The sequence below is a fragment of the Heloderma suspectum genome, chromosome 6, assembly GCF_057233095.1.
Source record: "Heloderma suspectum isolate Gila_16-S chromosome 6, 16-S_ref, whole genome shotgun sequence".
Lineage (NCBI taxonomy): Eukaryota > Metazoa > Chordata > Lepidosauria > Squamata > Helodermatidae > Heloderma > Heloderma suspectum.
Genome location: NC_139463.1, coordinates 92,118,762 through 92,262,940, shown reverse-complemented (window position 1 = coordinate 92,262,940; position 144,179 = coordinate 92,118,762). Strand labels below are relative to the sequence as shown.

Genomic DNA, 144,179 nt, shown 5'->3' with positions numbered 1-144,179 from the left:
GCGGCGGCGCGCGTTGAGCGCGGCTCCCGCGTTTGCCAGCTCCGGCTGTCCAGGCAGCTGAGTGCCTGCCTCCCCCCCCCAGCTCGACAGTTTAGGCTGCCTGGTGGGGAGGGGAGTCTGACGGCAGGGCCGGGGACTAGGTGTTTCCCCCCCCAGTGCCTTGCTATTCTCCTGTTGGCATCTCCCGCCAAAAAAATAAATAAATAAATAAATTTAATTACTTAAACTATTCAAGCAGCCGTGGCTGCCTCTTTGGCACCTCCTGAGCTAGGGCGCCCTCAGCTGCGGGTGCCCAGGCTCAAGCGCGTTTCCTTCCCCCCAAAAAAAGACCCCACTTTGCGGGACCTCTTAAGCTTTAATCTCTCAGTCTGGAACGCGTATCCACTGATTGTGAGGATTGTGTGATAGCTGCCTGTTGCCCAGCGTGCCCACTTGCTTACTTCAGTCGGTAGCAGCTAAGCTTAACTTACCTTTTGCATCATGCCTCCCAAGAAGGGCCAAGGTGGTAAGAAAGGTAAAGGAAGGGCCCCTCCCCCCTCCCGAAAAGACCGCTGCCAAGGCCTGATTCTGAGTCTGATGAGGACTCAGACCCGGTATTGTCATCAATTCTTTCTCGTATGGAAGCTGCTGAGCGTTCCTCGGGGATACCTCTCCCTCTCCCAGCCAGGCCCCAAAAACTCTCAGCGGTCCAACCTAAGCGAAAGCGGCAGCAGACCCAACGCTCGTTGCTTCTTTCTATTTCAGCTTGTCTAGACGCTATTGAGGCATCCACCTCCTCTTCCTCGGCTCTTCCAGAAGGCGCACCGCCTTCAGTGGAGCTCCTCCCTTCTGTGGCCTCATCTTCCCTGGGTGCACAAGCAGCAACGTCGGTTTTTCCAGCTAGGGATCAGAACACACCTACGATTGATACAGGTGAGACTGCTTTGGCACCTCAATTCACATGGCCGGGCATGGGACAAATCACCCCATGGGGTTGGTTGCGGTGGTTTACTCTTCAGGGTGGCCCAGTTCCCCCTCTCTCACTTCCTTCAGTTAATTCAGCCTCCCCAGTTAGTACTCCCCAGCCCGTTGCCTCGGCTTCAACTCTCAGCTCTACTGCTCCGGGGGCTAGCCCACCTAATTCAGTGGGGCCTGACGCTTCATTCCCCTTAGAAGGAGATGCCACCACATCGGCTCCGCCACTGCTCCAGCCTCATCCAATTAACGTCGCCTCCGCCAGTGTTTGGCAGGGGACTGCCGCTTCTTTTCAGAACCCCCTGGCTTCCCTATCTCCTCCTCTCCTAGCCCCACAGTTGTCCGCGATTGACACATGTGCCAACCTGAGTAGAGGATCTATGCCCACTGGTGCTACTTTCTCCCCTATTGGTTTTCACTTAACCATTGCCACCAGAGAAAAAATTCTGCGGGGTGAATTTACTGATGTCTTTGCCCTGCTCTTTCATGAGCCCGAACTCAGTGATAAAGATAGGTCCCGAGACCGAGATCCTGAGCGGAGCAAAGCCCGCAAAGTGCCTCGCACATGGGCGAACTGGTTGCCAGGTTTTTTAATTTATGCTGGCATCCTCCAACAGAGATTCCCTGAGAGGGCTTGGGTTCTCACCAAATACCTTGACATAATATACAGGGCTTACACCGAATATGAAGGGAGTGCATGGGCTGGCCTACGATGAAGCCTTTCGTAGGAGGGCCGCCATTGATCCCTCCATGCGCTGGGATCTGAAGGACCAGGACCTTTGGCTCCAATTCATGACCCCTTCTAGGCCAGGCTTCGGCGACAGGTCCAACAGCGGCCACATCCTGGCCAAGCTGTCACCCGCAATAGCCGTTAGGCCTATTGCGGGTCCAGGGGTTCAACACCGCTGGCTGTGCTGGGAGTTCAGCTCCAAAGGTTCCTGTTCCCGAAACCCATGCCGCTTCCGGCATGAGTGCTCTCTTTGTGGCGGTCAACACTCCTGCTCCTCCTGCCCGAGAGCCAGAGGTTGGAGAGGTTCCCCAAGGGATGGCCGTGGTGGCAGAAAACATGGCGGTGGGCACCCTCCCCCTCACAAAGGGCCCCAGCCCAGTTGAGATTCTTCCGCTCCTTCAGCTTCTAAGGCATTACCCAAATCGTCGGGCAGCGATCTACTTGGAACGCAACTTTACACTGGGTTTCAGGATCCCCTTTTTGGGTCTGCGAAAGCCGTATTTGACCGGTAACCACCGGTCTGTTCTTAGCATGCGGCGCTTAGTGCAAGACAAAATTAACAAAGAAGTTCAGTCAGGTCGGGTTATCGGCCCCTTTCCCTCGCCCCCGCTACCCAATCTGTGGATTTCCCCTTTGGGAATTATCCCCAAGAAATCGCCTGGTGAGTTCAGGTTAATTCATGACCTCTCTTTCCCCAAAGGTCAGTCTGTTAACGATGAAATCCCAGATTTCCTATGCTCCGTGTGTTACACTTCCTTCGACACTGCGGTAGCCATGATAAGAGCCCTGGGCATTGATGGGCAAATGTGATATCAAATCCACTTTTCGCATTTTGCCTATCAATCCTCTGGACTTTGATTTGCTGGGATTTTCCTTCCAGGACAAATTTTACATCGACCGCGCCCTCCCTATGGGATGCTCCATTTCTTGCGCCATGTTTGAAACATTTAGTACCTTTCTGGAATGGGCCATACGGGATAAGACGGGCTGCGGCGATGTGGTTCATTATCTGGATGACTTCTTGTTTGCTGGACCCGGGGACGGCAGTCAATGCTCTGACCTGATTAAGGCATTCATATCCCTGTCCTCAGATTTAGGTGTCCCTTTGGCACACGAGAAGACAGAGGGCCCAGCTGTTACTTTGATGTTCTTAGGGATCGAGCTCGATACCCTCGCACAGTGTTCTCGTCCCCCTCTTGATAAATTGCTAGTACTTAGGAATAAGATCCAATCCATCTTGCACCTTCGTAAAGTCTCCCTTAGAGCACTCCAAGAGATCGTTGGCCATTTGAACTTCGCTTGTAGGGTAGTGGCCCCCGGCCGCGCATTCCTGCGACGGCTCAGCTGGGCAATGTGGGGGCTTCGACTACCGCATCATCACACCAGAGTCACCTCCGCTATGCACATGGACCTGCGAGTATGGCTTACATTTTTGAGAGACTTTAACGGCATCTCCTTTTGGAGGTGTGAGTTACTTCTACGATCCGACATGCAGATCCATTCGGATGCGGCTGGCACCTTTGGCTTTGGGCTAATTTGGCGAAACCGGTGGTGCCAGGGCCAGTGGCCAGAGAGCTGGGCTGCCGGCAGTATCTGTCATGACCTCACCTTCCTGGAATTCTTCCCCATTTACGTGGCTGTACATATTTGGGCAGAATTGATGGCCAACTCTGTTGCTCTCTTTTGGTGTGACAATTTGGCGGTAGTGCATGTCATTAATACTTTATCCTCCAGAAACCAAAGGGTTATGGAGTTAGTTAGAGCATTTACCCTCCAATGCCTATGCCACAACATATGGTTCCGTGCCCGCCACATGCTGGGTCTGAGGAACCCTGTAGCCGATGCTTTGTCACGAAACCAGATCGACCGGTTCCGTGCGTTGGCTCCGTGGGCACGTCTGCTGCCTGACCCCATGCCAGACGAACTGTGGGAGATTGGCGCTCTCAAGTCGAACACGCTATCCTGAATACTATAGCCCCCAGCACTAGAGCTACCTACGAGAAAGCAGGTAGGGAATTTAGTGCCTTCAGGTGTGGACTGCAGTTGCAGGATGTGTGGCCCTTACCTGTGGACCACTTGTTACAATTCTGTGTACATCTGCATAATAAGGGAGTATCTGCTAGGACCATTTTGGGGAAGCTCGCCTCTTTGGCCTTCTGGGCCAAAGTGCGAGGGATGGAGGACTCCACCTCAGATTTCCGAATCAGGAAGGCTGTGCAAGGCTGGGCACGGATGTCTCCCGCCCCGCCAGACTCCAGACGTCCTTTGTCGCCAGTTATTCTTATAGGGCTTCAGGCATTGTGGCCCTCCATTTGCTCTTCTCCATACGAAGCCTCCCTCTTTCACGCTGCAGCCTTAACAGCCTTTTTTGGGGCCCTCAGGATTTCAGAACTGGTCTGGGCATCCAAATCCGACACCACCGGGAGGGCCTTGAGATATTCCAATATCCTGATCCATTCTAACCTGATTCACCTCCATATTCGACGTTCAAAAACCGATCAGTCAGGCAAGGGAACATTGGTGACCCTTAACCAGGCCCAGGCTGACGAGTTATGCCCTGTCAGGGCCTTGCAGGCTTTCTTTGAGCATCGCGGGGCAAAGGAGGGTCCCCTATTTTGCCATGCTGACGGTTCACCATTGACAAAGTTCCAATTTTGGGCAGTCACCAAGTTAGCCTTGACCACATTAGGTCTGGGGCATTATTGTTTTGGGACTCACTCATTCCGTATTGGGGCGGCCTCTATGGCAGCTGCCATAGGCTTTTCTTCCAAGCAAGTGAAGGCGGTAGGGAGATGGCGCTCCAGGGCCTTCCACTCTTACATTCACAAGTTGCCTGATGCTTCATGATGATACTCTTCACCTTCCCCAATGTTTTATTTAGATGGGATTCGACCGACGCCAGTACAGGTGCTCATTTGTGGGCACAGTATGGTTTTTTGGGCAGCCCGCAGAGCTTCTACATCAGCCTTCGGATCCCGGCTGCAGTTTCCCCAACAGGTGGCAATACAATGGCTCGGCCAATGGGGTATGCGTTGGGACAGTCTTCTTCCCACACTCTTTCAATGAGGTTTGGTCAGTTTCCCTCCACAGGTCCTGGTGCTGCACCTAGGAGGGAACGACCTGGGTTACAAGCCTGGAAGGGTCTTGATTGAGCAGGCATTGGCTGATCTGCGGACGATCCAACATCGTTGGCCGGGGGTGACCATATTATGGTCCTCAATGCTCCCGAGAATCATGTGGAGGGCGCAGAGCAATGCGGCCATGGAACGGGCCCGGCTCAAGGTGAACAGAGAATTGGCACGTGCGTTGTCAGAGCATGGTGACGGTTATATCAACCACCAAGGAATCCATTGGACTAGGAGGGAGCTTTACAGGCAGGACGGAGTCCACCTGTCAGACATAGGCAACGACTTATTTTTGGCCGATCTGCAAAGGGGCCTGCGGGAAGTTCTTCTGCGCAGGTGGGGGGAGTTTCACAAGCAATAGGCTTGTGACTCCTGTGTCGGCTAGGACGGGCAAAACAGGAAAGGGAGTAGGGATGGTGTGCACGCAGAGGCACCTTATGGTGACAGGTGACATCTGAGGCCCACCGAACGGGTTGTGCGGCTCGGCGGGGGGATAAGGGTTGCCTGGGAGACCAACCTTACTCACTCACTCAGGTGTTTTGCGGCACCGGGTTGGGGGTGACACCGGAAGGTCTACCTCCCCCAGAAGGGGCAGTCCGGAGGGATGGCGAGATCACCGCCACCCCTCAGGCTGGGTGTGTTTTCGCCCTAGAAGTGTCAGCTAGACGCTGACACAGTTAGATGCCCGTCCTAGTTACCCCTTTGCAAATATTTCAATAAATGTGGCCCAATTTTCAATCCAAGCTTGTTGTCTCCGTCTTCTTTGACCCATCTCCGCTCACAAATGCCCTACCCGGCGCCAGCTTGTCTGGCTGAAGGGGGGGGGGCATTGCGGGCGGGTGGGGTGATAAGACGTATGGGCCTCTGATTGGTGCACCCCAGTTGCACCACCAGTCAGGGAGGAGAGGGCCAAGTTGTCTTAAACTCGACCCCCCTCCCTATCTCAGCTCTTTGGCGCGACACAGCTCCCTCCCTCCCTCCCCTTAGCAGTGTGGGTTTTGCCGGTTGCCCCTTTGGGAGCCATGTAGGAATTTTTTGGTTCACAGCCAGATTGGCCTAGGACTGTGAGTCTTTTTGCCTACGTCACACTGTTATGCGGGTTGTGTGTGTCCTGTAAGGGAATACAATCTATATCATCGGTCACATTCCACTTGGCAGCTAGGACGGGCAAAACAGGAAAGGGAGTAGGGATGGTGTGCACGCAGAGGCACCTTATGGTGACAGGTGACATCTGAGGCCCACCGAACGGGTTGTGCGGCTCGGCGGGGGGATAAGGGTTGCCTGGGAGACCAACCCTACTCACTCACCCAGGTGTTTTGCGGCACCGGGTTGGGGGTGACACCAGAAGGTCTACCTCCCCCAGAAGGGGCAGTCCGGAGGGATGGCGAGATCACCGCCACCCCTCAGGCTGGGTGTGTTTTCGCCCTAGAAGTGTCAGCTAGACGCTGACACAGTTAGATGCCCGTCCTAGTTACCCCTTTGCAAATATTTCAATAAATGTGGCCCAATTTTCAATCCAAGCTTGTTGTCTGCGTCTTCTTTGACCCATCTCCGCTCGCAATTGAAAACCTATTTTTCTGCCTGTGGCAGAAAATGTGTTCATTTTTGTGGATGAAGGAATAGGTGATGTTGGAAAATAGAAGACTTTTAGAACTAGAAGGACATGAATTAGGATATGGGTGGGAAGGTTATTTGTGGTACGATAAAACAAAAGTGAATGTAGATTTTAATAATCATTATATAAGAAAGGCTGTATTAAGAATTTGGAATAAATATAAATTAAGGTTCTTTCAAAAAAATTCCATGTTGGATATCTTCACAAGAAGCAATGCATAGAAAATAATTAGGTAGCATGCATAAATTGATAAGATATAATGATTTACTGGAACTGTCACAAGGGGAATATAAGTTTAAATCAAGGGAAGGCTTATTGGAAGGTGATGTCTGTCAGTGGTTTTCATATTTGCAAATTAAAGAAAGGTTTAAAATACATGAGCAACATGGTGGATTTGAACAAACAGAATCTGAGTCTGAAACAGCACTGTGTACAAATGATGAACATGTTATTGTTAAGCTGTATAAATTACTGTAAAGGTATGAGACAGAGGATGAGCAAGTAAAAGTGTATGATAAAATGGACAAAAAATGTTGGTCATAATATATCACTGGAAGAATGGGAAGTATGTGGGGAAAAGATTTAAAATTTACTTTATGTTCAAGTCTTAAAGAGCATTTTTATAAGATGATGTACAGATGGTATATGTCACCATTTAAATTGTCTAAAATGTATAAAGGTGTTTCTGGAAAAAGTTGGAAATGTGAAGATCAAGAGGGAATGTTTTATCATTTATGGTGGACTTGTAATAAAGCTAAAACATTTTGGAAACAAATACAGTCTTTAGAGCAAAGAATATTAAAGATTAATACAGAATTAAAGCCAGAAACATTTTTATTGGGACGAACAGATTAACATGTACAAGAGAAGGGGGGAATCTACATGACAATGGCTGCAAGGTTATTGTATGCACAATAGTGGAAGAATGAAACAATACCAAGTGTGAGCGAGTGAATCATGACAATGATGGAGCTGGCAGAGATGGCAAAACTTACTTGTATAATTAAAGAAGGGTCAACAAGTACATTTATGCTAGCTTGGAAACCTTGTGTAGAATTTGTACAAGAAACAGAGAAAAATGATATCTCTGTATGTGGATTTTGAACTTTGAGTTGGTTAATTCTCTTTTTGTTGTTGTTGTTAACATTAGGAGAGAAATGAGATAATGTCTGTGAACTCATTGTATGGTATACAACTAAAATAAGAACTAGAGAATAATAATAAGCATTTGTTCTGTAAGGGGAGCCAAAGGTAGATATTGTACAATCTTTTTTTCTTTCCTTTTTTTAATACTTTTTATTCTATTTTTTGTCTTTATAAATGAAACAAACAATACCAGCAACCTAACTGGTAGCTACAGTTTCCCAACAGTACGATATTCTTAAGAGGACACAACAATATCAGAAAGGAGCAAAAAAAAAAAAAAAAAAGAGAAGAAAAGAAAGAAAATTATTTAAAAGGATTTAAAACTCCAGTACACACAGGCTTCAGATTCCAGTCACTAAAATATTATACCTATAACATTGATAACATTGCAATTCAATACAGCACTATTACTCTTATCATGTCATCAGCCTTATAACATGAAAGCAGCCCTACAATTCATTTCCAGTGACCATATAGCCAGTCTCATAATAATAATGATGATGATGAAAGTGATGATGATGATGATGAGAGAAATTAAAAAGGAATAAATAATAACAAATCTCTAATAAGTTTTATAATGTTATATGATAATAAAGGCTAAAAACAACCTTAGAACAATCAGTAATATATTTTATACTAGATATATAAATAAGTGTGCACATTTCTATGCACCCTCAAACAGTATATTTAGGTTCAGTATGGCATATCCATTTTAAAGAAGAAGGATTTTTTTTTTAAGGAGAAAGAAAAATAAAAGAAAGCAGACATATATATATATATATATATATATATATATATATATATATATATATAAAAGCAATTAACTCTTGCCTAATCTGAATCACTCAGACTAGACATAACCAGTTAACAAAAGCTGTTTATTGATTCCAGTTCATGGGGCTGTCACAGAGATCTCACTCATTTTTGTGTTAAGCCATGCCTCCGCCATTTCATGATTCAGGAACATCCTCATCTGACCTTCAGAAACAATGCACAATGTAGCAGGATATTTTAAGTAATATTGTAAGTTCATTTGTTTTGCCAGATTTTTCGCCTTGATGAATTGTCTTCTTTTCTCAGCAATTTCTTTAATGTAATCTGGGAATAACATAACTTTATCTTGTTCCCCCTTGCCTACAAAGATTTGTATAATCAAAGCTATGGTGAGAGCTGGACTATAAGGAAGTCTGAGCCCCGAAGAAGTGATGCTTTCGAACTGTGGTGCTGGAGAAGACCCTTATGAGTCCCCTGGACTGCAAGGAGATCAAATCAGTCCATCCTAAAGGAAATCAACCCTGACTGCGCATTGGAAGGACAGATACTGAAGCTGAAGCTCAAATATTTTGGCCACCTAATGCGAAGAGAAAACTCCCTGGAAAAGACCCTGATGCTGGGAAAGATTGAAGGCAAAAGGAGAAGGGGATGGCAGAGGATGAGATGGCTAGATAGCATCACCGATGCAATGAAGATGAACTTGAGCGCACTCCGGGAGAGAGCGGAGGACAGGAAGGCCTGGCGTGCTCTGGTCCATGGGGTCCCGAAGAGTCAGACACGACTTAATGACTGAACAACAACAACAAATCTCGTTTCCAAAAAAAGATTTCCACCCACTCTTGCCTAACACAGGATATAATTTTTGTGGAGATTCTTGCAAATTGGACTATAATCATATAGGCAGTCCCTTTGGCATTTGACACACGGAATGCCTGCTCAATATCAAGTAAATAATCAGATGGCACAGGGAGTATCTCATGCAAAAGCTTATATACAAAAGTAGACAAATTTACATCACTATCCTTAATGCCAATTATACATTCATTGGCTCTGTGAGTAAAAGCCTCCAGTTGAGAAATTCTGACGAGCGAGTCATTAAAAACTTGTGACGCAGTTTCATTGGCAGCCACCCTATCATCCAGCTCATTAACCTTCACCTCCATTTTTTGCCAAGAATTGTTAATTAAATCCACAGCCCCCTGCAGGGCGGTGATGGAATTTTGAATTACATCCAACCTTTTAGCCTGTTCAGCTAATTTCGAAGACAAAGTTTTTATCAGAGTAAATAACTCCCCTATATTTTCAGTTCTTGGTGGCTTTGAGAAAGGAGGTACAGGGGGAATAGACAGAGATACATTTCCTTTTTTTCTCCTTGCTGTAGCCATGTTTCTCTTCAAACAGATCTTGCAGGTCCTCAGATATCCTCAACTATTGTTAATATTTTTAAACCATTCCTCAGATGTTGTTGGTATTTCTTAATCTATAAATTAATTGGAGCATGTCAGACCTAATTTCTCCTATTTAAATAGGAGTTACAAAACAACTTTTGGTGATGATTAAGCTATTGGAGGGTAGTCTAGAGACTCTACAGGGTGCTGCAAGGGCGACATTGGCTCCGACCGGAAGTCTAGATATCTTACAAGCTTAAGAGATATTTTAGTGTATGTGTATTGTGTGCTTATGTTGTTCTTGTGTTTAATTTTTCTTTTTCAAAAAAATATATATTTTTTTAAAAAATACTGCTATGTTCAGATTAGGGATGTACGAAAATCGCTTACTTTTTTGCAGCTCTGATTTGTGGTGGGGGGGAGGTGCTCTGTCCCTCCCCCCGGAATCCTCCCTTGCCAGCTCTGCTCCATGGCAGCTGAAGTTGAACCAGCTGAAGTTTCCAAGTACTCTTCAGAGGCAGCCCCACATAGAGAGTGTCACAGTATTTGAAACAGGATGTAACTAAGCCATGAAATCAGCCAGGGATTTGACAGAATTGCCTTCCGAGGCAACAGGAAGGTCCCCAAGAGCCATCAGAAAACCATTCGGATCCACCAGCCTCCTGGGATGGACGATCTTAATCGGCCTTCCACCCCTGCAAAGGTTCTGATAGGGGTGTCAGAGAATTCTGCCATGGATCTCAGTGAGGCCGAATGCCAGTGCATTCGGCCCCCCGAACTCTGTGGCAGAACGGCCTGCCCCCTCGCCGCCCCGCGGATCCCCCCCAGGACAAGATTCACCTGGGGCGGATCTTCCTGGCGACGTTGGCTCCGGTGGCGGCTCCGGTGGCGGCTCCGGCGGCAGCCAGTTTTCCGACCAGCTGTTGCCGCCACCATTTCCAAGCTTGTGTGTAAAAAAAAAAAAAAAGGCATGATAGGTACGTAAAGAGTTATGTAGCCTATCATGGCTAGGTTTAAAAAAAAAGAAAAAGAAGATGTGATAGGCTACGTAAATCTTTACGTAGCCTATCATGGTTGGGTGGGTTTAAAAAAAAACAAACTGTGTACGCAAATGGCGGTGGCTACGGCCGCTGCCATTTGCATTCCTTCTTAATCTACATAAATATTTACGTAGACTATGACAGCGAAAATAAAGGGGAATGCAAATAGCATAGCAGGCGCTATTTGCGTCCCCTTTTGATTTGCCGGTTTAGCCTATGTAAAGATTTATAGCAGCCATAGCTGCCATTTGCGTATGCGTTTTTGTTTTGTTTGTTTTTTACCCTATCAGGTCTAAGGGGGAAAAAAGAAAAAAAAACACAGACTGCAAATGGTGGTGGCAGCAGCCGGTCAGAAGACCAGCAGCCACCGTCGCCAATGCTGAAGCCACAGCTGGAGCCGCTGCCATCCAGAACATCCACCCCAGCTCAGTCTCGTCCCGAGGGGATCCGCGGGGGGTGGGGGGTGGCAGGCCGTTCCGTGATGGATTTCAGCGGGCCGAATGCACTGGCATTCGGCCTCTCCGAGATCCGTGGTGGAATTCTCTGACATCCCTAATTCTCTAACATCCCTAGGTGTAAGGCAGAAAGGTTTAAGTGAGTGAGTTTCTGCTGAGACGAAGACAAACAGCCTAACTTGTAGAGGCGACAAGTAAAGGGCTATGGCTGGTGCATGGCACAGAGAGTTCTATGTAGAAAGCTTGAAATGCGATCTGCGATACTGGCAGATCAGAGAGAAAGAGCGCTCTCTCTTGCCAAGCAGGGGGAGGAAGTAATAGCCCACCTCTGGGCTGTATCACAGCGTCAGACCTCTGTATGTGCAAAGTGAGCAAAAACAGCACCTATGAGGGCGAAAAGGAGAAACCTGGGAACTACAGACCAGTCAATCTGACCTCAATCCCTGGGGAAATTCTGGAGCAGATGATAAAGCAACCCATATGTAAGCACCTTGAAAACAATGCAGTGATTACTCAAAGCCAACATGCATTTGTCAGGAACAAATCCTGCCAGACAAATCTGATCTCATTTTTTGATTTAGTAACCTCCCTTGTGGACTGTGGGTGTGCTGTGGACATCATATGCCTCGACTTCAGCAAAGCTTTCGACAAAGTGCTACTGATGAGCAAACTAGCTCAAAGTGGGCTTGATGAAACAACTCTCAGGTGGATCCACAGTTGGCTCCAGAATCGGACGGAAAGAGTGCTTATCAATGGGATCTTCTCAAACTGCAGAGAGGTAATGAGCGGGGTGCCGCAGGGCTTGGGCAGAAAACAACAGAATGAAATTTAATAGGCTGCATTAATAGAAGTATAGCTTCCAAATCCTGTGAAGTACCAATTCTCCTCTACTTAGCATTGGTTAAGACTGGAGTACTGTGTCTAGTTCTGGGAACCACAGAAGAAAGATGCTGACAAACTGGAGAGGGTTCAGAGGAGGCAACGAAGATGGTCATGGGACTGGGAACAAAGCCCTGTGAGGAGAGACTGAAAGAATTGGGCATGTTTATCCTTGAGAAGGGAAGACTGAGGGCAAATATGATAGTGATCTTCAACTACTCGCAAGGTTGCCACAGGGCGGAAGGCCAGGATCTATTCTCGATCATCCCAGAATGGAGGACACGGAATAATGGGGCCAGGTTACAGGAAGCCAGATGCCGGCTGAATGTCAGGAAAAACTTCCTGACTGTTAGAGCAATACGACAATGGAACCAATGACCTAGGGAGGTGGTGGGCTCTCCCACAATGGAGTTATTCAAGACAAGGCTGGACAGCCATCTGTCAGGGGATGCTCTGTCTGACTTGGATTCCTGCATTGAGCAGGGGGTTGGACTTGATGGTCTTGTAGGCCCCTACCAAACTTTCTATCCTATGAGTCAATGATTCTAAACCTTTCCTTAATCCAAGCCAAGAGGATCCCTACCTAAAATTATCTCCATTCCACACTAACCCTTTTTAAAAATCCTTTTTTTAAAAAAACTCCAATCTTTTGCATCCTACTTCAGTTTAATTTCATCTTGTTATTATTTGTTATTATTTGTGTCTCTTCAGCCTGAAGTGTTAGTTATTATTCAGTGATCAAACTGCATGTTGGGTTAAGATTGAAGTTAAAACTCTCTCAGATTGGATCAAGCGCCACATAGTCAGGAAGTCAGAAGTTAAGCCTCATGCCTTGACTGATGTGCCCTGTGAAATCATGCAATGTCACAAATTGTGCTGGCTTATCACTTACCCTACATAACTCCTCACTTTCCCTTTGTCGTTCTGGTCCAAATCCAGATGGGGGGATGGGACCATTTTGCTGCACAGTGTCATGGTACTCTATTGTCTTATGAAGCATCTGAGCCTTACTGTATCACCAGAGGAATCCTCCCCTGAATTGATCCAAGCCTGTTGGTTGCTCACATCAGTAGTGGCAAGATGGGTTAAACAGTGGGAAACGGGGGGGTCCTCCGATGCAGCAGGGGTGAGAGTGATATGATGCTTGGGGGGTGGTGCTTGTAGCTGTATTTCCTAGCATCACGGTGACTGATGATGTTGCCAATAATGAGAAGTATCAAAGCAAGATTTGAAAATATGTTTGTTTCATAGATTTTTAAGAGCTGCGAAGAAAAGGGGCCTCTTGGCAGTGTTGGGGTGGGGAACATGTTGATTCTGAGCAATCATTTTTATAACAGTGCATTCGAAGGACCGTGCCTTTTCCCCCCGAAAAGGTGTTCAGGGGAGCTTGCATAGAATATTAAGGTAGACAATGGAGCTCACAAACCTTAGCCCACACATCTTTTCTGCTGCAAAGTGATGTTGGGAGTGTGCAATTTCACGCAAAGAAGTGGTGTTCTGGAAGAGGATGCTCAGGGATGGATGGACTCACCCCCGTTCTGTCCTTCGGGGTGATTGCTGAGCTGCTGTCACTGTCTGCCCATGAGAACTGCACTGTGGGAGCTAAAGGACAGCTCAGCAACTGCCCAGGAAATGCTGTGAGGCCTTCACACCTCTAAACATAAGTCATTGCCCCTTTAGGTCAGCCACAGACACAAGTTTAAATATGCAGAAGTAACTGAGCTGTGAATGTGTGCACAAGTCTACTTCTGGCAATTGGGTTCAAGGAAATAGATTGTCTCCAGAACAAAAATGTTACCATACTGACCATAAGGACAATATTGCCAAACAATTACACATGGCAGGAGGAGCAAAGCTCTTGCCACCACCATACTCCCCTCTGGAAGGACACAAGAGTGTGAAGGCCTTCGTGAAGGGAGGACGGAGGCAGCAGTGGCCATAGTTTAATGTCTGGTTTTTCACTTCCAGAGCCTGTGGCAAAGCTGGCAAGATATTAAAAAGTATTTAAAGTATTTAAAACATGTTCTTCAGCAATACAAGTGGGAATATAGAACTTTGAGTTCAGTCGCCTACAATTATGAAAAGCACTGTGATTATGTCTGCTGCTTATCCAATCCCCTGTGGAGTTCCCGTGGCCAACAACCAAAGAAATAAATGAGACTGGGAGAGATTATTAAATATTCCATCATTGGGTACAAAGGCTGGGGATGAGAGATGGACAAGTCTCCATCAAACTGATTACTGATACTTTTTGTTTGGAGTCTGCACTTCACACCGATCAGCATATGAAACAACCACTCAAATCAGTTCATTTTGATCATTGGTAACCGTGAACATAAGGTGGATTGGCAGTTAGGATGGTGGTTTTAATGGTATTTCAGCTGATGATCCTCCCACACGTTGTGTGCAAACCTCACGTTGTTAACTGTGCAATATGGGATCCCCTGCCTATTCCTCACAAGTATTTTCAACTGGGAGATTTCATCATCAGTGGCCTTCTTTATCAGAGCAAGGTTTACTCTTCTCCAAATGCCTTCAACAAAACACCTCCTAGGACAATATCTGAAAATGTTATGTAAGTTATCACCATGTATACTTCTATATACCAGCAGCCAGTTCATACTGCACTGAAGGAGATGAGAGGCGAAAGCAGGGTTATTAAACCAGCCTTGCTGAAATAATTTTTGTTTTGGGGTTTCGCCCCACCCTCTTCAGTCTGCATTGCTTTTCCTTTGTAGGTCATGTCTTTTCAGATTGCAAACCAGTGGACAGGGAATGTCTGGCATAATTGGTTATGTCTAAGCTGCTCTGGGAGCCTCTTTGGCTGAGGAGCAGCATGAAAATGCTTCCAATAAATCATAGTAATTCAACGGTTAATAAACCTGCCATTCTAGGACTAGAGTTAAGATTATCACATGTTGGCTTAAGATACACAAAGCCAGGAAATTGGAAGCTAAGCATGATGTCGTAAGTGACATGCCTGATGAATGTGATGATCAGGGATGATGTTGTGCAATGTCACAAGTTGTGCTTGCTTAAAATGCAATAGAATTCCTCTGAAGTTGTCAGCATTTTAACTTCAGAGTGGAAATGAGCACGCCTGACAAAGCTTTGCCAGCAGTTGCTACCATAGGTTTTAATGGCGCAAGCAAAAAACCCTTTACTAATGGTTGACCCACTGCTCATAATTTCACCAAACCAATGAAAAACACACCTCATCAACAAGCTGGACTAATGCACATTGGTTATTTTTACCAGAAGTTGAAAGAAATATATTCTATGATGAGCCAGAACTTGGAGTCGGAAATACAAATGTGTCCAGTTTCAGAACAGTTTAACTTGCTGTGCCTCTCAAACTGGTTTGACATTTTGCATAAGTATGAACCTCTGCAGGTAGATGGAAGATGTGCTCTTTTCAGGTAGTTAATTCTACAGATGTCATTGTTATAATCAGTAGCATTCTGAGGCTTATAACAGTGGAAGATTTTTGTGTGTGACTCAACTTAAGTAAAGGGGCACTCCTGTGCCCTTTAGATGAATAAACGACACAACAGGGAACTATTCAAGTACAGATTAATAGACACTAGTGAAAGGATACGCCTTGCCGAACCCTTTTAGCCATTGCGATAAGGTTGGATAATAGACCCCTTGGACCATGGCAGTGTTTGAAATAGAGCTGTGTGCAAATAGCCACTTCAAATTCTCCACCCTACAAAGAACTCAATGACCCTGGGCTGGAGTCAGGATGGGTCAAAACAAACAAACAAAACATGCCCCAATACTGAGACATCCCCACCTCCAAAACTGGTCAGACATGCCAACCAGCACCTGAGCATCCCTGCTTTCTGGGACTGAAAAGAAAGTTCACAGAGGTTCCTCGCCCTTTGATTAATTTATCTCTAGCTGGTTATTCAGGGTATTATCTGTACTGCACAGAGGAGTCAATTAAACAAATGTGTCAGCAGGGTGCTCAAGACATGCTTGACCTGCTGTTTGGGACATGGAGAGTTTCAGGACCAGGGTATATTACCCACAAAGACAACGGACTGGCCAATTCAAAACATAACCCTCGTGACTCCTGGGTGGTGATTTGTATTCTGGATGGCATTGTGATTATTTCTGTAGTTACCTGGGAGCGACTTCTATTGATCAAATCAGCAGAGGAAGGATGCACACATTTACTAGGCTTTGTAACCTTTGCCAGAGTATTCTTCTGGTCCCACCAGAGACCAATGCAGCAGCTTCTGTAACCATCACAGATGGTAAGCCAAGGTGTGGGGTAATGGAAATTCAGATAGCAGGCATGCGATATATGTGTTGAGAGTCATCATGTCTGAAGCTTCTCTGCGAGAGAATGAACTCATAGAATCATAGAATAGTAGGGCTGGAAGGAGCTTATAAGACCATTGAGTCCAACCCCTCATAATATACAGTATTTTAAAATTATAACTACAAATGGTCATAAGAAGATGCACAACACAGTGAAAAAAAATTACTAAGTACATTACATGTTTGTGAAACAAAATGAAAATCTCCTTCTAGTGTAATGACTGATAACTACCAACACATCTTGGCCTTGGCATTTGCGGTGAAGGAGATCAATGACAACCCCCAGCTCTTACCCAATATCTCTGTGGGATTTGAGATTTATGACACCTATTCAAATCATAGGCTGGCCTATCGTGCCATGATGCAGTTTATTTCCCCGAGGAATATTCTTCTCCCCAACTATAACTGTGGCATCCATGGAGTCCCAAGAGCCATCATTGAGGGACTTTATGCTAGTATCTCCCACCAGATCACCACTGTTTTGGGCATCTACAAAATTCCACAGGTAAGAGGCTGGTGAGGATTGTAACCTTAACAGTTGAGCTTGCAATGCTCAGTGTAGGGCATCAATTGCACCCATTCCTGGAGATGTCTGATCAGGCCATGGCCACACGCATGCCTTAGTTATATCCTATGTCTACTTCGGTAACAGGGTCTATGCGGTGCTGCCTTTGAAAGTGTTCAGAAATGTCAGTTGATCCAGGATGCTGCAGCCAGAAGCATCACTGGGGCTGGTTGCAGGGAGGGAGCACGTGACTCCTTTGTTACAGCAACTTCACTGACTACCGGTCTGTTTCACTGGCTACCGCTCTGTTTCCAGTAGGGATGGCGGAGAATTTCTCCCCGAAACTTCGGGGGGCCGAGCGCCAAGTTTCGGGGAGAAATTCTCCGTGCCCCCCCGCCCCCCCCGGGATGGGACTTACCTTTCCCGAATGTCCCTCCCGGCAGCGGGTCCCGACAGCGGTTCATCGGGTCTTCGTCAGGGGCGGGGGGGCAGCCGGTCTTTCGACCGGCTGCCGCTGCCGCCATTCCAATATAAGTAAAAAAAAAAAAAAAAGAAGCACGTACGGCTAATGGCAGCCCCCATAGGGACCCGCCATTCACGTTCCTTATTTGGTCGCTGTAGTCTACGTAAAGATTTCGTAGACTACAGCGACAAAATAAGGAACGCGAATGGCGGCTCCCTATGGGGGCCGCCATTTGCGTACGCGCTTTTTTTTTTTAAAGTCACCCGTGATAGGCTACGTGACGATTTACGTAGCCTATCACGGCTGACTTTGCAGATCTAGCCGTGATAGGCTACGTTAATCGTCACGTAGCCTATCACGGGGGCGGTTTTTTTTTAACTTTTTATTTCACGGCTGGGCGAGGCGAGGCGCCTCCTCCCTGGCCTGAATTTCGGCCGGGCAAGGCGGGAAGCCTCCCCCCTGGCCTGAATTTCGGCCGGGCAAGGCGGGAAGCCTCCCCCCCCGGCCTGAACTTCACGGGGAGAGCAGCGAAGCGCCTCCCCTCCACCGTGAAAAGCTGCGAGACCAGGTAAGTGGCTTTCGTGCACCCCTAGTTTCCAGACATGATTCAAAGTGCTGATTAAATCCTAACTGAAAGGAGATGACCTATGAAGTCCTATACAACTTAGGAGCAGGCTACATGACATAATGCAGTTTCCCTTAGAAGTCGCCCCAGGTTTTATGATCTTCTGGAGATTCCCTTCTCTCAGTTCCACTGCTCTCAGAGGCATGTTTCGTGGGGGACACAGAAGAGGGTCTTCTCATTGGCTGCTCCCAGGCTGTGGAATTCCCTGCAGATGGAGGCTAGGTTGTCTCCCTCCAATCTCTGCTGTCTTTCCAGTGACAGGAAAAGATATTTTCATTCAACTAGTTCCTTGGCATATAAACCGGTTTATTGGTGAAGTGGGTTTTATTGGGTTGGTGCTGCATTTACTTCTTTTCTTGTTGTATTATTTAATTCTGTTTTAAATCTGTTTGGTTTTATGATTGTTTTAACTCAGTTCACTTAAAACTTGGTTTTATCACTGTCAACTGCCTTGAGTGCCATCTTTAATGGAAAGTGGGTTATAAATCAGTTATTTCTCAACTAAATAACTGATAAATATATACACTGATTCACCCATTCCTTTTCTTTGCACATGTACATTTGTCAATTGCTGGCGATGGGGATGGTTAGCACCAGCCTCAGCAAAAGACTACAATACTTTGGGACTGAGTTGTCCCTATCAGACGAACTCTCTCTTGGAACCATCTCAGTATGGACCCTCTGTACCAATCCATTTATCTCTGGTTCCCAGTCACCATGTATGCAGGGCATTTCCCCTACTGCACCTTTGAAAAAATTTTATCCACTTGCTGATGCTACCATCCTTCATATCACCTTTGTCTCATGTTTCATCTGCTTTTACTCAAGTTGTGCTGTGCTTTCCTGTCTTCCAACTCTATTTTCAACCACTCAAGCACATTTTGGCACTTGAGTGATCATGGAAAGCCCTTAACACAGCCTGTGAATCCAAATATTTTGTTTGTTTATTGAATGTAGAGATAGATGGTGATGAGAGAGAGAGAGAGAGAGAGAGAGAGAGAGAGAGAGGAGAGAGAGAGAGAGAGAGATCTGATGCCAGTTGGTTAAATTATACAGTTTACATTGTTTAAGAAATGAATTCTTCCACTGATCATGTAATTGTCATATTCCTTCCATGAATCAAGTGCAATACTTACATTCTTAGGTATTTTTAATGTTTTTATAAGTCATATCAATGAAGACAGAAATCAGTTCACAAAAGCAATGTAAGAAAGTGAAGAATCCACATGGTATTTTGCAGGAATTGTTGTTGTTGTTCAGTCGTTCAGTCGTGTCCGACTCTTCGTGACCCCATGGACCATAGCACGCCAGGCCTTCCTGTCCTGCGCACTCTCCCGGAGCGTGCTCAAGTTCATATTCATTGCATCCGTGATGCTATCTAGCCATCTCATCCTCTGCCGTCCCCTTCTCCTTTTGCCTTCAGTCTTTCCCAGCATCAGGGTCTTTTCCAGGGAGTTTTCTCTTTGCATTAGGTGGCCAAAATATTGGAGCTTCAGCTTCAGTATCTGTCCTTCCAATGAGCACTCAGGGTTGATTTCCTTTAGGATGGACTGATTGGACCTCCTTGCAGTCCAGGGGACTCGTAAGAGTCTTCTCCAGCACCACAGTTCGAAAGCATCAATTCTTCGGCGCTCAGCCTTCCTTATAGTCCAGCTCTCACAGCCATACATTACTACTGGGAAAACCATAGCTTTGATTAGACGGACCTTTGTCGGCAAGGTGATGTCTCTGCTTCTTACTATGCTGTCTAGGTTGGCCATAGCTTTCCTCCCAAGGAGCAAGCGTCTTTTAATTTCATGGCTACAGTCACCGTCTGCGGTGATCTTGGAGCCCAAGAAAGTAAAATCTGTCACTGCTTCCATTTCTTCCCCTACTATATGGCAGGAAGTGATAGGGCCAGATGCCATGATCTTCGTTTTTTTAATGTTGAGTTTCAAACCAGCTTTTGCACTCTCCTCTTTCACCCTCAACAAGAGGCTCTTTAGATCCTCTTCGCTTTCTGCCATTAGGGTGGTATCGTCTGCATATCGGAGGTTGTTGATAATTCTCCCAGCAATCTTAATTCCGACCTCTGATTCACCCAACCCGGCGTTTCTCATGATGTACTCTGCATATAAGTTAAATAAGCAGGGTGACAATATGCAGCCTTGTCGTACTCCTTTCCCAATTTGGAACCAATCGGTTGTTCCATGTCTGGTTCTGACTGTTGCTTCTTGACCCTCGTACAGGTTTCTCAGGAGACAGGTAAGGTGGTCTGGTACTCCCATCACTTTAAGAATTTGCCACAGTTTGTTGTGATCCACACAATCAAAGGCTTTAGCGTAGTCATATCAGCCCTAAAACCGCACAATACAATCTTTCAAAAAAAGTTCATTTAACTTTAGGGATTAAGAAGTCCCATTTAAAAATGCACTACCGTATGAAAGTGTGCTCCTCACATGCTCCTATTTCATTTGATTCTAAAAAAATAAAATAAAATGCATATCCCACAATACCCTTTCCTCGAACTGTCTATAGCTCTTGTATACATTTGACCCAGTGAGGATGGAGAGGAACCAAGTCCGTTCCTTGTACCGGATGGTCCCCGATGATACACATCAGCACAGGGGAGTTCTTCAATTACTGTGCCACTTCAAATGGACATGGATTGGGTTGTTTGCCATGGATAGTGTAAATTTAGAATGGTTCATGCAGAACATGTTTCCAGTATTTTCCCAGAATGGCATTTGTTTCGCTTTCATGGAATCGTTCACCAATTTAGGTTACCTTGCTGAGAAGGGAGAGTTCATGAATTGGGCACTGGGCCTTTATGGGAAAGTCATGAAGAGCAAAGCCACAGTATTGGTCTTTGATGGAGATGCTCCTTCTATGCTGAACTTAAGATGGCTGCTGAATCTATCACAAATGGTCGATACAATACAAAAGCCAAAAGGCAAAGTGTGGATTCTGACAGCCCAGCCAGAGTTAAAATCTTATGGCAAGGAGGAACGCAGTTGGAATATACAGACCTTCCATGGGGCGATATCAGTTGGAATTCACTCAAATGAACTTAAAGGTTTCCCAGAATTTCTACAGAGTAGAACCCCTACCAGCAATAAAGATGATGGATTTATCAGAGACTTCTGGTCACATGCCTTTGACTGTGTACTCCCAGATTCCATCCTGGGAAACACAGGAGGGGAGAACTGCACTGGAGAAGAGATGATTGAGAGGCTTCCTAGGAATATCCTTCCAATTAGTGTAACTGGTCACAGCTATAGCATCTACAATGCTGTCTATTCTGTGGCTCATGCTCTACATGTGATGTATTCATCCAAACGAAAACACATCGAAGGAGAGAATGAGAAAATGCAGTCATGGCAGGTAATGGCCTCAACCATCTAATGTGGTTCTCAGTTTTATATAAGGGCACAGTCCTGTAGAGATCGTGGGCGACTCCTGAACCTGAAGGATTCTGACTATCCTATGCAGGGTAGATAGCGCATGGAGGGGATCATCTCCTCCTTACTCCAGTTGCCCTGTATTTGTGGTTACATACACACTTCCTCCCTCCTAGATCTAGCTTCAGGGAGCAGGAGGGAAGGAGCCCAGAGATGCAATAGGAAGCTGTCTAAAGAGGATTTGCAGTCTTCTCCCCTCCCTGTCCACATGACCACCCCTTTGTATGCTCTCCACCCTCCATTACGAGCATGAGAATTCATGACATGGAAAGAACCATACTGGCTTTGAGGGGGAGGGGGTGGGAGTGCAGCCTCTGGAAATGGAGGTCAGACATCCTCATTCTCCAGAAACCAAAAAATCCTATGGCTGTCTAGACAGTGTTGACCTTTGTAAAGTCAACTTCTCAAGTTTGTCAACAGTAAATGGCATTGCCATTTGCTGCTTTCTCTTTGTGGCCTGTGAACTATTTATAGATGCGCCATTCCTTGTTGCAATTCTACTTCTTAAATTTTGCTTCTCATACAATTTTAGCATTCCTGAGGGTGATATCTTCTTCCATCGCTTGTCCCCATTTTCACGATCAAAACCTGGCCACAAACGTTTAGGCTGAGGATTCTGATGTCATCAGTAACACAAATTTGGGACACTGCATGGAGAAACGCTGCTTTCTGTCCACGTCTCACCATGATCACAGATCTCACAGTGCCATGTCTAATTGTTTCCCAGTGAGAACAAGCTGTGCATTTTTGTGGCTAAGGGAATGCAATCATCATTAGAAAAAATAAGAAGCCAATACTGCATGGACACCATGTGATATGTAGCACTGATCATCCAGTTTTGATGTGGCCAAGGGAAATTACCATTAATCAAACATTGACAATTCATAGAATCATAGAATCATAGAATAGTAGAGTTGGAAGGGGCCTACAAGGCCATCGAGTCCAACCCCCTGCTCAGTGCAGGAATCCAAGTCAAAGCATCCCTGACAGATGGCTGTCCAGCCTCGTATTGAACGCCTCCAGTGTGGGAGAGCCCACCACCACCCTAGGTAATTGGTTCCATTGTCGTATTGCTCTAACAGTCAGGAAGTTTTTCCTGATGTTCAGCAGGAATCTGGCTTCCTGTAACTTGAGCCCATTATTCCATGTCCTGCACTCTGGGATGATCGAGAAGAGATCCTGGCCTTCCTCTCTGTGACAACCTTTCAAGTACTTGAAGAGCGCTATCATATCTCCCCTCAGTCTTGTCTTCTCAAGGCTAAACATGTCCAGTTCTTTCATTCTCTCTTCATAGGGCTTTCTTTCCAGTCCCCTGACCATCTTCGTTGCCTTTCTCTGAACCCTCACCAGTTTGTCTGCATCCTTCTTAAAGTGCGGTGCTCAGAACTGGACACAGTACTCTAGATGAGGCCTACCAGTGCTGAGTAGAGGGGAACTAGTACTTCCCAGGATTTGGAAGCTATGCTTCTATTAACGCAGCCCAAAATAGCATATGACTTTTTTGCAGCCACATCACACTGTTGGCTCATATTCAGCTTGTGATCGACAACAATTCCAAGATCCTTCTCGCTTGTAGTGTGGTTGAGCCACATATCCCCCATCTTGAAACTGTGCATTTGGTTTCTTTTTCCTAGGTGCAGAACTTGGCATTTATCCCTGTTAAATGTCATTCTGTTGTTTTCTGCCCAGTGCTCCAGTCTATCCAGATCACTTCAAATTGTGTTTCTGTCATCCAAAGCATTAGCTATCCCGCCCAATTTTGTGTCATCTGCAAATCTGATCAGCATTCCCTGCACCTCATCCTCCAAGTCATTAATCAAAATGTTGAAAGGCACTGGGCCCAGCACTGAGCCCTGCGGTACCCCACTCATTACCACGCCCCAGATTGAGAAGGTCCCATTGATAAGCACTCTTTGAGTCCGATTCTGTAGCCAACTGTGGATCCACTGGCTGGTTGTTTCATCAAGCCCACTTGGAGCTAGTTTACTCATCAGGATATCATGGGGCCCTTTGTCGAAAGCTTTGCTGAAGTCGAGGTATATGATGTCTACAGCATTCCCATGGTCCACAACGGAGGTTACAAATTATCCAGCTCTTATGCTAGTGAAACACAGTGAGGGATGGGAGGCAGATTGAGGACCACCACAATGCAGACCAATAGTCATCACTGCTAACCTGGGTGGGAGGTGGACATGCAAGCCCACAATCTAGGGTAGTCCTTGAAGTGACACCCCGAGCAGAGGCACCACTAGAGTCAGAAAAGGGGTCCCAGACCTGGGACCCTATGTTCCAGGAGGTCCCAAACAACAACCCCCAGCTGACAATCCATGCTGTGGGTGGGTTGGCATCAGCAGCGGTGGGGATGAAGGTGGCTCCTCCTCCTGTCAAGCTGCTGCTGAAGAATCTGGTTGAGTCTGAAGCACTCAAGATGCAACATCTTAAAGTCCCCAGCATTACTAAATTTGAGCATCACATCAGTCGCTGCCTTTGGGAGGACACAGACAATGAAGGTGCTGGAGAAGCAAAAAGCCCACCCGTTCAATGCTCACTGGCTGCATAGACACAAGCACAGTCTCTGATTGGTTCAGCTCCAGCAAAGGAGAACAATACAACTCAATTTGAAGACAGATGCCATGGGGATGCAGTCTTGGCTGGCCAGCCAGCACCACAGCACCTTCCCTTGGCACCAGGCTGGGAGGAGGGGGAGCTGGTGCTACTGCCTCTGGGTGGAGAGGAAGCACCTTGCTTGGAGCCCTCAGACCTGGTGGAGCCCCCAAGGGAATCTCACAGTCAGAAGCAGGGCACCGACCTTGGTTACCATTGCTGTGGATTTCAAATGCCTTGTGTATCTTCCAAAGAGTTGTGTCAAGGATGTAGGATGCTGTAAAGGAGCAACCCCATACAGAATATGTCTACAACAAGGACAACCCCCTCACCTCCATTTTTCTATGCCTATCAAGAGTATGGGCAAGAATCCTTCCCAGTGCTTCAACTAGGGATGTGAGAACCCAACCCAGCTCAGGTTCTCTGGGTGTATGCAGAAACAGGCCCCCCACTCACCCTGCAGACCCATGCTCAGGCCGCCCATGAGCCCGGAGAGTTGCCCAGGCTCACCGTGATCCTGTCCTGTGAGCGCCCGTCTTTTCCCCAACTTTGTTGGGTGCACAAAGAGGAGATAAAAAAGTGCTTATTTAAATATGTGCAGTTTGAGGGCCAGGAAAGCTCAATATGCAAAATACTTCAGGCATTATAATGCCTCTAATATTGCACACGTTAAGCTTTCCTGGCCCCAAATGGCGCATATTTAAATATGCACATTCTGTTTCCATCCTTTTTGCGCACACAACAAAGGCAAGAAGTCCAGCCCTGGAGAAGCCAGCTGGCAAACTTGATTAGTTCTCCAGAGTGCAGGACCTGAGGGACCCACAATGGCACCCATGGCATGTGTACGTTTGTGTATATCAGTGCAAAATAGTCCTTTCCTTCTTTTCGGCTTCCCTCTTTCTTTCTTTGAAATGTGCATGTTTTCCTTTTCTATCTAGCTCCACCACTTTCTGAAACATGTCTCATTTAACAACAGTGCTGGGGATACGGTTTCATTTAAGGAAAATGGGGAAGTAGTTGGAGAATTCGATATTATCAACTGGGTCACATTCCCCAATCAATCTTTCATTAGAGTGAAAGTTGGGAGGATGGATCCCCAGGCTCCAACAGATCAAGCATTGAAGATTCATGAAAATGACATTGTTTGGCACAGCTCATTTAACCAGGTAGGACTTCAATGCAGATGTCTTGGGAATCATACCAAGGTCAGTATTATTTATTATTATTTTTCTATGTATTCCATTGATATCCCAACTTCTTTCCTCCTTAAGGAACCCGAGACAGCATACATAATCCTCCTCTCCATTTTAGCGTCCCATCAGAAACACTGGGAGGTAGGTTTAGCTGAGAATCAGGGACTGGCCCAAAATCACCCAGTGAGTTCCAGAGCCGAATAGGGACTAGAACCCATTTCTCCCAACTCCCAGTCCAGCACCCTAGCCACAGCACCACACTGGCTCTCCGTAAGTGGTGATGACTTTGAGAGATGTTGTGTCTTGTGAAATGATACATGGAAAACTTTTGTACTGAAAACCACAGTGAATGACATCTCCCCCCGCCCATCTGTGTGTTTCTCTCTCTCTCTGTGTGTGTGTATCTATGGATTCCATCCATTATCTAAAGTGACACACTGAATATCAAGTTTAGCTTATTTGTACAACTCTGGCATTAGAGACCTCAAAATAATTGCTCTGTCCCTGTGAGGGAAATGATGTGGAGTTCAATGAAATATTTGCAAGTGTACACATGATGAATCTTTCTTTCTTTCACTTTAAATCTCCTGGAGTCCGTGGTCTTCACAGGAGCCATAACGCCTCATATCATTAGTGTGTTTGGCATACAAAACTGGATCCCTGATATCATGCAATGCTAGGCTTCACATAAACATAGGGATGTCAGAGAATTCCACCACAGATCTCACCGAATGCACTGGAATTCAGCCTCACCCCCGAAATCTGTGGCGGAACGAAGCCCCCCGCCCCCCCACCCCACAAAATGTGCACAAAATGGAGCACTTACCTGCTGCCATCCGTGCTGACTTGCGAATGGCATCTGCATCTGCGGCTGCCATTCGCTTCTTTATTATAGCCGTGATAGGCTACGTAAATAATTGCGTATCCTATCACGGCTAATGCAGAGATCCCATTTGCATCCCTGCGGAGGCCGTGATAGGCTACGTAAGTATTTACGTAGCCTATCACGGCAAAAACAAAAAAACAGTGAATGCAAATGGCGGCCACCGCAGCTGCCGCAATTTGCATTCACTGGTTTTGTTTTGTTTTTGCCATGATAGGCTACATAAATATTTACATAGCCTATCACAGCAAAATACAGGGACACAAATGGCTGCAGCTATGGCCGCTGCCATTTGCGTCCCTGCAGGCTGCCCAATGGCCCGATGTCTGGCTGTGGGCGGCCCCAGCTGGTGCCACTCCTGAATCTCCTCGGAGCGGAGCCAGCCAGAGAGAATTTCAGGTTGAGGGATGGAGCTCTGCCCCCCCACCGGGAATGACACCCTTCAAAAAGGTAAAAGACTTTCGTACATCTCTACATAAACACAAAGGATGCCATTGATTTTGCTTCATTTGCCAGAGTTAGAAGAAGACTGCTCACCATGCTCAGAAAACAAGCAATCATTTCAGTATGCCATAGTACAGGGCAACTTGTAGTATGTTTCGGTAATTGGGAAGAATTTGTTTTTTTTTATATAAAGGAATAAATACATACATACATTTTCCTGGACTCTTCAAAATCCAGTCCCATGCTTCTGAAGACTAACATTCTTCTCTTTCAATTGATGCAATAGGCCCAACCCCTTTCGATATGCAATGACAAGTGTCGTCCTGGTTATCAGAAGAAAAAGAAGGAGGGGGAGCCATTCTGCTGCTACGACTGCATTCCATGTCAGGAAGGGAAGATATCAGATAAGAATGGTGAGAGCTGTAGCATGCAGAGACGTGAACCACATTATGAATTGGAGAACCAGGGATGCTCGAGCTCACTCAGAGATTCTGAACTTAATTTCCAAACGTGGTTTGGCATCTCCCCATTTTTGTTTGTGGCCTGTGTAGGGATGTACGAAACTCACTTACCTTTACATGGATGTGTTTCACGGTGGGGGGAGGGAGGCTCTCTGTCCCTCTCCCCGGAATCCTCAGTGGGGGGGAGGCGATCCGTTCCTCCCCCCTGGAATCCTGCCCAGCCGGCTCTGCTCCGTGGTAGCTCCGCGGAGCAGCGGGCCACAGCTGTCCGCAAACGGACTTCCGGCCACGGACGGGCTGCTGCGGATGCACATTTTGGCTGCCATAGTGGCCAACATTTGTGTCCAGCCAGGCTGACGTGATAGGCTACGTAAGTATTTACATAGCCTATCACGGCAAGCAAAAAACCCCACAACCATGTATGCAAATGGCGGCGGCTACAGTGGCCGCCATTTGCGTTCCCTATTTTTCGCCATTTTATTCTATGTAAATATTTACGTAGGCTATTACGGCAAAAAATAAAGAGGGGAACACAAATTGCGTAGTGAGCGCCACTTGCATTCCCTCCCCCCCCCCCCGCCGTTTTAGCCTACATTAATATTTCCGTAAGCTATTACGGCAAAGAAAAAGAAACACAAATAGCGCCCACTATGCTATTTGCGTTCCTTGTTTTTTGCCATAATTACTTACGGAAATATTTCCATAGGCTAAAACAGTGAAAATAAGGGAACGCAAATGTCGGCCGCCATAGCCGCCACCATTTGCGTATGCGGTTTTTTTTTTGGGGGGGTGCTTGCCATGATAGGCTACGTAAATACTTACATAGCCTATGATAGCAAACAGGAGATGCAAATGGCAGCCACGGTAGCCAGTTGAAAGACCAGCCACCACCACTGGAGCCGCCACCGGAGCAGCCGCCACCGGAACATCCGCCCCAGGTAAGCTTCGTTCCGGGCGGAATACATGGGGCAGGGGGGGTGGGAGGCCGTTCTGTCATGGGTTTCAGGGGGCCGAATGTCAGTGCATTCGTCCTCACTGAAATCTGTGGCAGAATTCTCTGCCATCCCTACCTGTGTTTTAGTTTGTTGGAATGGGGGAAGTGCACTCTTGTCTAATGTTGGGAATTTTTAAAGCTGTGTATTGTTAACAAAGAAAATGTTCAAAATGTGAGTAGAACTGTGTGAATTTGAGAATATTTGGGGGGAACATGCCGTCCCATTCATGTTTGTTGTTGTGAACATGGCACTTCGGAGTGATTTGTGAACTGAATTGAAATTCCAATAATCCCTCAAAGATATTGCTTTTACTTCAGAGAAAGATCCATGCACTTGTCGAGTTCAGTGGGGCATTATTTTTGCACTGAAATCTGATTTATAATCCCCTAGGGTTTGTGTGTGTTTGTGTGTAGATGACATCTGTCTGTCTTAAGGCAATTGTATGACAGAAGTAGGGCACCACAATTCTTTGCCCAGTGAGAGACTGCCTGCTGTTCCATGTTGATAAAGACTATGAAGCCTTATGATTGGCATAAGTTTGGTCAAAATCCCCTGATATCAAAACACATCATGGTTTTAACCCTAACAAACGTAAAGAATGCAGAAGTGAGTAAAGGGAATAAGCATGTATAATTAAGGATGTCAGAGAATTCCGCCACAAATCTCGGGGAGGCCAAATGCCAGAGCATTTGGCCCCCTGAAATCGGTGGTGGAATGGTCTGCCCCCCCGCCCCCCCGGGATGGGACCTACCTTGGGTGGATCTTCCTAGCAGCGGCGACTCTGGCGGAGGTTCAGTAGCGGCAGCTGCGGCAGCCTGTCTTCCGAATGGCCGCTGCTGCCGCCATTTCCAGTTAAAAAACCAAAAAAAAACAAAAAAAAGTGATAGGCTACGTAAAGATTTACATAGCCTATCACGGCTAGATTTTTAAAAAACACCATGATAGGCTACGTAAATGTTTATGTAGCCTATCACGGCTGATTTAAAAGAAAAAAAAATGCACATAGCAAATGGCGGCGCCCATGGGCGCCGCCATTTGTGTTCCTTATTTTGGCACGTCTTAGTCTACGTAAACATTATGTAGACTAAGACGGTGAAAATAAGGGGAATGCAAATAGCGTAGCGTCTTGTTTACATAGCGTAGCGTCTTGTTTACTAAATGTTTACATCGACTAAGATGTGCCAAAATAAGGAATGCAAATGGCGGCGCCCATGGGCGCCGCCATTTGTGTATGCGTGTTTTTTTTTTCTTTTAAGTCAGCCGTGATAGGCTACATAAACATTTACATAGCCTATCACGGGTGACTGCAGGGATGCAAACGGCGGCAGCTATGGCCGCCACCATTTGTGTCCCTGCTAGCCAGCGGCCGGGTGTTTGGCTGCTGGCGGAGTTAGCCAGCGGCTCCGCAGAATCCCTGCGGAGCACAGCCGGCCGGCCAGGATTCCGGGGGAGGGGAGTAATGGAGCGCCTCCCCCCCCACCATCAACATAATCGGCGAAAGGTAAGTGCCTTTTGTACATCCCTAATCGTGGAACGGCCTGCCGCCCCACCGCGGATCCCACCTTACCTGGGGCAGATGTTCCGGACAGCGGCAGCTTTGGCGGCGGCGGCGGCAGCGGCGGCTAGTCTTCTGAACAGCTGCTGCCGCTGTCATTTGCAATCTGTGTCTTCCCCCCCCCCCATGGACGTGATAGGCTATGTAAAGTCTTACGCCAATATTTACATAGACTAAGACGAAGAAAAGAAAGGGGAACGCAATATTGACGTAGACTAAGACGGCAAAAAATAAGGAACGCAAAATGTGGTGGCCGTAGCCACCATTTGCATATGTGTTCATTTAAAAAACCTAGATGTGATAGGCTATGTAAAGACTTATGTAGCCTATCACGTCTGGGTTTTTTTAAAAAAAACGTACGTAATTGGCGGCGGCTACAGCCATCCGCCATTTGCATTCCTTTTTTTCCGCCGTCTTAGTCTACATCAATATTGCATTCCCCTTTCTTTTCTTCATCTTAGTCTATGTAAATATTGGCATAGACTAAGATGGTGAAAAATAAGGAATGCAAATGGCGGCGGCCATAGTCACTGCCATTTGCATACACTTTTTGTTGTTTTTGTTGTTACCCAGAGCCCTCTGAGGCTGGAAATCCAGCTGCGGACAGCTCTGGCCTGGGCCTGTCCGGCTGCTCCGTGGAGCCGCCATGGAGCACAGCCGGCCATCGAGGATTCCGGGGGGAAGGACCAGATTGCCTCCCCCCCCGTCGAGGATTCTAGGGGGAGGGATGGAACGCCTCCCCCGCCCATGAACAGAATCCGCGAAAAGGTATTTCACTTTCATACATCCCTAAACCCAACACACAATAACCACGGCCCAAGAAAGCATAGGAGAGAGAGAGATGTGTGATATAAATAGATGACAGACAGACAGACAGACAGACAGACAGACAGATGATAGATGATTCAGGGAAGCTGCAATGTTCAAGCAAGACACATAGGGCTCCTAGGTGAAGTTCATGCCAAAATGCTTAATTTATCACCCTTGAGAACACATATACCCTATGGAATCAATATTGGAAAACAGATCTGTGCTCTCATCATGTGTCATTGTTAGGGCCAACTATTCCCAAACATAAACACAAAACATAATACCTGTTAAAGAGGAGGTAATAAGATCTTTTTCAATTTATTACTTATTAGAATTGCTTTGTTAAATATGAAAAAACCCTTAAGCAGCTTTACAATATGGCAACTTCTTTGATTGATACACATTCTCCTCCCCTCCTTTTTTTAGACCTAGATGACTGTTTTCCATGTCCAGCTGACCAGTATCCAAATAAAGAGAAAAACGTATGCATTCCGAAGATCATAACCTTCTTGACTTATGAAGAACCTTTGGGGACCAGTTTAGCCATTGGTGCTCTTTTCTTTTCTTTGATCACCCTTCTGGTGCTAGGGACATTTATGAAGCACCACAACACTGCTATTGTCAAGGCCAACAACAGGAACATCACCTACATTCTCCTTCTCTCCCTCCTGCTTTGCTTCCTTTGCGCAATGCTATTCATTGGCCAACCACAGAAGTTGACGTGTCTTCTTCGCCAAACTATTTTTGGCATCATCTTCTCAGTGGCGCTTTCTTCTGTGTTGGCAAAAACCATCACCGTGGTTCTGGCTTTCCTAGCCACCAAACCAGGATTGAGAATGAGGAAGTGGGTGGGGAAAGGCCTGGCCAACTCCATTGTTCTTTCCTGCTCCCTTATTCAAGTAGGCCTCTGTACTGGGTGGTTGTCAACTTCACCTCCATTCCCAGATGTCGACATGCACTCAGGAACAGATGAAATTGTGCTAGAATGCAATGAGGGCTCTGTGACCATGTTTTACTGTGTCCTGGGCTACATGGGCTTCTTGGGCCTTGCCAGCTTCTCTGTGGCTTTCCTCTCCAGGAAGTTACCCGATACTTTCAATGAAGCCAAGTTTATTACTTTCAGCATGTTGGTCTTTTGCAGTGTTTGGTTATCCTTTGTCCCAGCCTACCTGAGTACCAAGGGAAAATACATGGTAGCTGTGGAAATCTTCTCAATCTTCGCTTCCAGCGCTGGGTTGCTGAGCTGCATCTTTTTCCCCAAGTGGTACATTATTGTCCTGAAATCTGAGTTGAACAGTAGGGAACAGCTGATGAGGAGAAATGATTTGAGAAAGTAGGGGTACAATCCTAATCATGTTTAGACAGGAAAAAAACCTACAACTCCCAGCTCATGAGAATAAATGTTTTAGGAAAGTAAGAGTCTATCCTTGATCTTTCCAAACTCTTTATACAGTTTAAAAATGCATCGGCTTTTAATTTGGTTGTACCAGGAGATGCTTAAGGAATAAGAAGTGTCAGAAACAAACCCAGTGCCATTGGGCTTCAAATGTTGGTGAACAATGGACAAGAATAGTTTAATTTCTCCTCTGGAACATAACCAAAAGACTGCATTTTTGAGAATATGTTGTTACCAATGACTGAATTTTAGTTATTTAAAATATTTATCTAAGAGGCATTTCTCTGTGCATTTTCTTCCAATTCGAACTTTTTTGCAGCCAATTGAATTTAACAGGAACCTTCTTTCTGTTTAAGTTCACCCTCCCAATATACTGGGTAGTTGAACCGATAAAACCAGTGGGTAATGAGTAATTTTATTAGGGATGGCAGAGAATTCCGCCACGGATTTCAGTGAGGCCAGATGCACTGGCATTCGGCCCCCCAAAACCCGTGGTGGAACGGCCTTCCATACCCTGCCCCCCCGCGGATTCCCTCCCTTGGACGAAGCTCACCTGGGGCAGATGTTCCGGCGGTGGTGGCTCTGGCTCCGGCGGCGGCTCCGGGGGCGGTGGCGGCTGGTCTTTTGACTGGCTGCTGCAGCTGTCATTTGCGTCTGCTGTTTGCCATGATAGGCTACATAAGTATTTACGTAGCCTATCACGGCAAGCAAAAAACCCAAAGTGTACGCAAATGGCGGCGGCTAGAGCCGCCGCCATTTGCGTTCCCTTTTTTTCGCAGTTTTAGCCTACCTAAATATTTACATAAGCTATTATGGCGAAAAAATGGGGAACGCAAATAGCATAGTGGGCGCTATTTGCATTCCTTTTTTTTTCTTCACCGTAATAGCTTACGTAAATATTTACATAGGGAAAAACTGTCGGAAAAAAGGAACGCAAATGGCGCCCTCTACGCTATTTGCATTCCCCTTTTTTTTCGTCATAATAGCTTACATAAATATTTACGTAGGCTAAAACTGAGAAAAAAGGGAATGCAAATGGTGGCCGCTGTAGCTGCTGCCATTTGCGTACACAGTGTTTTTTTTTCCGGAAGGCTGCCCAGCAGTCAGATGTCCAGCTGTGGGCGGCTCCGGCAGGCAGCTCTGTGGAATCTCTGTGGAGTGGAGGTGGCTGGATCAGGATTTCGAGGGGAGGCGCGGAGCGCCTCCCCCCCACCGTGAATCACCCCATTGAAAAGGTAAGTGACTTTCGTACATCCCTAAATTTTGGCATATTTCTCATTAGTTTGGGGTAGTAATTGGAGTATTTTATTTATTTATTTATTTATTTATTTATTTCTATACCACCCAATATCCAAAGCTCTCTAGGCAGTTCACAAAAATTAAAACCAAACAACACATAATAAAACAATTTAAAATATATAGAACATTAAAATCACAATATAACAATACAACCAAATAAAAGGAGTAATGTGATGCATCAGAATAACTTTGCAGTATAGAATAAGAGACCATTTCTTTTATAATAAACATGCACTATTTATTATTCATTTGTGCTTCTTTTAAGTATACCGTGGGGGGGGGGGTAAGATGAAGAGCCATTGAGCTGAAAAGAAAAGACTAGGGGGTGGGGGGAGTTCAATGGTAGGTGGAGCCAGTTCTTATGGTGAGCAGAGCCAGAACGAAAAGTGGGAGGGATCCACTATTCTCTCCCTCCCTCCTTCCTTCCTTCTCATTTTCTGTCATCCCAGTCTTTAACTTTCTACCAGTCCTTTCTCTCTCTCTGTCTCTTCTGCTTAGGGATGTATGAAAGCCTTACCTGGCTCCATTCTGAGTGTTTACATCATCCATTGCATGAAGTGGTCATGCGGTGGAGTGGAGGTGGTCAGTCCCTCCCCCTGGAATCCTCCCCAGCCGGCTCCACTCTGCAGCAACTCCATGGAGCCACCAGCCGGGGAGTGCTGCAGCCGGAATTCCAGCCATGGCCAGGCTGCTGCAGCTGCGAATTGTGGTCGCCTTGCCAGCTGCCATTTGTGTGGCTGCCAAGGCATGATAGGCTACGTAAGTATTTACATAGCCTATCACGACAAAAGGCAGCCACATAAATGGCGGCTGCTATGCCATTTGCATGGCTGCCTTTCTTCGTGATAGGCTACGTAAATATTTACGTATCCTATTACAGCAAAGAGCAGGGGCGCAAATGGCGTAGTGGACAGGAAGGCCTGGCGTGCTATGGTCCATGGGGTCACGAAGAGTTGGACACAATGTAACAACTGAACAACAACAACACACACACACACACACTGTCAAACATGATGTTCGTTTCCATAGAATTTTATCAAATGTCCATTTTTCCCTTTAAAGGAACATTTTCCTTCAATTTTGAAGATGGATAAACTGATTTGTCTTTTTTCACAGAAAATTATTCATATTCTGCACCCCCCACCCCTCTGCCTGCTTGAAAATGATTCCATATTACTTACTCTATTTCATTATCTTGCTCAGTCCTGTTGCTTTTAGAACAGCTGCATAAGAACTCTCTAATGATGAGATATGAGAGTTACACAGGGTTGTAACTAGGACATAAAATCTATGTGTATTTTAAAGACATTGGGAAGGGTCCAGAGCACAGTGGTTGCACTTTGGTCCATTGGAATATAATCAGCCTGAGGGTAGAAGTGAACTGACATTAATCATGAAATAAATTTATTTATTTATTTATTTATTTATTTATTTATTTACAATATTTATATGCCACTCCTCATCAGAAGATTTTGGAGCAGGGAACAACATGATAAAAATAAAACAATGGTTAAAAGAGTTAAGAAAATTAAAACATTTTTCAAAAAGACATATCCCAATGAAGTGGAGTTCAACAAACCATGGCTAGTCAGGCAAGGAAGGCCTCTTAAAAGAACAACATCTTCAGGAGGCGCCGGAAAGAACACAATGTTGGCTCCTGCCTGACCTCTAAAGGCAGGGAATTCCACAGGAAGGGGGCCACCACACTGAAGGCTCTTCTCCTGGTGGACTCCAACTGGGCCATAGGACCATGTGGAACCACTAGGGGTGCACGAAAGTCACTTACCTGGTCTTGCAGCTTGCTTTGCGGTGGGGGGGAGGCGCTTCATTGCTCCCCCCGAAGTTCAGGCCGGGGGGGGAGGCTTCCCTCCTCGTCCGGCCGAAATTCAGGCCGGGTGGGAGGCTTCCCGCCTCGCCCGGCAGAAATTCAGGCCGGGGAGAAGCGCCCCGTCTCCCTGGCCGCGAACTTCAAAAGAAAAACAAAACAAAACACACCGCTGTGATAGGCTACGTAATGATTAACGTAGCCTATCACAGCTAGATCTGCAAAGTCAGCCACGATAGGCTACGTTAATCATCACGTAGCCTATCACGGGTGACTTTGAAAAAAAAAAAGCGCGTACGCAAATGGCGGCCCCCATAGGGAGCCGCCATTCACGTTCCTTATTTGGTCCCTGTAGTCTACGTAAAGATTTACGTAGACTACGGCGAAAATAAGGGCAACGCTATTTGCGTTGTCCTTATTTTCGCTGTAGTCTACGTAAATCTTTACGTAGACTACAGGGACCAAATAAGGAACGCGAATGGCGGCTCCCTATGGGGGCCGCCATGAGCCGTACGCGCTTTTTTTTTTTTTAAGTCAACTGTGATAGGCTACGTGACGATTAACGTAGCCTATCACGGCTGACTTTGCAAATCTAGCCGTGATAGGCTACGTTAATCGTTACGTAGCCTATCACAGGGGCGTTTTTTTTTTTTTTACTTTGCTTGTAATGGCAGTGGCGGCAGCTGGTCGAAAGACCGGCTGCCGCCCCCGCTCCTGACGAAGACCTGCCGAACCGCCGCCGGGACCCGCCACCAGGAGGGACATTCGTGAAAGGTAAGTCCCATCCCGGGGGAGGCGGGGGGCGGGGGGGCAGAGAAGTTCTCCCCGAACAACCTTTGGAGGACCGAATGTGTTGGCGCTCGGCCCCCCGAAGTTTCGGGGAGAAATTCTCCCCCATCCCTACCAGGAACATGCCCTCTGATGACCCCAGTGACCGGGCAGGTTGGTAGGGAAGGAGGCACTCTCTTAGGTTTCCTGGTCCCAAGTTGTTTAGGGCTTTGTACACTAGTACTAATTCCTTAAACCTGGCCCCGTAGTGAATAGGCAGCCAGTGCAGTTCCCTCAGCAAAGGAGTTACATGCTGAAAATGGGCAGCTCCTGACAACAGCTGAGCTGCTGCATTCTGCACTAGCTCCAGCTTCCAGACGAGCCTTAAGGGCAGCCCCACATAGAGTGCATTGCAGTAATCCAGTCTTGAGGTTACTAATGCCTGTACCAGCATAGTCAAACTATCCCTGTCCAGGAGAGGCCATAGCTGGTGAACCAGCCAAAGCTGGTGAAAGGCACTCTGAGCTGCTGCGTCCACTTGGGCCTCCAGCGACAATGATGGATCTAGGAGAAACCCCAGACTACAGGCCTGATCTTTCAGAGGGAGTGGAACCCCATCCAGAACAGGCAATGAGCCTATCTCCTGGACCCGGGAACCACTCATCCACAGGGCTTCCACCTTGCCAGGATTCACCTTCAGTTTATTGGCCTTCATCCAGCCCATTTCTGAGTCTAGGCACTGATTCAGGACTTGCACAACCTCTCCTGATTCAGATGTCACAGGGAGATAGAGCTGCATGTCATCAGCATACTGATGGCATTTAGCTCCAAATCCCCTAATGACCACTCCCAGCGGCTTCATATAGATGGTAAACAACAATGGAGACAGGATGGTACCCTGTGGCACCCCATAGCTCAATTGCCAGGGGGCTGAGGAATAGTCACCCAATGTTAATCTCTGAAATCGGGCTTCGGGCTTCAGTCTTGGGCATGGGACAGAAACGGCCTTGGTCGCCTTGGTAGATGATAAGAGGAGGGCTCTGGATAGGGGTGAATGCTTCTTCCTTGTTCTCCTTGACCTCTCAGCGGCTTTTGATACTGTTGACCACGGTATCTTCTTGGACCGCCTGGAGGGGTTGGGCAATGGAGACACCGTATTGCGGTGGTTCCGGTCCTTCCTCTCCGGCAGGTACCAGAGGGTAGCACTGGGAGAGGAGGTTTTGGACCCGTGGCCACTCACTTGTGGGGAGCCACAGGGTTCCATCCTCTCTCTGATGCTATTTAATATCTACGTGAAGCCGCTGGGGGCTATCATCAGGAGGTTTGGGGTGCGGTGTCATCAATATGCAGATGACACGCAGCTTTACCTCTCATTCAAATCTTCACCAAGGTTGGCCGTAGAATCCCTGTCCAAATGTCTGGAGACGGTGAGTGGCTGGATGGGGAGGAATAAGCTGAAGCTCAACCCTGACAAGATTGAGGTACTTTTGGTGGGAGACAAGAGGAGGCTAGGGGATGTTGACCTGGTGTTGAATGGGGTACGGCTACCCTTGAAAGACCAGGTCCGCAGCCTGGGGGTCATTTTGGACTCCCAGCTGTCCATGGAGGCTCAGGTGTCAGCTGTGAGCCGGACAGCACTGTATCAACTCCATCTGATATGGCGGCTGCGCCCCTTCCTTCCCGACCATCTGCTCCCATCCGTAGTACATGCCCTGGTCTCCTCTCGTTTAGACTACTGTAATGCACTCTACCTGGAGTTACCCTTGAAGATGGTTCGGAAACTTCAGCTGGTACAGAACGCGGCGGCTCGCCTGATTAAAGGCAGCCACCGGCGAGATCACATCACTCCAGTGCTGAAGGAGTTGCACTGGTTACCAGTTGTTTTCTGGGCCAAATTCAAGGTGTTGGTTTTGACCTTTAAAACCCTATATGGTTCCGGCCCAGTCTATCTTAAGGAGCGCCACCAGCAGCACCAGACAGGCCGCTTAACAAGATCAGCCTCAGATGGCCTTCTCTCTGTCCCATCAGCCAGGACAGCTAGACTGGTGGGGACGAGGGAGAGGGCCTTTTCTGTGGTGGCCCCCACTCTGTGGAACTCCCTCCCTAGGGAACTCTGTCATGCCCCCTCTTTAATGAGCTTCCGTCATGCATTAAAAACGTGGTAGTTCAGGCAGGCATTTGGGGTGGGTTAGGGTATTTTAGAAAATGTTTTTATTGTAGAATTTTATTGTTTTAAACTGTTTTATTGTATGTTGTACATCGCCCAGAGTTGCTGGGTGACCAGCCAGATGGGCAATTAATAAATTTAATAATAATAATAATAATAATAATAATAAATCAGCCCCGTAGGTAGGACCGGAACCACTGTAGCACAGTGCCTCCAATACCCATCCCACGGAGTCGATCCAGAAGGATATCATGGTCAATGGTATCAAAAGCCAATGAGAGAACAAGCAGAATTAATAGGGTTGCACTCCCCCTGTCCCTCTCTCGATGAAGGTCATCCATCAGGGCGACCAACGCTGATTCAGTCCCGTAACCAGAATGAAACCCAGACTGAAATGGATCTAGATAATCAGTATCCTCCAAGAGTGCCTGCAATTGGTTCACCACGACCCTCTCAAGTACCTTCCCTAGAAAAGGGGTAGTTGCGACTGGGCCGTAGTTGTCTAATACCATTGGGTCCAGGATGGGCTTCTTCAGGAGTGGCAGCACTACTGCCTTCTTAAGGACAGCAGGGACCATCCCTTCCCATAGGGAAGCATTTATCACTCCCTGGACCCACCCAGTCATACCCCTTCAGCTAGCTTTTATTAGCCAGGAGGGTCAGGGAGCAAGTGGGCACGTGGTCGGTTGCATTATTGCAAGCATCTTGTCCACATCATCAGGCCGTAACAACTGGAACTGATTCCACAAAATCGGGCAGATGGTGGCATCAGACACCTCTACCGGTACTGCACTAACAACAGCATCAGGGTCGCTGCGGAGACAAGCAATTTTGTCCTCAATGTGCGATGCAAAAAGGTCACAGTGGGTCCTTGATGGGGCCAGGGCCCCATTTACTGGGGAAGATGTTAACAACTGCTGGACCACCTGAAAAAGCTCCGCTGGACGGCTACTTGAGGATGCAATGGAGGCAGCAAAATAAACCTTCTTTGCTGTCCGCACTGCCACGCAATAGGCATGATTATACACACTAGAGCGTGCTTTGTCGTCTTCACTTCGAGTCTTGCATCATTTGCGCTCCACCCGACATCCAGCCTGTTTCATTGACCACAGCTCCCCAGTATACCAGGGAGCAGAACGGGCTCCACAGTGCCAGAGAGGGCACTCAGGTGCGATCATGTCGATGGCCCTCTGCATCTCACTGTTCTACAGTGAGGCTAGGGCCTCGGATGGATCACCAGCTCTCTCCACTGGAAAATCCCCAAGAGCATTTAGAAATCCATTGGATTCCATCAGTCTCCTAGGGTGGACCAACCGAATAGGTCCCCCACCCCTGTGGGAGGAGAGTAATGCCATAAGTTCAAATCTCACCAGGAAATGGTCTGACCATGACAATGGGGTTACTTGGAGCCCCCCAATCTTCAGACTACCCATCTCACAAGTTGGAGCAAAAACAAAATCAAGGGTATGCCCTGTTTCATGTGTTGGGCCAAAGACATACTGAGACAGCCCCATGGTTGACATGAAGGCCATGAAGTAGGGATATACGAAAGTTCCGCCACAGAACTCAGGGAGGCCAAATGCCAGCACATTCGGCCCCCCAAAATCAGTGGCGGAACGGCCCCCCGCCCCCCCGGGACAGGACTTACCTTAGGCGGATCTTCCTGGCGGCGGCGGCTCCGGTGGCGCCTCCGGTGGTGGTTCAGTGGCGGCGGCTGCGACAGCCGGTCTTCCGACCAGCTGCTGCCGCCGCCATTTCCAGGTAAAAAGAAAAAAAAAAGTGATAGGCTACGTAAAGATTTACGTAGTCTATCACGGCTAGATTTTTTAAAAAAACACCGTGATAGGCTACGTAAATGTTTACGTAGCCTATCACGGCTGATTAAAAACAAAAAACAAAAATGCGCGTACGCAAATGGCGGCGCCCATGGGCGCTGCCATTTCCGTTCCTTATTTTGGCACTTCTTAGTCTACGTAAACATTTACATAGACTAAGACGGCGAAAATAAGGGGAACGCAAATAGCGTAGCGTCTGCGCTATTTGCTTTCCCCTTATTTTCGTCGTCTTAGTCTACGTAAATGTTTATGTAGACTAAGATGTGCCAAAATAAGGAACGCAAATGGCGGTGCTCATGGTCACCGCCATTTCCGTACGCACTTTTTTTGTTTTTGTTTTTAATCAGCCGTGATAGGCTATGTAAACATGTACGTAGCCTATCACGGCTGACTGCAGGGACGCAAACAGCGGCGGCTACAGCCGCCACCATTTGTGTCCCTGCTAGCCAGTGGCTGGATGTCCGGCTGCTGGTGCAGCCGGCCAGCGGCTCTGCAGAATCCCTGCGGATCAGAGCCGGCTGGCCAGGATTCCGTGGGGGGAGGAATGGAGTGCCTCCCCCCCCGGCCAGGATTCTGGGGGGAGGGATGGAACACCTCCCCCCCAGCATCAGCATAATCCGCGAACAGGTAAGTGACTTTCATACATCCCTACCATGAAGTCCTGAGCTGGAACTCCGGAGATAGCCTCAGCATGGAAGTTGAAGTCACCTGGAACCACCGTCCTGGGTTCCTCCAACACCACACTTGTGACTGCCTTCACCAGCTCAGTCAGGAAGGATGCTGGGCGTCAGGGTGTGTAGTACACCAGCAGCATCCCCAATCTGTCTCTATGGCCCAACACCAGGTGCAACCCCTCAAGGCCCGCTCCAAGGTGGTGTGGTCTCCTGGTGATAGAGGTGGAAGTTCTATGAACCACGGCAACCCACCCCCCGGCCCTCCAACCTATGTTGGTGCTGCACTGAGTACCCAGGTGGGCAGAGCTGAGTCAGGTTGACTCCACCCAGCTCACTCACCCAAGTCTCAGTGATACACGCCAGGTCAGCCCACTCATCCATGATTAAATCATGAATGAGTGTGGTCTTATTGCAGACCAATCTGGCATTAAATAGCAGCATCACAAGTCAGGAGGGCACAGTGGAAGAGCTACCAGCTAAATGAGAGCTAGTGGAGGAAGGTAGAAGAGAAACAGTGTATCAACACCTGTTGCCCATTCTACTTTGATTAAATAAATAAATAAATAAATAGGATATAGATATAGAGCTATACACATGCATACAAATCACAACTAAAGACAAGACTTCATGCAATGGATGATGCAAACAATAGACAATTTTTCATACTGATCTCAGTAAGACTAAGTGCAACCTCACTCTGGCTGTAGATAACAACAACAACAACAACAACAACATACAATCAGATATACAAAGCAGTCATGGCACATGGCTTACTAAGTGCAGAATGTGCTTGTAATGCAAATTGCTCATCTTGTTGCAGTACAATGCCTGAGAACTATCAGCACATTATGGCCTTGGTATCTGCTGTAAAAGAGATCAATGAAAATACCCAATTTTTAGCAAATGTCACCCTGGGATTCCAGATATATGACAGCTATTTGAATGTACGGTGGACTTACCATGCCACACAATGCAATGCAACTCATTTCCCCAAGGTACTGATTTCTCCCCAACTATAACTGTGGCATCCAGGATAATCTAATTGCAATTATTGAGGGACTTGATGCTGAGGCTTCCCGCCAGATCCCAGTAGGGATGTCAGAGAATTTCGCCAGGAATCTCGGGGAGGCCGAATGCCAGCGCATTTGGCCCCCCGAAATCGTTGGCTAAACGGTCTGCCCCCCCGCCCCCCCCAGGACGGGACTTACCTTGGGCGAATCTTCCTGGCGGCGGTGGCTCCGGTGGCGGTTCGGTGGCGGTTCGGCAGCGGTTTGGCGGCGGTTTGGCAGCGGTGGCAGTGGCAGCCGGTCTTCTGACTGGCTGCCACTGCCGCCATTTCCAGTAAACAAAAAAAAACAAAATAAAAAAACAAAAAAACGTGATAGGCTACATAAAGATTTATGTAGCCTATCACAGCTAAATTTTTAAAAAAATACCATGATAGGCTACGTAAATGTTTACATAGCCTATCACGGATGATTTAGAAAAAAAAAAACGCGTACGCAAATGGCACCGCCCATGGGCGCCGCCATTTCTGTTCCTTATTTTGACACGTCTTTGTCTATGTAAACATTTACGTAGACTAAGACGGCGAAAATAAGGGGAACGCAAATAGCGTAGCGTCTACGCTATTTGCGTTCCCCTTATTTTCGCCGTCTTAGTCTATGTAAATGTTTACGTAGACTAAGACGTGTCAAAATAAGGAATGCAAATGGCGGCGCCCATGGGCGCCGCCATTTGCGTACGCGCTTTTTTCCCCTTTTAAATCAGCTGTGATAGGCTACGTAAACATTTACGTAGCCTATCACGGCTGACTGCAGGGACGCAAACGGCGGCAGCTATGGCCACCGCCATTTGCAGACCCGGCCCGCCAGGATTCGGAGGGGAGGGACGGAGCACCTCCCCCCCAGCCAGAATTTCAGGGGGAAGGGACAGAGTGCTCCCCCCCACCGCGAATCACCCCCTTCGAAAAGGTAAGTAACTTTCATACATCCCTAGATCCCAGACGTTTTGGGCATCTACAAGATTTCACAGGTAGGTGGCCTATGGAATACAAACTTGTGTAAGTGATGCAAGCACACTTTTTATTCTTGATGTGACCCTGTGGTATAAATATAGAGATGATTCTTTTTTATGGAATCAGTTTCAAGAGGGATAGTTATGTTAGTCTGTTACAGTGGAACCAATGGAGAGATTTATGGAAACTTAAAAGGCGAACAAATATATAATGGCATAGTCAAAAGCTTTGGTAGTCTATTGTTTACATCATCCATTGCATGAAGTCTTGTCTTTAGTTGTGATTTGTATGCATGTGTATAGCTCTATATCCATACTATTTATTTATTTATTTATTTACAACTTTTATATACTGCTCCACATGATAACAGATTACTGATATATATGCATATAAATCTGATACGGCCACAGTTGTGCCCAGTGTTAAGGCTGCATCAGACAAATCTGTAAAAAGAGAAATAAGGGGCATTTAATACTATGCCTTATACTTAGACAATGGCTCAGATGATTGATGTGAAATTGGGCAGTGTAATAGAGGTCAGAATGGCGTGTGCCTACTCTGAGGCAGAAAGGGTAAGAAATGGTTTAGTAATATGAGTTTAAAGTTTGATGAGTGACCTCCAGCAATTTGACAGGTATTGCTAATGCATTGTTATTTATTTTATTCATTTCATTTTTATACTGTCAAAGCTGTCTGGCCAAAGCTGTCTGGGCAATTCACAAAATTAAAACCACAAAAATATAAGAGAAAATACAACATAAAATAGAATGGATTAAAACTACCAAATAAAATACAACCAGAGTAAAACCTAGCAGGAGTGCAGATATTTAAAACACGATAGCAGATTTAAGACAGCAAAGCTAAACAAAAAACGCACACCCTGTAATGCTAAAATACTAAAAAAAGTCTGGAAAATAAAAAAAGGTCTTTACCTGCTGCCAGAAAGAATGCAATGTAGGCCCCAGGCAAACCTCTCTAGGGGGATGCCATAGCAGAAAATGCCTTTTTCCTGGTAGCAAGCTGTCTTACCTCTTTCGGCAGAGGCTTCTGGAGAAGAACTCCTGTAGATGATCTTAGGGTCTGGCAGGTACATATGGGAGGACGTGCTCCTGCAGACCCCAGACTCTCCGCATTGGCCAGTTCTCGCACTTGCTCCTTGATAGCAGTGCTGGCTCAGGAAGCTGCTTCAGGGCTGGGTAGGCATTTCCCCTTGTTGCAATATTGGCCAGAGTGGCAAGTTTCTTTGTTAGTTTTGTTTTGTGTGTGTGTGTGTGTTTGGGGATCTACTCTACACTGATGGAAAGGGATTGGGATCTGTAGAATGGGTAGAGGTCTTCAACAGCTTAATTCAGTCATGTTGGCAAGTATGTTTGGGAAATTGGCTACATAGGGTATAGGTTAGGTGAGCACCTCAATGTGCTTTTAGGGAACTGGTGATTCCTAAGACTTACTGCTCAGGCTGAGGGATCTGTGGAGTTGTGGGGCCCAGGTGGGGATGATATAGAAAGGTCTTACTATGCACCTGCAAAGGTATGGGTCTGGAGCGGGGATGTGACCAGCTCCACCCCTATTACAGGCCAGGGCTACCTTGCCAAAAGAGCCACTAGGTTAGCAGCCTGATGATTTTATCAGATTTCGGGTTCCCATCCTCCTAGGTCACGTTCAGATTTAATAAATGGGGTCCTTAGTTCAGCTTAACTACCCATGCCTCTCCTCTTTATTTCCATGTCTGCTTGCAATGGAGAGAGGGAAAGTATGGTATTCAGTGTAGCAACATATGCCCTAGAGGAGGGGTACAGAATCTCAGGCCTGGCGGTCAAATCCAGCCCTCCCAGGGTCCCAATCCAGCCCTCCATGGTTCCCCAGAAGGCCATGCCCTTTCCTCCAACCACCATCCATTTGGTGTGTTCCCAGCTTTTGTGCATTGTTTCCCATCCTAAAAGTTTTAAATGCCTCTCCTAAAGAAGGTTACTGGCAGAAAGTGCCTTCAGCCAAAATATGCTGGTACCCACCACTGGAATGTGGCTCATGAGAGCTTCTCTGAAATGGAACTTGCCCCTCATTGTGAAAGAGTCTCTACATCCCTGCCCTAGAGACTATGGCAAGAAAGATTTCAAACAATTTCTGAGGGAAATATTTTCCATTTGAAATATATCTGCTACAGGAATGTATTTTCCCACTAGAGGGTCCTATTTCTTTTCAAAGTCTTCTACTGTCCTGGGTTTTGTGAAATAGCTGATTTTGCTTTCTTGGGCTTGCTGGGAAGACTATTGAAAAAATGCTAACCCACCTCTCTTAAAACAATATACATAAGATGTCTGATTATGAAATTCAAGTGCTAAATATTAATGATGAATAACGAAGAATTTTAAAATGTAAGATGTATTGCATTAAATTGTACTAAAGAGAAGACAACACAGAGAAACGAGCAGGTTCACAATGGATTCTGGGTAAGTGGCATAAAAATAATGGTCAAGATTATCTAGATTGTATCCAAGGAGAAACTGCTTACTTAAAGTCCTATCACTTGGGCTAGAAATTGTTTGAGTAATGAACAGGTGTGAGACTGTATTATTCCAGGTCAAAAGTGGACTTAAAGGTTTTGCTTATCAATTAATGGGCAAAAAATATTGTATACAGTATACACATCAAAAAGGTTGATGTACACATGCCTAGTAAAAAAGTATAGACAAGTTTAATTGGCAAATTTTGAGTAAGGAGTTACGTTCTCAAAGGTATAATTCAAAATTGACCTTCTCTAGCCTGAAAGGTATAGGTGTAAGCCTTTTATGTATGTTAATTTTTTTAAAAAAGAATTTTAATAACAATAAGATAATTAGGACTGTGAGCCCTAATTTATGGGACGGTAAGTAATATTAGCTATGAGGTAATTTCTACACAAAGAAGTACAAATATGTTCTGATTTTAGAATGTGGAAGCTTCTTATTAGAAGCTCACCAGGCCTGTGACCTGTCAGGTGAATTGCCCATTCAGTATAGAACAGGGATGGTGGTACTTAAAATGAGATCTCTCTTTTTAAAATGATGTTAAGACTAGAAATCTAAGAACAAGGAATGGTTAAGAAATTCTATTCATTTTTAAGCTATTAAGATCTAAGAATCTTTAGCAAAGCTCTGCTTTACAACAAAAATGTTGATATGCACAAGTTATATTTTGATATGATGTTACAGGTCTATTTCTAATAAAAATGAAGAACAGATCAAAAAGATTTTCCTGTACCAATTCTTGTTAGTACAAAACCAGGATTGTAATCCACAAAACCCACAAAGTGTTGTCCACTTTGTTTAGAAGTATTTTAATCTGCTATAGGGAGTAATCAGGCAGCTAAATTCTCCCAAAGTACTGAAATATAGACCAAAAACAAAATTCAAACCGTAACACTAGGGATGTACGAAATTCACTTACCTTTCCGCAGAATTTTTCACGGTGGAAGGCCGGAAATCCGGCTGCGGATGGCCCTGGCCTGGGCCTGGCTGGCTGCTCCACGGAGCCACCACAGAACACAGCTGGCCATCGAGAATTCCGGGTGGGATGACCAGATCGCCTCCCCCCCCACCATGAACAGAATCCGCGAAAAGTTAAGTCATTTTCGTACATCCCTAGATTATCTAGATCTATTTCTATCGGGCTTCAGGCCTGGTTTTGGAATGGAAACTGCCTTGGTCGCCCTGTGGGATGACCTCTGCTGGGAGAGGGACAGGGGGAGTGTGACCCTGCTGATTCTTCTGGACCTGTCACCGGCTTTCAATACCATCGACCATGGTATCGTTCTGGATAGGTTGTCTGGGTTGGGAGTTGGAGGAACTGCACTACAGTGTTCCGCTCCTACTTGGATGGCCGATTCCAGAAGGTGGTGCTGGGGGATTATTGCTCTGTACCATGGCAATTGTGCCATGGGGTTCCACAGGGCTCTATTTTATCCCCTATGCTGTTTAACATCTACATGAAACCATGCAGATGACACCCAGCTCTACCTCTCTTTCTCATCAAAACTAGGTGAGGCAGTGGCTGTTCTGAAACAGTGCCTGGGCACGGTAATGGACTGGATGAGGGCCAATAAACTGAAACTCAATCCAGACAAGACGGAGGTACTGCTAGTGGGTGGTTCATCTGCCTGGCTAGGTGATATTCAACCTGTTCTGGAGGGGGTTGCACTCCCCCTAAAGGATCACGTTCATAGTTTGGGGGTGCTCCTGGACCCAGAACTGTCACTTGAGGCACAGGTGAACTCAGTGGCACAGAGCACTTTTTATCAGCTTAGGCTAGTATACCAGCTACACCCATATCTGGACAGAGATAGCCTAGCTACAGTGATCCATGCTCTGATAACGTCTCATCTGGATTACTGCAATGCGTTATATCTGGGGCTGCCTTTGAAAGTGGTCCAGAAACTTCAGCTGGTCCAAAATAGGGCAGCAAGATTTTTAACAGGGACTGGCCTGCAAGCTCATATTACGCCAGTACTTTTCCAGCTGCACTGGCTGCTAGTCCATTTCCGGGCCCGCTTCAAAGTGCTGGTGTTAACATTCAAAGCTCTTAATGGCTTGGGGCCAGGTTATCTGAAGTATCACCTCCTCCCCTATGTGCCTGCCTGGACCTTAAGATCATCCTCAGTGGCCCTTCTCCGTGAGCCCCTGCCAAAGGAAGTGAGGTGGTTGGCTACTAGGAGGAGGGCGTTTTCTGATGTGGCACCCTGACTCTGGAATGAGCTCCCTAGTGAGGTTCACCTGGCACCTACACTGTATTCCTTTCGGCACCAGATGAAGACCTTTTTATTTTCCCAGGCATTTTAGCATTTTAGCTTTCTAAACTTTTAGCTTTACTGTTTTAAATCTGTATTTTAATCTCCTGCACTGCTGCTAGGTTTTATTGTGGTTGTATTGTTATATTGTGGTTTTAATGTTCTATATATTTTAAATTGTTTTATTGTGTGCTGTTTGGTTTTAATTTTAGTGAACTGCCTAGTGAGGTTTGGCTATAGAAATAAATAAATAAATAAATAAATAATGGCCTCAGTGCTGCACCGACTATACGGAATAGATAAAAGATCCCTGAGCATGAAAGACTTGTCTGCTACACAAAGATGGGGAAATGACGAGTGGCCAGCAGAAAAGATAATAAGGTATTATGGGCCTGCCACTTGGGAACCCAACGTGGTGGGGAGAGAACCCACATACCTCACTAACCGCATAATCCAGCTTCAGGCAATAGTGGAAATCTTTGCAAACGAGACTGCAAGGGCCATAGATTTAGCGGCCACACAGCTAACCCAACTCTGCAATGCTGTCACCCAAAATCGGATGGGGCTTGATTACATTTTGGCAGCAGAGGGGGGCCTTTGTCAAAAGTTCAATTGAACAGATTGTTGTTTACAGATTGGCAACAATGGTGATATCCTCAGAGATATCGCAACCAACATTAGAAAAGTAACTCACGTCCCAGTGAAAACCTGGAATGGTGGAGTACTGACTGGCTGACTTCGTGGCTGCCAAACTTTCACTGGTTAATGACTGGATTTATGATATTCTGCTTAGTTATGTTAATTTTGTGTTTATTACCCTGCATACTACCCTGCATTGCAGCCCTAGTTAGATGCACGGTAGAATCTGTAGTCAGCAGCGAAATGTTTGTACTTTACCAGAGATTAGCAATGGCTGAAATAGATTAAGTGTTATAAGAAGAAAACATCTTGAGGGGGGAATTTTGGTAAAAAAAATGTAACCTAATGCCATTGTATGTGCCTTAAGCAGGCGCAGCATCGTAAGAGCTGTGCATGCCTGGAATGAGCGGACAGTAACCCTAAGATAAGGTTGCTAGGCAAACCGCTGGCAACCAATCAAAAGTAACATGCTGGCTAAGGAATGCAAGCTGAGATGATAAAACTGTAGTGCGGGGGTTGCCCAGGGTCGACTCTGCTTTTGAGCGTGAGCTCCTTTGTCGAACTATTTGCAAACAATACAATCGAATTGGACCCAGCCTGAAGTTGACTCTCCTCTTTGGGGAAATTGGACTAGCCTCCAGGGGGCGACACTAGCATTTTGTGCAACACTGTGACTATAACCGGCCACAGGTATTTATTATTCAGAATAGAAACCCAGACAGCAGTAAAGAAGATGGTTTCATCAGGCATTTCTGGGAGCATGCATTTGACTGCACATTCCCAGATTCCTTTCGGGGCGAAGTAGATGGCAAGAGTTGCACTGGAGAAGAGAGTATTGGGAGCCTTCCTAGCAATGTTCTTCCTGTGACTATAACCGGCCACAGCTACAGCATCTACAATGCCGTTCATGCCATGGCTCAGGCTTTACATGCTTTGTATTCGTCCAAACAAAAACACAGATCAGTGAACCAGGGAGAGAAGAAGAAAATGCAGCCATGGCAGGTAATGCCTCAAAGCTCTTATCTGAGTCTCAGTTCATATATCACGTGCAGCAATATGAGAACCAGTGCTGGCCGGAAAATATCCACCCCCCCATGAAAAGTGGTGAGGATTTTTTTGCTTCTTTGGCCAGGCATGTATGTGTGTGAATCAAAAAGAAAAATGAATCAAAAAGAAATGTTTTTTGTGAATCAAAAAGAAATGTTGGGGGCTTGACTTACCTTCTTTTACATGTAGCCTTGTTGCTATGGCTATCAGACCTAGGAAACACATCTGGAATCCCACTGAATGTGGCAATGAAGCCCCGTTTAAGTGAAAATTATAGGAAGAAAACACAGCCTGGTCAACTTGTGCAAGGTAAAGTACATGCAATAGGATTCAAACCCAGTCTTTTAAGAGCAAAGCTTTCAAAGCCCGTGGTCTGAATAGATGAATTTCTTAGTTTCAGTTTCTCTTTCTCTTGCATTTGAGAGAGAGATTGAGAGAGACAGAGACAGAGAGACACAGAGACAGAGAGACAGACAGAGACAGAGACAGAGACTAACAGAGACAGAGAAAGAGACAGAGACAGAGACAGGGAGACAGAGAGACAGAGACAGAGACTAACAGAGACAGAGACAGACAGACAGACAGACAGACAGATGATAGACAGAGATATAGTTCTTTTTCTTCCAAGCTGGCCACAAATCTGTACTGCTGATTCTGCAACATAAGATTTAAACATCATCATTCATCAACCTTTTGCTCACTACATATAGACCTGAATACTGTGAAAAAAAATAGCAACATATACAACAGGTACACAGGCATCCACGTCATTGCCAAACTAATGGTGCCACCAGAATATTAAGCACTGGATCTTCTGATGATTTGTAAATTAACAGCAATGATATGAGAGGTGAAAAGCCCATCATAGCTTCAGTATTAACCAAGGGGGGGAGCTGGCAGGAACAAAATCACCCCAGGAAGGTACTCTTTGCCCACAAAACAAGTAGCAGCTTTGGTGGAGATGCATTTTAATAAGAAGGTGGTGCTAAAAACAAACATAACATTAACTACCCCAGTCTCAGATTCAGTCCTCTACTACAGGGACTTTGACTTGTCTTTATTTCTTGTTTTTGAAGTGAGAATTCTGGTTATGGATAACAGAAGCACATATAGCTGTCCTTTCAGAGAAAGTGATATGAGAGGGTCCAGGCAAGGAATAACATCATGCAGTAATGAAATAAAATCTATAGTGCATGGACAACCTCTGATACAGAGTGACCATCATCCAGAATTGATGTGTCCAAGATATAATGATCATTGGCAGATGTGTATCTCAGTCAGGAAAAAAATCCCCCCATTTCCCAGTTGTGACTTCTTGTTAAACACTTCTATTTTCATGTTCAATCTAGCTTCACTACTTTCTGAAACAAGTCTCATTTAACAACAGTGCTGGGGACAAGATTTCCTTTAATGACAGTGGAGAATTAGTAGGAGGATTTGATGTTATAAACTGGGTCACATTCCCCAACAAATCATTTGTTAAAGTGAAAATTGGAAGGATGGATCCCCAGGCTCCAAAGCACCATGTTTTCACAGTTGATGATGATGCCATTGTCTGGCATGGTTCATTTAAACAGGTAGGACTTGAACTGAGATATTTTGGAAAGTGCACTGAATTTCAGTAAGGGGTGATCTCTGGAGGGGTGTTGACCTGATGCATTGTGAAACACTGTGGCCTGGTTTGCATGATCACAGCATGGTTAACAAGCCACCATGGCTTGATAACCACTCTGCATGTGCTGGCTGCATGCTGGCCAGATTTGGATAGTTACCCTCTCCAGTGCAGCTTCTCATTTCATGCAGACCCAGTGAGGGTGGCTTGTTGGGATGGGTAACAAACCACCCAGGACCAATGGGCTGTTGCATGGTTGTGGGGTGATTTGTTAGACACCCCAACAAGCCAACTATACACATGACACAAGATGCGACATTCGCGTGGCACAAGAAGCCGTGTCAGTGAGGGGAGTTATGTAAATCTGGCTGGCCCACAGCCAGCATGTATCGGGTGGTTAACGAGCCGTGATGGCTTGTTAATCACCCTGAAATTATGCAAACCAGGCCTATGTATGAAGTATGCATATCTGGGGCAATTTCAGCCCCTTTCCCCTGTTTTGGGACATATGCATATTTAGAGGTTTGATTACAGTCTGAAGTCTGATCTAGCATTGCAGATGTGACATAGCTTTGTACACGCATCCCTTTGTGTTTCCCCCCCTCAGCCAGTGTAGGACATGAAAAGACCAAGTGAACTGTTCTCAGTCTGGGGCTGTTTGGTCTGCTCTAAAAGCAAGCAACTTGCTAACACACATTTTATATGCTACATATATATATATATATATATAGAGAGAGAGAGAGAGAGAGGGAGAGAGAGAGAGAGAGAGAGAGAGAGAATGACCACCAATGACTGTCAAGCTTTAAAGCTTTAAGATGAAAATGTCAGCAAAACAGTTGGCAACAGTAGAGCCACTCTAGGAAGAGAGTTCACAAACTGGCACCTGCATAATGAGTATTCATGGCATTCAAATAGTTAACCATTCATTGCATGAGATGGTTGGGGAAGCCTCAAGACAAGTGACACCTTTGCTTCACCCACTTACGACACTGTCCAAAGAAAAAGAGTAACGTCATACACAACATATTATCTCATGAACCTTCCACATTCCAAGCCCACTTTTTTCCAGAAAGTTAACCTTCTTCTCTTTCCATTGATGGAATAGGCACAGCCCTTTTCTGTGTGTAATGACAACTGCCATCCAGGTTATAGAAAGAAAAAGAAAGAGGGGGAGCAATTCTGCTGCTATGATTGCATTCCCTGTCCAGAAGGGAAGGCAGCAGACCAAAATGGTAAGCCTTGTAGTATTCAGATGTATAAATCATATTAATTGCACTCGGAGGAAATGCAAGATTGGTGCATGCATGAGTTCGGCTGGACAGATGCTTCTTTAATATTGGAGATTCCCTTCGTAATCTCATAGAGGTGTGTGTGTGTGGCTGTTTTTGTTAGGAATTGTGTAATGACTGGCAGAGCCCTGTTCCATGAGTGGAAGGAAAAGCAGGAAAAAAAATGTGTGCCTGCTCATTTTTGCTCTTCCCTTCCTGTGACCCCTTTCCGTGGCCACAAGCTGAAGGTTCTTAATTCTCTTGCTGCTTCCACGGAACTATCCTCAATGTCTATAAGTCTCAGGTATTTACTTTAGTTAGCATAGGCAGGCTATTGGATATGAGGTGGATAACTGCCCCGAGAGCTTCGGCTATTGGGTGGTATAGAAATGAATGAATGAATGAATGAACAAATGAACCAACCCCCTTCCAAGAAGAGTCCATGACGTTTCCAATAACAAAGTTTGAAATTTAGGGAAGGAAAATAGCAACAAGAAAAAATCTTTACGTAGACTACAGCGACCAAATAAGGAACGGGAATGGCGGCTCCCTATGGGGGCCGCCATTATCCGTACGTGCTTTTTTTTTTTTAATTCACCCGTGATAGGCTATGTGACGATTTACGTAGCCTATCACGGCTGACTTTGCAAATCTAGCCATGATAGGCTACGTTAATTGTCACGTAGCCTATCACGGGGGCGTTTTTTTTTTCTTTTATTGGAATGGCGGCGGCGGCAGCCGGTCGAAAGATCAGCCGTCCCCACCCCGGACGAAGACCCGCCGAACCGCCGGCCAGACCCGCCGCCGGGAGGGACATTTGCCAAAGGTAAGTCCCGTCCCGGGGGGCTGCGGAGAATTTCTCCCCGAAACTTGTTCGGGGGGCCGAACACATTGGCGCCCGGCCCCCCGAAGTTTCGGGGAAAAATTCTCCGCCAACCCTAATCTGAAGGCCTACTCTGTGGCAGTCTGGGCAGCAATGAAAATATTTTTTTCTGCCACTGTTGCATCTGTAAAGAGCTGTCCAGCAGAGCTGTTTTGAGTGGTCAGGGGTAGGGAAGTCAGAGAATTCCTAATGCACTGGCATTCGGCCTCACCGAGATCATGGCGGAACGAAGCCCCCGCCCTCCCAACCCACGAAAGGCACGTGAAATGGAGCACTTACCTACTGCCATCAGTGCTGACTTATGAATGGCGGCCACCCTGCAACCGCCATTTGCTTCTTCAACATAGCTGTGATAGGCTATGTAAATACTTCCATAGCCTATCATGGCTAACACAGTGGGCACTATTTGGGTTCCCCTTTTTTTTCGCCCTAATAGCCTACGTAAATATTTACCTTTAGATAAAACAGCGAAAAATAGGGAAAGCAAATGGCAGCTACCATAGCTGCCGCCATTTGCGTACCCTTACTCAGGACGCCATTTGCGTCTGTAGCAGCCCAGCAGCGGCTGGAGGCCCCACTGCAGGTTGGCCCAGCCGGCGGCTCCGTGGCCTGGCCGCGGAGTGGAGCCGGCTGGGCAGGATTCTGGGGGGGAGGAATGGATCGCCTCCCTCCTGTCAAGGATTTTGGGGGGAGGGATGGAGCGCCTCCCCCCCCCACCACGGATGTCCCTGGATGAAACCAGGTAAGTGTTTCATACATCCCTAGGCAATATGGGCAGCCAAGAAAATATTTTTTTCTGCCACTGTTGCATCTGCAAAGAGCTATCCAGCAGAGCTGTTTTGAGTGGTCAGGGGTCTTTTATACACTAGTCCGCAAGAGGATAATTTAAACCTCTCAACACCCTGCTGTGAACAATTTGCTCAGCACTTTGATGACAAAATTGCTTGGATCCATTCTGACTTGGATGCTATAGTAGATACAGACCCAGTGGATGTAACTTTGGCCCCTGCTTGACACAGGCTTGCAGCTTGGGTGTACTTCTGGATTCACCCTGAGCCTGGATGCTCAGGTTTCAGTGGTGGCCAAGAGTGCATTTGCACAGTTAAAGCTAATTTGCCAGCTGCACCTGTTCCTTGAGATGTCTGACTTGGCCACAGTAACACATGGCTTAGGTACAGTTATAGTTTTAACTTTTGTATATTTCTATTTATAGGTTTTAACTGTATACGTTTTAATGTTGTAAAGCCGCCGTGAGTTCCAGTATTGCGGAAAAGGTGTGATATAAATATAATGATGACGACGATGATGATGATGATGATATAAATATAATGATGATGACGACGACGATGACGACGATGATGATAATGATACATAGCTGGATATATCAACGTGATGCCAGTTGGTTAAAATATACATTTTACATTGTTGAAGAACTGTATTGTTCCACTGAACATGTAAATGCTATATTCCATCCCTAAAATAAGTACAGTTCTTATAACCATGAGTAATTTTAATGGTTTTATATGTAATATCATAAGAAAGTGAAGAATCCACACTGTATTGAGTTGGAATATCAGGCCTAAGACCCAGAATACAGCCCTTTAAAAGGGTTCAGTTAACCTTAAGGAGTAAGAATAGTCATTTGAAATGCACTACTACATGAACGTTTTTAACTTTGATTCTTTATACGATAAGTATAACCCACAATAACCTTTCCCTGAACTTTAGTTCTTGTACGCATTTGACCCAGGGCCAGTGAGGATGGATAGGAACCAAGTCAGTTCCTTGTACCGGATGGTCCCCGATGATACCCATCAGCACAGGGGAGTTCTTCAATTACTGACTGTGAAACTTCAGCTGGACATGGATTGGGTTATTTGCTGTGGATGGTGTAATGGTTCATGCAGAACATGTTTCCAGTATTTTCCCAGAATGGCATTTGTTTCGCTTTCATGGAATCATTTACGAATTTAGGTTACCTTGTTGAGAAGGGAGAGCTCATGAACTGGGCACTGGGGCTTTGTGAGGAAGTCAGTAACAGCAAAGCCATGGTATTGGTCTTCTATGGAGATGCTCCTTCCATGCTGGCCTTAAGATGGTTGCTGAATCTATCACAAATGGTTGATACAAAGCCAAAAGGCAAAGTGTGGATTCTGACAGCCCAGCCAGAGTTAAAATCTTATGGCAAGGAAGAACGCAGTTGGAATATAAGGACCTTCCATGGGGCAATATCTGTTGGAGTTCACTCAAATGAACTTAAAGGTTTCCCAGAATTTCTTCAGAGTAGAAATCCTGACAGCAATAAAGAAGATGGATTTATCAGAAATTTCTGGCCCCATCCATTTGATTGTGTACTCCCAGATTCTGTTCTGGGAAACACAGGAGGGGAGAACTGCATGGGAGACAAGATGATTGAGAGGCTTCCTAGGAATATCCTTCCAATTAGTGTAACTGGTCACAGCTATAGCATCTACCTTGCTGTCTATTATCCTTCCAATTAGTGTAATTGGTCACAGCTATAGCATCTACCTTGCTGTCTATTCTGTGGCTCACGCTCTACAGGTGATGTATTCATCCAAGTCAAAATACATGGAAGGAGAGAGAGAGACAGCACAGTCAAGGCAGGTGCTGGCCTCAATGCTGTAATCTGGTTGTCAGTTTTGTGTTAAATGCATCAGTATGAGAATTTTGGCAATGTAGATGTTCCTTTACCGCTGCTGGATGGGATGGGCAAGGATAGAGCTGATGATGTTGCTCCTTGACCACTTTTTGTGATTCAGATGCATTTAGAAATAATATATAAACTTGTTTTTGGAGAATGAAGAAAGCTTGCATAAAAAAAACATCCCCAATAAACCTTTGTGACCTCAGCTCCTTAGCTTTGTGAACAATAACTAACATTGCCATTTTCTGCTTTCTCCCATGTGGTCTGTGAACATATTTATTCATTTATCTTACTATATTTATATTCTGCCTTTTTTCCTCCTTAAGGAACCCAAGGCGATGTACATAATCCTCTTCATCCTCCATTTTATCTTCACAACAAGTACCCTGTGAGGTGGGTTGGGCTGAGAGTCTGTGACTAGCCCAAATTCACCCAGTGAGCTTCCATGGCTGAGTGGGACTACAACCCGCATCTCCCAGTCCAGCACTCTAGCCACAGCACCACACTGGCTCTCAATAAGTGGTGATGACTTTGAGGGATGTTGTCTCCTGTGAAATGATACACAGAAAACTTTTGTACAGAAAACCATGGTGAATGACCTCTCTCCTCCCGCCCGTGTGTGTGTTTGTCTGTATTCCCTCCATTATCTACGGTGACACACTGAATATCGAGTTTAGCTTATTTGTACAACTCTGGAATTAGAGGCCTCAAAATAATTATCTGTCCCTGTGAGGGAAATGATGTAGAGTTCAACCAAACATTTGCAAGTGTACACACTATGATTCTTTCTTTCACTTTAAATCTCCTGGAGTCTGTGGTCTTCACAGGAGCCATAACACCTCATATCATTAGTGTGCTTAGCATGCAAAAGTGGATCCCTGATATCATGCAATGCTACGCTTCACATGAACACAATAGATGCCATTGCTTTTGCTCTATTTGCCACAGTTAGAAGAAGACTGCTCACCATGCTCAGGAAACAAGCAATAATTTACTAGAGATCAAATCGCCAACATTCTCTGGATCATGGAGAAAGCAAGAAAATTCCAGAAAAATGTCTATTTCTGCATTATTAACTATGCTAAACGTTTGATTATGTGGATCACAACAAATTGTGGAAATTCTTAAAGAGACGGGAGTACCAGACCACCTTACCTGTCTCCTGAGAAACTTGTACGAGAGCCAAAAAGCAACAGTAAGAACCAGACATTGAACAACTGATTGGTTCAAAATTGGGAAAGGAGTATGAGAAGGCTGCATATTGTCACCCTGCTTGTTTAACTTATATGTAGAGATGTCAGAGAATTCCACCACGGATCTCGGTGAAGCCGAATGCCAGTGCATTCAGTCCCCAGAAATCTGTGGCAAAATGGCCTGCCAACCCCACGGATCCCCTCCGGGATGAGACTTACCTGCAGTGGATGTTCCGGGTGGTGGCAGCTCAGCGGCGGCTTCAGCGGTGGCGGCTTCGGAGGCTGGTCTTCCGTCCGGCTGCCACCGCCACCATTTGCAGTCTGGTCATTTTTTTATTATTATTTTTTTTTTACAGAGACATGATAGGCTACGTAAAGACTTATGTAGCGTATCACATCCCAGTTAAACAAAAAACAAAAAACGGCGTACGCTACGGCAGCCACCATTGCCCTTCCTTATTTTTTGCCATCTTAGTCTACGTCAATATTTACGTAGACTAAGACGAAGACAAGAAAGGGGAACGCAAATAGCGTCCAGTACTCTATTTGCATTCCCCTTTATTTTCCCCGTAATACTCTATGTAAATATTCACGTGGACTAAAACAGTGAAAAATAAGGAACGCAAATGGCGGTGGCCATAGCCCCCGCCATTTGCATACGCGGTTTTTTGTTTTGTTTTTCCCAGAGCCCTCTGCGGCCGGAAATCCGGCTGCAGACGGCTCTGGCCTGGGCCTGGCCTGCTGCTCCGCGGAGCACCTGCGAAGCACACCCAGCCATCGAGGATTCGGGGGGGGGGAACGGATTGCCTCCCCCCCCATCGAGGATTCTGGGGGGAAGGACAGAACGCCTCCCCCCCACCATGAACATAATCAGCGGAAAGGTAAGTGACTTTCGTACATCCCTAAAAAGCACCCACTAAGCTATTTGCGTTCCCCTTTATTTTTGCCGTAATAGTCTATGTAAATATTTATGTAGACTAAGACGGCGAAAAATAAGGAATGCAAATGGTGGCAGCCGTAGCCCCCGCCATTTGCATAAGAGGTTATTTGTTTTGTTTTTCCCAGAGCCCTCCGTGGCCGGAAATCCGGCTGCGGACGGCTCTGGCCTGGGCCTGGCCTGCTGCTCCGTGGAGCCACTGCGGAGCAGAGCCAGCCGGCCAGGATTCCAGGGGGGAGGAACGGAGCACCTCCCACCCGGCCAGGATTCCTGGGGGACGGACAGAACGTCTCCCCCCCAGCATCAGCATAATCCACGGAAATGTAAGTAGCTTTCGTACATCCCTAGACAGCATAGTAAGAAGCAGAGACATCACCTTGCCGACAAAGGTCCGTCTAATCAAAGCTATGGTTTTCCCAGTAGTAATGTATGGCTGTGAGAGCTGGACTATAAGGAAGGCTGAGCGCCGAAGAATTGATGCTTTCGAACTGTGGTGCTGGAGAAGACTCTTACGAGTGCCCTGGACTGCAAGGAGGTCAAATCAGTCCATCCTAAAGGAAATCAACCCTGAGTGCTCATTGGAAGGACAGATACTGAAGCTGAAGCTCAAATATTTTGGCCACCTAATGCGAAGAGAAAAGTCACTGGAAAAGACCCTGATGCTAGGAAAGTTTGCGGCAAAAGTAGAAGGGGACGGCAGAGGATGAGATGGCTAGATAGCATGACCGATGCAATGAATATGAACATGAGCATGATCCGGGAGAGAGCAGAGGACAGGAAGGACTGGAGTGCTGTGGTCCATGGGGTCACGAATAGTAGGAAATGACTTAACGACTGAACAACTCAGGACGCCATGTGAGTCTTCACCAGCCCGGCAGCAGCTAGAGGGCCCGCTGCGGGTTGGCCCGGCCGGTGGCTCTGCGGCCTGGCTGCGGAGCAGGGCCGGCTGGGCAGGATTCCGGGGTGGGAGGAACGGATCACCTCCCCCCACCTGTGGAACCCAGCAGAGCCAGGTAAGTGGGGTTTTGTACACCCCTAACCACAACACTGCTATTGTCAAGGCCAACAACAGGAACATGACCTACATTTTCCTTCTCTCCCTCCTGCTTAGCTTCCTTTGCACAATGCTATTCATCAGCCAGCCACAGAAGTTGATGTTAGGGGTGTATAAAACACTTACCTGGCTCCGCTGGGGCCATCTGCATTGGTGTGGATGCGCTCCATGCCCCCCTCCGGAATCCTCCATCCACTGCTGTGCTGTGTCCGCAAATGGTGGCCGGCGTAACAGCCGCCATTTGAGGCCGCAGTCCGGCAGCAACCAGAAGATGTCCTGGAGCTGCCACCATTGGAGCTACCACTGGAGCTGCCTCCGGAGCTGCCACTGCCACTGCCGCCAGGTAGGCTCCGTTCCGTGGGGATTCCGGGGGGTGACGTTGGAGATTGCTGCATTCCGCCACGGACTCCAGGGGGCTGGATTCTAAAGAATCCGGCCTCACTGGACCCCGTGGCAGAATTCTTCAACATCCATAGTTGACGTGTCTTCTTTGTCAGACTATTTTTGGCCTCATCTTCTCAGTGGCGCTTTCTTCTGTGTTGGCAAAAACCATCACTGTGGTTCTGGCTTTCCTAGCCACCAAACCAGGATCGAGAATGAGGAAGTGTGTGGGGAAAGGCCTAGCCAACTCCATTGTTCTTTCCCGCTCCCTTATGCAAGTAGGAATCTATACTGCATGGTTGAGAACTTCGCCTCCATTCCCAGATGTTGACATGCACTCAGGAACAGATGAAATTGTTCTAGAATGCAATGAGGGCTCTGTGACTATGTTTTACTGTGTCCTGGGCTACATGGGCTTCTTGGGCCTTGCCAGCTTCTCTGTGGCTTTCCTCTCCAGGAAGTTACCTGATACTTTCAAGGAAACTGTAGGTAATGATCAACCTTAGGCACAAACCTATTTAATTTGGGATAACAACGGGAGTAATGTGCCTCACAATAGCTTGGCTATATAGAACAGGATACCCTTTCTTTAACAATAAAGATGCACTATGGTTTATCCATTTGTTCTTATTTTTGTATACCAGTGAGGTAGGGATGTACGAAAGGTACTTATCTTACCGAGGATTATACTGATGCTGGGGGGGAGGCATTCCATCCCTCCCCCCGGAATCCTGGCCGGGGGGGGAGGCGCTCCATTCCTCCCCCCCAGAATCCTTGCTGGCCAGCTCCACTCTGCAGGGATTTTGCGGAGCTGCCGGCCGGCTCCGCCAGCAGCCGTACATCCGGTCACTGGCTAGCAGGGACGCAAATGGCGGCGGCCGTAGCCACCGCCGTTTGCGTCCCTGCAGTCAGCCATGATAGGCTACGTAAATGTTTCCATGGCCTATCATGGCTGATTTAAAAAACAAACAAACACGCGAATATGCAAATGGCGGCGCCCATGGGCGCCGCCATTTGCGTTCCTTATTTTGGCACATCTTAGTCTACGTAAACATTTACATAGACTAAGACGGCAAAAATAAGGGGAACGCAAATAGCGTAGACGCTACGCTATTTGCATTCCCCTTATTTTTGCCATCTTAGTCTACGTAAATGTTTATGTAGAATTAGACGTGTCAAAATAAGGAATGCAAATGGTGGCATCCATGGGCGCTGCCATTTGCGTATGCACGTTGTTGTTTTTTAATCAGCTGTGATAGGCTATGTAAACATTTACATAGCCTATCACAGTGGGTTTTTTTAAATCTAGTAGTGATAGGCTACATAAATCTTTACGTACCCTATCACTTTTTTTGTTTTTTGTTTTTGTTTACCTGGAAATGACGGTGGCGGCAGCCGGTTGGAAGACTGGCTGCTGCAGCCACCCCCACCAAACCACCGCTGGAGCCACCTCCGGAGCCGCCGCCGCCAGGAAGATCCGCCTAAGGTAAGTCCCGTCCCGGGGGGGCGAAGGGGTGGGGGGCTGTTCCACCACTGATTTTGGGGGGCTGAATGCACTGGCATTTGGCCTCCCTGAGATCCATGGCAGAACTGTCATACATCCCTACAGTGAGGAAACATTTCCTGATGAAGAACTGTTGACCTTATAGGAAAAGTCTAGGGAGTCGGGGGAATTCAACTGTAGGCTGAGGCAGATCTGAGAGTGAGCAGAGCCAAAAGTGGGAGGGATTTACCTTCCTCTCTCCCCCTCCGTCAGGAGCATAGCAAACTCATTTGTAGTGTTTGAGGGGCGTAGATATCCATAACGCTTGCTTAAGTACATTATTATCGCAATTCCCCTGATAGTAAGCCTCTAAGCATGTGAACATGATTCAAAAGCCCATAGCATGGCCTAGCAGATTCCATACTAATGAGTGAAAGTGTTATTCAGCCCTCTGCCTGGGAAGCAAAGTTTGTTTACAGGTGGCTGTGCTGAGAACCAAATGTTGTTAGTTTATGCTGGGAATGAACGCTAGGGGCGCTTGCTAGTGTCGTGATGTCTAGGGATGTCAGAGAATTCTGCCATGGATCTCTGTGAGGCCGAATGCCAGTGCATTCGGCCCCCCGAAATCCATGGCAGAACGAAGCCCCTGCCCCCCCATGAAAGGCGCGCGGCCGCGCTGCGGCCCCCAATTGCTTCCTCATCATAGCTGTGATAGGCTACATAAATAATTATGTAGCCTATCATGGCTAATGCAGGGACGCCATTTGCGTCCCTGCAGAGGCTGTGATAGGCTCCATAAGTATTTATGTAGCCTATCACAGCAAGCTAAAAAAAACCCACACATTGTATGCAAATGGCAGCGGCTATGGCGGCCGCCATTTGCGTTCCCTTTTTTTCACTGTTTTAGCCTACGTAAATATTTACATAAGCTATTACGGTGAAAAAAAGGGAACGCAAATAGCATAGTGGGTGCTATTTGCATTCATTTTTTTTCACCGTAATAGCTTACGTAAATATTTACGTAAGCTAAAACAGCGGGGGGAAAAGGAACGCAAATAGCGCCCACTATAATATTTGCATTCCTCTTTTTTTTTTGCCGTAATAGCTTACGTAAACATTTATGAAGGCTGAAAGAGCGAAAAGAAGGGAACGCAAATGGCAGCCGCCATAGCCACCGCCATTTGCGTATGCTGTTGTTGTTGGTTTTTTTGCTACAGGCTGCCGAGCAGCCAGATGTCTGGCTGTGGGCGGCCCCGGCCAGCGGCTCCATGGAATAACCATGGAGCGGAGCCAGACAGGTTAGAATTTCGGGGGAGGTGCAGAGCGCCTCCCCCCCACCGTGAATCACCCCGTCGAAAAGGTAAGTGACTTTCATACATCCCTATGTCTTATTGCTAACATGTATGGTATAAAACCCATTTGACCCAATGGCTCTGGGTTCAGAGTAGCTGTCTGATCCAACCACTGGGATCGCCTGTGTGCTGTAAGTTACCCAATAAAGTCTCCTTGTAAGTAAACCTTTGAATCTGGTTTATCACTATCTTGGCACCTCTAACCTAAGAGTTCAACGCCCACGGCCAGGGAAACACACTCTGTCATGGAAGTTTGCAGGCTCTTTAGATGACACCATTTCCTCCAGCCTATCTCGTGTTTACCTCAAACAGAAAAAATGTAGTATTTTCTCCAGCCCAAGGAGCAGGACTGCAATGACCTCCCCATGAAATGCTCCAATAGTGCGAGAAACTGCTCTGTCTGCCTGCTGTGGGTGTTTGTTTTCAGTTGATGTGGGAGCGTGCAGTCAGGATGACAAAGGCATTGAAGATGGGAGTGGGGCATGCAGGATTATATCTGACAGGCTTAAGGGCAAGAATTGCCCGCCATTGCAACTCCTGCCTCTGCTGAAGTCTTGCTGAGGAAGGATTTTCCTCAGTTCCCAGGTGCCTGCCATATAAATGCTTGAGGATGTTTCTCAGTTGGAGAGAGAGGAGGGTAAAATACCTCCCTGCAACAAAGGGAGACATATCTGTAGGGATCTCAGAGAATTCTGCCACGGATCTCAGTGAGGCCAAACACCAGTGCATTTGGCCCCCCGAAATCCATGGCAGAATGAAGCCCCCTGCACCCCACCCCCCACCCCGCAAAATGGGCCTGGAACGGAGGACCTACCTGCTGCCGTCCGTGCTGACTTGCAAATGGCGGCCGCGTCTGCCACTATGCTATTTGCGTTCCCCTTCTTTTTCGCCATAATAGCCTACGTAAATATTTACATAGACTAAAACGGTGAAAAATAGGGAACACAAACGGCGGCCGCCGTAGTCACTGTCATTTTTGTATGCCGTTTTTGTTTTGATTGGCTTGCTGTGATAGGCTACATAAATACTTACGTAGCCTATCACGGCAGCCTGGCTGGATGCAAATGGCGTCCGCTACGGTGGCCGCCATTTGCGTCCGCAGCAGCCCGTCCGTGGCAGGAAATCCAGCTGTGGACGGCCCTGGCCGGCTGTTCCGTGGAGCCACCGTGGAATGGAGCTGGCCGGGCAGGATTCCGGGAGGAGGGAAGGAGCACCTCCCCCCCACTGCAAAAAATTCCACGAAAAGGTAAGTGAGTTTCGTACATCCCTACATATCTGATCCCCCACCCACCCAAGGTCAGAAGCAGCATCCTCTGTTGATTCAGAGCACCCCATTAAGTTCACTAGGGCTTCCTCTCAAGTAAGTGTGCAGAGGGTTGCAGACTTCAAGGGTGATCTTATGTCTACTCAGAAGTAAGTCCCACTGAATCTAACGGAGTTTACCTCCACGAAAGTATGCAGACGTTTGCAGACTTATGGAACAATCTTACATTTTATGTCTACTCAGAAGTAAGTCAGAGGTGTCTTGGGGGCTGCAAGAAAAGACTACAGCAGAAGTCAAGCTATGTAAACAAGAAAACCCTCCTCCCTGCTCATTTGCACACATGCAAGAGAGGGAGGAAGTCACTCCTTCAGTTCAAATCACATGTCTGATATGTAAAGAAGTCCTTCCTAATCCTGCAAAGAAACCGAAAGCAGGACGCTCCAGAAAGGATGTGGATGTGATGGTTTTTTGCTTAATGTAGAAACACCCTCAGTCTCTGATCACCTAGCATCCCCTTATCTATCTCACATTCTCTCTTCTGTCTCTCTTTCTTTCTTTGTTCATGAAGCATTGCTGGATCTGTAATGAGGGATGTCAGAGAATTCCACGACGGATCTCGGTGAGGCCGAATGCAAGTGCATTCGGCCCCCTGAAATCCATCGCGGAATGAAGACCCCACCTCCCCTAACACATGGAAGATGCGTGAAATGGAGCATTTACCTGTTCCCATCGGCGCCAACTTGCGAATGGCGGCCGCCCTACGGCCGCCATTTGCTTCTTCTTCACAGACATGATAGGCTACGTAAATACATAGATAGCCTATCACGGCTAACACAGGGATGCCTTTTGCGTCCCTGCGGAGGCCGTGATAGGCTACGTAAGTATTTATGTAGCCTATCATGGCAGGCTTAAAAAAAAAAAGCGTACGCAAACGGCGGCGGCTATGGTGGCCACCATTTGCGTTCTGTATTTTTTGCCGTTTTAGCCTACATAAATATTTACGTAGGCTATTACGGCCAAAAAATACAGAATGCAAATGGCGCCCACTTCGTCATTTGCATTCCCCTTTATTTTGCTGTAATATCCTACGTAAATATTGACGTAGGCTAAAACGTTGAAAAATACAGAACGCAAATGGCGGCCACCATAGCCGCCACCATTTGCGTATGCTTTTTTTTTTAAGCCTGCCGTGATAGGCTTCATAAATACTTATGTAGCCTATCACGACTCACTACAGGGACGCAAGTGGCGGTGGCTACAACCACCACCATTTGCATCACTGCTGCCCAGCAGGATTCCAGGCAGGATTCGTGGGGGGGGGCGACCGGAGCTCCTCCCCCCCATCAAGGATTCCGGGGGGAGGGACAGAGTTCCTCCACCCCCAGCGGAACCTGGTGGAGCCAGGTAAGCGGGGTTTCATACACCCCGATCTGTAATTGCTGGGCATATGCAGAGACATAAACATTGGCCAACAATTTCCATCCACCCAGTCTTTCCAAGAGAAAGAAAGGGTGGGGGAAGCATCCATGTTTGGATACCATTTCAACATGCTGCAGACACCTTCAGAAAGTGAAATCCAACAGAGTCATTGTATTTTATTCTTTAGCTTCTGTGTGTATAATATACCTCGACTTCAGCAAAGCTTTCGACAGAGTGTCCCATTATCTCCTGACGAGCAAACTAGATCAAAGTGGGCTAGATGAGACAACTCTCTGGTGGATCCACAGTTGTCTCCAGAATCGGACTCCCAGAGGGCTTATCAATGGGATCATCTCAAACTGGGGAGAGGTAATGAGCAGGGTACCGCAGGTCTCAGTACTGGGCCCAATGGTGTTCAATTTTTCTTTTATTAATGACTTGGGGGCTGCTTTGAGAAGTACACAGTGTGGAAATCCACTTCTTCCAGCACAGTTGATCCAGCTTAAATGTGAATCTAACCCCTGGAGGGCCAATGGGCCCACATACACAGAGCAAGATGCCAGCTATGACCAAGAACCTCCATGATATTATGAGTGATGTAGAACCAGTGGGATGGCATTAAGTTAAGGAACATAGATTGACCCAGGCAGGACCATCCTATCACCAAGGAAACATATTCTTTCTCTGGCTCCAGAACATCTATAATTGCTGGTCTTCCTCTGGTTCATTTCTATCCAGCTATTGGAGTGATGATAATTATGTTGAGACATGAGAAAACATGTTCTTCCACAATACAAGTGGGAATATAGAACTTTGAGTTCAGTCCCCTACAATTATGAAAAGGACTGTGATTAAGTCTGCTGCGTATACAATCCCCTGTGGAGTTCCACTGGCCAACTACCAAAGAAATAAAGGAGATTTGGAGAGATCATTAAATATTCCCCAGCATCATTGGGCACAAAGGCTGGGGATGAGAGATGGACAAGTCTACATCAAACTGATTACTAATACTTCTCATTTAGAGTCTGCACTTCATGCCTATCAGCATATGAAACAACCACTCAAATTGGGTCATCTTGATCATTGGTAACCGTAAGAGAGGTTATATGAACATAAGGTGGATTGGCAGTTAGGATGGTAGTTTTAGTGGTATTGCAGCTGATGATCCTCCCACACGTTGTGTGCAAACCTCATGTTGTTAACTGTGGAATATGGGATCCCCTGCCTATTCTTCAAAGGTATTTTCAAGCAGGAGAATTCGTCTTCAGTGGCCTTCTTTATCAGAGCATGGTTTACTCTTCTCCAAATGCCTTCAACAAAATACCTCCTAGGACAATATTTGAAAATGTTATGTAAGTTATTACCATGTATACCTCCAGCAGCCAGTTCATACTGCACTGAAGGAGATAAGAGGTGAAAGCAGGGGTATTAAACCAGCCTTGCTGAAAGAATTGCTGTTTTGGGGTTTCACCCCATCCTCTTCTAGCTGCATTCCTTTTCCCTTGTATGTTGTGTCTTTTCAGATTGCAAACCAGTGGACAGGGAATATCTTGTATAGTTGATTATGTGTAAGCTGCTCTGGGAGCCTCTTTGGCTGAGGAGCAGCATGAAAATACTTCAAATAAATAATAGTAATTTGAAGGTTAATAAACTTGCCGTTCTAGGACTAGAGTTAAGATTATCACATTTTGGCTCAAGATACACAAAGCCAGGAAATTGGAAGCTAAGTCTGATGTCTTAAGTGACATGCCTGCTGATCAGGGATGATGTTGTGCAATGTCACAAGTTGTGCTTGCTTACAATGCAATACAATCCCTTTGAAGTAGTCAGCATTCTAACTTCAGAGTGGAACTGAGCGCACCTGACATCGCTTTGCAGCAGTTGCTGCCATAGGTTTTAATGGGAAAAAATCTCCTTTAATAATAGATGATCCACTGCTCAGAATTTTACCAAACCAATGAAAACACATCTCCTCAACAAGCTGAACTAATGCACATTGGTTATTTTTTTACCACAAGTTGAAAGGAGTATATTCTATGATGAGACAGAACTTGGAGTTGGAAAAACAAATGTATCCAGTTTCAGAACAATTTAACTTGCTGTGCTTCTCAAACTGGTTTGACATTTTGCACAAGTATGAACCTCTTCAGGTAGATGGAGGATGTGTTCTTTCAGGTAGTTAGTTCTACATATGTCATTGTCATCATCATCAGCATTCTGAGCTTTTAACAGTGAAATATTTTTGTGTGTGACTCAACTTAAGTAATGGGGCCCTTCTGTGCCACTTTGATGAATAAACGACACCACATGGAACTATTCAAGTACAGATTAATTGACAATAATGAAAGGATACACCTTGCCGACCCCTTTTAGTTATTGCAATAAGGTTGGATAATACACCCCTTGGACCATGGCAGTGTTTGAAAAAGTTGTTGTTGTTGTTGTTCAGTCGTTCAGTCGTGTCCGACTCTTCGTGACCCCATGGACCATAGCACGCCAGGCCTTCCTGTCCTGCGCTCTCTCCCTGAGTGTGCTCAAGTTCATATTCATTGCATCGGTGATGCTATCTAGCCATCTCATCCTCTGCCGTCCCCTTCTCCTTTTGCCTTCAGTCTTTCCCAGCATCAGGGTCTTTTCCAGGGAGTTTTCTCTTTGCATTAGGTGGCCAAAATATTTGAGCTTCAGCTTCAGTATCTGTCCTTCCAATGAGCACTCAGGGTTGATTTCCTTTAGTATGGACTGATTTGACCTCCTTGCAGTCCAGGGGACTTGTAAGAGTCTTCTCCAGCACCACAGTTCGAAAGCATCCATTCTTCGGCGCTCAGACTTCCTTATAGTCTAGCTCTCACAGCCATACATTACTACTGGGAAAACCATAGCTTTGATTAGACGGACCTTTTTCGGCAAGGTGATGTCTCTGCTTCTTACTATGCTGTCTAGGTTGGCCATAGCTTTCCTCCCAAGGAGCAAGCATCTTTTAATTTCATGGCTACAGTCACTGTCTGCGGTGATCTTGGAGCCCAAGAAAGTAAAATCTGTCACTGCTTCCATTTCTTCCCCTTCGATATGCGAGGAAGTGATGGGGCCAGATGCCATGATCTTCGTTTTTTTTAATGTTGAGTTTCAAACCAGCTTTTGCACTCTTCTCTTTCACCCTCAACAAGAGGCTTTTGAGATCCTCTTCACTTCCTGCCATTAGGGTGGTATCGTCTGCATATCGGAGGTTGTTGATAATTCTCCCAGCAATCTTAATTCCGACCTCTGATTCATCCAACCCGGCATTTCTCATGATGTACTCCGCATATAAGTTAAATAAGCAGGGTTACAATATGCAGCCTTGTCGTACTCCTTTCCCAATTTTGAACCACTCGGTTGTTCCATGTCTGGTTCTTACTGTTGCTTCTTGACCCTCGTACAGGTTTCTCAGGAGACAGGTAAGGTGGTCTGGTACTCCCATCTCTTTAAGAATTTGCCACAGTTTGTTGTGATCCACACAATCAAAGGCTTTAGCGTAGTCAATGAAGCAGAAATAGACGTTTTTCTGGAATTCTCTTGCTTTCTCTATGATGCAGCGAATGTTGGCGATTTGATCTCTAGTTCCTCTGCCTCTTCGAAACCCAGCTTGTACTTCCGGTAGTTCTCGGTTCGCATACTGCTGAAGCCTAGCTTGTAGGATTTTGAGCATCACCTTGCTGGCATGTGAAATGAGCGCAATTGTGCGGTAGTTTGAACACTCTTTGGCGTTGCCCTTCTTTGGAATTGGAAGGTAAACTGACCTTTTCCAGTCTTGCGGCCATTGCTGAGTGTTCCAAATTTGTTGGCATATTGAATGCAGCACTTCAACAGCATCATCTTTTAGGATTTTAAATAGCTCAGCTGGAATACTGTCATCTCCGCTAGCTTTGTTGTTACTAATGCTTCCTAAGGCCCACTTGACTTCACTCTCTAGGATGTCCGGCTCAAGTTCAGTGACCGCACTATCATGGCTATCAGGGACATTCAGTGCTTCTGGGACTGAAAAGAGAGTTCACAGAGGTTCCTCGCTCTTTGATTAATTTATCTCTAGCTGGTTATTCAGGGTAATATCTGTACAGTGCAGAGTAGTCTATTAAGCAAAGGTGTCAGCAGGGTGCTTAGGACATGCTTGACCTGCTGTTTAGGATGTGGAGAGTTTCAGGATTGGAGTATATTACCCACAGATACAATGGACTGGCCAATTCTAATCATAACCCTTGTGACTCCTGAGTGGTGGTTTGTATTCTGGATGGCATTGTTATTATTTCTGTAGTTACCTGGGAGCGACTTCTATTGATCAAATCAACAGAGGAAGAATGCATGCATTTACTAGGCTTTGCAACCTTTGCCAGAGTATTCTCCTGGTCCCTAACAGTGACCAATCACAGCAGCTGCTTCTGGAACCATCACAGATGGTGAGCCAAGGTGTGGGGTAATGGAAATTCTGATAGCCGGCATGTGATATATGTGTTCAGAGTCAGCATGTCTGAAGCTTCTCTGCGAGAGAATGAACTCATAGAATCATAGAATAGTAGGGATGGAAGGAGCTTATAAGACCATCAAGTCCAACCCCTCATAATAGACAGTATTTCAAAATCATAACTACAAATGGTAATAAAAAGATGCACAACACAGTGCAAAAAAAATAATATGTACATGACATGTTTGTGAAACAAAATGAAAATCTCCTTCTAGTGTAATGACTGATAACTACCAGCACATCTTGGCCTTGGCATTTGCGGTGAAGGAGATCAATGACAACCCCCATCTCTTACCTAATATTACTGTGGGATTTGAGATTTATGACACCTACTCAAATCAGATGCTGGCCAATCGTGCCATGATGCAGTTTATTTCTCCAAGGAACATTCTTCTCCCCAACTACAACTGTGGCATCCATGGAGTCTCAAGAGCCATCATTGAGGGACTTTATGCAGGTATCTCACACCAGATCACCACTGTTTTGGGCATCTACAAAATTCCACAGGAAAGATGGTGGTGTGGATTGTAAGATTAACAATTGAGCCTGCAATGCGGACAGCAGGGCATCAATTGCACCCATTCTTGGAGATGTCTGATCAGGCCATGGCCACACGCATGCCTTAGTTATATCCTATGTCTACTTCGGTAACAGGGTCTATGTGGAGCTGCCTTTGAAAGTGTTCAGAAATGTCAGTTGATCCAGGATGCACAGCCAGAAGCATCACTGGGGCTGGTTACAGGGAGGGAGCACATGACTCCCTTGTTACAGGGACTTCACTGGCTTCCAGTCCATTTCACTGGCTACTGCTCTGTTTCCAGACATGATTAGATCCTAACTGAAAGGAGATGAACTTCAAAGTCCTACACAACTTGGGAGCAGGCTACATGACATAATGCAGTTTCCCATAGAAGTCTCCCCAGGTGTTATGATCTTCCGGAGATTCCCTTCTCTCAGTTCCACTGCTCTCAGAGGCATGTTTGGTGGGGACACAAAAGAGGGTCTTCTAGTGACCACTCCCAGGCTGTGGAATTCCCTGCAAATGGAAGCTAGGTTGTCTCCCTCCATCTCTGCTGTCCTTCCAGTGGTAGGAAAAGATATTTTCATTCAGCTAGTCCCTTGGCATAATAACTGGTTTATTGGTTGAGTGGGTTTTATTGGGTTGGTGCTGTATTTATTTCTCTTTTTTTTTTGTATGATTTAATTCTGTTTTTAATCTGTTTAGCTTTATGATTGTTTTAACTCCGTTCATTTAAAACTTGGTTTTATACTGTCAACTGCATTGAGTGCCATCTTTAATGGGAAGTGGGGTATAAATCAGTTATCCACTAAATAACTGATAAATATATACACTGATTCACCCATTCCTTTTCTTTGCACATGTAAGTTTGTCAATTGCTGGCAAAAGGGACGGTTGCCATCAGCCTCAGCAAAATCGGACTACAATATTTAACTTGGGACTGACTCGTCCCTCTCAGGTGAACTCTCTCTTGGAACCATCTCAGTATGGACTTTCTGTACCAATCCATTTATCTCTGGTTCCCAGTCACCATGACTGCAGGGCATTTCCCCTACTACCCCTTTGAAAAAAATTGATACACTTGCTGATGCTACCACCCTTCATATAACCTTTGTCACATGTTTCATCTGCTTTTCCTCAAATTGTGCTGTGTTCTCCTGTCTTCCAACTCTATCTTCAACCTCTGAAGCACATTTTGGCACTTGAGTGAACATGGAATGCTCTGAACACAACATATGAAACCAAAATATTTTGTTTGTTTACTGAATGTAGAGATTGATTATGATAATGATGATGATAGATGATAGATGATTGATAGATGATAGATAGATAGATAGATAGATAGATAGATAGATAGATAGATAGATCAAGCTGATGCCAGTTGGTTAAAATATCCAGTTTAAACTGTTGAAGAAATGAATTCTTCCACTGATCATGTAACTGTCATCTTCCTTCCATGAAACAAGTGCAATACTTACATTCTTAATTATTTTTTAATGTTTTTATAAGTCATATCAATGAAGAAAAAAGTCCGTTCACAAATGAATAAAGAAATAAAAAGTGAGGGAAAGGCACTGTAAGAAAGTGAAGAATCCACATGGTATTTTGTAGGAATATCATGCCTAAAACCGCACAATATAGTCTTTCAAAAAAGTTCAGTTAACTTTAGGGATTAAGAACTGTCTTTTAAAAATGTACTACTGCATGCATGTGTGCTCCCCACACACTCCTGTTTCATTTTGATTCTTTTAAAAAAAGTGCATATCCCACAACACCATTTCCTTGAACTGTCTTTAGCTCTTGTACACATTTGACGCAGTGAGGATGGATAGGAACCAAGTCCGTTCCTTGTACCAGCTGGTCCCCGATGATACACATCAGCACAGGGGAGTTCTTCAATTACTGTGCCACTTCAAATGGACATGGATTGGGTTGTTTGCCGTGGATAGTGTAAATTTAGAATGGTTCATGCAGAACATGTTTCCAGTATTTTCCCAGAATGGCATTTGTTTCGCTTTCATGGAATCGTTTACCAATTTAGGTTACCTTGCTGAGAAGGGAGAGTTCATGAACTGGGCACTGGGGCTTTGTGAGAAAGCAATGAACAGCAAAGCCACGGTATTGGTCTTTGATGGAGATGATCCTTCCATGCTGATCTTTAGATGGCTGCTGAATCTGTCACAAATGGTAGATACAATGCAAAAACCAAAAGGCAAAGTGTGGATTCTGACAGCCCAGCCAGAGTTAAAATCTTATGGCAAGGAACAACGCAGTTGGAATATACAGACCTTCCATGGGGCGATATCTGTTGGAATTCACTCAAATGAACTTAAAGGTTTCCCAGAATTTCTTCAGAGTAGAAACCCTACCAGCAATAAAGATGACGGATTTATCAGAGACTTCTGGTCACATGCCTTTGACTGTGTACTCCCAGATTCTGTTCTGGGAAACACAGGAGGGGAGAACTGCACTGGAGAAGAGAAGATTGAGAGGCTTCCCAGGAATATCCTTCCAATTAGTGTAACTGGTCACAGCTATAGCATCTACAATGCTGTCTATTCTGTGGCTCACGCTCTACATATGATGTATTCATCCAAACAAAAACACATCAAAGGAGAGAAAGAGAAAATGCACTCATGGCAGGTAATGGGCTCAACCATCTAATGTGGTTCTCAGTTTTATATTAAGGGCACTGTCCTATAGAGATAGTGGGCAACTCCTGACCTTGAAGGATTCTGACTATCCTATGCAGGGTAGATGGTGCATGGAGGGGATCATCTCCTCCTTGGTGCAGTTAGGTGTGTATGGATTGTACTCACCCTCGTCCACCCATGGGTCTGCAGGGGGTGGGGAGGAGATCCGGTCCTCCCCACAGAATCCTCCCTGGCCAGCTGCTCTCCACCGCAAGTCTGCGGAGTCGCTGGCCAGCTGCAGCTTCTGCCGGACTTCCAGCCACAGCCAGTCTGTGGTCGCAAATGGCATCTGGCGTAGTGGACCCCATTTGCATCCCAAACTTTTGCCGGGATGGGTTACGTAAATCTTTACATAGCCTATCACAGCAAAGAGCAGTGGTGCAAATGGCATCTGCTATGCCGGATGCCATTTGCGTCCACAAACAAGCAGCAGCGGATGGCAGAGGATGGACAGCGGCAGGTACAATGCGGCCTGCACAGATTACCCCGGGTGGCAGAGGTGAGTCTTTCGTTCTGCAGCGGACTCTGGGGGATACCATGTGATACGTTGCACTTATCATCCAATATCAATGTTGGCAGGGGAAGTCATCATTAATCCAACTATGACAGTTGTGCCCACACCATGGGAGAGTGTACAGCAGGAGGGCAAGAAATATGCTGGCACAGTAAATGGCTTACAGCTGGCCACAACTGTTCCTTCGCTACAGCTGAAATCACATTTGGCGGCTTATCAGGCAAGAATCCTTTCAGAGTGTTGACTGAGACGATTATCCAGCTCTTATGCTAGTGAAACACATTAAGGGATGGAAGGCAGATTGAGGCCCACCATAGGGATGTACTTACCTTATTCCTCACTGGGGCATCTATGGTGGCGGGGAGGCATTCCGTCCCTCCCCCCAGAATCCTTCCCGGCTGGCTCCGCTGAGCTGTTGGCAGAGGCCGGCCGCAGCGGAGTTCTGTCAGCAGCTGGGCTGCTGCAGCCACAAATGGCAGTCATCGTAGTGGCCGCCATTTGCATCCTTGCAGGCAGCCGTGATAGGCTCCATAAGTATTTAAATAGCCTATTACGGCAAAAAGCAGGGACACAAATGATGGCTGCTACGCGATTTGCACCCCTGCTCTTTGCCGTGATAGACTGCGTAACTATTTACGTAGCCTATCACGGCTGCCTGCAAGGACGCAAATGGCGGCCACTATGATGACCGCCATTTGTGCTGCAGCAGCCCGGCAGCGGTAGGCCGGGAGACCAGCCAGAGCCGCCACCGCTGGAGCCACCACCAGAGCTACCGCCGCATCCACCCCAGGTAAGCTCCATCCCAGGGGGATTCCACGGGGTGGCGGGGGGCAGGAGGCTGTTCTGCCGTGGATTCCAGGCAGAATTCTCTGACATCCCTAGCCTGCCACAATGCAGACCAATAGTCATCACTGCCAACCTGGGTGGGAGGTGGACATGCAAGCCCGCAATCTAAGCTAGTCCTTGAAATGACACCCTGAACAGAGGCACCACAAGAGTCAGACCGTGGGGCCTAGATCTGGGACCCTATGGTCCAGGGAACCTAAAACAACAACCCCCACATGACAATCCGTGCTGTGGGTGGGGTGCCATCAGGAGTGGCGGGGATGATGGAGGCTCCTCCTCCTGCCAAGCCACTGCTGAAGAATCTGGTTGAGTCTGAAGCACCGAGATGCAACATCTTAAAGCCCTCAGCATTACTGAATTTGAGTAGCACATCAGTCGCTGCCTTTGGGAGGACACAGACAATGTAGGTGCTGGAGAAGCAAAAAGCCAACCCCTTCAAAGCTCATTGGCTGCATAGACACAAGCGCAGTCTCTGATTGGTTCAGCTCCAACAAAGGAGAACAATACCTCAATTTGAAGACAGATGCCATGGGGATGCAGTCTTGGCTGGCCTGCCAGCACCACAGCACCTTCCCTTGGCACCAGGCTGGGAGGAGGGGGAGCTGGTGCCACTGCCTCCCCATGTATTTTCCTTAAAAAAAAAAGTGTGTGTGTTTAACTCTGCAAAATATTCCTTTCTTTCTTCTCTGCTTCCCTCTTTCTTTCTTTGAAATGTGCATGTTTTCCTTTTCTAACTAGCTCCACCATTTTCTGCAACACGTCTCCTTTAACAACAGTGCTGGGGATATAGTTTCATTTAAGGAAAATGGGGAAATAGTTGGAGAATTTGATGTTATAAACTGGGTCACATTCCCCAATCAGTCTTTCGTTAGAGTGAAAGTTGGAAGGATGGATCCCCAGGCTCCAACAGATCAAGCATTGAAGATTCATGAAAATGACATTGTTTGGCACAGCTCATTTAACCAGGTAGGACTTCAGTGCAGATGTCTTGGGAATCATACCAAGGTCAGTATTATTTATTACTATTGTTCCATTTATTACATTTATAACCCACCTTTTTTCCCCCTTAAGGAACCCGAGACAGCACACATAATTCTCCTCTCCATTTTAGCCTCCCAACAGCAACTCTGGGAGGTGGGTTGGGCTGAGAGTCAGTGACTGGCCCAAAGTCATCCAGTGAGCTTCCATAGCCGATTGGGGACTAGAACCCAGATGTCCTGACTCCCAGTCCAGCACTCTAGCCACAGCACCACACTGGCTCTCAGTAAGTGGTGATGACTTTGAGGGATGTTGTCTCCTGTGAAATGATACATCAAAATGTTTTGTACTGAAAACCACAGTGAAAGACCTCTGCCCCCCATGCCGCATGTGTGTGTTTGTGTGTGTGTCTATGGATTCCATCCATTATCTACAGTGACACACTGAATATCAGGTTTAGCTCATTTGTACAACTCTGGCATTAGAGACCTCAAAATAATAGCTCTGTCCCTGTGAGGGAAATGATGTGGAGTTCAACCAAACATTTGCAAGTGTACACACTATGAATCTTTCTTTCTTTCACTTTACATCTCCTGGATTCTGTGGTCTTCACAGGAGCCATAATGCCTCATATCATTACTGTGCTTGGCATGCAAAAGTGGATCCCTGATATCATGCAATGCTAGGCTTCACATAGACACAATGGATCCCATTGCTTTTGCTCCATTTGCCACAGTTAGAAGACTGCTCGCCATGCTCAGGAAACAAGCAAACATTTCAGTATACCATAGTACAGGGCAACTTCTAGTATGCTTAGGTAATTTGGGAAGAATTTTTTTTTTTTTTAAAGGAATAAATACATACATACATTTTCCTGGACTCTCCGAATTCCAGTCCCATGCTTATGAAGATTAACATTCTCCTCTTTCAATTGAGGGAATAGGCCCAACCCCTTTCGATGTGCAATGACAAGTGTCGCCCTGGTTATCAGAAGAACAAGAAGGAGGGGGAACCATTCTGCTGCTACGACTGCATTCCATGTCAGGAAGGGAAGATATCGGATAAGCATGGTGAGAGTTGTAGCATGCAGAGATGTGACCCAGATGAGGAATTGGAGAACCAGGGATGCTCGAGCTCACTCAGAGATTCTGAACTTAATTTCCAAATGTGTTTTGGCTTCTTCCCATTTTTGTTTGTGTTTCAGTTTGTTTGAATGGGGAAAGTGCCCACTTGTCTAATGTTGGGCATTTTTAAAGTTGTGTATTCTTAACGGAGAATTTTCCAGATGTGAATAGAACTGTATGAATTTGAGAATATTTTTCGAGAGTATGCAGTCCCATTCATGTTTGTTGTTGTCAACATGGCACTTTGGAGTGATTTGTGAACTGAAATTCTAATAATCCCTGAAACATATTGCTTTTACTTTGGAGAAAGATCCATGCATTTGTGGAGTTCAGTGGGGCATTACTTTTACATTGAAATCTGATTTGTAATTCCCTAGGGTGTGTGTGTGTGTGTGTGTGTGTGTGTGCGTGTGCGTGTAGCTGATATCTGTCAGTCTTAAGGCAATTGTGTTATAGAAATGGGGCACCACAATTCTTTGCCTAGTGAGAGACTGCCTGCTGTTCCATGTTGAAAAAGGCGATGAAGCCATATGATTGGCATGAGATTGGTCAAAATCCTCCGATATCAGGAAACATGATTGTTTTAACCCTAACGCACATAAAGAATGCAGAAGTGAGTCAAGGGAATAAGCAGATATAATGCTAACCACATAGGAATCCACCACCTCAAGTGTCATGGCAAAAACTACTTGGATGTAAACACAATGATGCCACATCTGTTGGGAAAATAAGAAGCCCAGCACACACTAACCAAGGCACAACAAAGGATAGGAGAGAAAGATATGTGTGATATAGATAGGTGACAGGTAGATGGATAGATGGATAGATGGATAGATGGATGGATGATATTTGATTCAGGGAAGCTGCAATGCTCAAGTAAGAAAAATAGGGCTCCTAGGTAAAGTTCATGCCAAAATGCTTAATTCATCACCCTTGAGAGCACATATGTCCTATGGAATCAATATCAGAAAAACGTTCTGTGCTCTCAACATGTGCCAATATTAGGGTCAACTTTTCCCAAACATAAACACAGAATATAATACTTGTTGAAGAGGAAGTAGTAAGATCTTTCTCGATTTATTCCTTATTATAATTGCTTTATTAAAAATGAAAAAACTTAAGTAGCTTTACAATATGGCAACTTCTATGATTGATATACATTCTTCCCCTCCCTTTTTTAGACATAGATGACTGTTCTCCATGTCCAGCTGACCAGTATCCAAATAAAGAGAAAACCGTATGCATTCCGAAGATCGTAACCTTCTTGACTTATGAAGAACCTTTGGGGACCAGTTTAGCCATTGGTGCTCTTTTCTTTTCTTTGATCACCCTTCTGGTGCTAGGGACATTTATGAAACACCACAACACTGCTATTGTCAAGGCCAACAACAGGAACATCACCTACATTCTCCTTCTCTCCCTCCTGCTTTGCTTCCTTTGTGCAATGCTATTCATCGGCCAGCCACAGAAGTTGACGTGTTTTCTTCGTCAAACTATTTTTGGCCTCATCTTCTCAGTGGCACTTTCTTCTGTGTTGGCAAAAACCATCACCGTGGTTCTGGCTTTCCTAGCCACCAAACCAGGATCGAGAATGAGGAAGTGGGTGGGGAAAGGCCTGGCCAACTCCATTGTTCTCTCTTGCTCCCTTATTCAAGTAGGCATCTGTACTGGGTGGTTGACAACTTCGCCTCCATTCCCAGATGTCGACATGCACTCAGGAACAGATGAAATTGTGCTAGAATGCAATGAGGGCTCTGTGACCATGTTTTACTGTGTCCTGGGCTACATGGGCTTCTTGGGCCTTGCCAGCTTCTCTGTGGCTTTCCTCTCCAGGAAGTTACCCGATACTTTCAATGAAGCCAAGTTTATTACTTTCAGCATGTTGGTCTTTTGCAGTGTTTGGTTATCCTTTGTCCCAGCCTACCTGAGTACCAAGGGAAAATACATGGTAGCTGTGGAAATCTTCTCAATGTTCGCTTCCAGCACTGGGTTGCTGAGCTGCATCTTTTCCCCCAAGTGGTACATTATTGTCCTGAAGTCTGAGTTGAACAATAGGGAACAGCTGATGAGGAGAAATGATTTCAGAAAGTAAGGGTGCAAGAACAGAAGAATTTAAGATAATGACAAACAGAGTGGAAGTACTGGAAAATAATGCACAAATTGTAACTTTGGAGCTAGAATGTTAGTAGGATGCCTTAGCTTGGTTTGAGCTTAAAGTCAAGGAATGCTCGTTATGTTTTAGAGGGGTCATGGTAAGTTATGTCAGCGCAGAACCTGACCTCAGAACGGAATTGGTAAAGACTATAGCAGCCTATTTTTAAAGAAAACTATATTTATTTTATTTTGTATAAGTGAAATGAACAATACCAACAACATAGTCAAAACCTACATTTTGCAACACTACAGTATTCTGGGGAAGAAAAAAAATAAGGAGCGAAGCAAAAGAAAAGGAGAAAGAAAGAAAGAAAGAAAGGAAGGAAGGAAGGAAGGAAGGTAGACAAAAGATTATATGTAAGCTTCAATGAAAGCAAACCAAATATCCAAATAAAAGTCCAGTTGCAAATTATACCTATACAGAACTCTTCCAGACATTGCAGGTATTATTAAATCTTCAATCTGCTGCTCCATAAACTGTTAGCCTTGTTGTTCAATGTTATAACCTCAGTCTTATAGCAAATAAACGGGAGCAAAGTATCCATTTCCATTAACCATATATTACCATTCCATTGACACACTGGTAAGCATTAAAAGTTTAACCAACAAGAAATAATAATCATAATCTCTTAATAATGATAGTAATACTAGTATTAATGATAATTTAAAAAAGGAGGAGAAAAAGAAATTTAAGAAAAGGATAACAAATAAATAGTAAAAAATGAAAACAAAACATTTATTTTAAGTAATACCATATCTATCATATCTAAAAATGTATTTATATGTGTACACCCACATACACATGTACAGTATAACACACGAAGGTGAAATAAAACAAAAATATTCAAACATGTCTGGCAAACTTCCCAGACATCCCATCAGCTAATCCCCAAACATGACTTCAGAGGACGAGGAGAAATGGCTAACTTCCTACTCAGGAGGCTGAAAAAGCTGCCTCCCTTGTTTTAATGTTAACTCCAATGATAAATGATTCGGCCACTTCAGGATTTAAAAACACGTACGTAGACTACCGGGACCAAATAAGGAACGCAAATGGTGTACCCACTTTTTTTTTTTTTTCAAAGTCACCCATGATAGGCTACGTGACGATTTACGTAGCCTATCATGGCTGACTTTGGAAATCTAGCCGTGATCGGCTACGTTAATCGTTACGTAGACTATCACGGGTGTTTTTTTTTAATTTTTTACTTTACTTTTTTTTTTTTGCAATGGCGGCGGCCGCTGGTCAGGAGACAGGCCGCTGCCCCCCCCTGCCCCTGCCGAACCGCTGCCGAACCGCCGCCGGGACCTGCCGCCGAGAGGGACATTCGGCTACGGTAAGTCCCATCCCAGGGGGGGCGGGGGGCCGGCGGAGAATTTCCCCACCAATTTCGGGGGGTTGAATGCTTTGGCACTCGGCCCCCTGAAGTTTTGGGGAGAAATTCTCCCCCATCCCTACCCATTAGCCGGAGCGCTCTGGACGGTTCACAAAAATTAAAGCCAAAGAGCACACAATGAAACAATACAAAATATATGAAACATTAAAACCACATTAAGCAATACAACCAGAATAAAACCTAGCAGAAATGCAGGGATTTAAAATACAGATTCAAAACAGCAAAGCTAAAAGTCTAAAGAGCTAAAATGTTAAAGTGCATGGGAAAATAAAAAGGTCTTCACCTGGCGATGGAAAGAATACAATGTAGGTGCCAGGCAAACCTCACTAGGGAGCTCATTTCAAAGCCTGGGTGCCACAGCAGAGAAACCCTCCTCCTAGTAGCCACCCACCTCACCTCCTTTGGCAGGGGCTCACAGAGAAGTAGGGATGGCAGAGAATTCTGCCACGGATCATGGTGAGGCCGAATGCCAGTGCATTCGGTCCCCCGAACTCCATGGCGGAACGGCCTGTGACCACCCTGCCCCCCCCGTGGATCCCCCCCAGGACAAGATTCACCTGGGGTGGATTTTCCAGGTGGCGGTGGCTGTGGCGGCCAGTCTTCTGACTGGCTTCCGCCGCTGCCATTTCCACTCTTGTAAAAGAAAAAAAGAAAGAAAGAAAGAAAAAGAAAGAAAGAAAGAAAGAAAGAAAGCCGTGATAGGCTACGTAAAAATTTACGTAGACTATCATGACTAGGGATGACAGAGAATTCCACCACGGATCTTCTGGGAGGCGGCAGCTGCGGCGGCGGCGGCTGTGGCGGCTGGTCTTCCGACCGGCTGCCGCCTCCGCCTTTTCCAGTCTTGTGGGGAAAAAAAAAAGACGCGATAGGCTGTGTAAAGATTTACATAGCCTATCATGGCTATGTTTGAAAAAACAATAACAACGTGATAGGCTACGTAAATCTTTACGTAGCCAATCACGTCTGACTTAAAAACAAAAAAACCCCGTGCGTACGCAAATGGCAGTGGCTACGGCCACCGCCATTTGCATTCCTTATTTTGGTCCATCTTAGTCTACCTAAATATTTACGTAGACTATGATGGCGAAAATAAGGGGGAACTCAAATAGTGTCCGCTACGCTATTTGCGTTCCCCTTATTTTCTTCGCCTTAGTCTACGTAAATATTTACGTAGACTAAGACGGGCCAAAATAAGGAATGCAAATGGCGGCGCCTGTAGCTGCCGCTATTTGCGTACATGCATTTTTTTTTTTTAAGTCAGACATGATAGGCTACGTAAAGATTTACGTAGCCTATCATGGCTGACTACAGGGATGCAAACGGCAGCGGCTATGGCCGCCACCATTTGCGTCCCTGCTAGGCAGCAGCCGTGATGTCCGGCTGCTGGCAGAGCCAGCTGGTGGCTCCACAGAATCCCCACGGAGTGGAGCCGGCCGGCGAGGATTCCGGGGGGGAGGCGCAGAGTGCCTCCCCCTGGCAAGGATTCCGGGGGGAGGGACGGAGCACCTCCCCCTCCAGGGGAACCCGGTGGAGCCAGGTAAGGCCAATTTTGTACATCCCTAACATGACTAGGTTTAAAAAAGTACACACAAAAATGACGTGATAGGGTACGTAAATCTTTATGTAGCCTATCATGGCTGGGTGGGTTAAAAAAAAAAAGCGTATGCAAATGGCGGCGGCTATGGCCGCCGCCATTTTTTTTCCTCATTTTTGCTCTCTTAATCTACGTAAATATTTACATAGACTATGACGGTGAAAATCAAGGGGAACGCAAATAGCGTAGTGGGCGCTATTTGCATCCCTCTTTGATTCCCCGTTTTAGCCTACGTCAATATTTACATAGGCTAAAATGGGGGATAAAAAAGGGACACAAATAGCGCCCGCTACACTATTTGCGTTCCCCTTAATTTTCGCCGTCATAGTCTACGTAAATATTTACCTAGATACCTATGTAAATATTTACCTAGATGCCGCCATTTGCATACACTTTTTTTTTTTTTTTACCTAGAGCCCTCAGCGGCCGGAAATCCAGTTGCGGACGGTTCTGGCCTGGCTGGGCCTGGCCGGCTGCTCCGCGGAGCTGCCGCGGAGCACAGCTGGACTTGGAGAATTCCAGGCAGGAGGAACTGAGTGCCTCCACCCCCGGCGAGGATTCCGGGGGGAGTGATGGAATGCCCCCCCCACCATCAACATAATCCGTGAACAGGTAAGTGACTTTCGTACATCCCTACGGAGAAGGGCCGCTGATGATAATCTTAGGGTCTGGGCAGGCACATATGGGAGGAGGCGATTCTTCCGAGAATCTTGCCCCAAGCCGTTAAGGGCTTTGAATGTTAACACCAGCACTTTGAATCGGGCCCGGAAATGGACTGGCAGCCAGAGCAGCTGGAAAAGTACTGGCATAGTATGAGCTCATTGGCCAGTGCCTGTTAACAGTCTTGCTGCCCTATTTTGGAGCAGCTGAAGATTCTGGACCATTTTCTAGGGATGTCAGAGAATTCTGCCACGGGTCTCGGTGAAGCCGAGTGAGGCCGTATTCAAAATCCATGGCAGAATGAAGCCCCTGCCCCCCCAACCCATGAAAGGCGCATGAAATGGAGCACTTACCTGCTGCCATCTGCACTGACTTGCGAATGGCGGCCGCCCTGCAGCCGCCAATTCTTTCTCATCATAGCTGTGATAGGCTACGTAAATAATTACGTAGCCTATCACAGCTAATGCAGGGACGCCATTTGCGTCCCTGTGGAGGCCGTGATAGGCTTTGTAAGTATTTATGTAGCCTATCACGGCAAGCCAAAAAAGGGGAATGCAAATAGCGTAGTGGGCGCTGTTTACGTTCCTTTTCCCCCCCGCCGTAATAGCTTACATAAATATTTACGTAGGCTAAAACAGCAAAAAAAAAAAGGAATGCAAATAGCGGCCGCCATAGCCACCGCCATTTGTTTACGTCAGTTTTTTTTCCGGAATGCTGCCAGTGGCCGGATGTCCAGCTGTGGGTGCCCCCTGCCAGCGGCTCTGCAGAATCTCCATAGAGCATAGCCGGACGGAACAGGATTTCTGGGGGAGGCGGGGAGCGCCTCCCCCCCACCGCGAATCACCCTTTGAAAAGGTAAGTGACTTTCGTACATCCCTACCATTTTCAAAGGCAGCCCCACGTATAACGCATTGTAGTAATCCAGATGAGAAATTATCAGAGCATGGATAACTGTAGCTAGGCTATCTCTGTCCAGATAAAGGCGTAGTTGGTATACCAGCCTAAGCTGATAAACAGTGCTCCATGCCACTGAGTTCACCCATGCCTCAAGTGACAGTTCTGGATCTAGGAGCACCCCCAAACTATGAACTTGATCCTTTAGGGGGAGTGCAACACCCTCCAGAACAGGTTGAATATCACCTAGCCGGGCAGACAAACCACCTGCTAACAGTACATCCATCTTGTCTGGATTGAGTTTCAGTTTATTGGCCCTCACCCAGTCCATTCCCGTGCCCAGGCCCTGATTCAGAACAGCCACTGCCTCACCTGGGTTTGATGAGAAAGAGAGGTAGACCTGGGTGTCATCCGCATATTGATGGCACCTCAGCCCACACCTCCTGATAACCTCCCCCAGCGGTTTCACATAGATGTTAAACAGCATGGGGGATAAAATAGAGCCCTGTGGAACCCCATGGCACAATTGCCATGGCACAGAGCAGTAATCACCCAGCACCACCTTCTGGAGTTGGCCATCCAAGTAGCAGCAGAACCATTGCAGTACAGTGCCTTTAACTCCCAACCTAGACAACCTATCCAGAAGGATACCATGGTTGATGGTGTCAGGAGCTCCCTAGCTGCCTCTTACAGTCACCTCCAATAGCCAACTCAAGACACAGATGAAAAGGAATCTTTTCAAGGCTTTATTCCTTTTACAACTTAATTACTCTTTCAGATGCTAATCACCAGCGACTAAGCAAGGAAAAGCTGCCCTGGGGAAAGATAGCAGAGTAGCCTAAGTTCTAGGTAAGGCAGTTGATCCCTGTTCAGAACTAAAAAGCTTCTTAAGTTCCTCGAAAGCCTGTTGGGCAGCTGCCATCCAATGGAAAGGAGATTTCCTGCCCTTAATGAGGTCCGAAAGAGAGATGTCAGCTGAGCAAAGCTGGGCAGGAACTTTCTGTAAAAATTAGCAAACCCTAGAAAACATTGCAAGTCCTTCTTGGTGGATGAAGCCTGCCAGAAGAGGACAGCCTGGACCTTTGCAGTATCCATCCTGATACCATCAGCTGAGATAATGTAGCCAAGATAGTCCAAAGAGTTTAGGTCAAACGCACATTTCTCCAACTTGGCATGAAGGTGGTGCTCAAGGAGGCACTGGAGGACAGCGGAGACATGGTGCTGATGGGCATGGGGGTCCTCAGAAAATATAAGTAAATCATCAAGATACACAATGAGGAAAGTGTCCAAATAGTCCCAGAAGATGGCATTAATAAAACATGAAAACGTGTTTTTTTTTCATAAAACGTGAAAACATGGAGCCCAAACGGCATCACTAGGCATTCATATGCTCCATACTGGGTGCCGAAACAGGTCTTCCACTCATCCCCCTCCTGGATGCTGATCAGATTGTAGGTGCCACGCAGGTCCAACTCTGTGAAAATCTTGGCTCGCCCCAGGCACTCTAGCATCTCCGGTATGAGGGGGAGGAGGTACTTGTCGGGGATCGAGACTGAATTCAAAGCTCTGAAAACGTGCACCGGGTGGAGTTCGCCCGATTTCTTGCACACAAACATGGTAGGGGCACAGGTGGGGGAGGAGGAGGGACAAATGAAACCACATCTGAGGTTTGTGTCCAAAAACTCCCACAGAGCTCCAAGTTCCGGCTCTGACATCAAACACAACTGGCCAGTGGGGATGGTCACCCCAGGAATGAGGTTAATGGCACAGTCAAAAGGGCAGTGCGGGAGTAGCAGGTCAGCCTCCTTCTTGTTGAAAACATCCCGAAAAGCTGAATACTTCTCTGTCAGGATCACGGTAGCTGAAGAACTGCCAGAAGCAGACGAGGAGGGGGAGGAAAGGGTTAAGGCCTGGGCTGGGACCTGCGCCTTGGTTGGGAGGCAATGCTCCCAGCAGTAGGGAGATGCAAACTCCACTTGCTGAAGCCCCCAAGAAATCTGAGGATTATGCTTAGAAAGCCAGGAAACATCCAGCACGATTGGGTATTGGGGAACCTTGGCCAAGTGAAACTGAATCTGCTCAATGTGGGACTGGACATGCAGAGTGAGTGGAGCTGTAATCTGGGTCACTGCGCCCGAAGAAAGAGGACGCCCATCGATGGTCTCCACTGCCAAGTGGGCAGGAAGAGGCAGTGTAGGAATCTAATGGAAGAGAGCAAATGTTTCATCCATGAAACTGGTCATAGCCCCAGAGTCCACTAAAGCTAGGGCCTCCACCCCACCCCACTTGGAGGAGCGGAGGTGAACATGCAATAGCAGATGGGAGGGTGGGGAGGTTGCGGAAGGCACCCACCTGGTGGGGAACCGACCCACACACTGGAGACCCCCAACAGGCTTGGGGGGCAGCCTAGACAGGCCTGGGGATGAGGAGGAGGAAGGAGAGGAGGGGAGGCAGTGGGGCTGCGGGTCTAGTGCGGCAGGTTTTGGGGAAATGTCCCAGCTTTCCACACTGAAAGCATTGGCACTCCACGCGCCGCTGCTCCAGTTCCTCCGCCGGAAGCGGGGCTCGGGTAGCTCCCAGCTGCATAGGGGTCTCCTCCGCCCCCACCGCAGGGACGGGGGGGAGGGGGCAGAAAACATGGCGGAATGGGAGGAGGGAAATCCTGACCCCTAGCTCCCCGCCGGGTTTGCCGGCACCTTTCCAGCCGACTATCTATCTGGAGGCAGGTCTGGATGAAGTCCTCCAAAGATCTCATCGTTCAAACCATCCAAAAACTGAGCCACCAGCCCATAGGGACGTCAGAGAATTCTGCCTCTGCATTCGGCCCCCGAACTCTGTGACGGAATGGCCTGCCCCAACCACAGATCCCCCCCCCGGGATGAGACTTACCTGGGGCGGAACTTCCGGGCGGCAGTGGCTCCTGCAGCGGCTCCGGCGGCTGGTCTTCTGACCGGCTGCCACCACCACCAATTCCAGTCTAGTAAAAAAAAAAAAAGACGTGATAGGCTATGTCAAGATTTACGTAGCCTATCATGGCTAGGTTAAAAAAATAAAACATGACATGATAGGCTATGTAAATCTTTACGTAGCCTATCATGGCTGGGTGGGTTAAAAAAAAAAAAAGCTGCGTACGCAAATGACGGCGGCTACGGCTGCTGCCATTTGCTTTCCTTATTTTTGCCCTCTTAATTTACATAAATATTTACGTAGACTATGACAACAAAAATAAAGGGGAATGCAAATAGCATAGCAGGCACTATTTGCATCCCTTTTTGATTCGCCGTTTTAGCCTACATAAAGATTTACGTAGGCTAAAACAGTGAATAAAAAAGGGACGCAGATAGTGCCTGCTACACTATTTGCGTTCCACTTTATTTTCGCTGTCAAAGTCTACGTAAATATTTACGTAGATTAAGACAGCAAAAATAAGGAATGCAAATGGTGGAGGCTGTAACCGCCGCTATTTGCGTACGCATTTCCCCCCCCCCCAGAGCCCTCCGCGGCTGGAAATCCGGCTGCGGATGGCTCTGGCCTGGCTGGGCCTGGCTGGCTGCTCCGCAGAGCTGCCACAGAGCACAGCCGGCCACAGAGAATTCCAGGGGGGTGGAACGGAGCACCTCCCCACCCGTCGCGAATTCCGGGGGGGAGGGACAGAATGCCTCCCCCCCACCATCAGCATAATCCGTGAAAGGTAAATGACTATTGTACATCCCTACCAGCGCGGCATCATTCCACTGTAAATCCTGCATCAGCAAGCAAAAAGTTGTTGCGTACCTGGAAACTGAGTCCTTGCCCTGCCTGAGGCAGTGAATCTCCTGAGAAGCCATATACGTGCACAGGGGGATCACCAAAAAAACAGGCATTCACTGTCATGAAACCTTGATAGTCCCTGTGCAGGGGGTCATTAGCGAGAAGGAGTCCCAAAGCCCATTTAGCTGCCACGCCTGAAAGTAGGTTAATGATGAAGCCCTCACGAACTTGTTCTGTCAGGAAATCCTCAGGTCGTAGGCCCATGTACAGCTCCGATTGGGCCTGGAAAATCTGAAACAGACCTTTCTCACCGGAAAACTTCTCTGGGAGAGCCACCAGGCACTTGCGGTAGGGGGGAACTGGAGGTGGTGGGGGTTGAACTGCCGCTTACAGACCCTGTACGGCAGTTGTCAGTTGAGCCACTTGATCCTGAAGAGCCTGGTTCTCTTGCGTGAGAGCTTGCACCACCGGGTCCATGACAGCCTCCAGAAGCAGTAGGAGCAGAGAGGGAAAAAAAGAGGAATGGGGACCAAGCTGTCAGGAGCGCCCTACCTGCCTCTTACAGTCACCTCCAATAGCCAACTCAAGACACAGACGAAAAGCAATCTTTTCAAGGCTTGATTCCTTTTACAACATAATGACTCTTTCAGGTGCTAATCACCAGTGACTAAGCAAGGAACAGCCCTTGGGAAAGATAGCAGAGTAGCCTAAGCTCCAGGTAAGGCAATTGGTCCCTGTTTGAAGGAGAATCACGGGAAGACCCTGAACTTAAGGGCTAGGGAGAGATCCTACCTCTTTCCCTTGGGTCCTCAGGACATGACCGTTGCTTGCATGCCAAATGAGCACTATTGTTGTTGTTCAGTCGTTCAGTCATGTCCGACTCTTCGTGACCCCATGGACCATAGCACGCCAGGCCTTCCTGTCCTGCGCTCTCTCCCGGAGCGTGCTCAAGTTCATATTCATTGCATCCGTGATGCTATCTAGCCATCTCATCCTCTGCCGTCCCCTTCTCCTTTTGCCTTCAGTCTTTCCCAGCATCAGGGTCTTTTCCAGGGAGTTTTCTCTTTGCATTACGTGGCCAAAATATTGGAGCTTCAGCTTCATTATCTGTCCTTCCAATGAGCACTCAGGGTTGATTTCCTTTAGGATGGACTGATTTGACCTCCTTGCAGTCCAGGGGACTCGTAAGAGTCTTCTCCAGCACCACAGTTCGAAAGCATCCATTCTTCGACGCTCAGCTTTCCTTATAGTCCAGCTCTCACAGCCATACATTACTACTGGGAAAACCATAGCTTTGATTAGACCTTTGTCAGCAAGGTGATGTCTCTGCTTCTTACTATGCTGTCTAGGTTGGCCATAGCTTTCCTCCCAAGGAGCAAGCATCTTTTAATTTCATGGCTACAGTCACCGTCTGCGGTGATCTTGGAACCCAAGAAAGTAAAATCTGTCACTGCTTCCATTTCTTCCCCTTCTATATGCCAGGAAGTGATGGGGCCAGATGACATGATCTGAGTTTTTTTAATGTTGAGTTTCAAACCAGCTTTTGCACTCTCCTCTTTCACCCTCAACAAGAGGCTCTTGAGATCCTCTTCGCTTTCTGCCATTAGGGTGGTATCGTCTGCATATCGGAGGTTGTTGATAATTCTCCCGGCAATCTTAATTCCGACCTCTGATTCATCCAACCCGGCATTTCTCATGATGTACTCTGCATATAAGTTAAATCAGCAGGGTGACAATATGCAGCCTTGTCGTACCCCTTTCCCAATTTTGAACCAATCGGTTGTTCCATGTCTGGTTCTGACTGTTGCTTCTTGACCCTCGTACAGGTTTCTCAGGAGACAGGTAAGGTGGTCTGGTACTCCCATCACTTTCAGAATTTGCCACATTTTGTTGTGATCCACACAATCAAAGGCTTTAGCGTAGTCAATGAAGCAGAAATAGACGTTTTTCTGGAATTCTCTTGCTTTCTCCATGATGCAGCGAATGTTGGCGATTTGATCTCTAGTTCCTCTGCCTCTTCGAAACCCAGCTTGTACTTCCGGTAGTTCTCGGTTCGCATACTGCTGAAGCCTAGCTTGTAGGATTTTGAGCATCACCTTGCTGGCATGTGAAATGAGCGCAATTGTGCGGTAGTTTGAACACTCTTTGGCGCTGCCCTTCTTTGGAATTGGAATGTAAACTGACCTTTTCCAGTCTTGTGGGCACTGTTGAGTGTTCCAGATTTGTTGGCATATTGAATGCAGCACTTTAACACCATCATCTTTTAGGATTTTAAATAGCTCGGCTGGAATACTGTCATCTCCGCTAACTTTGTTGTTACTAATGCTTCCTAAGGCCCACTTGACTTCACTCTCGAGGATGTCCGGCTCAAGTTCAGTGACCGCACTATCATGGCTATCAGGGACATTCAGATCTTTCCTGTATAGTTCTTCTGTGTATTCTTGCCACCTCTTCTTATTCTCATCTGCTTCTGTTACGTCCCTGCCTTCTTTGTCCTTTATCATGCCCGTCTTTGCACAAAACGTTCCCTTGAGATCTCCAATTTTCTTGAAGAGATCTCTAGTCTTTCCCATTCTGTTGTTTTCCTCGATTTCTTTGCATTGTTCATTTAAGAAGGCCTTCTTGTCTCTCCTTGCTATTCTCTGGAACTCTGCATTCAGTTGGATATATCTTCCCCTTTCTCCTTTGCTTTTCGCTTCCCTTCTTTCGTGAGCTACTTGTAAAGCCTCATCAGACAGCCACTTGGCTTTCTTGCATTTCTTTTTCTTTGGGACGGATTTCGTTGCTGCCTCCTGAACTATGTTACGGACCTCCGTCCATAGTTCCTCAGGCACTCTGTCTATCAGGTCTAATCCCTGAAATCTATTCTTCACCTCCACTGTATACTCATCAGGGATATGATTTAGGTCATACCTGAACGGTTTAGTGGTTTTCCCGACGTTCTTCAATTTAAGCCGAAATTTTGCAAGAAGCAGCTCATGATCTGAGCCACAGTCAGCTCCAGGTCTTGTTTTTACTGACTGTATGGAGCTTCTCCATCTTTGGCTGCAAAGGACATAATCAATCTGATTTCGATATTGACCATCTGGTGACGTCCATGTGTAGAGTCGCCTCTTGTGCTGTTGGAAAAGAGTGTTTGCTATGATCAGCATGTTCTCTTGGCAAAACTCTATTAGCTTTTGTCCTGCTTCATTTTGTACACCAAGGCCATGCCTGCCTGTTATCCCGGTGATTTCTTGACTTCCTACTTTAGCATTCCAATCCCCTATGATGAAGAGGACATCTTTTTTTGGTGTTAGTTCTAGAAGGTGTTGTAGGTCTTCATAGAACCGATCAACCTCAGCTTCTTCGGCCTCAGTGGTTGGGGCATAGACTTGAATTACTGTGATGTTGAATGGTTTGCCTTGGATTCGTACTGAGATCATTCTATCGTTTTTGAGATTGTACCCCAGTACTGCTTTTCCCACCCTTTTGTTGACTATGAGTGCTACTCCATTTCTTCTAAGGGATTCTTGCCCACAATAGTAGATATGATGGTCACCTGAATTAAATTCGCCCATGCCTGTCCATTTTAGTTCGCTGATTCCCAAGATGTCGATGTTCAATCTTGCCATCTCATGTTTGACCACCTCCAGCTTACCTTGATTCATTGATCTGACATTCCAGGTTCCTAAACAATATTGTTCTTTACAGCATCGGATTTTCTTTTCACCGCCAGACACATCCACAGCTGAGTGTCCTTTCGGCTTTGGCCCAGCCGCTTCACTCTTTCTGGCGCTACTTGGAAATACCCTCTGCTCTTCCCCAGTAGCATATTGGACACCTTCCGACCTGAGGGGCTCATCTTCCGGCATCATATCTTTTAGCCTTGTGATACGTTCCATGGGGTTTTCTTGGCAAGAATACTGGAGTGGGTTGCCATTTCCTTCTCCAGTGGACCACATTTTGTCAGAACTCTCTGCCATGACCTGTCCGTCTTGGGTGGCCCTGCACGGCATAGCTTATGGCTTTACTGAGTTACGCAAGCCCCTTCGCCACAACAAGGCAGTGATCCATGAAGGGGAATGAGCACTATGCCTCCTTTCAAATCCCTCCATCTGTCGTCGCTCCCTGTGTCAGCACCGAGCATCCAGCAAGCCCCCCTCCAGTGCTGTCTCACTGCCAGGATCACTATCTATCCCAAGAATGCTGGCAAGAGGAATCTCTGCCAGCTGCTGTGCTTGTGAGAGATGAGCGAGCTCCTCTCCCACGGATTGCTGTTCCTCCTCAGAATCAGAACTGCTCTTGGGTCCTATTCGCTCAGTTTCCACCCTGACAGATGGTATCGAAAGCCACTGAGAGTTCCAGGAGAATCAACAGGGTTGCACTCCCCCTGTCCCTCTACTGGCAAAGGTCATCCCACAGGGCGACCGAGGCAGTTTCTATTCCAAAACCAGGCCCAAAGCCTGATTGAAATGGATCTAGATAATCCATTTCATTCAAGACTGCCTGGAGCTGTCCTGCAACCACCCATTCAAGCACCTTGCCCAAGAAGGGGATATTGGCCACTGGCCAAAATTGTTAACATCCTCTGGGTCCAGGTTAGGCTGTTGCAGAACCCAGAGTCAGAGAGACCACGGAGTGAAGGAAAAAGAGATTCTTTATTTAACGCGCGGGCTTAAGGCTGGAATCATTTCCAAAGAGCCAGAAGCCCCGATTTACATTAGCACATTGGTTTTATAGACATTGTGACACGTATGAAACGGCTCCTCCTCCCCCTCCCGCATGGGGTTGCAATCCTCAACATTTCTTCTCTTAGCACTATTGTTTATAATACGAGAACTGGGTTATAGGGTAGCCATGATAAGGAGAGAACAGAAGAGAACAGCAGAGAACAAGATATACAATTGTATGACCTTTGACAAGATAAGGAATTCCTGTGTCTCGTCAGCTTACAACAATATATTCAAGGGAGAAAGAGCTCAGCAAGAACATGAAGCATGAGACTGCATGAGGCTACCTAGTCTGATCCCCGATATGGCTGCTACATTCCCCCCTTAAATGCATAATTTCATTACAATTATAGCATTTCTGATAACCATACAAAGCTTTTTGTGACATACATATTACTTAGCCTCTTGTTGGGCTATTAGAGCGTAGAGGGCAGCAGTTTTACTAGCTGAGACATAAAACAGATTGGTTAAACAGCTTATAAGACAAGGAACGCAGAGACATAACAGTATCTCTATGAACAACACTGGTAGAATTAGGATGAACAATGCTTTCAAGCCAGCTAAGATCTGGAAGCGAAGGGGTTAACTAATTTAGCTAATAGTTTTGTCTTATTGTTTTGTAAGCTACTATATTGTGCAGCTTGTTGATTTGTTTATCTACAGCATTGCCATTATCAGTTAAGTTAAAACAACAGAGCTTTTGGTGTGTCTCACAACTTAAATGATGAAGAAGGAAGAGGTAATCTATACCAGCTCTGTTTTCTAGAACTGCACCTTTTAGATCATGCAGCTTTTTATTTAACAATGACAATGCTCGTGAGGTGGCATTTATGCTTTTGGCTAAGCTGCAAGCTAACCGGTTGATTTCCAGACCATCAGCCAAGGCTAAACCTGGAACCTTAACCAGTGACATTGCTAAGGCCAATTTTTCTGAGTCAGAATATAACTGCACATGACTATTACAATTTTTAGTTAGTTGGAGTGCTCGAGGCTGCCATTGACGGATTTTCTCGGGCTACAGGGGAAGAATTGGCACCAGTTCAATTGGCGGCTGAGGCAACATGGGTGGTTATCAGACAAGTTGGCAGGAATGAATGACCAAGTGCGGGAATTACATGTCTAAAACCATCCATGAGGCAAAAGTATGTGGGCATCATTAAAAGATATGTTTTGAATTTTATTACAGTGGAAGGGGGCCAGGGATAGCTTTATATTTTCTGGAAAAATTTTTGACAATTAAGCATTCGTGCACATGTAGCAACAATGGGGGTGCGTAGAGTGAACTCTGTAGGGGGTAGGATCTTTGCAACTACGCCCCAATTAGCATTTTGGGAATAAGTTAAACTTACACTATAAACTTTTAACATGGTATCTTTTTGAATTTTCCCAGGATGTCTACAGACAGGTATTAGGCAAGAGCTAATAAGCCTGTTTGCAGGTATACCTCTTGGCAAACAAAAATGTTTTACTCTCGTGATGTTAGCCAGGTGAAGCCAGTAATTATCAGCAAATCCCTGGGACAAACTTTCTCTTTCAGGGGCTGGCCCCCCTTTTTGCACCTTATTAAGGAGACACAATGCAACACTACTAACACTACAACACGCATGTTTGATCTTCTTTGGGATCTGACCGTACGCTGGGCAGCTATTCACCTGGCAAGCTGCAGTAGGGTCTAGTCCCCTTCTTCAATTCTCCAGTTGCAGGTCTGACCGTACGCAGGGGGACAGTTTCCCGGTGTGTCCACAGTAAGGTCTAGCCTGCGTCTTCTTACTGCTTTTTCAGAATGATTTTTAAAGGATTTTCAGGATTTCTGTTTACAGTCCACTCTCCCCCTCTCGCTCTCTTGACTCGTGTCCAGTGTATCCAGGGTTTAACTCCAGCTGCTTTCATAGCTGTGGGGGTGGAAAGTATGACAGTTTTCAGTCTTCTCTATCTGGGAGTCAAAGGGTTATTTTTCCCTCTTTAACTCATACTTTAACTCTTGGTTGGAAAGGATGAACTTCTGTGATGGGAATGGCTTACTTTCTAAGACAAAGCGACGCTGGGCTTGAAGAACTTTGCTCAGTGTTTGAACTTCTTGTTTAAGGCTAACGTTTGCTTGCTTTTGATGCTGCTCCAGTGTCAATTATGAAGTCAATGTCACGGCCCCTCACAGTCAATGTCACGGCCCTTCTCAAGCTGTCTCCCTTTTTGCCCATTCTGGCCCCTTTGTTTTTTTCCTTTGTGTATTTGATTTATTTTATTTGGGCATTCATGCTACTAATGTCCATCTTGTCCACACTGGGCACACTGGTTCTTTTTTAAGAATCTTCTGCCTCTGCCGGGTCTTCTTCTTTTCTTCTTTCATCCATGTCTTCTTGGGCCTCTGGGTTGAGGGAGGTATACTGGCGATAGGCATTTGAAAGATGCTCCAAGTACGCTCTGGGGCCTCGGTGGCACCTTGCAGCACTTTAGACACTTTGGTCATATTAACTGACTTCTTTATACCTGCTTTCATGGCTTCTAACAGCAGGGTTTGATACTGGGTGAGGCGCTCTAGCCCCACTTGTGTTTTGGGATTCCAGCGGGGGGGGGGGGTACTTACAAGGAGGCTTTATTGGGTAACTTACAGCACACAGGCGTACTTAATGGTTGGATCAGACAGCTTCTCTGAACCACGAGCTATTGCGCTAAATGGGTTTTATACCATACATGTTACCCATAACACTAGCAAGCATTTTCAGCATAGGCTAGAAGTGTTTGGTTCTCAGGCACAGCTTCCTGTAAACAACTTCGCTTCCCAAAGTGCTTGATAACACTTTTTATTTATTAGTATGGGAAGACAAATTTTTTCTCTTTCTTTTGCTTTCTTTTTCTTTGCTGATCTGCCTGTATTACAGATCATGTTTCAAACTTTTTATATAAAACTTTCTGCTCCATGCACCAGCCTTGTCTCTTTATTTGTCTTTTTCAAGTTAAACTTACTTAAACTTTTCTGCCTTACACTAGTCCCACTGACACACATTTGGGATAGGCTCTTCTTCTCCTTCTAGTTACATTTTCTTCATTTTAAAGAACTATTACATTATTGTGGCTACTTTACCCCAGGTAATAAGCTCCAGGCACAATCAGCTGCTTTTAATTTACCCTGGGGGCAACTATGGCCACACTTCTTTTCTACAAATGTTTTTTCTTTGCCTCTTGCCTTTTTTTTCTTCTTTTTTTTCCCCCTCTCTATCTGTCTTCTACTTTCTCTATTCCTTCTTTTCTACTTGCTTTTGTCTTTTCTCCTTGTCATCTATTGGGAACCACACTTAGTATCATTTGGAGTTGCAACTAACACTAATCTGTAAATATCACATATATTTTATGATATTTAAGAAATCATAAAATATACACAACAAACTTTTTCTGCAATTTAACACAATGAATGGAAAACACTTTTTGCATGGTAAGGCATGATGGAGCAGATCCAGCAATTATACTGCTCTTCTGGCTGAAAGCTCAGGGCCCATTAAAATTAAGGGACGGGCATACCCACACACGCAAAGAGTTCTAGGTCACCATTTTTGCATCGGCAACTCTATGCTGCATGAGTTCTGGCAGAAGGAAATCTAAAAGTCACAGATCAAACTCAGCCTGCTGTACACTGAGCTGACTACAAACACAGACACATGGTCTACAGCAATGAGAGTTCAAGTTTATCCAAAGCTTCACAGCACTGTCCATGGCAAGTCTTTGACAATTTAAAATTTTAGTTCATGTGCAGAGTGTCTCTAAAAAGCCCAGACATTGATGGAGGCAAACAGAGAAGGCTCTGGGCAATGAAGATGCGATGTTTCCAGCAAAGGCTCTCCACTTTTGCATCAGTTTAAAAAGGGAAAGTGTGGCCCTACACCCCTTCTGACAGACAAGGGCCTTTAACTTTTTTAGCAAGGCCTCTATCTAAACAGAGCGGCACAGCTCAGCTCTCTAGCCGTGACGCTTTAACCTGGGCAACTCCTCTGTAAATTTTATTTTACTTCTGTCAGGTTCTCTCACAGACATTTTAAAAACTTACTCTTTTTTTTTTCTCTTCTAACCTGGTACACGAAAGCACTGAAACACTGAGTGCTGAAACTCAGGACGCTGGGGGGTGATGGGCATCACCTTATACTTGCATTTTTCAGGCAGCCATTAATCTTCGGGGAGGCGGTGGGGTGATTTGCAGGACTTCAAAGGCAAGCTTCTCAGTTTGTCTGTATTTGTAAATCCCAAGCTTAAAACAGGACATGATGAGGTACAGGGCAGCCAAATTCTTGCTTTGGCACTGGCAACAAATAACTCGGGTCAGCTTTCTTCGCTGGGGTCTCAAACAGGAAAACAGTCTTAATTTAAAGTTGTAACATCACTGACAGCGTCAGCCAGCCAGCTACACAGATCTCATTGTTTTTTAAGACAGTTGCTCCAATATCTTCTTTTCTTCTCAATCAGGTTGGGTCTCCCAGCTTACACAGTTTATTGCAGCTTTCAGGAGCATGGCAGTAGCGTGATTTTGGCTTGGCCAGGAACATGCTGTCTGGTTTCTCGGTCTCTTCAGCACACATACTTAGGCAGTGTAACACTGGACACTCAAATCAGTGAGATTTCTTCATTGCAGGGAATCCCACGGCAAAAGCTTAATGGTTACGCTCTTTAGAAATCATATAGCCGATGGTCAGTAGCTACAGGCTCTATGCAATTTTAACACAGTTCAAAGCTAAACACGGTTACCTTGACAGAGATCTTCAACGTGGTCTTTCCGCTTCATTCTGCTTTGGGCCAGTCTTATGGCACACTTTTCACTCGAAGAGGGGTCTAGCCTGTGCTCTGGGGGCTGATTCTTCACCTTTATTTTCTATTTTGCCTTCATCTTCTGGGTCTTCATTTTCAGTTTCCATTTTTTAGGGATTTCATCTCAATTAGGCGAGGTGATGATGTTGCACAACTCAGAACGTTGTGGGCAATTATCCTGCCCCCCCTCTCTCGGCGCACTAGGCTAACAGCTACTTCTTTGGCCTTACACTCTCACGCTCCCACGCTTTGTTAAAAGCCAGACTGTCCTGCAACATTTTTTTAATTAACAGCCTCAGATCTTTTTTTTTTTTTCCTCTCAGCTCAACCTTGAGCTTTTTGCTGTTTTCTCTTTCTATTCTGAATCTTTTTTTTAAAAAAAAACCTTTTTCCTTCTTTGTTTGACATACATCTCAAGGGGGTGCAAGGTTTGCTTCCCCCACCACCCATAGCCTCCCTCCTAAATTGAAGACAGACACAATTAGGGAATGGGAATTGGTCAGTGAGTAAGGGGTCTCACTGGCCGACACAAGAGGATTTTTCACACCACGCACTTTGCTACTGGCCTGGGCACCCGGACGGTCAACGGTATGCGTCAGAAACCGCAGTAGCCACTCACACAATCATCAATCTCTCCACTACATCCATATGTCCCTGCCACCCACTTTTCCCACTTTTTACCAGAGCGGAAAACGGCTTCCCCAGCTTCCTCAGCTTCCTACTGAGTACTGGCGTGCTAGGTACTGGCGCCCACTCGGGGGTGTGATCAGGCCCCCCTTCTACCCGCAAGGAGTAGGTTCTTTTGTATACGTATACCACCAACACTGACCTTCTTCATAAGGCGGGGCCCTCTTTTTTTCTGCCCAGTGGCCTTTCTCCCTAAAGGCGGGTCCCTCTTTTTCCCATATACTTGCCTTTCTCCTGAAGGCTTCCAATGTGGGTTTCAACTCAATTGCAGCTGCGATACAGGCAGGGCTCAAGTTCCTTCCTCCGCTTCCCAAGGTTCTCTTGCCGCTCGCTGCCGTTTGGGCGATCCCGGTGCAGGCTTTCTCCCATTCACTCGACAAAAAGGTCGGTGGCGCCAAGAAAGGGAGGCATGCGCCGAGCTCGTCCTCCTGGTGCGGTGATCAAGAGCAGGCAAATGCCACCTGTCTGGCTCAGAGCCTGCCACATCCGAGTCACGGCACCATTTATGTTGGAGAACCCAGAGTCAGAGAGACCACGGAGTGAAGGAAAAAGAGATTCTTTATTTAACGCGCGGGCTTAAGGCTGGAATCATTTCCAAAGAGCCAGAAGCCCCGATTTACATTAGCACATTGGTTTTATAGACATTGTGACACGTATGAAATGGCTCCTCCTCCCCCTCCCGCATGGGGTTGCAATCCTCAACATTTCTTCTCTTAGCACTATTGTTTATAATACAAGAACTGGGTTATAGGGTAGCCATGATAAGGAGAGAACAGAAGAGAACAGCAGAGAACAAGATATACAATTGTATGACCTTTGACAAGATAAGGAATTCCTGTGTCTCGTCAGCTTACAACAATATATTCAAGGGAGAAAGAGCTCAGCAAGAACATGAAGCATGAGACTGCATGTGGCTACTTAGTCTGATCCCCGATATGGCTGCTACAAGGCTTTTTCGGGAGTGGTTTGATGACCACCCCTTTTAAAGAGGCCAGCACCACTCCCTCTCTCAAGGAGGAATTTACAACTTCCTGGACCCAGCTGGACATCCCCTCCTTATTTAATTTAAAGAGCCATGAAGGGCAAGGGTCAAGCACACAAGTGGTCAATGGGACTTGTCCAAGCACCTTGTCCACATCCTCAGGACTCAATAACTGAAACTCATCCAATAGAACTGGATCAGCTGGTGCTCTGTTCACCTCTACCAATGGAACTGCATTAATCGTGGTGTCCAATTCATGGCGAATCTGAGTGACTTTATCTTCAAAGTGCCATGCAAACTTGTCACAGCATGCAACTGAGGGTTCAACAGTCTCTCTCCCTGGCCCAGAATGTAACAAGCCATGAACCAGTTGGAACAGCTCCTCTAGATGACATGAGAAGATGCAATGCTGGTGGAAAAGAACTGTCTCTTTGCCACCCTCACCGCCACAGAGTAGGCTCGATAGTGAGCTCTTACCTGTGTTTTGTCAAACTCAGCATGAGTTTTCCTCCACCTGCGTTCTAGCCATCTCCCCTCTTGCTTCATTGCCCTCAGCTCAGGGGTATACCAAGGAGCTGGCCAGGTTCTGCTCAGAGGGAGAGGGCACTTGGGCATGATCATGTCAACCGCCCGAGTCATCTCTGCATTCCACAGAGTGACCTGGGCTTCGACAGGAGCACCAGCCATACCAGCAGGAAAATCTAGGGATGTACAGAAGTCACTTACCTGGTCTCGCAGCTTTTTTCGCGGTGGGCGGGAGGCGCTTCGCTTCTCCCCCCGAAGTTCAGGCGAAGGGGGGGAGGCTTCCCTCCTCGCCCGGCTGAAATTCAGGCCGGGGCGGAGGCTTCCCACCTCGCCCAGCCGAAATTCAGGCCGGGGGGGAGGCTTCCCACCTCGCCGGGCCGCAAACTACGAAAGAAAAAAAAAATAGACCAAGTGGCCGTGATAGGCTACGTAAATCGTCACGTAGCCTATCACGGGTGACTTTGGGGGAAAAAAAAAAGCGTGTACGCAAATGGCAACGCCCATGGGGCGCCGCCATTTGCATTCCTTATTTGACCCCTGTAGTCTCCGTAAATCTTTACGTAGACCACGGCGAAAATAAGGACAACGCTATTTCCGTTGCCCTTATTTGACCCCTGTAGTCTCCGTAAATCTTTACGTAGACCACGGCGAAAATAAGGACAAAGCTATTTGCGTTGCCCTTATTTTCGCTGTAGTCTACGTAAAGATTAACAATTACAACGTAATTGTAAATATTACGTTGTGATTGCTTACAGATTTCCTCCGTAGGGGGGAATCCCCCCCTTGCTTCCGCCGTACTCTCGCCATTGTGGATTGCCTTGGCCAGAACTTTTCCACTGTTTTCGTAATTATTTACGTATTTTTTGTCGTCGCTGCCCGAAATATGTTTCCCACTTTCCTGCCTTCTGTGCGCTCCCCCGCTGTCTTGTTTTCTCGGACAGGGACAGGGATTTTATTAATTTCTGTGTATTTGTGCTTAATGATCCTTGCGTTTACTGGTCTTGTTAACCTAACCACCTCACAGTCACAATAAAATAAACCGGGGCTGCAGCTCCACTTCCGCAAAATCTGTCGTCAACTTCCTGCTAACTTCCTGAATGTCATCTGCATTTGCGCTTGCGTCTGCGTGGGGATTTGTGGGTGGAGTTCTGTGGTGTGGTGGTGGTGGTGTGTTAGTGGTGGTGCTTGCTTATTATTGGATTTCCTCTGTTGTTTGTTCATTGTTGTGGTTTTGTCTGGTCTGTGTGTGTGTGTGTAGTTGTGCATTGTGGTGTTTTTGTACGGTTTGGTCTGTGTGTGTGTAGTTAAGTGGTGGTTGTGTGCGTGGCTGTCTTGGTGTGTGTGTTTGTGTGCAAATTGCAAAATGGCTGCACCAGTGCGTGGCAGGAGGTGGGACCATGAGGAGACCAAGGCCCTCCTCATCAACATTAAGCGCAGCGAGGCGGTGGCAGTGCTGTTTGGCAACTCCTCCTGCCGTAATGAACTTTATTGGGCCCAGATAAAGAGGAGGATGGAGTGAGCGGGCCACTATCGCACAGTTGGACAATTGAGGTCCAAATGGAAGGCGCTCAAGCAGTCCTTCGTCAGAGAGGGGATTGCTGCTGCCGAGCGGAGGGCACCGTTGTCCAACCCCCCTGCCTACTACTGGCGCATCTGCAGAGTGTGGGTCCAAGCAGGCCGGCCCCCATTTTTGCAGAGGTATATGCCTGGTAAGTTATAGTTATCCCATCATCAAGCTCAACTAAATATGAAGACAAGGATGTGTACCGAAAATGAAGCGATCTCTTTGTGGTCTCATGCAGAAAAATCCTGACATTTTTAGCCTGCAATCCTATGCTTGCTGAACTTGGACAGAAAAAGGTCCCATCATCTTCCGGCCACTTTGGCTGGTTGAAGAAGGGATGCTGGGAACTGCATTGTTTTTCCCTGTACAACCACATGCATAGGATTATGTGGGCCTGGCTACTACAACTCATATTACACACTGACACACTGTCCATTTCCAGGGAAATGCTGCTGCTGCCGGTCTCTGCAGTGCACACAGGGGGACTGGCACCAGCCCAGCAGCAACAGGGCCAGCCTCTCAGTGTCGTCTTCCTTCTTCATGTAGTGATTGCTGAATTTTTGCACCCCACCCACCCCACTTTCTACCAAGACATTGGCACTCAAGTCAACTCATGAGCAAGGGTTCATCTGAGAGCTTGGAGATCTGGGTATAGTCCACTCAGCCATGGAAGCTCGCTGGGTGACTTTGGCCCAGTCAGAAAGTCCCAGCCTATCTCAGTGTTGTTGTTGTGAGCATTAATGGAGAGGAAGAGGCTAATGTGAGCCGCCTTGGGTTCCTTGCGCTAGGAAAAAAGGTGGCATTTATGTAATGCATCACTAGAATGAGCAGATACCATGGCATTGCAAATGTAGAAGTGGGGTGACTAGAAGTGCAATCCTGTGCATGTTTACAGAAGTCCAACAGTCCCCATCACACCAAAACTGTCAGTACTGTATAATCTGCCTCCCTAATTATCCCCTCATCATTAGACCTTGTGGTGGGAGGACAGAATCAGTGGTCCTTATGGTAGTGGGGATGGTGATAGACAGATCAATCAGTGACTGTGGTTTTGTTCACTCACCACATATATAAAGGCATTCATTCTGTTACTGTGACATCCCACAGCTGCGCATCGTGCCTTGCTGGCGCAGGAGGCACTGAGGGACACGGAGAGGGAGAGGACAGAGGAGGAGGAAGAGGAGGAGGAGGAGGAGGAAGAGGACGAGGAAGAGCCAGCAGCAAGAGGAGCAGCATCTGTGGAGGAAGGCCACCCTTCTTCCACAGATGAAGCCCCTCCTCTTGTGATCCTGACGCGTCTGATAAGAGATGTCCGGATGCACAGGAGGACCTGTAAGTGGAACTACAGAATGGCACCTGACCTGAGCTAACAACTCTGCCTGCAAGATGCATATTACCATTGTGCTTTATTCTTCTCTTTCTTTCTACACACAGGTGACGACCTTCGAAGAAGGGTGGAGGCCCTGGAGTGGGAAAGCCATCCTCCTCCTATGAGCTGAGGCCTGCAGCCACAGCCAGCCAGCCCAACGTTGTTTTTGAATTGTTGAATTGTTGAATTGTTTCTGTGTTTTGTTTTGATCTGTTCTGTTTGTATATAAAGTTCTTTCTAAAAAATAGGTTACAATTCCTTGGTTCAAGTCCACAGATATAATTTCTTAAATCTAGATCATTGTACACAATGATCTCTGTGTTTGCTTACTGTTAACCGCAACAAGAATGCCTCCCCAGAATCCCAGCCAAACAAGAACAGCTTCCCTCATAGGGAGATGGACTGTCTGCATCCCTGATGTTATGAATGAGTGCATTCAAGACGAGGCTGGACAGCCATCTGCCAGGGATGCTCTGACTTGGATACCTGCATTGAGCAGGGGGTTGGACTCGATGGCTTTGTAGACCCCTTCCAACCCTATGATTCTGTGGTTCTATGATTCTATGAAGTATGCTTTGTTTTACGTGTAGGTGCATATCACATACATATAAACTGGACGCATACCAGAGGGATCTTTTCACATAGAGCTCTCGATGCTTAGGAAAACCCAAAAGCTGAGGGAGTCCAGGGAGAGACCACAACAAGGTCTTTGAAAGCAATTCCATGATTTATGAAAGAATTTTAAATGAATTAAAAGCATACATCAACATCAAGAGAAATTGAACTATACATACATTTGGGGAATCAGAATCATACTAACATTCAGAGGGGTAAAGATACACATATACAGTCGATAGCGGAGTACTCTGGGATGCATAGAGAACTCTGTGTGTGTGTGTGTGTGTGCGCGTGTAGTAGGGATGTACGCTGTTGCATAGTCCGCCACACACAGTCGGGTAGCGCAACTGGATTCTGCATGTGAGGTATTATAAAGCTCCGCCACATATCGCCAGTGCTTTGGGCTCTGCCCAGGCCAGACAGGGACTGCAGGTTTGGACAAAGTTCTGAGGGACACCTCCGTGTGACCACTCACAAATTGTATCATTCTGCCTCTTTGTCCCTCAGAACTCTGGCTCACATGAGCAGCAGTGTCATCATCCCAGGGGTCCTCCTCGTCACTTGATGACTGCTCTACTCTGCTGCTGACAGCTGGTGGGGGGGGGGAGGTGCTCCTTGGGAATCCATCCCCTGTTGGAGCGTATGAAGGCGAGGGTGGAGACATGTTGTGGCGTGAGTCTGCTTCGGTGGGCGGTGACAATGTTGCCTGTGGTGGAGAAAAGCCTTTCAGAGGCCACACTCGAGGGAGGGCAAGATAGATGCCAAATGGCGACTTTGGTCAGATGTGGCCAAACGCCACGTTTTGTATCCCAGTATAGGAGAGGATCACTCTCTGGGCTGATCTGTGTTCCCAAGAAACTCTCTCTTGAATAACCTTCAAGTTCCTGGACAGCCACATCATAGGCTGATGCTTTCCTGGCTGCTTTGGCACATTCCCCCCGCCTGCGCCCGCTTACACCAAGCTCCACTGCCACTGAGGAGTAAAAGCTGAACTTGAGACAAGATGCCCCTGTGTCTGACTCTGTTGGTGGTGCAGCTGCTGTGGCGTCATCATTGCCCCTCCTGCTGGTGATGCTGCTACTGCTGCAGATATTGTCTTCAGGGGAGGTAGTAGTCCTACTAGCCTCACCCAGCTCCTTCTCATCCAGCCCATCTCTCTGGAAGCACTCCATGACTTTCTCAGTCAAATATTTTTTTAAACTTTGGAAGTCAGTGTTGTCGTTTGGAGGCTCCGCACTTGTTGAGCTACCCCTGAACCGTGGTTCAAGGAATGCAGCAGCAACGTATTTCATGTCCCCCCTGATTGAAGTTATGTGTTTGTTGGTGCCCAGCTCCTGCAGAAGGAATTCTGCAAGCCTAACTGCAGGATTGGGGAATAATTCCCTGCCTCCAGCACTGGTGCGCTCACAAATCTCAGAATGGCGTTTTCTCAGCACCCCCTCTATGATCCTTAGCACAGGTAGCATTTGGCCCAGTGTGGCATAGTCCGCTGTGCATTCATCGAAAATTTTTAAAATGTCCAACAGGTCTTGAATCCAGAGCCACTGATGTGGTGTGACAAAAAATTTGGAGTGGTGTTGCTTCTCAGTGATGTAGTCATTTATAGCTGGTCTCTGCTCACAGAATCTCTGAAGCAGCGTGTGGACACATCCAAAATGAATTTGTGTTCTCGAAGGCCACGGCTACGTTGGATGGCGCCGATTGCCTCCATTGCTGAACAGGACTGCCTGAAGTGGGTGCAAATGGATCAGGCCACCTTAAGTAGTTTGCCAATTTTGGGGGAGGTGTTGCTCAATCCTGAACGCACCACAAGGTTCAAGCAGTGCGCAACGCACAGAACGTGGTTTAGCCGTGCAATGCGGGCTGCTTTTAGGTAGTTGGAGGCATTGTCTGTTGCTACACAGCCCACTGTAAGATTTAAGGGGGCCAACCAGGACTGAACAACACCACTGATGCTGCTGCTGATGTTTTCCGCTGTGTGTGTCCCTGAGAGCATTGTAGGGGACAATGTCACTGTTCTACGACTCAGTCGGCTGCTCGCACTGATGGACACCCATTGTGCGGTGACACACAGATAAGACTTTGTTTGGTTACTTGTCCATGTGTCACTCATTAAATGTACACTTCCTCCAAGTGCACATTTCAAATCCTGTTGGAGCACCCGTATGATTGCCGAAGCCAGGGCTGGAATGGCTACGCCACTAATGTAGTGACGAGAGGGGACATCCCACCGAAGGCAGATGCTCTTAAGTAAGGTCAAAAAGTCTTCATCTTCCACCAGGGAGAAGGGAAGCATACGTGCTGCAATGGCCACTGTCAGGAGGTGGGTCCACAGTCGTGCCTGGGCACTGTCAGAGGGTAATTTCTGTGTCAGCGCGTAATTTCTGTGTCAGCGCAAGGCATTTCTCCAGTGAGACCTGCCTCTTAGCGAAGCTGCCTTCTGTGCCCTTCCCACCCAGACCACTTTGCGTGAGGTCTTTGGAAGATGAGGCAAAGGCGGTACTGTTCTTTTTGGATGGTTGTGGCTTCCCATTGCTATCTTTGGGCACAAGAAGCGGATGATGCACCTCCATGTGTCGCCTCATGGCAGACGTGCCCACTCATGGACAGCCCCCTTCTTTTCCTAGCCGCACATGGCTTCGACAAATATCGCACATCACGACATAGCGGTCGTTCTCTGCATATTTGAAGAAGCGCCACACATAGGAGCTCACCCTGCCACCACCATTTCTTCTTTGGGGAATGGGGCCTTCGGTTCCAGATGAGGTGGCAGCTGGAGCTGCATGTTCCCACTCATCTGTGGATGGTGTTGTTGATGGTGCTGACCAGTGCTTGGCAGGGGACGTTTGTTCCTGAGGTTTGGGATTGGTCCCGCAGAACACAGAAGGCTGGAAGTGGAGAACAGAGTCAGACCCAGTCTCAGCAGGGACATCATTGATATAGAAGAGCTCCTCATCATCTTCGCTGTCTGGATCACTGATGACGCTAAGTCCTCCGGCCTTTTTTTCAAAATCACCTGAGCCGCCGCCACGAGGTGATCATCAGCAGGCAGCTGTGGACCTGGTTCACCTGTCCCACTTCCGCTGTCAGATGCAGGGAGGACGGTTGTGGGCATCTCTGTAAAGATTCAAAATACATAGAAGCAGAGTTTCATGAGAAATGCGACTTTTACACATGAGTAATAGCCAAGCGAATAAAACTGTGTTGTTGTAGCAATCTATGAAACATGGCTTGGAGGACTCGCAATCAATCCACATGACACAAGGTGCAGTTGTAAGCTACTCCTGCACTACCGAGCACTGAGAAAACACATTAGGTGCAAAAAAAAGGTACTGTACAGACTGGGAAACTCAACGAGAGTTATCTAAATGTGTCCTCACTGGTGAAAACATGAAAAGCATGGGGGAGGAGATATCTGGCTCCCTTGCAAGGTCCACTCCTTTCATCAGCTCTATTATACCACTGTGTGGGACTCATCCCCCACAGGGCTGGCCCAACGCGTTTTGCTTCCTGAGGCAAAGGGTAAAATGGCACCCCTCCATCCTACATAGGGCGATAGCTGAATCTCTTACTTGAACAGTGACAATGGGAAAGCCTCTTCCACCACACCAGAGGACAACAAGCTGGCTGAGGAGCTGCAAGGCTCCCTAACGATAGGGCTGGTCCTGACCTGAGCACATACTTGGCGAATCCCACTGCCTTTTTCAAGGGTGCATTTGTGGTCCCCCAGGAGCAGTGCCTGATTAGTCAGGCCCTCTTTTTGTAGTAGCCGTATCGGGGGTCAGACTAAAGGGACTAAATAAGTCTCTGACTCAAGATTTCTGCAACATTTTAAAAACCATCCTCAGAAATGAAATTGCTTAATCAATTCACATCGCAGCTCTAGTTAAAAGAGATCAAGCCCAAAAAAGACAGCAAACTATGATGAATGGCTTTGGAAACAAGCGAGCACAAAACACTGAAGTGTTTTCCCACCGAAAAGGTGTATTGTTTGAGAAAGTATTGCAGTTCTTTTAAAGACTTGGGGTTTTCTTTAGTACTGGAGCACCATGTGACATTTAAATAATATGAACTATGTTCACAGCAATGAATATGAATGAATGTAAATGTTTTGTTTTGTTGAAGAAGAAGATCCCTTCCCCAAATGCTCCCCTCCAAAGGTTTTGGACTTCAACTCCCATCAGGCCAGGCCGGCATGACCAATGGTCAATAATGCTGGGAGTTGTAGCCCAAAACATCTGGAAGGCTGAAGGTTGCAGAAGGCTAATGTAGGGACTATTCACATATTCAAAGACATTTGTTTGTATCCAGATATTCACAAGCACCTGTGGTGACAGAGTCTTACCAGATTCATCCTTTGGAATGAGGTAGATATCTTGACTTTCATTCCGCCGCTGCAGAGTCTCCTTGGGAACATTTTCATCCGCTTTGGGTTTGGAGACACTGCCCTTCCGCTCACCATCCAAGAACTTACTTCCTCTTCCTCTGGAGTTGTGGCCGGTTGTGCCTGTGCCACTTTCTGTAGCGGAAATTGGTGGTGTGTGCTGCTTACGGGTGCGTGGTGGATTGGGGCTGGGGCCGCTGTCACTGCTGGTCCCACCTTGGGCTTCCTCCACTTCCATCTCATTCTTAAAATACCGCTGAAATGCAACCTCAGCGGTGTATGTACTTGCCGGGCGTCCACGCCTCTTTTGAGTGCCGAATTGACCACGGGTTCCTCTTTTCTCCATGTTCATGTCTCTGGGCAGAAGGAGACATAAATGCATGTGGCAAAGCTGAAATCAGGTGAACAGCCTAATCGCAGATATAGTACAGTGTAGAAGTAGTCACCCTCCAATCCAGCCATTCAGTGCTAACTAAACAGGGGCATATTGTACAGCAGACTAGGCTGAAAAGCGCAGGATGGAGGATGTGGTCCATCCATGCCCAGGAGGATGGGGGATGGAATCCTTCCAGCTCCCTCCTCCCCCCACCCCAGAAAGAAATACATAGGCAGGCACATTGGTGAATCCTGGAAAGCCCAGGAGGATGGGGGATGGAGGACTTCCAGCTCCCCCCCCACCCCAACCCACTCAGAAATACATAGGCAGGCACATGGGTGAATCCTGGAAAGCCCAGGAGGATGGGGGATGGAGGCCTTCCAGCTCCCCCCCCACCCCACCCCACTCAGAAATACATAGGCAGGCAGATGGGTGAATCCTGGAAAGCCCAGGAGGATGGGGGATGGATGGAGGCCTTCCAGCTCCCCCCCCCGCCCCAACCCACTCAGAAATACATAGGCAGGCACATGGGTGAATCCTGGAAAGCCCAGGAGGATGGGAGATGGAGGCCTTCCAGCTCCCCCCCTCCCCCCGCCCCAGAAAGAAATACATAGGCAGGCACATGGGTGAATCCTGGAAAGCCCAGGAGGATGGGGGATGGAGGCCTTCCAGCTCCCCCCCTCCCCCGCCCCAGAAAGAAATACATAGGCAGGTACATGGGTGAATCCTGGAAAGCCCAGGAGGATGGGGGATGGATGGAGGCCTTCCAGCTCTGCCCCTCCCCCTGCCCCAGAAAGAAATACATAGGCAGGCACATGGGTGAATCCTGGAAAGCCCAGGAGGATGGGGGATGGAGTCCTTGCAGGATTCCTTCCCACCCAGTTCCCCCTGTCCTCCATCTCACCCCAAAATCACTAAGCATAGGGGCACATTCAGGTAAAATAAACATACCTTCACTGTAATAAAGAAAAAAGAAAAAAGAAAAAAGGTTGAACTGCAGTGCCGTAGAACGTGGGGATGCAGAGAAAGAAACACCCTCCTTGCAGCAGCTGGCGCCTGTTCTAGTCTGTCTCTGGACTCTGCAGTCTAGCTTGGAGCAAGTGAGGCTGCTGCACGACCGCCGTCCTATGTGAACTAAAGGCGGGAATCCAGGGGATAAATGGTCGATGAGTTCCCTCCCCTCAATTATCTTCCTGGTGGGGTGGGGGGGTGGCCTGGAGGGATCTCGCTCAGTTGACCTCACCTGACCTGAACCTGACCTCACACATACAATAAATGTATAAAACAAAAGATGAGTCTATGCAGCTCAGCCTCAGGGCAGGCAGGCTCCGTGCACTTCGTGACCCCGTCCCTCCCAGTGAAAGAAAGCCATGTCATAGCAGGAAAGGAAACTGCATGTTTATTAAATAGTTTCGTGAAATCCCTTTCGCCCTCTTTCGTCCTAATTTGCGAAGTTGCCTTCGTAAATACTTTCGTAAAACTTTCGGCAGATAAAAAAAAATAAAGTGCCGCATTAGTTCACATTCAGGTAGACCTGGGTGTCTCGTCTCGGGAAAGTGTTCGGCGAACCGAATGTGACTGATTTCGAGCCCATTTCACTTTCGAGAGAATTTCTCTGACATCCCTAGGAAAATCCCCCAGAGCCCTCTGGAATCCATCAGAATCCATTAGCCTCCCTGGGCAAACCATTTTAATAGATTCCCCCACCCTTCCAGAGGGGGAAGGCTGCCAAGAGTCTAAACCTCAACAGGAAGTGATCTGACCATTACAACGGGACAGATGTTAATTCCTCCACTGTCAAGGGCTCCTTGGAGGCCTCTCTCAGTCTAATCCAGTAGCCAAGTCCAGACAGAAACAAATGGATTCTTTTCAAAGCTTTATTCCTCTTTTAAAACTTAACAACTCTACTGTTAGCAACTAGATATGAGCAGCAGAGTACCTATGCCCTGAGTTGGAACAGTTGGTCCCCGTTTGAAAGGGAATTACTGGCAGACCCCTGAACTTAAGGACTAGGGAGAGTCCCTCCCCTTTTCCCTTGGATCCTCTGGGCGCAGTCGTTGTTTGCGTGCCAACCGGGCACTACGCCTCCTTTCTGTGCCCTCCATTTGGCGCCGCTCTCTGTGTCGGCGTCGCGCATCCATCAAGTCTGATTCCCATGCTCTGTCACTCCCAGGACTGCTATCTAAGCTAGGAATGCTGGTGGGAGGAATCTCCATCAGCTGTTGGCCCTGGGAAAGAGGAGCAGGCTCCTCTCCCAGGAGCGACTCCTCTTCCTCAGAATCAGAACTACTCTGGGATTCTATGGGCTCAGTGTCCACCCTGACATCATCCCTGCTTCCCTGGGGCCCTGGGTTTGTGGGGATACAGCTGGTGGAAGCGCCTCAGCAGCAACGGAGCATGCACATTTTCCGCGGGTTCCCAGGATCATCAGGCCCATTCCCCTTCCAGTCCACCAGATATTGCAAGCAGCCACGAGAAAGGCGGGAGTCCAGAATCTCTGCGACCTCAAACTCCTCCTCTCCCTCCATCAGCACTGGCGGCGGGGGGAAGCCGACTGAGCGATGAGGGTCGCCAGAAACCAGGGGGGACAGCAAGGACCGATGAAAAACAGGATGGATCTTCATGGACGGGGGGAGAGCCAGGCGAAAAGCAACAGGATTAATCTGGGTCGTAATCTGGAAAGACCCCATGCAGCAAGGCACGAGCATCCTTGAGGGTGAGTGAGAGGGGAGGTATTGGGTGGACAACCAAACCCAGTCTCCCGGTTGCAGAGACAGACCCGGCTGGAGCCGCCGTTCTGCAGAGGCCTTGTAAGGTCTTGGCTTGCTCGAGGGAGTCCCGTAAGAGGTGGTGTACTGCTTGCAACTCATCTAAAAAGTCCTGGGCTGCTGGCACCGAAGAGGGAGCTAGAGTGGACGGGAAGGCCTTGGGGTGGTAACCAAAATTGGCAAAAAATTGAGTTTGGCGGGTGAAAGCATGGCAGGCATTGTTATAAGCAAATTCTGTGAGAGGCAGCAAGGAAAACCAGTCATCTTGCTGGTAATTGACATAAAAGCGCAGATATTGCTCCAGAGTAGCATTGGTATGCTTGGTCTGACTGTCCATCTGTGGATGGTGGGCGGAGGAAAGGCGGAGCGTCACATGGAGAAACGCAAGTAGCTCCCTCCAGAAATGGGCAGTGAATTGGGCCCCCCGATCCAAAATGAGACCCTCGGGCCATCCGTGGAGGCAGAAAACATGCGCAACGAAAAGCTCCGCTGTCTCCCTGGCTGTGGGCAACCCAGAGCAGGGGATGAAATGGGCCATCTTAGAAAACAAATCCACCACCACCAGAATAGTGGTCTTACCATGTGAGCAAGGCAAGTCAGTGATGAAGTCAAGGGAGGGCAGTTTCCAAGGTCCTGAGGGGGTAGGCAGGGGTGAAGCAAGCCTGTGGGCTTGCCTGAGGGGGCCTTCACCCGCTGGCAGGTTGGGCAGGAGGTGACATAGGACTTGACATCCTGACACACACAAGGCCACCAAAAATCCCTCGTCACTCCATGCAGGGTCTTGGTGACGCCAAAATGCCCAGCTATGGGGGAGTCGTGGCACTGATGGAGGACCTTCTCGTGGAGGGGTTTAGAAGGCACATAGACCCGGCTGGAATGGTAAAGCAGGCTACCTCACAAAGAGAAGGGGGTAGAGTGGGGGGGCAGAGGCTAGCCCCAATTCCTCCACCTTTGTGTGAACAAAAGCATCCTGAGCCTGTGCAGAGAGAAGGAGCTCCTTCCAAGAATGAGGCACCGCAGCTGCCGCCAGGCCTTGGGGGGGAAGAATCAGAGGGGGGGGGCAATTTTCCTCACTCCCTGGCTGGAGGTCAGGCTTATGAGAAAGAGCATCCGCTTGTAGGTTGTCTGAGGCTTTCACATGGCAAATCTTAAGGTGGAACCAAGAAAAAAAAAAGCGACCACCAAATCTGCCGCTGGTTTAAGGCACGGCCTGTCTGAAGATGTTCGAGGTTGCGATGGTCAGTTCTAACTTCGACTGGGTGCTGCGCCCTCTCCAGGAGATGACTCCAGGTCTCCAAAGCAGACTTGATGGCCAACGGTTCCTTCTCCCAGATGGTAAAATTCCTCTCAGACATGGTCAGTTTCCTGAAGTGGTAGGCGCAGGGTTGCAGCCCGCCGCCCTCCCGATCTGGCTGAAAGAGCACCACCCCCACAGCGAAGTCAGAGGCATCGGTCTGCACTACAAAAGGCTTCCTCGGGTCGGGATGTAACAGGATCGGCTCAGAACTGAAAAGCTTCTTAAGTTCCTCAAAAGCCTGTTGGGCAGATGCCATCCAATGAAAAGGAGATTTCTTGCCCTTAAGGAGGTCCATGAGAGGAGAAGTCAGCCGAGCAAAACTGGGCAGGAACTTTCTGTAAAAATTAGCAAAACCCAGAAAACGTTGCAAGTCGTTCTTGGTGGATGGAGCCTGCCCGGAGAGGACAGCCTGGACCTTTGCAGGATCCATCCTGATACCGTCAGGCAAAATAATGTAGTCCAAAGAGGTTAGGTCAAACACACATTTCTCCAGCTTGGCATAAAGATGGTTCTTGTGGAGGCGCTGGAGGATGGCGGAGACATGAAGCTGATGGGCGTGGGTGTCCTCAGAAAATATAAGTAAATCATCGAGATAAACAATGAGGAAAGTGTCCAAATAGTCCCAGAAGATGGCATTCATAAAATGCAAAAAAGTGGGGGGGGGGCGCAGGCGAGGCCAAAAGGCATTACTAGGTACTCATACCTGGTCCTGAAACTGGTCTTCCACTCATCCCCCTCCAGGATGCAAATGAGATTGTATGCGTTACGCAGGTCCAACTTTGTGCAAATCTTGGCTTGCCCCAGGCACTCCAGCATCTTAGGTATGAGGGGGAGGGGGTACTTGTCAGGGATGGAGACCGAATTTAGATTTCTGAAATTGTGCACTGGGCAGAGCTCTCCAGATCGTGTGGCCACAAAGAAAGTAGGCAGGTGGGGGAGGAAGATGGGCGAATGAAACCGCATTTGAGATTTTTGTCCAAAAACTCCTGCAGAGCTCCAAGTTCCGGCTCCGACACTGAATACAGCTGGCCAGCGGGGATGGTCGCCCCCGGAATGAGGTTAATGGCACAGTCAAAAGGGCGGTGGGGGGGAAGCCGGTCAGCCTCCTTCTTGTCAAACACAACCCAAAAAGCTGCATACTTCTCTGGGAGGATGATGATAGCTGAAGAACTGCCAGAAGCAGACAAGGAGTGGGAGGAAAGGTTTAAAGCCTGGGCTGGGACTGGCAACTCCTCCAGGAGGCAATGCTCCCGGCAGTAGGGAGACGCAAACTCCGCTTGCTGAAGCCCCCAAGAAATCTGAGGGTTGTGCTTAGAGAGCAAGGAAACACCCAGCACGATCCGGTATAAGGGAACCTTGGCTAAGTGAAACTGAATCTGCTCAATGTGGGACTGGGTGCACAGAGTGAGCGGAACTGTAATACGGGTCACCGCGCCCGAAGAGAGAGGACGCCCATCAATGGTCTCCACTGCCAAGGGGGCAGGAAGGGGCAGGGTAGGAATCTTGTGGAAAAGGGCGAACGTCTCATCCATGAAACTTGTCATAGCCCCCGAGTCCACTAAAGCTAGGGCCTCCACCCCCCCTCTGAGAGGAGCAGAGGTGAATATGCAACAGCAGATGGGAGGGGGGATTGGGGAAGGCACCCACCTGGTGGGGAACTGACCCCCACACTGGAGGACCCCAACAAGCTTGGGGGGCAGTCTAGTCAGGCCTGGGGACGAGGAGAAGGAGGAGGAGGGGGAAGGAGAGGAGGAGGAGGCAGCGGAGCTGTGGATTTCACTCAGCAGGTCTTGGCAAAAAGCCCCCACTTTCCACATGGAAAACATTGGCTCTCAGCACGCCGGCGCTCAAACTCCTCTGGCGGCAGTGAGGCTCGGGTAGCTCCCAGCTGCATTGGGGTCTCCTCCACCCCCATCGCCAGAGCAGGGGGTGGGGGAGGAGGCAGGAAATGTGGGGGAATGGGAGGAGGGAAATCCCGGCCCCCGGCGCCCCACCGGGTCTGCCGGCGCCCCTCCAGCTGACTATCTATCTGAAGGCAGGTCTGGATGAGGTCCTCCAAAGTAGGCAGGCTGGGCGTGCGCGCCAACTCATCCAAGATCTCATCGTTCAAACCATCCAAAAACTGAGACACTAGCGCGGCATCATTCCACTGTAAATCCTGCATAGGGGTGGACGAAAGTCACTTACCTGTGGTCGAAGCTTGTTCGCGGTGGGGGGGAGGCACTTCGCTGCTCCCCCCTCGAAGTTCAGGCTGGGGGGGGAGGCTTCCCGCCTCGCCCGGCTGAAATTCAGGCCAGGGAGGAGGCTTCCCGCCTCACCCGGCTGAAATTCAGGCCGGGGGGGAGGCTTCCCGCCTCACCCGGCCGCGAACTCCAAAGTTTTTTTTTAAAAAACAAAAACGCCCCCGTGATAGGCTATGTGACGATTAACGTAGCCTATCACGGCTAGATCTGCAAAGTCAGCTGTGATAGGCCACATTAATCGTCACGTAGCCTATCACGGGTGACTTAAAAAAAAAAAAGCGCGTACGCTAACGGCGGCCCCCATAGGGAGCCGCCATTCGTGTTCCTTATATGGTCGCTGTAGTCTGTGTAAAGATTTACGTAGACTACGGCGAAAATAAGGGCAACGCTATTTGTGTTGCCCTTATTTTCGCTGTAGTCTACGTAAATCTTTACATAGACTACAGCGACCAAATAAGGAACGCGAATGGTGGCTCCCTATGGGGGCGCCATTAGCGTACGCGCTTTTTTTTTTTAAAGTCACCCGTGATAGGCTATGTATCGATTTACGTAGCCTATCACGGCTGACTTTGCAAATCTAGCCGTGATAGGCTACGTTAATCGTCACGTAGCCTATCACGGGAGCGTTTTTGTTTTGTTTTTCTTTGATTGGAATGGCAGCGGCGGCAGCCGGTCGAAAGACCAGCTGCCGCTCCCACCCCGCATGAACTCCCGCCGAACCGCCGGCCGGACCCGCCGCCGGGAGGGACATTCGGCAAAGTTAAGTCCCGTCCCGGGGGGGGCGGGGTGTGGGGGGCACGGAGAATTTCACCCCGAAACTTGTTCGGGGGGCCGAACACATTGGCGCTCGCCCCCCCCGAAGTTTCGGGGAGAAATTCTCCGCCATCCCTAATCCTGTATCAGCAAGCGAAAGGTCGTCGCGTAGCTGGAAACTGAATCTTTGCCCTGCCGGAGGCAGCGAATCTCCCGAGAAGCCATCTGCGTCACCGAAAAAACCTTCAAAGTCCCTGAGCAGGGAGTCATTAGCAAGCAGGAGCCCCGAAGCCCATCTAGCTGCCATGCTTGACAGTAGGTTAATGATGAAACCCACACGAACCTGTTCCATCTGGAAATCCTCAGGCCTAAGACGCATGTACAGCTCTGATTGGGCCCTGAAAATCTGAAAAAGTCCTTTCTCACCAGAAAACGTCTCTGGCAAAGCCACCGGGCACTTGCGGCAGGGGGGAATCAGAGGTGGAGGGGGTTGAACCACAGCCTGTAGATTCTGCATGGCAGCCGTCAGTTGAGCCATCTGATCACGGAGCATCTGGTTCTCTTGTGCTAGAGCTCGCACCGCTGGGTCCCTGGCACCCTCCATAAGGCAATAGGAGAAGAGAGAGAGAGAGGGGGAAAAAAAGAGGAATGGGGACCAAGCTGTCAAGGGCTCCTTGGAGGCCTCTCTCAGTCTAATCCAGTAGCCAAGTCCAGGCACAGACAAAGGGATTCTTTTCAAAGCTTTATTCCTCTTTTACAACTTAACAACTCTACTCTTAGCAACTAGATATGAGCAGCAGAGTACCTATGCCCTACGTTGGAACAGTTGGTCCCCGTTTGAAAGGGAATTACTGGCAGACCCCTGAACTTAAGGACTAGGGAGAGTCCCTCCCCTTTTCCCTTGGATCCTCTGGGCGCAGCCGTTGTTTGCGTGCCAAACGGGCACTACGCCTCCTTTCTGCGCCCTGCCGCCCTCCATTTGGCACCGCTCTCTGCGTTGGCGTCGCACATCCATCAAGTCTGCTTCCTGCTATTTGCGTTGCCCTTATTTCTGCCGTAGTCTACATAAATCTTTACATAGACTACCCGGGCCCAAATAAGGAACGCAAATGGCGGTGGCCATGGGCGCTGCCATTTGCGTATAGGGATGGGGGAGAATTTCTCCCCGAAACTTCAGGGGGCCAAGTGCCAATGCATTTGGTCCCCTGAAATTGGCGGTGAAATTCTCCGCCCCCCCCCCCCCGGGATGAGACTTACCTTTCACGAATGTCCCTCCCGGCGGTGGGTCCCGGCGGCGGTTCGGCAGGTTTTCATCAGGGGCAGGGGCGGCAGCCAGTCTTTCGACTGGCTGCCGCCGCCATTACAAGTGAAGTAAAAAAAAACAAACACCCGTGATAGGCTACGTAACGATTAACGTGGCCTATCACGGCTAGATCTCCAAAGTCAGCTGTGATAGGCTACGTAAATCGTCACATAGCCTATCACAGGTGACTTTGGAAAAAAAAAAAGCACGTACGCAAATGGCGGCCCCCATAGGGCGCCGCCATTTGCATTCCTTATTTGGTCCCTGTAGTCTACGTAAAGATTTACGTAGACTATGGCGAAAATAAGGGCAATGCAAATGGTGTTGCCCTATGGGGGCCACCATTTGCGTCCGTGTTTTTTTTTTTTCCCAAAGTCACCCGTGATAGTCCATGTGACGATTTACGTAGCCTATCACGGCTGACTTTGGAAATCTAGCCGTGATAGGCTACGTAAATCGTCACGTAGCCTATCACGGGGGTGTTGTGTGTTTTTTTTTACTTTTTTTTTTTGCGGCCAGGTAGACGGGGCGCTTCTACCCGGCCTGAATTTCACCGGCGAGGGATGGGGCGCCTCCCCCCTGGCCTGAATATCGGCTGGGCGAGGCGGGGTGCCTTGCCCTCCTCACCTGAACTTCGGGGGAGAACCAAAGCGCCTCCCCCCCACCATGAAGCAAGCTTCGAGAATAGGTAAGGGACTTTCGTCCATCCCTATTTGCCTACGTGCTTTTTTTTTTTCAAAGTCACCCGTGATAGGCTATATAACGATTAACGTAATCTATCATGGCTGACTTTGGAAATCTAGCTGTGATAGGCTACGTTAATCATTATGTAGCCTATCACAGGTGTTTTTTTTTCCCCATTCACTTTTTTATTTCGCGGCCGGGGAGACGGGGCGCTTCTCCCCGGTCTGAATTTCGGCCGGGCGAAGCGGGGCGCCTCTCCCCCTGGCCTGAACTTCGGGGGGAGAACCAAAGCGCCTCCCCCCCACCACGAAGCAAGCTGCGGGACCAGGTAAGTGACTTTCGTACATCACTAACGATAGGGGTGCTTGCTAGTGTCGTGATGTCTTATTGCTAACATGTATGGTATGAAACCCATTTGACCCAATGGCTCGTGGTTCAGACACGCTGTCTGATCCAACCACTGGGAACGCCTGTGTGCTGTAAGTTACCCAATAAAGTCTCCTTGTAAGTAAACCTTTGAATCTGGTTTATCTTGACACCTCTAACCTAAGAGTTCAACATCCATGGCCAGGGAAACATACTCTGTCATGGAAGTTTGCAGGCTCTTTAGATGACGCCATCACTCTCCAGGGTGTCTCCCATCATTTCCTCCAGCCTATCTCATGTTTTCTCCAAGCACAAAAAATGTAGTATTTTTTCCAGCCCAAGGAGCGGGAGTGCCATGACCTCCCCATGAAATGCTCCAATAGTGGGAGAAACTGCTCTGTCTGCCTGCTGTGGGTGTTTGTTTTCAGTTGCTGAGGGAGCGAGGAATCAGGATGACAAAGACATTGAAGATGCGAGTGGGGCATGCAGGAGTAGTTCTGACAGGCGCGAGGGCAAGAATCGCCTGCCAATTGCAACTCCTGCCTCTGCTCAAGTCTTGCTGAGAAAGGACTTTCCTCAATTCCCAGGTGCCTGCCATATAAATGCTTGAGCACGTTCTCAGTTGGAGGGAGAAGAGGGTAAAATGCCTCCCTGCATTTTATTTTTTAGCTTCTGTGATCTCTAAACAAGGCAAGGGATGGGTTGCATCTCACAAAGGCTGAGAAGAATGTCTTTGGCCACAGCATGAAGAACTTCATCAGGTAGGCTTTCAATTGAATCCTATGGGAGAGGGAGACGTAAGGTTGGAGGTAACATTGGATGAAGGCTCATGCATCACAACATAGAGAACAGCTCTAAAAGTGCCCAATAATAGTCTTCAGAAACATGTAGGAAGAAAGTAGGACTATAAAGCACATGGTCCTCAACGTCTATATAGTAATGCCCAGAGTAGGGGAAACAAACAGAATGAACTTGAACTCTTAATACAGGAGGGAAATTATGGCTTGATAAGCATAACTGAAACTTGGTGGGATGACTCCCATGACTGGAATACAGCAACTGAAGGATATAACCTGTTCAAAAAGAACAGGAGGAACAGAAAGGGAGGTGGAGTTGCACTACAGGTGAAAAATACATATATCTGCACAGAAATACAGGAGGATGAGCTTGGTAGCCCCATCGAGAGCATCTGGGTTAAAATAAATGGAGCAAAGAATAAAAGGAACATGGTGGTACTACCAGCCACTCAATCAAGGAGAAGACGAGGATGAAACTTTTGAAAAGTAAATTGCCAATGTTTCAAAGAAGCATGATGTTGTAGTAATGGGTACTTCGATTTCCCCAACATTTGTTGGGAGACAAATTCTGCAAAACATGGCCCCTCCAAGAAATTCCGGACTTGTGTTGCTGATAACTTCCTCCTACAGAAAGTGGAGGGAGGAACTAGAGGATTGGCTGTCTTTGACTTGATCGTAACCAACAGAGATGACTTTGTGGATAAAGTAGCACTTACAGGAACTCTGGGGGAAAGCGACCATGTTATACTTGAGTTCTTGGTTCAAAAGGAAGCAAAAGCCGAGTGTAGCCAAATGCATACCCTGGATTTTAGGAAAGCCAATTTCAATAAACTCAGAACAATGATAAGTGAAGTCCAATGGCAAGTGACTCTAATGACAAAAGGAGTCCATGATGGGTGGGAGTTTTTTTTAAAGAAAATTATATAAGCACAACTGCAAACAATTTCAACAAGAAAAAAAGGCAGAAGACTTGTACCATGTGGCTTCACAAAAATCTTAGAGATGACCTGAAAACAAAAATTGACACACATAGATAGATAGATAGATAGATAGATAAAACTTTATTATGAACAAAGACCATCTCAAAATAGATAGAGGAATTTAAAAAGAAGTACATAAAAATTATCTGTCATAGATCCCCAATCAAATTAATAAAGACCTCAACACAGTGTAGTACTAATGTAATGCATATCAGCCATATTGGGTGGATAGCATTACTCCCCAGACTTTATCTTTCATCCAGCTAGATAAATCCGAGCTCCCTCAGCATCCTTCTTCGAACACCTATCGCGGCCTCAAAGAATTTGGCGAAGCTATATGTAAATATCAAATTAGTGTCAAACAACAATATATTGGTATATTGTTGTCCTGTATGACCTGGAAAACGATTCATCAATGGGGAGATGAGTGCAGCACAAATGTCTCTATAAAATATACATCACAACAAAATGTGCTCTGTAGTTTCTCTCTGTTCCATGCCACAGGGGCAAAGGTGCTCTGATCAGGGGATCTTTTTGTACCGTCCCTCCAAAACTGTGGAGCGGAGTCCATTGAGGTGGGCCAAGGTAAATGCTCTTCTACGTTTGTACAGCTCCAGTTGTTCAAGATAGAGTGCAGCTATTACGATGTATCTGTAATCCTCCCTAAGAAAGAATTCTGGGGCACTATTGAGGTCACTTTGTCTCTCAATGTCTGCAATGCGCTGCTTGATAGTTTCCATTGCTTGTTCAAAACCCATATTTCATAAAGTCCGCAAGGGAAGACCCAAGAGACTCTGTTCCGTTCAGTTAACTGAATCCAATTGGATTTAAAATCGTCTTGCAAAATTAATGGGGCAAGGCCAGTTGGAAAACATGACAGTCTAAGCCAGTACACAAGAATAGCCACCCAACCTTAGCTTCAGTTTTGATCTGGCCAGTCTCTAATCTTACATTTGCATTGGAGACATCCCTAGGAACACCCAATATTGCCCTCAGAAATTTTGATTGTACACATTCTAATATTTGGGTATTCGGGAAAGGCCCCAATTGGGAGCTGTACAATAATTGAGCTAGTACTTCTGCTTGGTATAATTGGAAGGCTAAAGGGATATAGTGGCCACCTTTCATTCTCATAAATTGTGCTATTGCTGATGAGCTTCTCTGTGTGTTTCACATATTCGCCGTGAGCCTTCCTGGAACCATTTGCTTGGAGGACTACACCTAAATATTTGAATTGGAAGACCTGTCCAATCTTGCATTGATTTATCATCCATGATCTGATTTTTGGTCTTTTTGCAAAGGTCATAATTTTTGTTTTTTGATAATTGATCATCGGATCTTTTTCCCTGCAGTATTCGTCAACTTCCGCAATGCTCTTGTAAGCCCAATTGTAGTCCTTGAGATAATAGGTGCATCATCTGCATAGAGTAAAGTAGTTATATGCCTCCCTGCAATTTTTGGGGGATGACAATCGATATGGTTTAGCTCATCTACCATCCAATTGATGTAAAAATTAAACAAAAGTGGGGCAAGAATGCAGCCTTGCTCGACCCCTTTTTGTGTTGGAACAGCCTTTGTAAGGTGGCCATGAGCAGTACATCTGACCTTAAGGGAAGTGTCCCTATGTAGAATCTTAATGAGAAGGAGCGGGCGTCTGTCAATGTTAGAGGCCTCTAATTTCTTGCATAGTTTGACTAGGGATGTCAGAGAATTCCACCAAGGATCTCAGTGAGGCCAAATGCCAGTGCATTTGGCCCCCCGAAATCCGTGGAGGAACAAAGCCCCCCACCCCCCACCCCGTGAAAGGCACGCGGAATGGGACACTTACCTGGTGCCGTTTGCGCTGCTTTGTGAATGGCGGCCGCATCTGCGGCCACCTTTCGCTTCCCTATTCTTGCCATGATAGGCTACGTAAATGCTTACGTAGCCTATCACAGCTAACACAAGGACGCCATTTGTGTCCCTATGGAGGCCATGATAGGCTACATTAATATTTACATATCCTATCACAACAAAAATAGGGAACGCAAATGGCGGCCACCGTAGCCGCCACCATTTGCACCCCTGTTTTTTTGCCGTGATGGGCTACATAAATATTTACATAGCCTATCACGGCAAAAAAAACAGGAATGCCAAAGGCGGCCGCTACACCATTTGCACCCCTGTTTTGTTTTTGTTTTTTTGGCCGTGATAGGCTATTTAAATATTTACATCGCCTATCACAGCAAAAATCAGGGGCGCAAATGGCAGCCGCCATAGCCACCGCCATTTGTGTCCACAGGCTCCACTCGCAGCCTGCGAATGCACCCGGGCGGCGGCTCCGCGGAGTTGCCACAGAGCGGAACCGGCTGGGTTAGGATTTTTGGGGGAGGTGCAGAGCGTCTTCTCCTCACCGCAAATCACCCTGTCGAAAAGATAAGTGACTTTCGTACATCCCTAAGGTTGACCCTTGAGATAGAGTTGAAAGCTGCCTTAAGGTCTATAAAGTCTATATAGAGCAAGGTGACTTTGTTCGAGATGTATTTCTTGATGAGATGCTGTAGCACCAAGCATTGTTCTATGGTAGAGTGACCCTCCCTGAAGCCTGCCTGCTCCTCCGCCAATCTCATATCCTGTTCCAGCCAGACTTTGAGCTTCCTATATATGTGCCTGGTATATAATTTACCAATAATACTTAATAAACTGATGGGCCTGTAATTGGTGGGGTCATCTCTCTTTCCCTTCCTGAATATAGGGACAATAATGGCAGATCCCCAATCTTCTGGAATCTGCCCAGTCATGTCAATGCAGGAAAATAGCGACACTAGAGCTGGGGCCCACCATTCTATGTTGTTTTTGGCCACCTCTGGGGGAATCAGATCTTCTCCCGGTGCTTTGTCCATTTTCATCTGGGCAGCTAGATCATAAATTTCTAAAGCCGAGACCAGGTGGAGCATCTTCAATTGCAATATTCCAGGCCACATGGGTAGCATTAGAATCCCTGTATAGTTGATGGAAATGCTTCTCCCAAGCCCTAGGATGAATATAACAGTCTGGCAATGTTGGTCCACAGATTGGTGAGATCTTCTCAACTGCCAGAACATGGTTGGGTCCTTAGATTTAGCTGCTTGAATCAGTTTCACAGAGTTCTCCTTCCAAGCCTCTTTTTTCTTTTGTATCAGTAGCTGTTTGTAGGATTTTTTCTGTTCAAGAAGCTCTTGAGCCGCCTTCAGATCAGAACTAAATTTATACATTTGACAAACCTTCTGTAAGGCTTTTTTTGCTTGAACACATTCCCTATCAAACCAGGGCTTTGAGGATAGGTGGTGCCGTTGTTGAGGCACCCTTGATCTCCAAGTAAAGGCTTGTTTCAGTTCTCAGGTTAACTCCTGTTACAATTCCACTGGGCTCCTTGTTTGGATGTGAAGTATTAGAGATTCCCTAATGTTTTGCATGTTGTCTGATGCAAGTAAGGCCTGTAATTCCATATCCATCCTTGGAGTCCATTTGACATGACAGTAAGCTTCCCCCTCAGGGAGTATCATAGGCATGTAGCGATTGGCACTTCGTAAATAGGGGTGCAGAGCTTTCCAAGTCAATAAGACTGGAAGATGATCACTGTGAAGTTTTGGGACGACCTCCATGTCCGTCAAAAAGGGTTTGTATCAAGTTTGTTGATACAATAAGATAGTCTATTTGACTCATTCTGGTTCCCACCAGATAGGTAAATTCTGCCGGAATTTACCTATCTGGTAAATTCATAATCCTTCTAAACTCATAATCCTTCTATGAGTTCCTCAGTAAAGGTCTGAGGCCTCCGGGTCTGGATCTCATCCAATGTCCTTTCTAGATCTATTGAAGATATTTCACACATAACATAGGAGCTATAGTTCTTGCTTTCCATTGCAGGAAATGGCCTTATTGGAGTCAACTCCCTTATCCCCATCAGTGCCTCCAATTCTAGTTCCACTTCCTCATCCTCCGTTATGTCAGCCTGTGGCATACATATCTTAGATGAGTTTCCAGTGCCAGATTTAGCCATTCTGCTGCACAATTGTAGATTTGAAATTGCTATTATTTCTGGGCCCATTGTTACCATAGGCTTATCCTTGGTCCATGAAGAGTGAAGCAGCCTATTCAATCCAACATTATCAACTGGTTTCATATCAGAATTTAATTATTATTAAGGGTGCCCAAATTTAGGTCCAGGGGGCTCATGAGTGCTAGGCTTGTCTGAGTAGAAGAGTCAAGATCTAAAGTATCACTGTCTCTCTCCAAAGCCAGATTTTCTTCATGTAATCTGATTCTCATTGGCATTAGTAGCTCAACCAGTTTGTTCTTTAATTTTAAGAGTCCATCCTGCTCGACTGGGTGGTTAGCAGCCAGCTCACGGTGATTATTCTTTAGTGGTTTATCTTTCTTGTCAAGGCTAGACTCCTCCACAGCTGTCCGAATTGTCAATGATAAAGTGGTGCCATAGTTAACCCTTCTAACTCTGGCAAGGGCTCTAACTCTGGGCTCTTTAAAGATTCTCTGAGGGGTTATACCATATCCTCTCAGGTACTGTGCTGAATGGAAAAGTTGTAAAGGCACAGTTGTTGATTTAAAGTCTAGGAGTAATCTTTTGCAGTACATTTGCAATGGCAAAAGATGGAAGTGTTTAAATCCAATGGAGATGTAATACAATTCAGTAATTCTGTCAGAGAAGTAAGGATTCTTTTCTCATTTGTCCACAGCTGTGCATCTTTCTTTGGGAAGCGTATTTAGGAATTATGAAATGTACGCTTTGCACCTCCCCCCCGGAATCCTGGCCAGCCGGCTCAGCTCCGCGGGGATTCCGCGGAGCCGCCGGCCGGATCCTCCAGCACCCTGACATCTGGCCGCTGGCTAGCAGGGACGCACATGGTGGCGGCCATAGCTGCTGCCGTTTGCATCCCTGTAGTCAGCTGTGATAGGCTACATAAATCTTTACGTAGCCTATCATGTCTGACTTTAAAAACAAAAACAAAACGCGCATACGCAAATGGCGGCTATGGCCACCACCATTTGTGTTCCTTATTTTGGCCTGTCTTATTCTACATAAATATTTACGTAGTCTAAGACGGCGAGAATAAGGGCAACACAAATAGTGTAGCGGACGCTATTTGCGTTCCCCCTTATTTTCGCCATCTTAGTCTACGTAAATATTTATGTAGACTAAGATGGACCAAAATAAGGAACGCAAATGGCGGCAGCCATAGCCGCTGCCATTTGCGTACATGCATGTGTGTGTTTTTTTCAACCTAGCCATGATAGGCTACATAAGTCTTTACATAGCCTATCACATTTTTTTTTTTTTTAACACTGGAAATGGTGGCGGCGGCAGCCGGTCGGAAGACTGGCCGCCGCAGCCGCTGCTGCCGCAGCCACCACTGGAGCCACCGCCGCCCGGAACATCCGCCCCAGGTAAGTCTCGTCCCAGGGGGGATCCACGGGGGACGGGGGGGTGGCAGGCCATTCCGACATGGAGTTCAGGGCGCCGAATGCACTGATATTCAGCCTCACTGAGATCGTGGTGGAATTCTCTGCCATCCCTAAGCATATTAGGACTTGATTTGCTTGGAGTATTCTTTGTACTCTCCCTTTTGTTTTGTGTTGTACATGTTGCTTTCGCTCAGGGTTAAAAGAGGGGAGGCATGTAACAATGGCATCTTCCTCGTTCTCACCGCTTTGCTCTAACTTGGATGCTGGGTGAGCGTACGTTTGAATTAACAGTCCTAATTACCTTTCAATTTTGTTTAAACACTCTAGAATTAAAATTAGGGTTTCTGCAGATATAAAGCAGATTTCACCAAATTGTTGAGGAAGGCAATTTGGCTGGGGAGGGTGTATTCTGCCTTCTCTGCTGTTTACTTTCCGTCCTAGCTATTTATGCTTTCCTGCATTCTCTTTCACAGTAGTTTTAATTAGTAGGCTGCTTTCCATCTCTTGACAGACTGAGGTGCTGATAGGGGTTGTGGCCAATGCCTCAAGTCTATTCTTTGTGCTGTTTTTGATACTCGCAGCATAAGTAGCCCCATTTGAGGGAAGGAAGCTTTCAATTCTAAGCTGTTTCTTCTTCCTCTCCTTTTCCAACTTTTCTTCTCCAGGACTTATAGTGTCCTGTCTCTTTCTTAATCTTCTCCTCCCATTGGCGGTGAATAAATCCTTATCATTTTTCATATTTGTGGCTTCAATTGTCCCAGTATAGGTGGGAGCTCCATCTAGTCGATGTTGCTCCATCACCATCTTCCCTCCCATCTGACACACATAGGAAGTGGAAGGCAGGCCAAGCTGGGATGTACGAAAGTCATTTAACTTTCCGCTGATTATGTTCATGGTGTGGGGGGAGGCGTTCCGTCCCTCCCCCCTGAATCCTCGACAGCCGGCTGTGCTCCGTGGCGGCTCTGCAGAGCAGCCAGCCAGCCAGGCCCAGGCCAGAGACATCCACAGCCAGATTTCCGGCCACGGGGGGCTCTGGGTAAAAAACCCCAAACAAACGTGTATGCAAATGGCTGAGGCTACGGCCACCACCATTTGTTTTCCTTATCTTTCACCGTCTTAGTCTATGTAAATATTTATGGAGACTATTACAGCGAAAATAAAGGGGAACGCAAATAGCGTAGCGGGCGCTATTTGCGTCCCTTTTTGATTCGCCGTTTTAGCCTACGTAAATATTTACGTAGGCTAAAATGGCGAATCAAAAAGGGACGAAAATAGCACCAACTATGCTAATTGCATTCCCCTTTATTTTTGCCGTAATAGTCTACATAAATATTTATGTAGACTAAGCCGGCAAAAAATAAGGAACGCAAATGGCGGTGGCCGTAGTCGCCGCCATTTCCGAACGCGTTGTGTTTTTTTTAACCCAGCCATGATAGGCTACATAAGTCTTTACATAGCCTATCACGTCCCTGTAAAAAATCACAAAAAATGACAAGACTGCAAATGGCAGCAGCGGCAGCCAGTTGGAAGACCAGCCGCCACAGCTACCATAGCTGAAGCTGCTGCCATAGCCGCCGCCACCCGGAACATCCGCCCTAGGTAAGTCTCATCCCAGGGGGGCGGGGGGGTGGGGGGCAGGCCATTCTGCCGCAGATTTCGGGGGACCAAATTCACTGGCATTCAGCCTCACTGAGATCCATGGCGGAATTCTCTGACATCCCTAGGCCAACCTATAAAGGAAGAGTACAGATGGGTAGTACAGAATTGCAGGGATGGCATCAGGAAGGCTAAAGCTGAGAATGAGCTGAGGTTAGTGAGGGACGCCAAAAGCAACAAAAACGCTTTGTTCAGGTACATGCATAATAAAAGACAGAGGAAAGAAATGGTGGTTCAGCTCTTAAATAAAGATGGCAAAATGATAACAGATGACAAGGAAAAGGTAGAAGTGCTCAATTGCTACTTTGGCTCAGCCTCCTCCAAAAAGAGGGTCTATGACCCCCTCCCGGCAAATGCCAAGTACAGGCTGAAGGGACAGGATTGCAGCTTGAGATCGATAGGCATATAGTCAGGGGATATCTAATTACTTTGAATGAGCTCGAATCTCCAGGACCAGATGAGCTGCATCCCAGAGTAATAAAGGAACTGGCAGTTCTTGCCCACAGTAGTAGATACGATGGTCACCTGAATTAAATTCGCCCATGCCTGTCCATTTTAGTTTGCTGATTCCCAAGATGTCGATGTTCAATCTTGCCATCTCATGTTTGACCACCTCCAGCTTACCTTCATTCATTGATCTTACATTCCAGGTTCCTAAACAATATTGTTCTTTACAGCATCGGATTTTCTTTTCACCACCACTGTAAGGATGGCGGAGAGTTTCTCCATGAATCTTGGGGAGGCCGAATGCCAACGTATTCGGCCACTCGAAATTGGTGGTGAAATTCTCGCCCCACCCCCCCGGGACGGGACTTACCTCTATTGAATGTCCCTCTCAGCATCGGGTCCCGGCAGCATTTCAGCAGGGTTTTGGCGGGGGCGGTGGCGGCAGCCGGTCTTCCGACCGGCTGCCACCACCGCCATTTCCCCGTAAAGTTTAAAAAACAAACAAACACGTGATAGGCTACGTAACGATTTATGTAGCCTATCACGGCTAGATTTTCAAAGTCAGCCATGATAGCCTACGTAAATCATTATGTAGCCTATCACGGGTGACTTTGGAGAAAAAAAAAGCACGTACGCAAATGGCGGCACCCATGCGCGCCGCCATTTGTGTTCCTTATTAGGGCACAGGAAGTCTATGTAAAGATTTACGTAGACTACGGCGTTGCCCTTATTTTCGCCATAGTCTAAGTAAATCTTTACGTAGACTACCCGTGCCCTAATAAGGAACGCAAATGGCAGCGCGCATTGGCGCCGCCATTTGCATATGCGCTTTTTTTTTTCAAAGTCACCCATGATAGGCTACGTAACAATTTACATAGCCTATCATGGCTGACTTTGAAAATCTAGCCATGATAGGCTACATAAATCATTACGTAGCCTATCACGTGTTTTTTTTTTTCCCCTATAACTTTTTTATTTCGCGGCCGGGGAGATGGGGCGCTCCCCCCCAGCCAGAACTTCTGGGGCGAGGAATGGGGTGCCTCCCCCCCAGCCTGAATTTCAGCGAGGAGGGGCGGGGTGCCTCCCCACCCGCCAAGAATTTTCGAGGGGAGAAACGAAGCACCTCCCCCCCACCCTGAACAAAGCTGCGGGACAAGGTAATGGACTTTCGTCCATCCCTAAGTCCACCAGACACATCCACAGCTGAGTGTCCTTTCAGCTTTGGCCCAGCCGCTTCACTCTTTCTGGCGCTACATGGAAATAACCTCTGCTCTTCCTTTTAGAGGCACAGCAAGTTAAACTGTGAAACTGGACACATTTGTACTCCCTACTCCACGTTCTGGCTCATCATAGAATATATTTCTTTCTACTTGTAGTAAAAAATAACCAATGTGCATCAGTCCGGCTTGTTGAGGAGGTTTGTTGAAATTGGTTCTTTGGCTTGTTGAAATTCTGAGCAGTGGTTCATTAAAGGAGTTTTTTCCCCATTAAAACCTATGGCAGCAACTGCTGGCAAAGCTATGTCAGGCGCACGCAGTTCCACTCTGAAGTTAGAATGCTGACTACTTCAGAGGAATTAAATTGCATTGTAGGCAAGCACAACTTGTGACATTGCACAACATCATCCCTGAGCATCAGGCATGGCACTTAAGACTTAGCTTCCAATTTCCTGGCTTTGTGTATCTTGAGCCAACATGAGATCATCTTACCTCTGGTCCTAGAATGGCAGGTTTATTTACCATTGAATTACTATGATTTATTTGAAGTATTTTCATGCTGCTCCTCAGCCAAAGAGGCTCCCAGAGCAGCTTACACATAGTCAACTATACAAGATATTCTCTGCCCAATGGTTTGCAATCTGAAAAGACACAACATTCAAGGGAAAAGGAATGCAGCTAGAAGAGGGTGGGGGGAAACCCCAAAACAGCATTTTTTTTTCAGCAAGGCTGGTTTAATACCTCTGCTTTCGCCTCTTATCTCCTTCAGTGCAGTATGAACTGGCTGCTGGTATTTATTGGTATACATGGTAATAACTTACATAACATTTTCAATCATTGTTCTAGGAGGTATTTTTTTTTGAAGCCATATGGAGAAGAGTAAACCATGCTCTGATGAAGAAGGCCACTGAAGACAAATTCTCCCGCTTGAAAATACCTTTGGAGAATAGGCAGGGGATCCCATATTCCACAGTTAACAATGTGAGGTTTGCACACAACGTATGGGAGGATCATCAGCTGCAATACCACTAAAACCACCTTCCTAACTTCACCAAATCCTAGGGATGTCAGAGAATTCCGCCACGGATCTCGGTGAGGCCGAATGGCAGTGCATTTGGCCCCCTGAACTCTGTGGCGGAACGGCCTGCCCCCCTGCCCCCCCCACGGATCCCCCCTGGGACAAGACTTACCTGGGGCGGATGTTCCTGGTGGTGGCTGCTCCGGCGGTGGCTGCAGCGGCAGCGGCTGGTCTTCTGACCGGCCGCCGCCATTTGCAGTCTTGTCATTTTGTTTTCCCCTTCATGGATCACTGCCTTGTTGTGGCGAAGGGGCTTGCGTAACTCAGTGAAGCCATAAGCTATGCCGTGCAGGGCCACCCAAGACGGACAGGTCATGGCAGAGAGTTCTGACAAAATGTGATCCACTGGAGAAGGAAATGGCAACCCACTCCAGTATTCTTGCCAAGAAAACCCCATGGAACGTATCACAAGGCTAAAAGATATGATGCCGGAAGATGAGCCCCTCAGGTCGGAAGGTGTCCAATATGCTACTGGGGAAGAGCAGAGGGTATTTCCAAGTAGCGCCAGAAAGAGTGAAGCGGCTGGGCCAAAGCCGAAAGGACACTCAGCTGTGGATGTGTCTGGTGGTGAAAAGAAAATCCGATGCTGTAAAGAACAATATTGTTTAGGAACCTGGAATGTCAGATCAATGAATCAAGGTAAGCTGGAGGTGGTCAAAGATGAGATGGCAAGATTGAACATCGACATCTTGGGAATCAGCGAACTCAAATGGACAGGCATGGGCGAATTTAATTCAGGTGACCATCGTATCTACTACTGTGGGCAAGAATCCCTTAGAAGAAATGGAGTAGCTCTCATAGTCAACAAAAGGGTGGGAAAAGCAGTACTGGGGTATAGGGATGGCGGAGAATTTCACCGAACAAGTTTCAGGGAGAAATCCTCCGCACCCCCCCGCACCCCCCCCCGGGACAGGACTTACCTTCCCTGAATGTCCCTCCCGGCGGCGGGTCCGGCTGGCGGTTTGTCCGGTGTTCGACCGGCTGCCGCTCCCGCCATTGCAATGAAAGAAAAAAAAAAAAAACCTGTCCCCTGATAGGCTACGTGATGATTCACGTAGCCTATCACGCCTAGATGTGCAAAGTCAGCCGTGATAGGCTACGTGAATCGTCACGTAGCCTATCACGGGTGACTTTAAAAAAAAAAAAAAAAAGTGTGTACGGATAATGGCGGCCCCCATACGGAGCCGCCATTCCCGTTCCTTATTTGGTCGCTGTAGTCTACGTCAATGTTTACGTAGACTATGGCGAAAATAAGGGAACGCTATTTGCGTTGCCCTTATTTTCGCCGTAGTCTAAATAAGGAACGCGAATGGCGGCTCCCTATGGGGGCCGCCATTCGCGGACGCGCTTTTTTTTTTTTTAAAGTCACCCGTGATAGGCTATGTGACGATTCACGTAGCCTATCACGGCTGACTTTCCAGATCTAGCCGTGATAGGCTACGTGAATCGTCATGTAGCCTATCAGGGGACTTTTTATTTATTTATTTTTTTACTTCTGTGTTCGCGGCCGGGCGAGGCGGGAAGCCTCCTCCCCGGCCTGAACTTCGGCCGGGCGAGGCGGGAAGCCTCCCCCCCCGGCCTGAACTTTGCAGGGGGAGCAGCGAAGCACTCCCCCCCACCGGGAACAAGCTGCGAGAAAAGGTAAGTGACTTTCGTCCACCCCTACTGGGGTACAATCTTAAATACGATAGAATGATCTCAGTACGAATCCAAGGCAAACCATTCAACATCACAGTAATTCAAGTCTATGCCCCAACCACTGAGGGCAAATTAGCTGAGGTTGATGGGTTCTATGAAGACCTACAACACCTTCTAGAACTAACACCAAAAAAAGTTGTCCTCTTCATCATAGGGGATTGGAATGCTAAAGCAGGAAGTAAAGAAATCACTGGGATAACAGGCAGGCATGGCCTTGGTGTACAAAATGAAGCAGGACAAAAGGTAATAGAGTTTTGCCAAGAGAACATGCTGATCATAGCAAACACTCTTTTCCAACAGCACAAGAGGCGACTCTACACATGGACGTCACCAGATGGTCAATATCGAAATCAGATTGATTATGTCCTTTGCAGCCAAAGATGGAGAAGCTCCATACAGTCAGTCAAAACAAGACCTGGAGCTGACTGTGGCTCAGATCATGAGCTGCTTCTTGCAAAATTTCGGCTTAAATTGAAGAACGTAGGGAAAACCACTAAACCATTCAGGTATGACCTAAATCATATCCCTGATGAATGTACAGTGAAGGTGAGGAATAGATTTCAGGGATTAGACCTGATAGACAGAGCGCCTGAGGAACTATGGATGGAGGTCCGTAACATTGTTCAGGAGGCAGCAACTCAATGCATCCCAAAGAAAAAGAAATGCAAGAAAGCCAAGTGGCTGTCTGATGAGGCTTTACAAGCAGCTGACAAAAGAAGGGAAGCAAAAAGCAAGGGAGAAAGGGGAAGATATATCCAACTGAATGCAGAGTTCCAGAGAATAGCAAGGAGAGACAAGAAGGCCTTCTTAAATGAACAATGCAAAGAAATCAAGGAAAACAACAGAATGGGAAAGACTTTTCTCTTCAAGAAAATTGGAGATCTCAAGGGAACATTTTGTGCAAAGACGGGCATGATAAAGGGCAAAGAAGGCAGGGACCTAACAGAAGCAGATGAGATTAAGAAGAGGTGGCAAGAATACACAGAAGAACTATACAGGAAAGATCTGAATGTCCCTGATAGCCATGATATTGCGGTCACTGAACTTGAGCTGGACATCCTCGAGAGTGAAGTCAAGTGGGCCTTAGGAACCATTAGTAACAACAAAGCTAGCGGAGATGACAGTATTCCAGCTGAGCTATTTAAAATCCTCAGGGATGATGCTATTAAAGTGCTGCTCTCAATATGCCAACATATTTGGAACACTCAACAATGGCCGCAAGACTGGAAAAGCTCAGTTTACATTCCAATTCCAAAGAAGGGCAACGCCAAAGAGTGTTCAAACTACTGCACAATTGTGCACATTTCACATGCTAGCAAGGTGATGCTCGAAATCCTACAAGCTAGGCTTCACCAGTATGCGAACTGAGAACTACCGGAAGTACAAGCTGGGTTTCGAGGAGGCAGAGGAACTAGAGATCAAATTGCCAACTTTTGCTGGATCATGGAGAAAGCACGAGAATTCCAGAAACACGTCTATTTCTGCTTCATTGACTATGCTAAAGCCTTGGATTGTGTGGATCACAACAAACTGTGGTAAATTCTTAAAGTGATGGGAGTACCAGACCACCTTACCTGTCTCCTGTGAAACCTGTATGAGGGTTAGGGGTGAACGAAAGTCACTTACCTTTTCTCGCAGCTTTTTTGCGGTGGGGGGGAGCGCTTCGCTGCTCCCCCCGTGAAGTTCAGGCCGGGGTGGGAGGCTTCTCGCCTCGCCAGGCCGAAATTCAGGCCGGGGGGGGAGGCTTCCCGCCTCGCCCGGCCGAAATTCAGGCCGGGGAGGAGGCTTTCCGCCTCGCCCGGCCGCGAACACGAAAGTAAAAAAAAAAAAATAAAGTCCCCTGATAGGCTACGTGACGATTCACGTAGCCTATCACGGCTAGATCTGGAAAGTCAGCCGTGATAGGCTACGTGAATCGTCACGTAGCCTATCACGGGTGACTTTAAAAAAAAAAAAAAAAAAGTGTGTACGGATAATGGCGGCCCCCATACGGAGCCGCCATTCCCGTTCCTTATTTGGTCGCTGTAGTCTACGTCAATGTTTACGTAGACTATGGCGAAAATAAGGGAACGCTATTTGCGTTGCCCTTATTTTCGCCGTAGTCTAAATAAGGAACGCGAATGGCGGCTCCCTATGGGGGCCGCCATTCGCGGACGCGCTTTTTTTTTTTTTTAAAGTCACCCGTGATAGGCTATGTGACGATTCACGTAGCCTATCACGGCTGACTTTCCAGATCTAGCCGTGATAGGCTACGTGAATCGTCATGTAGCCTATCAGGGGACTTTTTATTTATTTATTTTTTTACTTCTGTGTTCGCGGCCGGGCGAGGCGGGAAGCCTCCTCCCCGGCCTGAACTTCGGCCGGGCGAGGCGGGAAGCCTCCCCCCCCAGCATGAACTTTGCAGGGGGAGCAGCGAAGCACTCCCCCCCACCGGGAACAAGCTGCGAGAAAAGGTAAGTGACTTTCGTCCACCCCTACTGGGGTACAATCTTAAATACGATAGAATGATCTCAGTACGAATCCAAGGCAAACCATTCAACATCACAGTAATTCAAGTCTATGCCCCAACCACTGAGGGCAAATTAGCTGAGGTTGATGGGTTCTATGAAGACCTACAACACCTTCTAGAACTAACACCAAAAAAAGTTGTCCTCTTCATCATAGGGGATTGGAATGCTAAAGCAGGAAGTAAAGAAATCACTGGGATAACAGGCAGGCATGGCCTTGGTGTACAAAATGAAGCAGGACAAAAGGTAATAGAGTTTTGCCAAGAGAACATGCTGATCATAGCAAACACTCTTTTCCAACAGCACAAGAGGCGACTCTAAACAAGGACGTCACCAGATGGTCAATATCGAAATCAGATTGATTATGTCCTTTGCAGCCAAAGATGGAGAAGCTCCATACAGTCAGTCAAAACAAGACCTGGAGCTGACTGTGGCTCAGATCATGAGCTGCTTCTTGCAAAATTTCGGCTTAAATTGAAGAACGTAGGGAAAACCACTAAACCGTTCAGGTATGACCTAAATCATATCCCTGATGAATGTACAGTGAAGGTGAGGAATAGATTTCAGGGATTAGACCTGATAGACAGAGCGCCTGAGGAACTATGGATGGAGGTCCGTAACATTGTTCAGGAGGCAGCAACTCAATGCATCCCAAAGAAAAAGAAATGCAAGAAAGCCAAGTGGCTGTCTGATGAGGCTTTACAAGCAGCTGACAAAAGAAGGGAAGCAAAAAGCAAGGGAGAAAGGGGAAGATATATCCAACTGAATGCAGAGTTCCAGAGAATAGCAAGGAGAGACAAGAAGGCCTTCTTAAATGAACAATGCAAAGAAATCAAGGAAAACAACAGAATGGGAAAGACTTTTCTCTTCAAGAAAATTGGAGATCTCAAGGGAACATTTTGTGCAAAGACGGGCATGATAAAGGGCAAAGAAGGCAGGGACCTAACAGAAGCAGATGAGATTAAGAAGAGGTGGCAAGAATACACAGAAGAACTATACAGGAAAGATCTGAATGTCCCTGATAGCCATGATATTGCGGTCACTGAACTTGAGCTGGACATCCTCGAGAGTGAAGTCAAGTGGGCCTTAGGAACCATTAGTAACAACAAAGCTAGCGGAGATGACAGTATTCCAGCTGAGCTATTTAAAATCCTCAGGGATGATGCTATTAAAGTGCTGCTCTCAATATGCCAACATATTTGGAACACTCAACAATGGCCGCAAGACTGGAAAAGCTCAGTTTACATTCCAATTCCAAAGAAGGGCAACGCCAAAGAGTGTTCAAACTACTGCACAATTGTGCACATTTCACATGCTAGCAAGGTGATGCTCGAAATCCTACAAGCTAGGCTTCACCAGTATGCGAACTGAGAACTACCGGAAGTACAAGCTGGGTTTCGAGGAGGCAGAGGAACTAGAGATCAAATTGCCAACTTTTGCTGGATCATGGAGAAAGCACGAGAATTCCAGAAACACGTCTATTTCTGCTTCATTGACTATGCTAAAGCCTTGGATTGTGTGGATCACAACAAACTGTGGTAAATTCTTAAAGTGATGGGAGTACCAGACCACCTTACCTGTCTCCTGTGAAACCTGTATGAGGGTTAGGGGTGAACGAAAGTCACTTACCTTTTCTCGCAGCTTTTTTGCGGTGGGGGGGAGCGCTTCGCTGCTCCCCCCGTGAAGTTCAGGCCGGGGTGGGAGGCTTCTCGCCTCGCCAGGCCGAAATTCAGGCCGGGGGGGGAGGCTTCCCGCCTCGCCCGGCCGAAATTCAGGCCGGGGAGGAGGCTTTCCGCCTCGCCCGGCCGCGAACACGAAAGTAAAAAAAAAAAAAAAAAAAGTCCCCTGATAGGCTACGTGACGATTCACGTAGCCTATCACGGCTAGATCTGGAAAGTCAGCCGTGATAGGCTACGTGAATCGTCACGTAGCCTATCACGGGTGACTTTAAAAAAAAAAAAAAAAGTGTGTACGGATAATGGCGGCCCCCATACGGAGCCGCCATTCCCGTTCCTTATTTGGTCGCTGTAGTCTACGTCAATGTTTACGTAGACTATGGCGAAAATAAGGGAACGCTATTTGCGTTGCCCTTATTTTCGCCGTAGTCTAAATAAGGAACGCGAATGGCGGCTCCCTATGGGGGCCGCCATTCGCGGACGCGCTTTTTTTTTTTTAAAGTCACCCGTGATAGGCTATGTGACGATTCACGTAGCCTATCACGGCTGACTTTCCAGATCTAGCCGTGATAGGCTACGTGAATCGTCATGTAGCCTATCAGGGGACTTTTTATTTATTTATTTTTTTACTTCTGTGTTCGCGGCCGGGCGAGGCGGGAAGCCTCCTCCCCGGCCTGAACTTCGGCCGGGCGAGGCGGGAAGCCTCCCCCCCCAGCATGAACTTTGCAGGGGGAGCAGCGAAGCACTCCCCCCCACCGGGAACAAGCTGCGAGAAAAGGTAAGTGACTTTCGTCCACCCCTACTGGGGTACAATCTTAAATACGATAGAATGATCTCAGTACGAATCCAAGGCAAACCATTCAACATCACAGTAATTCAAGTCTATGCCCCAACCACTGAGGGCAAATTAGCTGAGGTTGATGGGTTCTATGAAGACCTACAACACCTTCTAGAACTAACACCAAAAAAAGTTGTCCTCTTCATCATAGGGGATTGGAATGCTAAAGCAGGAAGTAAAGAAATCACTGGGATAACAGGCAGGCATGGCCTTGGTGTACAAAATGAAGCAGGACAAAAGGTAATAGAGTTTTGCCAAGAGAACATGCTGATCATAGCAAACACTCTTTTCCAACAGCACAAGAGGCGACTCTAAACAAGGACGTCACCAGATGGTCAATATCGAAATCAGATTGATTATGTCCTTTGCAGCCAAAGATGGAGAAGCTCCATACAGTCAGTCAAAACAAGACCTGGAGCTGACTGTGGCTCAGATCATGAGCTGCTTCTTGCAAAATTTCGGCTTAAATTGAAGAACGTAGGGAAAACCACTAAACCGTTCAGGTATGACCTAAATCATATCCCTGATGAATGTACAGTGAAGGTGAGGAATAGATTTCAGGGATTAGACCTGATAGACAGAGCGCCTGAGGAACTATGGATGGAGGTCCGTAACATTGTTCAGGAGGCAGCAACTCAATGCATCCCAAAGAAAAAGAAATGCAAGAAAGCCAAGTGGCTGTCTGATGAGGCTTTACAAGCAGCTGACAAAAGAAGGGAAGCAAAAAGCAAGGGAGAAAGGGGAAGATATATCCAACTGAATGCAGAGTTCCAGAGAATAGCAAGGAGAGACAAGAAGGCCTTCTTAAATGAACAATGCAAAGAAATCAAGGAAAACAACAGAATGGGAAAGACTTTTCTCTTCAAGAAAATTGGAGATCTCAAGGGAACATTTTGTGCAAAGACGGGCATGATAAAGGGCAAAGAAGGCAGGGACCTAACAGAAGCAGATGAGATTAAGAAGAGGTGGCAAGAATACACAGAAGAACTATACAGGAAAGATCTGAATGTCCCTGATAGCCATGATATTGCGGTCACTGAACTTGAGCTGGACATCCTCGAGAGTGAAGTCAAGTGGGCCTTAGGAACCATTAGTAACAACAAAGCTAGCGGAGATGACAGTATTCCAGCTGAGCTATTTAAAATCCTCAGGGATGATGCTATTAAAGTGCTGCTCTCAATATGCCAACATATTTGGAACACTCAACAATGGCCGCAAGACTGGAAAAGCTCAGTTTACATTCCAATTCCAAAGAAGGGCAACGCCAAAGAGTGTTCAAACTACTGCACAATTGTGCACATTTCACATGCTAGCAAGGTGATGCTCGAAATCCTACAAGCTAGGCTTCACCAGTATGCGAACTGAGAACTACCGGAAGTACAAGCTGGGTTTCGAGGAGGCAGAGGAACTAGAGATCAAATTGCCAACTTTTGCTGGATCATGGAGAAAGCACGAGAATTCCAGAAACACGTCTATTTCTGCTTCATTGACTATGCTAAAGCCTTGGATTGTGTGGATCACAACAAACTGTGGTAAATTCTTAAAGTGATGGGAGTACCAGACCACCTTACCTGTCTCCTGTGAAACCTGTATGAGGGTTAGGGGTGAACGAAAGTCACTTACCTTTTCTCGCAGCTTTTTTGCGGTGGGGGGGAGCGCTTCGCTGCTCCCCCCGTGAAGTTCAGGCCGGGGTGGGAGGCTTCTCGCCTCGCCAGGCCGAAATTCAGGCCGGGGGGGGGAGGCTTCCCGCCTCGCCCGGCCGAAATTCAGGCCGGGGAGGAGGCTTTCCGCCTCGCCCGGCCGCGAACACGAAAGTAAAAAAAAAAAAAATAAAGTCCCCTGATAGGCTACGTGACGATTCACGTAGCCTATCACGGCTAGATCTGGAAAGTCAGCCGTGATAGGCTACGTGAATCGTCACGTAGCCTATCACGGGTGACTTTAAAAAAAAAAAAAAAGCGCGTACACGAATGGCGGCCCCCATAGGGAGCCGCCATTCGCGTTCCTTATTTAGTTGCTGTAGTCTACGTCAATGTTTACGTAGACTACGGCGAAAATAAGGGCAACGCAAATAGCGTTGCCCTTATTTTCGCCGTAGTCTATGTAAACATTGATGTCCACTACAGCGACCAAATAAGGAACGGGAATGGCGGCTCCCTATGGGGACCGCCATTATCCGTACACACTTTTTTTTTTTTTTTTAAGTCACCCGTGATAGGCTACGTGACGATTCACGTAGCCTATCACGGCTGACTTTGCAAATCTTGCCGTGGTAGGCTACGTGAATCGTCACGTAGCCTATCAGGGGACTTTTTTTTTTTTTCTCTTTCATTGCAATGGCGGGGGCGGCAGCCGGTCGAAAGACCGGCTGCCGCTCCCGCCCCGCTCGAACACCGGACGAACCGCCAGCTGGACCCGCCGCCAGGAGGGACATTCAGGGAAGGTAAGTCCCGTCCCGGGGGGGGCGGGGGCGGGGGGGGTGGAGGATTTCTCCCCGAAACTTGTTCCCGGGGCCGAACACGTTGGCGCTCGGCCCCCCGAAGTTTCGGGGAGAAATTCTCCGCCATCCCTAATGAGGGTCAAGAAGCAGCAGTAAGAACCAGACATGGAACAACCAAGTGGTTTAAAATTGGGAAAGGAGTACGACAAGTCTGCATATTGTCACCCTGCTTATTTAACTTATATGCAGAGTACATCATGAGAAACGCCGGGTTGGATGAATCACAGGTCGGAATTAAGATTGCCGGGAGAATTATCAACAACCTCCGATATGCAGATGATACCACCCTAATGGCAGAAAGTGAAGAGGATCTAAAGAGCCTCTTGTTGAGGGTGAAAGGGGAGAGTGCAAAAGCTGGTTTGAAACTCAACATTAAAAAAACCAAGATCATGGCATCTGGCCCCATCACGTCCTGGCATATAGAAGGGGAAGAAATGGAAGCAGTGACAGATTTTACTTTCTTGGGCTCCAAGATCACCGCAGTCAGTGACTGTAGCCATGAAATTAAAAGATGCTTGCTCCTTGGGAGGAAAGCTATGGCAAACCTAGACAGCATAGTAAGAAGCAGAGACATCACCTTGCCGACAAAGGTCCGTCTAATCAAAGCTATGGTTTTCCCATTAGTAATATATGTCTTTGAGAGCTGGACTATAAGGAAGGCTGAGCGCTGAAGAATTGATGCTTTCGAACTGTGGTGCTGGAGAAGACTCTTACGAGTCCCCTGGACTGCAAGGAGGTCAAATCAGTCCATCCTGAAGAAATCAACCCTGAGTGCTCATTGGAAGGACAGATACTGAGCCTGGCGTGCTATGGTCCATGGGGTCACGGAGAGTTGGACACAACTGAACGACTGAACAACAACAACAACAAGTATGAACCTCTGCAGGTAGATGGAGGATGTGCTCTTTCAGGTAGTTAGTTCTACAGATGTCACTGTTATAATTAGTAGCATTTTGAGGCTTATAACAGAGGAACATTTTTGTGTGTGTCTCAACTTAAGGAAAGGGGCACTCCTGTGCCCCTTAGATTAATAAACGACACAACAGGGAACTATTCAAGTACAGATTAATTGACTCTAGTGAAAGGATATGCCTTGCTGCCCCCTTTTAGCTACTGGAATAAGGTTGGATAATACACCCCTTGGACAATGGCAGTGTTTGAAAAAGAGCTGTGTGCGAATGGCCCTTCAAATTCTCCACCCTACAAATAACTCAATGACCCTGGCCTGGAGTTGGGATGGGTCAAAACAAACAAACAAAACTTGCCCCAATACTGAGACATCCCCTCCTCCTAAACTGGTCAGACATGCCAACCAGGACCTGAGCATCCCTGCTTGCTTCTGGGACTGAAAAGAGAGTTCACAGAGGTTCCTCACCCTTTGATTAATTTATCTCTAGCTGGTTATTCAGGTTAATATCTGTACAGCACAGAGTAGTCAATTAAACAAAGGTGTCAGCAGGGTGCTCAGGACATGCTGGACCGGATGTTTAGGATGTGGAGAGTTTCAGGATCAGGGTATATTAACCACAGAGACAATGGATTGGCCAGTTAGAATCATAAACCTTGTGACTCCTGGGTGGTGGTTTGTATTGTGGATGGCACTGTGATTATTTCTGTAGTTACCTGGGAGCGACTTCTATTGATCAAATCAGCAGAGGAAGGATGCACACATTTTCTAGGCTTTGTAACCTTTGCCAGAGTATTCTCCTGGTCCCTAACAGTGACCAATGCTGCTGCTTTTGGAACCATCACAGATGGTGAGCCAAGGTGTGGGGTAATGGAAATTCAGATAGCAGGCATGTGATATATGTGTTCAGAGTCAGCATGTCTGAAGCTTCTCTGCGAGAGAACGTACTCATAGAATCCTGGAATAGTAGGGTTGGAAGGAGCTTATAAGACCATCGAGTCCAACTCCTTATAATATACAGTATTTTAAAATTGTAACTACAAATGGTAATAAAAAGATGCACAACACTGTCAACACAGTGCAAAAAAATGACTAAGTACATAACATATTTGTGAAACAAAATCAAAATCTCTTTCTAGTGTAATGACTGATAACTACCAGCACATCTTGGCCTTGGCGTTTGCGGTCAAGGAGATCAATGACAACCCCCAGCTCTTACCCAATATCACTGTGGGATTTGAGATTTATGACACCTATTCAAATCAGATGCTGGCCTATCGTGCCATGATGCAGTTTATTTCCCCAAGGAACAGACTTCTCCCCAACTACAACTGTAGCATCCATAGGGTCCCAAGAGCCATCATTGAGGGACTTTATGCTGGTACCTCCCACCAAATCACCACTGTTTTGGGCATCCACAAAATTCCACAGGTAAGAGGCTGGTGTGGATTGTAAGATTAACAATTGAGCTTGCAATGCAGAGGGTAGGGCATCAATTGCACCCATTCCTGGAGATGTCTGATCAGGCCATGGCCACACGCATGCCTTAGTTATATCCTATGTCTACTTCAGTAACAGCTTCTATGCGGAGCTGCCTTTGAAAGTGTTCAGAAATGTCTGTTGATCCAGGATGCTGCAGCCAGAAACATCACTGGGGCTAGGGATGGACGAAAGGGACTTACCTGGTCCCGCAGCTTGCTTCTCAGTGGGAGGGAGGCGCTTCGGCTATTTGCGTTGCCCTTATTTTCGCCGTAGTCTACGTAAATCTTTATGTAGACTAGACGTGCCAAAAGAAGGAACGCAAATGGCGGCGCCCATGGGGCGTCGCCATTTGCGTACGCGCTTTTTTTTTTCCAAAGTCACCCGTGATAGGCTACGTGACGATTTATGTAGCCTATCACGGCTGACTTTGGAAATCTAGCCGTGATAGGCTACGTAATCGTTACGTAGCCTATCACAGGTGTGTGTTGTTGTTTTTTACTTTACCTTTTTTTTTGCAATGGCGGCGGTGGCAGCCGGTCGGGAAACCGGCCCTCGCCCCCGCCCCCAACGAAATGCCGCAGGGAGGTACATTTGCAGGAGGTAAGTCCCATCCCAGGGGGGGGCGGGGGGCCGGCAGAGAATTTCCCCACCAACTTCGGGGGGCCGAATGCGTTGGCATTTGGCCTCCCGAAGATTCGGGGAGAAATTCTCCGCCATCCCTAAAAAATGTCCATTTTTCCCTTTAAAGAAGCGTTTTCCTTCAATTTTGAAGATGGATAAACTGATTTGTCTTTTTTTCAGAAAAAAAAGATTTTCAGAAAATGATTCATATTCTGCATCCCCCACCTCTGCCTGCTTGAAAATGATTCCATATTACTTACTCTATTTCATTATCTTGCTCAGTCCTGTTGTTTTTAGAATGCCTGCATAAGAAGTCTCTAATGATGAAATATGGGAGTTACACAGGATTGCAACTAGGACATAAAAACAATGTGTATTTTAAAGACATTGGGAAGGATCCAGAGCACGGTAGTTGCACTTTGCTCCATTGGAATATAATCAGCCTGAGGGTAGGAGTGGACTGAGGTTCATCATGAATAATTTTTCATTCTGATCTCAATAAGACTTAAGTGCAACCTCACTCTGGCTGTAAACAACAACAATATACAATCAGATATACAAAGCAGTCATGGCACATGGCTTACTACATGCAGAATGTGCTTGTAATGCAAATTGCACATCTTGTTGCAGTACAATGCCTGAGAACTATCAGCACATTATGGCCTTGGTATTTGCTGTAAAAGAGATCAATGAAAATACCCAATTTTTAGCAAACGTCACCCTGATATTCCAGATATATGACAGCTATTTGAATGCAAGGTGGACTTATCGTGCTGCAATGCAACTCATTTCCCCAAGGTACCGATTTCTCCCCAACTATAACTGTGGCATCCAGGATGATCTAATTGCAATTATTGAGGGACTTGATGCTGAGGCCTCCTGCCAGATCCCAGTCATTTTGGGCATCTACAAGATTCCAAAGGTAGGTGGCCTATGGAATACAAACTTGTCTAAGTGATGCAAGCACACTTTTTATTCTTGATGTGACCCTGTGGTATAAATATAGAGATGGTTCTTTTTTATGGAATCAGTTTCAAGAGGGATAGTTGTGTTAGTCTGTTACAGTGGAACCAATGGAGAGATTTATGGAAACTTAAAAGGCTAACAAATATATAATGGCATAGTCAAAAGCGTTGGTAGTCTATTGTTTACATCATCCATTGCATGAAGTCTTGTCTTTAGTTGTGATTTGTATGCATGTGCATCTATATCTATATCCATTTTATTTATTTATTTATTTATTTATTTATTTATTTACAACTTTTGTCCAACTGTGTCAGACAAATCTTTATATAAAGAGAAACAAGGGTCATTTAATACTATGCCTTATAGTTAGACAATGGCTCAGATGATTGATCTGAAATTTGGCAGTGTAGTAGAGGTCAGAATGGTGTGTGCCTACTCTGAGGCAGAAAGGGTAAGGAATGGTTTAGTAATATGAGTTTAAAGTTTGATGAGTGACCTCCAGCAATTTGGCAGGTATTGCTAATGCATTGTTATTTATTTTATTCATTTCATTTTTATACTGCCCAACAGCCGATGTTGTCTGGGCAGTTCACAAAATTAAAACCACAAAAATTTAAGAGAAAATACAATATAAAATAAATAGAGTGAATTAAAACTACCAAATAAAATACAACCAGAGTAAAACCTAGCAGGAGTGCAGATATTTAAAACACAATAGCAGATTTAAGACAGCAAAGCTAAATAAACCAAGAAAAAAAACCCTGTAATGCTCAAATACTAAAAAAAATGTCTGGAAAATTAAAAAAAAGGTCTTCACCTGGTGCCAGAAAGAGTGCAATGTAGGCCCCAGGCAAACCTCTCTAGGGGGATGCCATAGCAGAAACTCAACTGCCTTTTTCCTGGTAGCAAGCTGTCTTTCCTCTTTCGGCAGGGGCTTCTGGAGAAGAACTCTTGAAGATGATCTTAGGGTCTCGCAGGTACATATGGGAGAACATGCTCCTGCAGACCCCAGACTCTCCGCATTGGCCAGCTCTCGCACCTGCTCCTTGATAGCAGAGCTTGCTCAGGAAGTTGCTTCAGGGCTGGGTAGGCATTTCCCCTTGTTGCGATATTGGCCGGAGAGGCAAGTTTCTTTTTTTTGTTAGTTTTGTTTGTTTTTGTTCGTGTGATGTACGAAAGTCATTTATCTTTTCGAAGAGTGAAATTCGCAGTGGGGGGGAGGCTCTCCATCCATCCCCCTGAAATTTTCTCCGGCCCGCTCTACTCCACGGTGATTCCACGGAGCCGCTGGCCAGGGGCACCCGCAGCCAGACATCCGGCTGCTGGGCATCCTGCAGGGATGCAAATGGTGGCTGCCATAGACGCCGCCATTTGCATCCCTGTATTTTGCCGTGATAGGCTACATAAATATTTATCTAGCATATCACAGCAAAAAATCCAAACAAACAGTGAATGCAAATGGCGGTGGCTACGGCGGCCGCCATTTGCATTCCCTTTTTTTTTGGCTGTGATAGGCTACGTAAATACTTACGCAACCTATCACGGCTTCTGCAGGGACGCAAATGGACCCTGTGCAAATGGACCCTATAATGAAGAAGCGAATGGCGGATGCAGCCATCATTCGCAAAGCAGCGCGAACGGCAGCAGGTAGGCAGCAGGGGATTCTGCAGAGCCGCCGGCCAGCTCTGCCCACAGCCGGACATCTGGCCACTGGGCAGCAGGGTTGCAAACGGTGGCGGCCGTAGCTGCTGCTGTTTGCGACCCTGTACTTAACCATGATAGGCTACGTAAATATTTATGTAGCCTATCGTGGTAAAGTAAAAAAAAAAGCATACTCAAATGGTGGTGGCTACGGCGGCTGCCATTTGTGTTCGCTATTTTTCGCCGTTCTAGCCTACGTAAATATTTACATAGGCTAGAACGGCGAAAAATAGTGAACGCAAATGGCGGCCACCGTAGCTGCCACCATTTGCATACGCTGCGCCCAGCTGTGGCCGGCCAGGAGACCAGCTGCCACCGCTGCACCCTCCGGTGGCGGCGAATCTGCTGCTGCCGCCACACCCACTGCATCCACCCCAGGTAAGTGCCATCCCGGGGGATTTCGTGGGAGGGGGCAGGGGGGCAGGAGGCCATTCCCCCAATGAATCCAGGGGCCGGATTCTACAGAATTCTACAGAATCTGGCCTCACTGGAATCCATGGCAGAATTCTCCGCCATCCCTAGATAGGGTACAGGTTAGGTGAGCACCTCAATGTGCTTTTAGGGAACTGGTGATTCCTAAGACTTACTGCTCAGGTTGAGGGATCCAAGGAGTTGTGGGGCCCAGGTGGGGATGATATAGAAAGGTCTTACTATGCACCTGCAAAGGTATGGGCCTGGAGCAGGGATGTGACCAGTTCCACCCCTATTACAGGCCAGGGCTACCTTGCCAAAAGAGCCACTAGGTTAGCAGCCTGATGATTTTATCAGATTTCGGGTTCCCACACAAGACACCCTCCTAGGTCATGTTCAGATTTAATAAATGTGGTCCTTAGTTCAGCTGATTTATCCATGCCTCTCCTCTTTATTTCCATGTCTGCTTGCGATGGGGGGAAAAAAAAGTATGGTATTCAGGGTAGCAACTTATGCCCTAGAGCAGGGGTACAGAACCTCAGGCCTGGTGGTCAAATCCAGCCCTCCCAGGGTCCCAATCCAGCCCTCCATGGTTCCCCAGAAGGCCATGCCCTTTCTTCCAACCACCATTCATTTGATGTGTTCCCAGCTTTTGTGCATTGTTTCCCATCCTAAAAGATTTAAATGCCTCTCCTAAAGAAGGTTACTCGCATTAAGAGCCTTCAGCCAAACTATGCTGATACGTTTGGTTTGTCAGCTCAACTCCTTTTGCATTTAGCTTCACCCACCACTGGAATGTGGCTCATGAGAGCTTCTCTGAAATGGAACTTGCCCCTCATTGTGAAAGAGTCTCTACATCCCTGCCCTAGAGACTATGGCAAGAAAGATTTCAAACAATTTCTGAGGGAAATATTTTCCATTTGAAATATATCTGCTACAGGAATGTATTTTCCCACTAGAGGGTCCTATTTCTTTTCAAAGTCTTCTACTGTCCTGGGTTTTGTGAAATAGCTGATTTTTCTTTCTTGGGCTCTCTGGGAAGACTATTGAAAAAATGTTAACCCACCTCTCTTAAAACAATATACATAAGATGCCTGATTATGAAATTCAACTGCTAAATATTAATATTGAAGAATGAAGAATTTCAAAATGTAAGATGTATTGCATTAAACTGTATTAAAGAGAAGACAACACAGAGACACAAGCAGGTTCACAATGGATTCTGGCTGGGTAATGGGCATAAAAATAATGGTCAAGACGATCTAGATTGTATTCAAAGAGGAACTGCTTACTTAAAGTCCTATCACTTAGGCCAAAAATTACTTGAGTAATGAACAGGTGTGAGACTGCATTATTCCAGGTCAAAAGTGGACTTAAAGGTTTTGCTTATCAATTAATGGGCAAAAAATATTGTTTACGGTATACTTATCAAAAAGTTTGATGTACAGATGCCTAGTAAAAAAGTATAGACAAGTTTAACTGGCAAATTTTGAGTATGGAGTTATGTTCTCAAAGGTATAATTCAATTCTTCTCTAGCCTGAAAGGTATAGGTGTAAGCCTTTTATGTATGTTAAATTTTTTAAAAGAATTTTAATGACAATAAGATCATTAAGACTGACTGTGAGCCCTACTTTATGGGACAGTAATTAATATTGGCTATGAGCTAATTTCTACACAAAGAAGTACAATTATGTGCTGATTTTAGAATGTGGGAGCTTCTTATTAGAAGCTCACCAGGCCTGTGGACCTGTCAGGTGAATAGCCCATTCAGTACAGAACAGGGAAGTTGGTACTTAGAATGAGATCTCTCTTTTTAAAAAGATGTTAAGACTAGAAATCTAAGAACAAGAAGTGGTT

The 144,179-nt window shown here is 46.8% G+C and overlaps 2 protein-coding genes and 1 long non-coding RNA gene across 3 annotated transcripts; 2 read left to right on the top strand and 1 right to left on the bottom strand.

Moving 5' to 3' along the window:
• The first annotated feature begins 69,067 nt into the window (after window positions 1-69,067).
• On the top strand, window positions 69,068-77,615 carry LOC146341832 (vomeronasal type-2 receptor 26-like). The gene is made up of 5 exons (XM_084807051.1): window positions 69,068-69,305; window positions 71,410-72,011; window positions 74,160-74,387; window positions 75,343-75,469; window positions 76,705-77,615. The coding sequence occupies exons 1-5, from the start codon at window positions 69,068-69,070 to the stop codon at window positions 77,613-77,615; spliced, it is 2,106 nt and encodes a 701-aa protein (XP_084663177.1).
• A 3,496-nt stretch (window positions 77,616-81,111) lies between these two features.
• Window positions 81,112-100,862, top strand: LOC146341831 (uncharacterized). Its single transcript, XR_014783875.1, has 3 exons — window positions 81,112-81,283; window positions 82,053-82,186; window positions 100,671-100,862. It is a non-coding gene; the product is annotated as an uncharacterized LOC146341831 (long non-coding RNA).
• Window positions 100,863-101,316: 454 nt separating this feature from the next.
• LOC146341830 (uncharacterized) lies at window positions 101,317-105,957 on the bottom strand. The gene is made up of 2 exons (XM_084808426.1): window positions 105,569-105,957; window positions 101,317-104,340 (listed from the first exon to the last, which is right to left on the bottom strand). The coding sequence occupies exons 1-2, from the start codon at window positions 105,951-105,953 to the stop codon at window positions 103,934-103,936; spliced, it is 792 nt and encodes a 263-aa protein (XP_084664552.1). The 5' UTR covers window positions 105,954-105,957; the 3' UTR covers window positions 101,317-103,933.
• Window positions 105,958-144,179: the final 38,222 nt, after the last annotated feature.

Bases quoted from the DNA above. Each gene is read 5' to 3' on its own strand.
- LOC146341832 (XM_084807051.1), top strand. From the start codon at position 69,068: ATGACTGATAACTACCAGCACATCTTGGCCTTGGCATTTGCGGTGAAG. The intron at 74,388-75,342 runs GTAGGACTTCAG...TTGAGGGAATAG, and splicing joins GGCACAGCTCATTTAACCAG to GCCCAACCCCTTTCGATGTG. The intron at 75,470-76,704 runs GTGAGAGTTGTA...TCCCTTTTTTAG, and splicing joins GAAGATATCGGATAAGCATG to ACATAGATGACTGTTCTCCA.
- LOC146341830 (XM_084808426.1), bottom strand. From the start codon at position 105,953: ATGGAGAAAAGAGGAACCCGTGGTCAATTCGGCACTCAAAAGAGGCGT. The intron at 104,341-105,568 runs GTAAGACTCTGT...GAATCTTTACAG, and splicing joins CATTCCAAAGGATGAATCTG to AGATGCCCACAACCGTCCTC.